Here is a 109,903-nt window from a genome sequence, read left to right as displayed (position 1 = left end):
TTGATCTTGGAATAGTAAGTGATGATTAGGCTCTAAGCTCGATATAAATGACTTAGAGATTAGATTGAAGCACAATCAGGCTGAGCTTAACGGACAATCAGCTAAGGAAAACTTAGGAACATCAACTTAGGCCAAAAGGGTAAGTGAGGTTCATTCTTTTGGAATGCCTAAGGGCTAGGTTGGACGCACACACCATATTATTATATGCACGTCTTTTTTTTTATTGATTTTTCATAATGTGCGTGTGTGTGCTAGCCCACAGTTGAGCCTAGATGGTACGTTAACGAGGACATCTAGTGGGTTCATGCAGATGTGGGTAAACCGTGCAAAGAAGTACTATGCATCCATTCTTACCCGGAAAAAAAATAGAGTTCAAAAAATAGTCAAGAAAGCTAGGTTCCATTAGCATGAAACATGTTGCATATGATTGCATCTTTCAATCCGAACAATAGAATCACTTACTGAGTATTTAAGTAGAGGCAAAAATTTCATGTACGGATAACGATATAATAATAATAATAATAATAATAATAAAATAATAATGTGATGGCATATAATTGCATCCAATGCACATGCTTCGTGATTTTGCATCCCATCTCCGACCACCATGTCCCTATCTCCTATAATCATCATCAATTTAATACAAATAATTAACCTAATAAATTTAGCATTGAGTCGACCGAACAGTGAACCAAGCTAAGAGTACTGTCATCGTACACTAATTAGGGAGGAGAACGAATCATTTTTTATAAGGGTATGAAAATCTCTCCTTAATAAATGCATTTTAAAATTGTGAGACTGACAATAATACATAACGAGCCAAAGCGAACAATATATGCTAATGATGAACTTGAATTTTATTATAAATAATATCTGAGCTATATACCGACTGATGGACTATCGAAAACGTTAGACTCTAAGGAGGGTAAATTGTTGAAAATTTATATAATATAATAAAATTCTAATGGTTAGATCTTGAGCGTTGATCTTGTGAGGTCAAAGAGAATAAAACGTCAAGTTGGGTTAAATCAGAACCGTCCGTGAGGGTGAACCCAGATAATATCATGCTGTCATCCACTTTAGGTTATGGTGGGGCCATTCACGTGTGATTGAATAGACTTAGTTCATGTGATGAGACATTTCGTAGACTATTTTGAAATTTATATTTATTATAAATAAATTAATTAAATTAATTTTTTGTATGCTAAAAAATAAAGAATCAGAATTTCAATATTAATGACCCTAGAAGTTGTGAAATCAATGTGACATTAATTTTACATTTTCCAAAATTAATTATTTTTCTAAATTTTGATTGGATAAAATAAATAATTTCAATTAACCCTACACTTTTAATAAATGGTTATAAAACATTGATATTTATTTATTTATTTATTTATTTATTTATTTTATTTTTTTAAGGGTCGAGTGTATTTTTTTTAGATTTTTTTAAGTTTCGAAAATATTATTAAAATTTTTAAAAATTTGAGTAATTTTAGATAAATGTACTGTTTAAGGATAATTTTATCAATTTAGCCAAAAATGAACCACTAAACAACTCAACCCTGAATCACCTATCGAACCGAACAGAACACCTAACAACTCGACTCTGAATCGCCAACTAATCCGAACAAAATACTTAATGACTCAACCCTAAATCATCAACAAAAGCGAACAGAACTCGTAATGGCTCAACCCTAAATCACCAACCGAACCAAATAGAACACTTAACAACTCAACCCTGAATCATTAACCAAACCAAACGAAACATGTAACAGCTCAACCCTAATTCAACAACCGAACCAAATAGAATACCTAACGACTCAACCCTGAATCACCGACCGAATCAAACAAAATACCTAATGACTCAACCGTGAATCACCAACTGAACGAAACAGAACACCTAACAACTCAACCCTGAATCAGTAACTGAACCTAACAGAATACTTAACAACTCAACCCTGAATCACCAAGCGAACCAAATAGAACTCCTAACAACTCAACCCTAAATCACCAACCGAATCCAACTCAACTCTAAATCACCAATCGAACCGAATAGCACACCTAACGACTTAACCCTGAATTACCAATCGAACCAAACCGAACCTCCAACTCAACCAGTATACATCTTAAAAGGAGAGTAAATGATTGACTCGGGTTGACTTAAATTTCCTACAACTTTGCTTAAATTATTAGAAATTTTTTAAGAAGAGTGTGTTGATTTATGGAGATAATCTTCCATCTTAATAGCTAATTCATTAAAATCAAATTGTAACAAGATCATATCGCACGTCATATTTCGAATCTTGTTCTAAATCGAAATATGAATGACAATTACCTGAGCTCATCTCTGGAGATTGGCTGTGGAGATTAGAGCCATGAAATCTCTGTTTTGGAAGAAAGGATCTGAGCCATAGGCAAGGAAATCCCCTGTTCTTCCATCATTTTTGCTTCTAAGAAATCTGCAAATCCGAAATTGAAACAAACCCAGATCCCCAAAATCATTATCAACTCTTTTAATTTACACCAAGACAGCCATGGAAATCAACAGAACAGTTGCAGGAACAGGAAAATTGGCCGCTGATAAAATGGGAGAAAGAAGAAGAAGAAGACCCGCAACATGAAAGCAATTATCACGGGGAAAAATCAATCAAATATTATACTACTGAATTAAATACAATGCTATACAACAACTACAGAGAGCAATGAAGAAATTCAGCCCGCTATTAGCGACGGCAACAGATCGGATTTCCTCACCATACCCAGGTGGAGATGAAAGATGCAATGGCGGCCCAGTGGATTCCGGCGACATAGCCATTGAATCCGGCGGCTGAGCACTGGACACAATTTCATTACCAGGCTGGGTTGTCATCATCGGACTATTCCCGAAAATCTCCCTCGGTAATAACACCTCCGAAACCCCAAAAATAGCGACCGGATTCTGATCGATCACCGTCTGAGTCACCGATGCTTGAACAATCCCTGTATTGATCCCAACCGAGCCATTCACTCGCGAAATGTTGAGCGTGAAGCTACCAGCGCCCATGTCCTCGGTGGCCAGAGTCGGCTGTACAGGGTTCACAATGGATTCCAAAGATCCAAGAGGGTAATAAGAATGAAGCACGTGAAATTTCAACACAACCGCCTTCTTATCCGCCGACAGAGACTGGAGGCTCACTGTCCCCGGAAGGTCGGAAAACGCCGTGTCAGTGGGAACAAAAAGCGTAATCCCAGCGCCGCCTTCATCGGCCTCAAACTCCTCAACGACCCCAGAAGCAGAGAGCATGGAGGCAGCGACATTAAAATTATGACCATCGATCAAAGCCCTAGTGATATTCAACCCCAACGGCGGGCGAGTCTCGGAGGCCATGAGATCAAATCCGTAGGGGACAAGGAGAGCATTAACGGCGAAGATACTGACATTGTAGGGGAGATTCTTGAGTAGAGTGAGAACAGTAGCATTGGAGGAGGAGAAAGGAACAGGGGAATGGAGTGAGACGATGCCGTCGAGAGGGTTGCGAGTGATGTTGAGGGAGCCGAAATCGCTGGTGGCACGGCCGGTTGTTTGGAAGAGAGTGGTAACGAGCTTGCCCGAAGGGGAGATGTGACGGAGGTCGTAAGGGGAGAGGTATTGGAGGAGGACGTGGTAGCGGAGGAGATCGGCGAGGGAGGATGGAGGGATGCGGCGGGTGAGATCGGAGGAGGCGTCGAGGTAGGAGTTGGGGACGGCGAGGAGAGTGAGGGAGGTGCGGTGGTTGAGATCTGAGAGAATGGAGGAGGCGGAGAGAAGGGCGGCGAAATGGGAGAGGTCGGGGAAGGGGGAGAGGAGGGAAGAGATGTTTAGGGCAAGGATTGGGGAAGGAGAAGAGGACAGGAGGAGGAAATAGAGGAAAAGGATAGGGGTAAAATGGGAAATGCGAGTGCCCATTTTCCCTTCTGTGAAGAGGAAGACTGAGAGGAGAGAAGACGTGAAGGGTAATGGCGAAGAGCTTTTCAGACAAACGAAGCTGAAGGCTTGGGGAGTGAGAGCGTGTGGTGGCGGAGTATCAATGACGATGCGGATATTTGTTTTTTTTTTATTTATTTAATAAGCCTTAAAAAATATTTAATATCCCTCTCATTAATATTCCAAAATATTTCTTTTTTTTTTTCAATATAATTTTAATAAAAACCCTCAAATGTGAGATTCCATCTCGATGGAGAGGAGAACGAATCATTCCTTATAAGAGTGTGGAGACATCTCCCTAACAGACACGTTGTAAAACCGTGAAGGTGACGGTGATACATAACGAGTCAAAGCGGACAACATACGAGTTATAAAATCAAAACCATAGGCTAACAGCACTATGTAACGGGTCAAAGCGCGTGGGTTGTTACAAGAGAATCTCTCCATTCTTGTTAGTTTGCTTTAAATGACATTGTTGTTGAACTTAGAGTAAGTAATAAAATTGAGTGACATTATCGTATTTATGGGCGTTACCAATTTAGTAAGGATTTCAACGCCATAATTTATGTTAGTCAATGAATTAATAAAGACAAATTTTCATTTGCTCATTGAGTTCTACCATAAAAGACATTCAACTCCCCGAATTAGAGCTCACGTAATCCACCTTTCTTTTCTACCAAATTTTGGACTACGTTTTCAAAGTTGAATGTTGCGAAAGTATAACAGTTCAAGCCCACCGCTAGTAGATATTGTCTGCTTTAGCCCATTACGTATCATCGTCAACCTTACAATTTAAACACGTCTGCTAAAAAGAAGTTTTCCCACCTTTATAAGGAATGTTTTATTCAATCTCACAACCCACCCCTCTTAGAGGCTCAGTGTCATCGTTGGCACACCGCTCGGTATCTAACTCTAATACTGTTTGTAATAGCTCAAGCCCACCACTAACAAATATTATCCGTTTTAATCCATTATGTATCATCGTTAGTCTTACCCTTTTAAAATAAACGAGGCCTCAAATTAAGAAGGCCTTCAAATTACTTCCACTTTGGACTCTTTTTCTTAGCTCATCTTTGTGGCTTATTTAATCCTATTTTAGTTTGGGCCTTAAAAAGGCACTCACATGATGAGCCCTTTTACATGTATTTTAAGCTTATTGTTGAGGCCCATATGTCTCGGCTCGATGACACCGTCGAATGCACCAGCTACAACTAACGTGAGGAATAGATTCATGTATAGCATTAAATAGGAAGTCGCCAAATAAACCAGCTACACCTAATATGAAGAATAGATTCCTGAGGACGTTGTGCTCAACCTGGAATCCAATCATAAAGTTGAAAGTACCCGAGATTCCTAGAGGCATACCGTTAAAAAACCTTCATTGACCAATTGAGTAGATCGAAACAATAGCAGCAATTTGATCCAATCTCGTTAATTTATACATATATTTCATGCCACCTTAAGATATACATAAATTCATTTTAGGATAAGTTTAAAAACATGAAATAAAATAAATAATGCAAGTTGAATTTAATATATATATGTTTGGTGGATCCTCCAATAATATATGTAATATTAGAAGAATCCAGAAGTTCAACCCATTCTTACAATTTTTACAAAAGAAAATTATTTATTATTGAATTAGTAAATACATGGATGACGTGGTTAATAAATATTGATTTTAAATAAATTTAATTTTATAAAAACACATTGGGAATTGTTTTAATATATAGTTTCCATTTTTTTAATACAACTTCTATTAAAAAATTATAAAACATTTTAAATAAATTTAATAATATTTCATTAACAAAAAATATAATATAATATTTTATATTATTTTTAAAAATATAAATTTTAATATTACAACATGTTAATAAATAAATAAAAATAGAATGAAATTGAGATATATAAATAAGAATATAATCCCGTTCCTAAGATGGGAGATAATTTTATTTTCATCTCTCTCCTTCTAAATTTAAACGGAGATTTCTGACCTTATTTAAGGTAAGTTTCCAAGAAATGTCAACCGGCCGACCTTATAAATTAAATAGTTGAAATTTTCTTCCTAATAAATGAAATGTCAAAATTAATTTGACGTGTACACAAACTATATCGTATATATATATATATATATATATATATATATATATATATATATATATATATATATATATATATATATATATATATATATATATAAAAGATAAAATGTTGACGTGGACATTTATTTATGTATGGTGGAGGGCGATATTCATGCCGTTTCCCATACATTGAATTTATTAAATTTAATTTATTTTTGTCAACCATCTAAATCATTTAATTTGTTGACTAAAAATATTACATTTTTATGATAAATAAAATAATTTCTTTAAAAAAAAATATCATTTTAGCCTCTAATTTATTTTATTATTTTAAATATTAACATTTAATTTTAAAATAAAAAATAAAACAAAGTTTTATGACAATTACTATGATAGTTTCTCATTTTTATCGCTGAGAGGCTGAGTCGTACACGTGTAGGGTGGAGATTGAATGATTTTGGGCCAGAAGATCCTATAAGAAGAGAAGGAGATGTAGACTCAAAAAACACAGCAAATTCCATTCCATAAAATTTGATTCGAAGTTGAGAAATATTTACAGTGCGAAAGAGAAATGGCTTCTGGCTGCAACTGTGGTGATAACTGCTCCTGTGGAGACAGCTGCAACTGTCAATCCGGGTACAAATTTACTTCTTTTTCGTTTTAGATCGTTAAAAAGCTCGATTAATTTTGCATAGGTCGAGTAGGGTTTGAACAAATAACTCGAATTATCGTTCGTTCGAGCGTAGCTAAGATACCTATTACCATCCTAAATGTCGTTAGTTTGTTTTAAAAGAAATAAACGGTTGATTTTTAAGGAGGATGTTATCACCAACTTTGGAAACAAGTATTGAAAAAACTCGATTAGCTCGATTAAATTTGCATATGTTAGAGCTGAGTTTGAACAAATAACTCGAATTATTGCTAGTTCGAGCATAGCTAAACTCTGACTACCATCCCAAATATCGATGATTTTGACCCTAAACTAAAAAAAAACTTGATTTCTCGGACCAACCAACCAACGAATTTATTCTAAGAGAAATATTCTTTTACCCAATTGGGTAAATGATCGATTTTTAAAGAATATGTTATCACTAACTTTAGAAACACGAATTGAAAAAATTTGATAAGCTACGTCGAGCTGGGTTTAAACAAATAACTCGAGGTTTTAAAACGCATCTACTAAGGAGAAGCTTTCACACTCTAATAAATAATGTTTCCATTGGAGAGAATCTTCGAGTTTTTAGCCCTTTCGTTAAGATTTAGGGAGAATCTTCGAGTCAGTTTAGCCCTTTCGTTAAGATACAGTTTTAAAATTGTTGATGCATAATCTTTATGTGTACGTATATACGATATTTTTCATTAAAACGTGTTCGTAATCTATGCAGAACCATCACAGCCATCATCCTGAAGAAGTAAGTGATAATTTTGAGTAGTTTTCTTTTAGAAACATCATACAAGCATCAAGAAATTGAACTTACAAACATAAACTATGCAGGGGTGGGTGCAGCTGTGGGAGTGGCTGCTCATGTGACCCATGCAACTGCTAAGTGAACAAAATGCCCAAACGACAACAACAAAGCTTCTTATCCATAGAATAAACAGAATTTGGTGTTCTTTGTCTTGTTCTTTTTCTTGAAATGTGTAGTGTGAAGTGAAGTGTGTGATGTTGCTTTGTTGTGGGTGGGCATTTGGGGTTCATATCAGATCATCAAAGTTTCTATGTGTGTTTGAATTTATGTTTTATATCAATATTTGTTTCGTGTCGTAGCATTCGTGTTCTTTTAACTTCCTGTCTCTCGTTTTTTTGTCTCTTAATCCGTTTATGAATTTAGTTTTTGTAGTTTCAAGTTGTGGGACGAGTTAAATTTGTCTTTATTGTTCGTTACTTATTTTTCTATAGAAGGCTTTTAACATTCGTTACCAATTTAAACATAACTCAACTAGATAAAAACATTTACATTCTTGACGAAAATATCAAAAGTTTTTTGAATTCTCGATTATTGGGTTAGGGAATGCAAACACATGCAACATAATGAAACATATCATTTAAAATCGTATTCTCTTATGTGGCCTTTAGTTCGGAGAAGTTGAATGTGTATTACCTTTCTACACACGACTCATATGTGCAAGTATGGACCCCACTAGGAGGGCTCTCACACCCCTTGGGCCTACTAGTCTAGCTAGCTCCTCTAGGCTGTAGTCCAACACCCGAAGGTACAACGACTGTCGTGCACCATGTCAAGCATGTGGGTTATTTCAATCTCGTAGTGTCTGCATCTGTACTCATAATAAATGGGAAGTATTTCGATGCATATAAACATACAATTACGTCGAAGTCCCCATACTTTTCATTATAAATAAATCATCTTTCATTCCTCACAAATTACACTCGTTAATATGCATACATAAATCATTTGAATACATATCATACCATGTCATAACGTGTCATTGCCAAACATATTCATAATACATTGTGGCATCTCATAACATAACATGAATTGACACTCAACGTTATTTTAGCGTATCATAAAGCAATACATATCATTTCATTAGACATTAAATATATCACAAATATGACACGTTCAAGACTACTAGGAATTTTCTTAGAGTAATTTTATGTTTTGTGATATATTACTTATATCAATAAGCTTGTTTTGCTTAGAATAATTTTATGTTTTGTGACGTTCTTAGGAATTTTCCTAAAATACATGTAAATGAAAACAAAACGTGTTAGAAAAGCTCGTGTTTGACCTGGAGAGATGTTAATTCGTTTTTATAATCGATAATAACTAATAATGGAGAGGGTTTCCATCTTATGACTTTGGGAATTATTTAAATTAAAGAAAGAGGTTCATAGGAAATAACGAAGTGTAGGTAGGAACCGTCCACGTGTACGGTGGATAATCACCACCAATTGGGTCCTGAAGAGCTCTATATAAACAGGAAAATTTTGATACTCAAAAACCAGAAAAACAATGGCTTCTGGCTGCAAATGTGGTGATAATTGCTCCTGTGGAGATAGCTGCAATTGCCTCTCTGGGTCTCTCTCTCTCTCTATATATATATATTTTTTTACGTAGAACGAGCGAAATTTTACATTTTAACTTTTTATTATATGCATAGTCGTTCGTTCATATAATTTTAAACGAGCAAATTAAAGAGAAACAAGAATGCGATTGGGTTCGTTGTTTCTTTTTCGCTTCGTGATTCAAATATATAATCATCCTCTTCTTTGTTTTTTATCTTTACAGGACTGTCAAAGAGACCACCTCCCTAATCAACATGTACATAAATAGTTATGCGTTAAATTATGAATGAAAATAGAACGATAGTAATAGAAATTTTTTTGTTTGGTATCGTGTGCAGGAACGACGGGTGCGACTGCTGCGACTGCTGCGACAGCAGCTGCTCGTGTGACGGGTGTGGCTGCTGCTGATGAGCGAGCTAGATGGAGAGGAGATGGATAAAGCCCTTAAACAACAAAGCTTGTGAAATGGAATAAAGTTACCGATCAATATGCAAAGTTCATCTGTTTTTGCTTCCTTTTTTTGTACTTTGTTTGAGTCTATGATGGCTGCTTGAAATCTAGTGTGAAGAATTATATAAGTGCTTTGTTGTGGGCTGTAGGTGCCTTGTTTTATATCAAGATTGAGTTTGAATAACTTGAACTTACGAAGTCAAACCTATATTTAGATCATCGGTTTTGTAGCTCGACGATGAACAATCCCAAGTTATATATACGTCGACGTTGTCCACGAAGTCTAAATTTTTCATAACAGACTTGTTCGCTAGATTAGAACAAGTGCCACAAATTAACATCATTCTAAACGTCACTTTCTTAAAAGTTTAAGCATAAATTTGTTCGGTAAAACATTAAACTAAACTACGATTACAGCCTCAACAACATGTGGCTCTGATTGATGAAGAAAGAAGATATTTCTACCACTATCTTATCTTTTTCCTTAATGTTTTTAAGGCTGCAACTCTACGAGAGACAAGTTATTCTGCAAAAAAACTGAAAAGGTTTGAATAGACTGAACATGATTCCATCGTCTTCAATCACCATACCTTCTTCTAAAGGGGCATGAAAGTGCCTGGAAACCTCGGCGCTCAAGTAAGGTAGTTTATGAACTCTGCTGCAGTCGCAACAGCCCCTCCTGTAATTGCATCGATAACGATTTTGTCCCGGTTGCTGTTGCTTGCTGCCGATACCATAGCCCCCGTCAAAGCACCTCCAATCATTGCATTTTTCTGAAACAAGCTCAAACATTTAGATCCCGAGACAAACAACCTATTGGTGATATGCCCAATTAGAAACCATAGCAGACTACATGTAACAGTTCAAGCCTAAACTACTGCTAGCCGATATTGTCCTCTTTAGACTTTCCCTTCGAGATTCCCCTCAAAGTTTTTAAAAGGCGTTTGCTAGGGAGAGGTTTTCACACCCTTATAGAGAATGCTTCATTCTCTCACATTCAACCCCCTTTCAGGACCCAATGTAACATCAATGACGTCACTCGTGTTCTAGGGCATTACAATATCTGGTAACAGGGGGAATTCTTGTTTGAAATAATACAGACAACTAAGACCCCAGTTCTACAACCAGAAAGAAACATTGATTCTCTTGCTGTAAAGATATAGTCATTTTAATCAGAGGACTATTGTAAGTAACATTGATAATATATCTAGGATCTCGAGAAATTTTGTTTCTGGGTTGTTTGCATTTTCTTCTCCAATCTAGGATCAATACATTCTACAAGGTGAACCAACAATCCAGAACAGTGATGAGAGGCAGAAAATCAAACAGAACTTCGAAAATATTCCCAAATAAACACGGAGAACTGGAAGCAAAATCTAACAGAATTACTTGAACTTGATTTAAAAGATGACTTTGAGTTTATGGCAAAACATACCCAATCTCTTCTGCCGCGAATCCTTTCTACCCCATACTCCATACCGACGTAAACTCCGGCCACGGTTCCTGCGTCCAAACATAAAAAAATCCTTTACCCATCTTTTCAAATGAAATATCACCATTGTTTCTGAAATTATAGCCAGATTTTATAATCTCATAAGCTTAACTTCCAAGAACAATGAACCAAATGCAAAATCTTATCAAATTGGCTGAGGTTTACAGATGCTGAAACTCATCCACTAAGCTAAGTACTTCATTGAGGAGTAATGCGATCTATACTTACCCCAGTATGCACCTTCTTTACACATTTTCTTCAACTGCAATAGAAGCTAAGATGTATTAGGCGAATAGATCAAAAGACCATAAAGAATCTATCTGTTTCCTAATTACGCACTTTATGAACATTCTCAGAATGAAAATTTCAGCAATCAAAAGCCATAAACAACCAGACTCCACAAATTGAGACACGAAGCAAGAGACACTAACCGTGTTTTCAAAATTGTGACTAGAAATCGTTCCTGAAAAAACAAAACAACGCCATAAATCACTGCATAAAAAGGAGGAAACCAATTTCTAACGACATGATACGCATCAACCAAAACCTTTTCTAACGACATGATACGCATCCTCGGCAGCCGCTCGGGTAGCCGCGACCTTGAAAGAAGCAACAGAACAGAACGCATTTAGATTATAGACGGAGCAAACGAAGAACAGAAAGAAAAATTAAGAAAAAAAAAAAAAAAAAGAGAGACATACGGATCCGATCTTCAAGAAGCCATCAACGGTGAGGTTGAGGAAGGGATTGCCCATGTCGATGACGACGTCGACCTTGGGCGTGGATAAGGAACCGACGAAGCCGGTGCGAGGCATGGTGTTGTTCTACAGACTGTGTGAGAGCGAGGGGATTGAATGTGGAGGATGGCGCTGAATGGATCCTTGAAGCTACAGAACAAGGAATTTGCCGCTCCAGATGGTTTGATTTTGTTGGGAGTGATTTTGTACTTGAATTTGGATTTTTCTTCTGTTCACCGTTGATTTGGCCTTTTTGTTGCGTGCCCCAAGGCGACACCTCCGACCCCGCCACTCTTGGCCGTTGGATGTTTCCTCATCCCATTACAATTTTCAGCCGTCCATATCTTTCCTTCCATTACAATTTTAGTATACCACTTTTATTTTTTTATTTTTTTATTTAAAATTATATCTAGACAAAAATATATATATATATATATGATTTGGGCGTAGTCAGAGATGTTCACGAGGTAGAGCGTGGACGGGGAATACCCTTTTCCAATCTTCTATGAAATTCTCTATTTATTTTTGTAGGGACTCGGTCGAGACGTGAACTTGAGTGAGAACAAGAACAAATAATATAGCCTTTGTCTCTGACATCATTTAGCTAATTAAGAAAAATTAACTCGAGTCGAGAAATTGAGTTAGGATAAGAACAAATAATATTGTCTCTGATCCCATTTAGCTAATGGGGAAAAATCAATTTGAGTCGAGACGAGAAATTGAGCTAGGATAAGAACAAATAATACTACCCTCGCCTCTTACCTCATTTAGATAATTAGGAAAAATCAATTCCGATCGAGATTAGAAATTGAGCTAGGATAAGAATAAATAATATAAGTATTTATTTAATTTTTTAAATTTATAAAATATTTTATAAATCTTTAAAATTTTAATTCAAGAATTTATTTAAAATTAAAAAAAAAATTGAAAACACATTTAAAAATTTAGAATTTTTTAATTAAAAAAATATATAAGTGAGAAGATTCGATTAAGATTAAATAAAAATTAGGTTAAAATTTTAAAAAATTAGAATAAGAAATAAAAATTAAAAGAAGATTCTTTCTTATATGTTGGAGTGATTTCACAAATATTCCTTTCTTAACATATGGGACTTCGTTCATGAAAGTTGGTTGAAAATATTTAATAAGAAATAAATAATAAAATTAAAAACTTAAAAAAAAATAAAAAACAATATTAATAGTAAATATTTAATTAATTATTCTTTTCCGTGGCTCAACTACCAATTTTTAATTAATATAAGAATGGTCGAGGTGTTCAAAAACACGATCGTTTAAATTATGAACTTATTTGAATTAGATTTATTCAAATAAATCAAAATTTAATAGATTTGGTTCCTTTTAAGTTGAGTTGAAACGAACAAACCTGAATTTATGATTAATTTTAAGATATATATTTTTATTCACGATACAATCATATACATACTTAGCCTAAAGGGGCAAAATTCTTCCTGGAAGAGTTGTCGCCGTAGAAGCCAAGAATACAAACTAAGTTGGCTATCAATCGGTCTTAGTTTGCTATTCTCATATGTGAAAGTTTGAACTCGACCTATTAAAAGGAAATACCTGTTGGATGATAAAAGTCTCACATCGGCTAATTTAAGGAATGATCATGAGTTTATAAGTGAGGAATACTAACTCCATTGGTATGAGGCCTTTTGGGGAAGCCCAAAGTAAAGCCATGAGAGCTTATGCTCAAAGTGGACAATATCATATCATTGTGGAGAGTCGTGTTCATCTAACATGGTATCAGAGCCATGCCCTAAACTTAGCCATGCCAATAGACATAGTCGAGCATCCAATTGGGGTTTCCGTGGAGAATATTGTTGAGGCATCGACAATCCAATTCCACAGAAGCTTAGAAGGAACTGTATAGAATGAAAATCTCACGAGATATATATATATATATATATATATATATATAATTTTTTATAATTTGATTCGTAGTAAATATTGTATTCAATAAAAAAATATAACGGTAAATTCCTGACAGATGAACTCGGTAAAACAAGCACTAAAAAAAGTCACTTTTTGAACAAGGTAAATTTGCTTCTCCCGAACCTTTATAAATTAGCTTCTTTCTTCTTCCAAGTTATCATAAGAAACCACCATTTTTCAAAAACACTATCCCTTTTCTGCGTCTAGTTTGGATGCTCCTATTCTCAACAAGTTTCTGATTAGGATCGTGGAACTCTAGCTCGAGAAGGAAGTAATTTGGTCATTGTCGGGTCATTATTCTTCATCCAACCATCAACTTTTAAAATGATAATTAGGGTTTAACCAATTACGAATTATTATTCTCCGATACAACACGAACCAAACAACGACACAGAGGGCAACGACTCACGATCCCCAACCACTTATCGATACAAACCTTATGGAAACAATGATCACAACCATCAACAACTCCACAAATCTCTTCCTCTTCAAACCCTTCAATGCAGATGGCACAACAGTCATCGGAATCGGCTTCCTTGGTCGGCTTGATGTCTCTATAAGCGACCTTCGTGACAATGGAGGCGGCTTCTTCCTCTGCCGTGTTCGGTCGAGGAGGCGGTACTGCTATCGACTGCTGTTGCCGCATAACCTCGGCCCGAAAACGAGCGAAGAGTCGCGTTGCATGGTTTGTTTGCTCAACATCGAGGGCTCTAGTTTGATACAGCATGAAGCGGTTGTGATAGCAACGAAACATGAAGATCGGCAAGAACACAATGATAGCAATGGCGCCCAATACCATGAGACCCATCAGCTGGTGGGACATATTGGGACTCATAAACGTCGTCTGAGGCGGCGGCGGATATAGGAATGTTGCTGAAATCGGCGAAGAAGGAAGAACATGGATTGATTGATTTAATTGTTATATATATATATCTTATGTGGGAATTTCAAATCCTTCTAGGATTTGGAATTGGCATATTAATTTGCACAAATAATTTTTGATATTTTTGATATTTTTGATATTTTATGGTTTAAGATAAGATAGGATTTTATGAACTTTGAAATTTGTGGTGGTACATCTCAAATCCCTGCTAGTAGATATTGTCATTATTGAGCTTATATTGTTCTTGTTGAAGCCCACTACTAGTAGATATTATCATTATTGGGCTTATATTGTCTTTGTTGGAGCCCACTGCTAGTAGATATTGTCATTGTTGGGCTTATATTGTCCTTGTTGGAGCCCAATGCTAATGAATATTGTCATTGTTGGGCTTATATTGTCCTTTTGAAGTCTACTGCTAATAGATATTGTCATTATAAGTTTATATTGTCCTTGTTGGAGTTCACTGCTAGTAGATATTATCATTGTTTTGTCATTGTTGAGCTTATATTGTCCTTTTGAAGCTTACTGCTAGTAGATATTATCATTGTTGGGCTTATATTGTCCTTGTTGGAGCCTACTACTAGTAGATATTGTCATTGTTGGGTTTATATTGTCCTTTTGGAGCCTACTGTAGTAGATATTATCATGGTTGGGCTTATATGTCCTTGTTGAAGCCCACTGCTAGTAGATATTGTCATTGTTGGGCTTATATTGTCTTTGTTGGAGCTTACTACCAGTACATATTGTCATTGTTGGGCTTATATTGTCTTTGTTGGAGCTTACCTAAAAATATTTTCACATTAAAAATGTATAAATTCCTTTGCCCTAACCGAAATCATAAGGATTGAATTGGATTAGGTTGGATTAGATTTTTTGGGTTGGATTAAATTTTTGAAAAATAGAAAATTCGATTTGATTCGGATTACGGGTTATTTTTTGGTCTGGTTTTATGTTTATTACCTGTTCTTCCTCCCGAGTTGAGACCAATCATTCAGATAGATGGGGGTAAACTAATGAGCTCGGATATTAATGAACTCTATAGAAGAGTTATCTATCGGAACAATACTCTTATTGATCTATTAACAACAAGTAGATCTACGCCAGGAGAAATTGGTACAAGAAGCCGTAGATACACTTCTTGATAATGGAATCCGCGGACAACCAATGAGGGATGACCATAATAAGGTTAACAAGTCGTTTTTCGATGTAATTGAAGGAAAAGAGGGAAGATTTCGAAAAACTCTACTTGGCAAACGGGTCAAATATTCAGGACGTTCTGTGATTGGAGTTAAACAAACCAACTCGAAAATAGATTAACTGTGTCAGTGGTACATTATTATGAGTTCTAAATAGATAACTATAATTTTTTTTAAAATAATTAAAAATAATAATAATAATTAAATGAACCAACAAAAATAGAAAGTAGGATTAAGTTAGTGAATTTTATTTGATAGGATCACCAATCCAACCAACTCAAAATTTTGAGTGAGTCCAAAAATATTTTATAACTCTTAACTTAGTTTGATCTAGCACACATTCTGATCTCATCTCAATTAGATCTTTAATCATTTGATTTGAGATTGTTAGACGAACACGACTCTCCACACAATGGTATGATATTGTCCACTTTGAGCATAAGCTCTCATGGCTTTGCTTTGGGCTTCCCAAAAGGTCTCACTCCGATGAAGTTAGTATTCCTCACTTATAAACCCATGATCATTCCATAAATTAGCCGATGTGAGACTTTCATCATCCAACACCTCCCCTCGAACAAAGCACGCCTTCCCTTAAGAGGCTCGACTCCTTTGGAGTCTTAGTCATTTTTTACTGCCTTCGTACATTCGAGGAAGCTCGAGGATTTGCCAATCTATTGGCATGGCTAAGTTTAGGGCATGACTTTGATACCATGTTAGATGAACACGACTCTCCACAATGGTATGATATTGTCCACTTTGAGCATAAGCTCTCATGGCTTTGCTTTGGGCTTCCCAAAAGGTCTCATTCTAATGGAGTTAATATTCTTCACTTATAAACCCATGAGCTGATATGAAACTTTCATCATCCAACAGAGATAATATGAGCTATTGTTTGAGAGTACTAAAAATTTGAAAAGAACTCGTCAATAAAGTGATACATAAAACTACAACAACACAAACACAAACAAACTATGATTCTCTAGAACTAACAAATCAATCAGTATTGATATTTCAAAATCATGATGGAACAAAACTCAAACAGTTTGTTTCGATTCAAAAAAGGCTAATGATGAACAATGAACAAATAAAAATTATACACAATTACGAACAAAAAAAGAAAAAATCTAAATCGCAAATAAATAAAAGAATGTTTCAAGACCGATGAGCAAAAATGAAACGAACATGAACAGGGGAACGACAGAGAGGACAATGGCGTTCATTAGGAAGCCATTGATCGATGCAAAATCGATGAAAAACGTGTTTGCATTTTGGAAGCATTCGACAAATCTCACCTTCTACGAATTCATCTAAGCAAATCGAACAATCCGCATTTTTCCCTTCCATTCCTCGCTCTCCGTACTGAAACAGCCTGGTCGAAATCACCGCCGTCGCCCATCGTCGATCCTCTCCAGAAGATCCTACCGACGCCGTAGCCGCCGACCTTCCCCCTTCGATATCTCGGCTTCGATTCCAGTATTTATGTTCGTAATAGGTGTAAATGAAGTACATGATCGTCACCGCTAGAATGAACAGTCCGGCGAAATTTAGGAAGTCGAGATCCACGGTTGATAGAACGTCGACGGATAACTCCGGTGGAGGTGGCGGAGACATGGTTGTTATAGCCTATCGAGGAGATTGCCGCCTCTGGTTTTTACTGCCGCCGGAAAGATTCTGAGAAAAGTTTCTGATCTTTTTCATTTGTTTTTAGTGATACGAATGAGATTCTCAGCATTCATCAAAGGTCTTCTATTGGGCTTCATTCATAACCAGAGCCCATCTTTTGGGCCCACTCCAAGCCCAGTATCTGTAAGGGTATTTATGTAATTATATAATTATATAATTTAAAACATATATATACGTATAAATTCGTATTTAAGGGTATTTATATCATTATTTATTATACCATTTATGAAAAATCTTTAGGAAAAAAATAATATCTCATTTAAAAAAAAATAATAATATTTTGAAAATAAATAATTAAAATTTAAAATATAATATATTTTTAAAACTAACTACAAATAAATTTGTTAGGACCATAAATTTCTACCTAGCCGTTTATATAAACTTCATCTTAAAACATTGTCATAAACTTACGTGTTCCAAAACATCTTTAAAACGACATAACAAAATATTAAATGAAACAAATAAGCATTAAAATTAATTTAGGAAATGATTATGGGTTTATAATCAAAGAATATTCTCTCTATTGGTTCAAAGTGGACAATTTCATACCATCACAGAGAGTCGTGTTTTGTCTAACAATGACAAGTATCTAATGTCATACCTTTTGTCTCCCCGGCTCGCTCTCTTTTCATTCGGAACCCAGTTTCACCACTCTATCTCACTGTGGCTACCCTAATGGAGAAGATTACTGGGCCACTCCCTGTTCACTCTGGTTGCCATCTACAGATGTCAGGGTTAATCCAATTGTACGGTTCAACTACTTTAGTAATCCGGGTGATGTATGTGGAGCGGTGTGTGAATGGCACCTGCAAGATCGGTGATGTACTGAGAAGCCGTTCCATGGAGGATTTCCAATTCAGGGAATGGTTTGTTTGGGGGCCGAGATTGAAGATAGGTGGGGCCTGCATTACCCGTTGATCAATCAAATGATCGGCTGATGGGAGAGTTTTGCCCGCAGTGAGTACTATATGGCACTACCATGGTGGATGCCTTGTGGGCAAGGTAGTTGATCGCAATTTCAGGGTTATTGGGATTAATGCTTTCCGAGTTGTTGATGGTTCGATATTCACTGTATCACCAGGGACCAATCCCCAGTCCCCTCCTTTGATGCTTGGACGGTCAGTGTCTTTGTTGTTATCTGAATGCTTGAGTCTTTTTGTTGATTTGTTAGAGTTGACTACTTACCCTGTTGTGCCAAAAGGAACTATAAGCGGACTTTGCTGCGAATCTGCTAACCATTTACCAGTATTTCCTCTTCTGCTTCTGTTTTTGGGTTTTTTCTCCTCTCCCCTTGTGAACACAATCAAATCCGAACAAATAAGAAATTGGTGATTCTCCAATTAAGAAAAAAGATTGAAAAGACCCTCTCGGGTTTCTCTTTCATTTGCCAGTTCCAAATCCGCATTGTCAGTCAACTGCTGCACCATTTTTCTTACAGGATGCCAAGTTAAAGAAGATAAGGCGAGTGAATAAGGTCCGAAGCCCAATAAAACATTTATGCTCGTGGCCGGACCAGAAAAAGATGTGGGAGCAATGACACTCGATCACAAACCCTCTCTTTCCCTTTCTGTAAATTACTTGGTATTTTTTTCTTCTTCGCCCTTCCCTCACCAGCTCAAGTTGATTAAAAAAACAGATTTGTTTCGGAAAGCGTTTCGCCCCTCAGACTTGGACATTTTGGCGGGACTTTCCCTGCCCTATTGGGGATTCCAGTCACGAATCCAAAACTTCTCGCTCCCACCGGCCGGCTATTCCCTTTGGCTACTCTCAAAAAGGTACTGACGCTTCACACCCCATCTCGACGAAAATCAGGAAATCATACAAGATACATTTTTAACACTAAGTACAACTCCCTTATGCAAGTAATCGAAATACATGTCCTACTGCCATAGAATTTGTAACTTGCTATCCTCTTGCCTAGCAGGTAAATATTTACCTCCGTGGAAAGGATGATTCATTCCGATCCACATGAGAGTCCAACTACATTGCATTGTTCGAATCCATGTTGCAGTATTTTTTTAAGAGGTTGAATCCACAAAGACAAAATGGAGGTCAGTCCATCGTAGAAGAAAGGACTCACCGAGCCGAGATGACTCACTAATAATAATAGAATAGAAAGGAAAAAACTTTTGAAAATTCCAGATTTTGGAAGGTTCTCAGACCGCCGTACGACTTTCAACGCCGATGGGAATCATATTCCAATTCTATTATGCCTCAATTTTTTTAGTGTATAAACACATTTATTCCAAATGAAACTTTCCGAATTCCCTTTTTTTTTTGCATAAAAACATTGAAAATCAATCAAATCTTCATCTTCCCCGTCCTCCCCATCTCCTCCGCCGCTGCCGGAACCTGCAACACGGCCAAACCAGAATGTTTCAACTAACGATGAGGATAACAATCGCAAGCGGCTTCATGTTGGTGGCGGTGGTTTGTGCTCTAATGATTGCGTTTATGTTCATTTTTCATTATTTTTACCTTCAACCCCGCCGACAGATCCAAATCAGAGTCCACGACTCAGAATCAAACTATAACTCGCGAGGAGCACGGCGGCAGACAGAAGAAGAATCCCCGGCCGTTGCAGTGACGATCGGAGCTGCGCGATATGCATGGAGTGATTGAGAATTCCGGCCATTTTTCCGACTGTGCCGCCGCCGTGAAAATTAAGCGTAGAGGGAATATTTTTCATTGTTATTCAACTCCTTCAAGCTTTACATTAATTGAGTTTTGAATGTAAATTATAAATGAAAAAAAACACAGACCAAATCTCACTTTTGGTTCAAATTAATAAAACACCGCCACACCAACCACCGCAAAACATGTGAGCGCCACCGCCCCGATCATCCTACAAGTCATCGCCGCCGATTTTTCCGTTAACTTTTCTTCATCGAACGGGTAGCTGCAGGTCTCATAACCTGTAAATTCCATTGAAATTTTAACCGGAATTTAAAGGTAAGAAGAGGAAGAAGAAGAAAATCTTACTGGGGTCGGTGGCGGTGAGGAGGGCGGTGTTGTTAAAGTCGCAGTTGAAATCATGGCGGCCGGCGGACTGAAAGTAAGCGTTCATGGCGTACGAAGCATGTGACCGGACTGTATTGGGATTGTAGCAGGCCCCGCCGGATTCTATGGGCCCACACTCCACTCCGCTGCTACACACGTAGTCAATATTCTTCTGCAACGCTTCATCTGACACGTCCGTTTTCGGCACGCACCACTTTCTCCCCACATCCGACGGTTCTGATGCCTGTGCGTTCGGAGACGTGGGCCCCATTGACTGTTACATTAAAATCAACGGTTAAGATCATCTGGAATTCATTAAAAAATAAAAAAATAGGAAAGAAAGAAAAGAAAAGCAAATTGACTATATTGCCCTGATAAAAAGAATAAAATGGAGCGTAATTCCGTCCAAACAGAAAAAGAAAACGTGGCTTTTGCGTTCTTGGACAGCTGGTTTGCTACGACTCCTACGCGTCGATTTTTTATTGGTTAGCAAAACAACAAGCTTACAGGTAGAGCCATAAACCAATTAGGAATCAACACGTGTACGTGACCAATGACGTTCTGTTTACTACGCGTGTGCTTGATGTACATTTACTAGAATACCCCCGCCGTATTCGGACCTCAGTCCAGCAAAGGCGGTATGGGTTTTTTCTACAAGGAGAAGCGGTTTACCGGTTGGTTCAGGAGGATACCGACGTCGTAGACCGGAGTTAGATCGGGTTTGAAAAGGCCGTAGTTCCTCTCAGAAGCCGACGGTTTGAGATTCTCGTTGAAAAGAGCGAAAACGTAAGTTTCGAATGTTCTGTTCGGCATCAATGGCGTTCCAATACCGGAGTTGACAAGCTTAACGAGATTCCGGTTGTACGAAATGGCGTTCTCCAAGCTCACGCCGGGTTGATTTGGGTCGCCGGCAGAGGGCCAACCAGTCTCCGCCACCACGATGTCCACGTCCTCGTAACCGAGCTTCTTCATCGCCGAGTAAACCGCATCCAGCTGCGCGTCGAACATGTTCGTGTAGTGCATTCCAGTGACGTTGTCAAAAACGCCGGCGTTGGGCTTGAACAGCGCGAAGTCCAGCGTCGCCGGTCTGAAACCAAAAAAGGGGTACGGATTCACCATGAACGGCGTCTTGGTCCGACGGTGAAACTCGAGGATCGGAGCAAATATGACACGGTCGTACCCCCGCCGGAACCGCCCGTTACTCGGCGGCTCCGACGCCGACAAAATGCCCAACGAATGTGGGGTTGAAACCTTGATATCAGAGATATTCGCTAGCCTAAGAGCGGAATGTAAAGCCTTCATCGCCGGGAGCATATGCGCTATGAGAATCTTGTCGGAGGTGGCGAGAATCTCATTCCCGACGGCGATGTAGTTGATCAGAGTGTTGGGGTAAAACGGAAGAATGTTAATTGCGACCCAAGACTGAGCGGCGGGGAGCTTGGAGAGGGTCGGAATGTCACCGTTTGCGACGGAAATAGTGAGGGCGATGCCGGTACCGGCGAAGGCACGAAGGATATCTTGGTTGGCGTCAAAGATCTTGACGCGATTGATGGAGGTTTGGGATTTGAGGAAGGCAGCGACCTGGGACGGCGGAGGGAGGTTGTCGGCAACCGTGCCATAGTTGACGCCGATGGAGTAGGCGGCGGAGGTAAGTCGGACGAAGAGAGAGAAGAGGCTGAGGAGGAGAGGGAAAAATGGAGAGGAAGCCATGGGAGAGTGAAAAGTGGAACAGTGAAGTTACAGAGTGGCGGTTTTGGAATCAAGGAAGAAGAGACGTGGCCCCCACGCATCGAGGGATTCGCTTGGGCCCTTCATCGGCCCATTGATGAATAAAAAATGGGCTTTTAAGCCCAATTATGAATTATGAATTTAAGTTGGGCCAGGCCCATAATAAATGGAGAGAAGTACAAGAAAAGTGGCGGTTATTGAATCGTTTTAAGAGAAAGAGAAAGGATGACGAGAGGTGGGCCCCACGCATCTAGGGATTCTCTTGGGCCCATTAACGGCCCATTTATGATTAAATATTTGGGCTGTTATCAAATGAATAAAGTAAACGGGCTTTANGCCCAATTAGGAATTTTGAATTTTTGTAACGTTGAAGTTGGGCCAGGCCCATAATAAAAGTGGGAGCCGCAATAAATAATCCCCCTGTCTTCTAACGTTCACTTTCCCTGTTTGCTTCTTCCTCTTCGTCTTGCAAAGCCCCGCCCCACATGTCTGCTTTCGGAACTTCGTTATCGGACCCCGACTGGCCCCGCCGAGATCCGACCCGATTCAACTTGCCTTTCTCCAACCACCTTCCGCCGGACCCTCTCCTCGACGCCGGCTCCTTCATCGACTCCTCCGCCGCCCGATGTGGAACCCTTCCTTCTTCCCCTAACCACTCCCGAGATCTTGACCTGAATCATCGCAAGAAGGCGGAGACCTCTTCCACTCTCCGATCTCCATTCCGCGCCGACCCTCTCAACGCTGGAAATGGAGATTCTCCCGCAACTAAGAAGCTCTCGGGCTCTAGAGGGACCGACGCGTCTCCGAAATCCGCTTCGTCCGAGAAGCCTAATTGGTTGCCGCCGGGCTGGATTATGGAAGATAGAGTTCGCACCTCTGGTGCTACAGCTGGAACAGTCGATAAGGTGAATTGATTCCTTCTCTTTTGACTAGTATCATTTCGATTTTGAATTTTGAGTTCCTTTTCTTGACTGGCGTTCTTGAGTTTTGGAAGATCGTGTTCAAAGTGGAGATGAGTCAGTTTTGGTAATTGTTCGACCATGCAAGTAATATTCTGTTCCATGGCTCTGGTTACTGAACTTCTCTATGCAATTTAATGTCCGATGATAGAACAGGGCTTTACCGTCGCTGGAATTTTTGTTCTTCTACTCTAGCCGTGGACTCTTGGTTTAGAATTTTCTACCAGTCAGGAATGATTTTTCGGATGAAAACATGGACCAATTAGAAGAAATTATCATTGTTTACTGCAAATGATCTTTTGTTTGTGCTTCAAGGGGTTGGTTGTAGTAGCATTCCCTTGTCGATTGTTCTCTCATCAATTATGGGAAAAAACAACTGTATCAAGTAGCAAAGGGTTTAGTAATTACTTCTGAAAAATGGATCACGACCTAAATTCTCTGTCGTTTTGATGGGGATTGCAGTTTTAGTTACCTGATTGGGAATTTTGAAGTTCCCTAGGAACAAGTAAACTACAGGAATTCATTTCCTTCCTCTCTAAATTTGTTTAGGGAATTCATTTCTCATTTACTTGGTATAGTATTTAAGTATGTCCATGCTTTCGAGTGAGTTCATCTGACAATCCGAGCGATTCTGTCGTGCAGTTACGATATCGAACTTTCTTAGTCCTTTTCTCTGGATGGTGAACAAGCCTCGACGAACTTTGATATAGACTTAGGTGCTTCTTTGGATTTTGGTACTCTAGCTACTTACCATTTATATGAAATCAATTAGCATGACAGAGCTTGGTTGATTAGGATGGAGACTATCATTGGAAAAGAATAACAAAAACCTCCACTGTTATGTTTATAGCCTGTTCATAAATGATGAGGATCAAATTGTAGGATAGTATTTGGAACTGCCCAAAGCCCACCGCTAGCAAATATTGTCTCTTTGGCCCGTTACGTATCATCGTCAGCCTTACGATTTTAAAACGTGTCTCGCTTGGGGCCCAACGTCTCGCTGGAACACCACCCAGTGTTTGCCTTTGATATCATTTGTAACAGCTCAAGCTCCCGCTAGTAGATACTGTCCGCTTTGGCCCGTTACTTATTGCCATACCTCACGGTTTTAAAATGCTTCTGCTAGGGAGAGGTTTCTACACTTTTATAAGGAAGGAATGTTTCGTTTCCTTCTCCAACCAATATGAGATCTCACTTCTATATGCATGTATGCATGAGGGTGAATAGCTCTTGACTCATACTTGGACTGTTGCTTGGTGCTTGATATATGATGCTTCACTCAGAGTCATTTTTGAGATGGATTATACCTTAACTTTGTATTCATAAATAGCTCTGTTTAAAAGCACATTGACATTGTTGATAGACAAAACAAATGCAAGCAATTAAGTACGGTCACAAGTACCGTTTAGCATTTAATGATTGACTACGAGTTTAAGTGTCGTTTGAATTTGAGTGTTTTTTTTTTCCCTTTTGTTTTTTTTTTTTTTCCTTTTTTCATGTCATGTTGAATTAGTTGGGAGCATGCTTGGGCCCATTTATTTCTTGAGATTCCCCTGTCTTATTATCCTGCTTTACATATTTATTAAACAAACAAACGGTAGAGAACGTCAAAGGAATCTAATCCATCCTCATGTTTCTTGCAGTACTACTTTGACCCAGTTTCAGGTCGTCGATTCCGGTCTAAGATTGAGGTTCTTTACTTTCTGGAAACAGGAACATTAAGGAAACGTAAGAAATCGTTAGATGGTAATGGGACGGTGAGTCGAAAGCTAACACTCCTTCTTTTGCACCCAATGGGATATTCAGACCTTCTCATACGTTTTATCGCTTCGATTTACAACTGCAGTCTGCTGACGGCCCTGAAGAACCCAAGAACAAAAAATCTTCCAACAATGCTAAATCTGCTCCTTTAAACTTTGATTTCTTGAATGTGCCTGAAAAGGTTGAGTGGGTTCTCACAGACCCTTCTCAGGAGGCTTGGACGCCGTTCATCAACAACGAGAAAGTACCCCAATCTACTAAACGCGAATGGGTAGCAGCATTTATACTCCTCAGCCGATCAAAAGTTTGAGGTTTGAAGGCAATTTCATCCCTTTTGGACACTGTTTGGGATACCCATTCAGGTCAGAACCGTCCTCCCTCCCTCTAGTGGCTTCCTATCTCCAATTCTTTTGGTCTTTTTTTTTGGATGGAGCAGGTGAGGTTGAGGGGGAAGGGTTGTGAAAACCAGATTTGGTTAGAAAAAAACATGAATCTATCAAACTATGTCTTGGACTGTGAAGAAGTGATCAATTTGTGTAGACGAGGGGCGGCTGAGTTCATTCTGGATCAAATGTATTTGAACGAGGGGCTATTTCATTTTGGACTGTGAAGAAGTGATCAATTTGTGTAGACGAGGGGCGGCTGAGTTCATTCTGAATCAAATGTATTTGAACGAGGGGCTATTTCATTTTGGTTCTTATGGTATTGCTCTTCATTTTGATATATAGATCTGGATTTGTTTTATGATTCAAAGTTCATAATTTTGTGGTGATAATATTGATGTTGGTTTTAATGGTAATGTTTAGTCAAACGAACAAAAACGAAGTGAATTTGTAAGTTAATTCCCTTTTTTTTTTAAATAAAATTTGAGGAAAGATTCATTTTGCTTACTGTTCTTGTAAATCTTAACCTTGGATTTTCAATTGCACCCAATTAAATCCTAAACTCTTAATTAAGGGTGTAATTAATACTCTTAATTAAGGTAACATTCGTTTTAAGAGTTGAGTTAATTTGTTACTACTCAGATTGTGGCCAATCTTTCTAACGGGCGTGCTAACTAGACCTAGAGTGCTTGAAAACTTATCACTCTCTCGTAAGACGATGAGACCATATCATGTTACATGAAACTATCGCTTATTCTATAATATTGTCACCTAGCAACCCACCTAGAAGAGCGTGTGAAAACTTATCGCTCATTCGTAAGGGCATTGAGACCGTGATATGTTACACGAAAGTGTTGCTTTCTTTGTAGTGTTGTCATACAGTAGCCCACCAACCTATAAGAGCACACGAAAACTTATCACTCCCTTGTAAAGGCGTTGAGGTCATGACATCTTACATGAAGCTTTTGCTCACTCTATAATATTTTCACTCTGCAGCATACTTAGAAAAGCCACTCGCTCCTAGCCACATAAAAGAACGCGTGAAAACTTATCACTCTCTCGTAAAGACGTTGCGCCATGACATGTTACACGAAGCTGTCGCTTACTCTATAATGTTTTCACGCAGTAACCCACCTAGAAAACCCACTCTCTCTCAGCCACTTAAAAGAGCGCGTGAAAACTTATTACTCTCTCGTAAGGGCATTGAGACCACAACATGGTACACGAAACTATTGCTTACTCTAATGTTATCACACAACAACCTACCTAGATGAGCGTATAAAAACTTATCACTCCCTCGTAAGGGCGTTGAAACCATGACATATTACACAAAACTACTGTTTTCTCTATAGTGTTATCACATAGTAACCCACCTAGAAGAGCACATGAAAACTTATCACTCCCTCGTAACAGTCACTTTCTCTATAATGTTGTCACACAGCAGCCCACCTAAAAAAGCCACTCGTTCTATAGTGTTGTTGTCTTAGATAAACATGTCCGGCCTATTGCTTCCGATCAACCGTCCACTCCAAGGACGAAACATAGATTAAAACAAAATAAAATAATTTATTTTGACATATATAATTTTACTTATATATATGTTTTTTTTTAATTTAAAAAAAAAAAAAAGTGTTAGGTAAAACCTACTATATATTATATATACCCTTAATTCACTTCATATAAAATGTCAACAGAGTTAGTCAATCTTTTTGGCCATTGTCATAATCTCCAACTCAATCACCTAAATTGGTCCTTTTATTTTCATTTCAATAATCTAAACTTTTTGACTCTTTCAATGTTTTTATTTATTTATTTATTTATTTTTCAATATATATTGAAAATGGTAACATATCCCAATAATTTGTTTTTACTGATTGACTTTTACTACTTCAAAGGGGTAATTATCTCTCGATTTATTACAAACGAAAACAATCTTACCAGCGTTGAAAATAATTACCATTGTGTTGATTTGTGTAATATTTTTTACTTTTTTAATATTTATTAAAAGTATATGAACTAAGTTTAATTGAAATATCTTAGTCCAAAAACGAACGTAGCATGAAATTATTAGGGTTATTTTCGTAAATCAATATTATTTAAATTGGAATTTCCACTTTTAAGCAAAGGACTTCAAAATGCAATATAAAAGTAGAAATAAAATAAAATAAAATAAAGGAGAAAAAAAGGGGAAAAGGGTTTTAAAAAGTATTATTATTTTCAACCCATTAATGATTATTTGAGGAAATACCCAAAACTTCAAATAATAATAATAATAGTAATAAATAATATAATTAAATAAATAATTTTTGTATTTTGTTTTCTCTTTTGGTGGGTGGGGGATGGAAAAGACACTTATGTTGACTTTTGTACTGCTTCAAACTTTATCAACAACGTTAGGTATGCTTTGTTTCTATGTTTTTTTTTTTTTTAATAATTATTTAATGATGTTTGCAAATATTGGAAAATGTATTTATAAGAAATTAGTCAATTCCAATAAATCATATTTGAAAAAAAGAAAGTCTAATTAGTCCACAATCGAGTAATTTAATATTTGAAAATAATTCAATTCTTCTAGATCTTTTATCTCCGATAAATTCAAATAAAAAGAGAGCTATATAAATAAAACGACGGAAATTTTAAAGATAGGATAGCTAAGAAATACTTAAAAAAATTTTAAGTCGTTATTTATACGAATAAGGTGCATCTTCCTTTTCGGTGGCTTAGTTATAAGAACTTCATAATTTTCCTAAGAAACATGTGAGTGAAGACAAATTATGTTTGAAGGGCACATGTTGGTCTGTAGGGATAGCCTTCACTTTGAAGAAGTAAGGAGTAAGTAACGTGACTATGTAGTATGGAATGCAAGAGAGTGTTGGAGTCATCTAAATTTTGAATCTTGATTCGAATCTCGGGATAGTCGTTACAAATTTGGCAGCTAGATGATGCATATCAGATAGATGAGATCTCATAGCCAGAAGACGAAGGTCTACTTTGGCACGGTCACTTATTTGTTCCCGACAGTGAAGTGATCAAGAGAAAAGTATTAAAAAGGCCCATGAATCTCCTTATATAGTGTACCTCGATGGAACAAAGATGCATTAGAACTTAAAGGTGTAGTACTAATGATCGGGAATGAAAAGAGATATCACAGAGTATGTGAGCAGATATGTAACGTGTCATCATAGAAAAAGAGTTAGCTTTCACTAATAATTTGTGATATTATATGATTTAAGACTCGGAGTTAGTTGAAATTAATATAGTTAAAACAGTTGTTAAAGACTATTTTCATGATTTTTACCTAAAATGACAAAGATATGTTTGACGATAATAATAATAATAATTAAAGAGCAACTATAATAAATATATGTTTTAATTTTTGTATGGGGATGAGACAGAGATATTTATGGACATAATAAATTCCCCCAATTATTATTATAAGTATATGTTTTTGAAACAAGAATTTTTGTCACATGTTTGTGTTACATCATCCATCCAACCATATGAGACACCTATTGTTTTGCATTAAATGTTATTCCTCATCCAAATGTGTACCTTTAATTTTAAAATATTATATTTTTTGATTTATTATTTTTATTCTTAAATTTTAAATTTATCCAGAAATCAGCTGACAATTATAACATTACAAATATCTAAATAAATAAATAATAAAAAAATATATACTACAACTGTTGATTTTAAAGTTAGTATTAGTCGTGGAACAAATGGACATATTTGGATGTTTCGTTCTCATATTCAACTAACGTGGGATCTTACAATCCACCCTCTTGGGAGCCAGTATCCTCACTAGCAAGCTGTTTAGTGTCGGACTCTGATAACATTTGTAACCGCTCAAGTCCACCACTAACATACATTGTCCTCTTTGGATTTCCGATTTCCACACTCTTACTAGGAATTTGTTGTTCCTCTCTTCAATCAATATGAGATTTCACATGTCGTTAGTTTAACACCACATAGTTCAAGAACTCAAACTTATCTCTCGAGTCAGAGGTATATATCTAAATCAGCTGAACTAGACTCAGCTTGAATTTCAGTGGCATTATGTGCGTCTTTCATTTAGAGCTAATCCTTTACTAAAAAGCTTAAACTCAAAGAGCCCAATTGATACACGTTACGAAAACCGAACTAAAGGGGACCCAATTAAATTCAATAATTCCTTACACCCATAAAACTAGAGGCCGCTGAATTTGAATACCGTTTTCAATTATTGGATATGCTGTGCTTATAAAGGTTGGTCGGCCGCCTCACAATCACCAATTAATACCTTCCATCAAAATCAAACAAAATTTAAAATACAATCATTTTAATTGCATTTTACGTCTAAATTTATAATTCCTTCCATTCTAATTTTTTTTTTTTTTTTTTTTTTTATGTAAAACAATCTTAATCTTCAATCTGTTGAATGAAAGAAATTAACACCTCTTTATCCAAAATTCAGATTAACTAAGAAGAGATCAGAATTAGATTACATTCGATAGTCAATTTGATCGAAGCTTGATTTAATGACTCATGCAATTTATCACATGTGTGAATGTTTGATTAATCCACCACACCTAAATGGTGTGAAAGTTATCTTATTTATAATCAAATGAATTACAAGGATATGGAAATAGTAATAAATGGAAATAACAATAAATGGAAAGATACCTATGATAATAAGGCAAATATTAGATATTTGCCTTGTAATAAAATATCAAATATAATATATATGGTAAACTATAATTTATTACTAAATATCCTTAACACCCCACCGCAAGCTAAGCGTCGGATTTAAACGAACGTGAAGCTTGAATCTGAAAAATTCAAAGAAGTTGAGAAACACTTTTCATGAAAATGCTAACAACCCGGTTCTTGGCCATCAAAATTGCAGAGGGATCGCCGCTCAGCGGCGATGCTGCCTTGGCTTCGGCGAGAATATGTCTAACCCATGAAGAGGGATTGTCGCTTAGCGACGATGCTGCCTTGGCTCTGGTGAGAATATTTCTAACCCCAAGAAGTAGAAGGGGAAACCTAGAGCAAGGGACAAAGACAATGTTGAAGCCGGAAGAGTCGCCACATTGGGCGAAGGAGCCAATTTTGGCGAGAAGGGCAGTCGGAAGAGTCGCCTCATCGGGCGAAGAAGCCAATTTTGGGAGGAAGGGCGGCGGCAACTTGGTTGGCGAATAGGCCAGTGCGGCACCCAGATTCCGAAGGTAAATCTCTGCGAAAGGTTGATAGGTTTAGGTTAGGGTTTATGTGAAGGATGAAGGTTGATTGGGAAGAAAATAAGAGAGACTATATTGGCCGAGAGGAAAACCGATTGGGTTGGAAAAGGTGAGGTTGTATGTACAGAGTATGACGAAAGGTGATTTGGAGGTCAATAGGGTGGAGTCGAAGAGTAATCAATCGGCTCCGACTACGGCAGTCATGAAGACTGCCCCTGCGGCGTCAAAACCAGCAGGGGTGGTGGAGAAGAAGATTAAAGGATTCAAAAGCCATTGAAAAGAAAGGATCGGGGTTGTTAAATCGAGAGGGCTCTGATACCATGTGAATGTTTGATTAATCCACCACACCTAAATGGTGTGAAAGTTATCTTATTTATAATAAAATGAATTACAAGGATATGGAAATAGTAATAAATGGAAAGATACCTATGATAATAAGGCAAATATTAGATATTTGCCTTATAATAAAATATCAAATATAATATATATGGTAAACTATAATTTATTACTAAATATCCTTAACACCCCACCGCAAGCTAAGCGTCGGATTTAAACGAACGTGAAGCTTGAATCTGAAAAATTCAAAGAGGTTGAGAAACACTTTTCATGAAGATGCTAACAACCCGGTTCTTGGCCATCAAAAATTGCAGAGGGATCGCCGCTCAGCGGCGATGCTGCCTTGGCTTCGGCGAGAATATGTCTAACCCATGAAGAGGGATTGTCGCTTAGCGACGATGCTGCCTTGGCTCTGGTGAGAATATTTCTAACCCCAAGAAGTAGAANGGGAAACCTAGAGCAAGGGACAAAGACAATGTTGAAGCCGGAAGAGTCGCCACATTGGGCGAAGGAGCCAATTTTGGCGAGAAGGGCAGTCGGAAGAGTCGCCTCATCGGGCGAAGAAGCCAATTTTGGGAGGAAGGGCGGCGGCAACTTGGTTGGCGAATAGGCCAGTGCGGCACCCAGATTCCGAAGGTAAATCTCTGCGAAAGGTTGATAGGTTTAGGTTAGGGTTTATGTGAAGGATGAAGGTTGATTGGGAAGAAAATAAGAGAGACTATATTGGCCGAGAGGAAAACCGATTGGGTTGGAAAAGGTGAGGTTGTATGTACAGAGTATGACGAAAGGTGATTTGGAGGTCAATAGGGTGGAGTCGAAGAGTAATCAATCGGCTCCGACTACGGCAGTCATGAAGACTGCCCCTGCGGCGTCAAAACCAGCAGGGGTGGTGGAGAAGAAGATTAAAGGATTCAAAAGCCATTGAAAAGAAAGGATCGGGGTTGTTAAATCGAGAGGGCTCTGATACCATGTGAATGTTTGATTAATCCACCACACCTAAATGGTGTGAAAGTTATCTTATTTATAATAAAATGAATTACAAGGATATGGAAATAGTAATAAATGGAAAGATACCTATGATAATAAGGCAAATATTAGATATTTGCCTTATAATAAAATATCAAATATAATATATATGGTAAACTATAATTTATTACTAAATATCCTTAACAACATGAATTACTTAAAATCTAAGAGCGAAAATATCAATTTAAGAGCTGAATTTCATTTATTTATAATCTATTTTTTAGATATAAATTATGCGCGTATTTAAAGTCTCCCAAGTCTCTTCAAATACCCACTACAAGAAGAAGTTATTGTGAGATACGACATCAATTCGAGAGGGAAACGAAGCATTCCTTATAAGAGTCCTAGCATACGCGTTTTAAAACTATGAGGCTGACGACGATATGTAACGGTTCAAAACGGATAATATCTATTAACGGTGGGCTTGGACTATTACAATTATGGTTATGATTGACTAGTAACACTCCACTACCCTTCAAATGTCCATTAACCCTAATCCACAAGTTGACTTACAAATGTTGACTTCCAAATCTCCAAATGATCCTTCCTCACTCCAGTCACCTTACAACACATAAAATGGAAGTTGAATCGAGTCTATTCAATTTTGTAGATGAATAATGAATGCTTGTTGAATCTTTTCGGTATTGGATGGTATAATAGGTTTACTGAAACTTATGGAACACCGTAATCCTTATTTAAAATTTTAAGGTTTTAGGATCTAATAAAAATACAAATAAGAATAATTCTTCTTTCTTCTAGATTATCTATATATATATATATTAGAGTTTTGTTTGTTTCCTAAGAAAACGATACAAATTTTGACCAATCCAATCCAAATTCTATAATAATTTGGTAGACAACTTGTTAATTTATTCATAATAATATTATTATTAATAATAAAATACTCGACTCAAAAATTAAAAAAATATCCTTACCTTAATTTTGGATAGAAATAGGTACTTTATTTCAAAATTTTACTTAGAACTTCAAAAAATTGATTTATAATTTGAATAATTTAGTTATTTAAAATAAAAATCTTATACTAAATTACAAAACGGAACACAAGGTTATTAGATGTCAAAGTCAGAGCATTGCAGTGATGAATGATCAGTGATGTTGTCAATTCCATGGGTGGAGAATGTGGGGCCGATGACTGACCCGTGACCGCCATTGTTGCAAGTTTCTCCACCTTCAACCCTCTCCCACTCCGTCATTCTTTATTCTTTCTCACTATCCAACAGATTTTCCTCAATTTTCCCGGTCAAAGTAGTCCCTCAACTCCTTCTCTAATAAATTTTCAAAGATTCCGTCGCAATTCGATTCCACCCTTTTGAATGTTTCTTTCCATTTCCTATATCTGTCTCCTCACCTCCGATTCTCTGCGGGCTCTGCGTCTCTGGAGCGAACAAACTGGTAATCGATTTTACTCCCTCCTCTGATCATTGGGTTTTGGGGATTTTCGTGTTCTTCCTGTTTTTGTTCTTGTTTATATCCTAAGAACATGGATTCTGAATCTGGATTTGCATTCCACGTGTTTGTGGAGGGTTTTTACTCGTTTTGAGCAATACCCATCTCTCTAAACTTGTGATTCTTCAACTTATTGCTCGAATTTCTTGCTGTAAGCCGCTGAGTTCTGTGAGATCTTGGTAACACTGGTAATCGAATTTACCCCCTCCTCTGATCATTGGGTTTTGGGGATTTTTGTGTTTTTTCAGTTTTTGTTCTTGTTTATGCTCTAAGAACTTGAATTCTGAATCTGGGTTTGCATTTCAAGTGTTTGTGGAGGGTTTTTACTCGTTTTGAGCGCTACCCATCTGTCTAGACTTGTGATTCTTCAACTTATTGCTTGGATTTCTTGCTGTAAGCCGCTGAATTTGGTGATAAACTGGTCAGGCTGTGAGATTTTTGGGCCAGTTTCCATGGGGGTTTGCTTAAGCGCCAGAATCAAAGCTGTTAGCACCTGCAGTACAGGTAGAGCTCTGAAGCCATTGGAATGAATATCATTCCCTTTATTTACTCATTTACTCGAAATGTTGAGGATAGTTGGGAGGAAGTCCTACATCAGCTAATTAAGCGGTTGATCATGGGTTTATAAAGAATACATCTCTATTGGTACGAGACCTTTTGGGTAAACCAAAAGCAAAGTCACGAGAGCTTATGCTCAAAGTGGACAATATCATACCAGTTCCTAACACGATATTATACGTAGTTTTAGCTCAGGTATAGATATCTTACGGTTAATTTATGCAGGAGGAAACTCAAACGGTGTTAGCAGGGAAGCAAATGATCTCTCCAGTTCAAGCAGCAACAGCAAGTTCTCATCAATATCAATTCCTCGGAGTGAGGATGAAATTTTGCAGTCCTCGAATCTAAAGAGCTTTAGTTTTTCGGAACTTAAACTTGCCACGAGGAATTTCCGCCCTGATAGCTTGTTGGGGGAAGGCGGGTTCGGCTCGGTTTTTAAAGGCTGGATCGATGAACATTCATTTTCAGCTGCCAAGCCAGGATCTGGCATGGTTGTGGCAGTGAAAAGGTTGAATGTAGATGGCCACCAAGGCCACAAGGAGTGGCTAGTAAGTTCATGTTCTTTTCTAAGCTGTAAGCTATATCATGAATCAATCCATTTAAGCTTTAGTTTGTATTTCTTTAGGCTGAAGTCAATTTTCTGGGACAACTCCGCCATCCGCATTTAGTGAAGCTGATAGGCTATTGTTTCGAAGATGAACATCGGTTGCTCGTGTATGAGTTTCTTCCCCGAGGCAGTTTGGAGAATCATTTGTTTAAACGTAAGTTCTTTGTCGCCTTCATTGATTAAACGACGATGCTCGATTGTTTTATTCATTATTGCAGAGCGTTTACTCTCTCAGGAGGGCTGTATTTTCAACCTCTTTCTTGGAGCCTTCGTTTGAAAATTGCGCTCGGTGCTGCGAAGGGACTGGCTTTCCTTCACAACGATGAAAACAAAGTGATCTACCGTGATTTCAAGACATCGAACATACTCCTTGATACGGTGAGTCGTTGCTACAGTGTAGCAGCATTTCAGCTTTTTTGATGTCTTTCTGAAGAGTCTTGTAACAGTTCAAGCTCACCTCTAACAGATATGTGGGATCTCACCTGTCCATTCTATGATGTTGTTACAGAACTATAATGCGAAGCTCTCAGATTTCGGGCTGGCCAAGGATGGTCCTACGGGCGACAAAAGTCATGTCTCGACTCGAGTTATGGGGACGTATGGATATGCAGCCCCCGAGTATCTAGCCACAGGTATTAATCAGCTAATGATTGCATTGATTGCTTGTTCTAAAGAGGAGAACGAATCATTTCTAGATCTCTTGTGTTGATCGCTTATTTCATCTCTCACTGTTTAGGTCATCTTAGTGCAAAGAGTGATCTGTATAGTTTTGGCGTTGTTTTATTGGAGATGTTATCTGGTCGAAGAGCAATCGACAAAAACCGACCACCGGGAGAACAGAATTTGGTCGAGTGGGCGAAACCGTTCCTTGCTAATAAACGCAAGACCTATCGGTTGCTTGACACTCGCATCGAACGGAATTACTCCATGGAATCAGCTTTTCGAGTAGCAATTCTTGCATCACGTTGCCTATCTGCAGAACCAAAGTTCAGGCCGAGTATGGACGAAATTGTTACGACGTTGAACGATCTCCAGGATTCCAAAGGAACTGGAGCTACTGGGAATAGAAGGTCCAGGAGCTGCAAGCAAAACACAGAGAAGGGCAATGCACACAAGGAAATCACTGCTTATCCTAGACCATCAGCATCACCTCTCTTTACGTAAGTTCGGGTCTCCGAAAGCATATCGAAAACCCGTTGAGGTGATCGGAAACGGAGGATGGAAGAATCCGAGGTTTTATACATCCTCGAGCGATTGTATAGTGTTCTTATTTCCACTCATGCATAATTACGTTGCTGCTGTGATGGGTATAGCTATATTGTGCTTCAGTTTTGTAATTTGTTTCTTCATCTTTTTGTTCAGATTTGTGTCTGGTAAGATCTGTGTTACTGAGTCTGTTTGTTATGCTCTTATCTTTATCACGAGTTACAATTTGCGTCGGGTTAGTATCTCATTTTACTCCCGACAAAGAAAGATTGAGAAATCGTCAAAGATGAGTTCTTTGTTAAAAAACGAAGGGTTAAATGGCACAAATGATTCGATTTCTATTGCTTGGTTGATCTCGATGGCAACACTTTTTCCTTCTCTTCTCTGTGAGATCCCACGTTGGTTGGAGAGAATAACGAAACATTCTTTATAAAGGTGTGGAAAACTATCATTAACAAACGTGTTTTAAAAACTTTGAGGAGAAGCTCGAAAGGAAAATCCTAAATTGGACAATATCTCCTAGCGATGAGCTAGAGATGTTACAAATAGTATTAGAGCTAAACACCGAGTGGTGTGCTAGTGAGGACGCTGGGTGTCACAGTCCTACATTTTTTACCGTGTGACGTCATGATCTTGACACGCTCACGACTAGCCTTAAGGGGAATTAAGCCCCATATATATTTTTCGCCTTGGTCGTGTGGCTTCGTCGGACCTTAGGCGAGGTTTGTCTTCGCCAATCGAACATCGCTTGTGTGGAATCCAAGCTTGTTCAACCACACACACCGCCTGCATGTGCATGTTCAATTGTCTGCGACACATCCGACTTGTCTCTACACTAGCCCAAGTCATTCGGCTCGACCTTGGCTCTGCTCGGGTCAAGGTCTCTCAATGCAATGTTGCATCTCATCTTGCCATCTCGATCCCCATCGACAAGGTCCATATGTCTTGACGTCATCCCGAGTCTCGGGATGTCGTCGGCCATCATAACTCGCTCAGTCATGCCATCGAGAAAGGTCCGAGTGTCTTTCATCTCATCGGGACTTCCCGAACATCCATCCATCATATGTCTTGACGTCATCCAGAGTCTCGGGATGTCGTCGGTCATCATAACTCGCTCGGTCATGCCATCGAGAATGGGTCCGAGTGTCTTTCATCTCATCGGGACTTCCCGAACATCCATCCATCCGGGTTCTATCGAGGCATTGACCCTCCTGTGCCCATGCCAATTCATTTACGGATACCGTATTGGATAGCGGGTGTATGTAGCAACCTCCAACATGCGGGCTAGGGTGCAATACCAGCACACCCGTGTCGTCCGTTAAGGGAATGAACTTTTCATCCACGTAGCGAAAGCATTGAGAACCGTTTTGATTTTTATTAAGAATTAAAACAAAGGGAGTAAGAACTCTACCTTTGTAGAAGACTCCTCGGAGTATTCCAACCATGCGAAAGTTTTCAACATCCCACAAGATCTTCCTCACTATGATACCTTTGTAGAAGAATCTTCGGAGGATTCCAACCATGCGAAAGTTTTCAACATCCCACAAGATCTTCCTCACTATGACTCGAACACAAGGTCAAGGTTTATGGACTATGAGAGCCTCTTGAAACTCGAACACAATATCAAGGCTTATGGGTTATGGGAGCCTCTGGAAAAAAAATCCAAAGGATCTTGAAAAAAAATCACAAAGGATCAGAGAGAGAGAAAGAGAGTTTCGAGAATTCTATTAGAGAGAATTGTCGAATGTATATAGAATTATCTGTAGTTTCGAGAATGTTTGCCAAATAATATATTTGAATATTTAATATATTAGATATTATACTTATATAAATTATAGATACTATGAGATATCCTAATATATATTTAATTAATTTAAATCTCATCTAAATTTCAAATATATTTTTATTTAATATATTAAAATATATTAATTAATTTAATATTTAATGGTATCAAATACCATAAATATATATTTTTTAATATATTTAATATATTAAATATTAATTTCAACTTCAAGTTGATATATTTTTTTTATTTATATTTAATATATCTAATATATTAAATATCAATTTGAACCCTTCAAATTTTCTTTCCAATAAGGTTGTTATGAGGAAGTAGTGAACCTTATATACCTACAAATTATAAGCCATAATGATACAAAATTAATTAATTAAAGAGTTTAATTATCTAAATGTCTAGTACTGTTCTTCAAAAATACATGTCAAAGGAGTCAAATCAAGACACTCGTCTCAACATGCTCGCCCACACTGTGCCACTTAGGCCACAGGGCCCAGGGGTGGTGGATACCTAACATGGTACCGTATAGTATATTTTGAGCTATTTTCAATCGTATTTACGTAAACATGATTTTGGTGAATGGTCATACGGTGTCGTGCAAAGTCTGTTCGATGTCCGATTGACATCAAACTTGGCGAGCATTCATATTTCATATGGACGGACTTAACTCCCGAACCGCATGCCCAAATTCCTTTCGAAACCCCGACTTTTGAGGTTAAGCCCCGGGGCCCTACCTGACCCTTCAACAAACCTATCTTTGCCCTTCATGTCTATTATGATGTCTCAACTTGTCTTCAATGTCTACTTCGCATGGTAGTGTGTTGGATAATGCATCGTCCTCCTCGATCCATCATGGAACTCTTCTATATTGGCCCGCATGTGGCTGGATGGGGCATCTCTTGAGGATGCCGCTTTGCTTGTCATGACGAGGGTCACAACATATTCTCTGCATAATATGGTTGTGACATTCTCCCCACTTAACTTAGTCAACGTCCTCGATGACTTACTCGGAGTACAATCATATTGAGACTGTGACACTAGGCTCATAGGAGTGGATTGTGAGATCTTTACCTCGATTGGATAGCGAGTACACTATACCCTCACTTGAGATGTGGTGGGAGAACCGAACAAAACATTCATCCATGATAAGCATAAGTCAAAAAAAGATAATATCTGCCGTGTGGATGTGATGATATATCTTTACTCAGAAGGAGAATATGTTTTATAAACTAAATTTTCGATTACTTTCAATATTATTTTAGTAAGAAAACCCTCCTCCTCCAACCGTCCCTCTTTCTCTCTCTCCTTTCTAGTAGAATTTTTCTCAGTTATGGCCTTCTCAGTGCTTCCCTCCGCCATCTGAACCACCGGAGAATCGCCGTAAATTCTCTGTTGTTACCATCATTGTTCTCTTTCCGTCGTCTCCTCTCCTCATTTTGTCTGCGTCTCTTTCGACGCTCCACCGGTATGACAATACGACATGAGTGGTTTTAGTATCTACGTGCTACAATTTGAATGTAGATTGTAGAGCTTATTTATCCTTTGACGCCTCTCTGTTTTGTGTAGTCGTTCTGTTTTTGTTGATTGGAATATTAGTGAACGGCGGTAGAAGGATGCTTGGAGTTCATGTCGTTTCTTTTCTTATTTTTGCCACATATCGGTGTTTTTATGACTTAAAGAGCATAGGATTGTAGATTTTTCGTTGTGCTCTATTCATCGATGGCCTTGTGTTAGTGTTGATTCTCTGTTTTGCTGTTCGAATGTGTGCGAATGGAACTTGGGACGTGTATTTAATTTAATATCTTCAATGTCCACATGTTTGTAATTTTTTTTTTTTTTTTTGTTCCTGTTTTAAAGAGATTTTCAAGTCCAAATTAAGTGTGGATCCTGCCACTTTCTTTTATCTGCAGTTGCAATTACAAGAATTTTGCAAGATGAATTGAAGGAACCAAATAATTTTTCGTTGTGATTTGGAGTGGGATCACATAAAGTTTTTCTATGGAGAACTTGAATTTGTTTACTTGTTGTCTCGCACCTTCAAAGCCTCCATTTTCCTTTGAGGCTTAAGAAAAGTGTTTGACTCAAGGTTAGTTGAGTTAAGAAGTCAGCCGGCATAGGTTGACCTACAGCTTGGCCAATGTAAATGGTAAGGGCTTAAAAGGATGATTTCAAGCCACTTGCCTAGGATTTAATGCCTAAGAGTTTTCTTGACAACCAAATAAAGAAGTAACAAGCTAGATCAAACTCTAGTTGGTATAAAAAAACATGGAGTTAAGAAGTCAACTCCTACATTTTTATGTGGATTCGCTTATCCCATGATATGGGTTTCTAATTGGTAACTTTAGTTTACTTTCAAATTGATTGTTATTTTACCAGATGAAATTAAGCTCGTGTTTCCTTATAGTTTTTGGTTATCCTGTAAATCTAATCTTGCAACTTCTTGAGTTCTCAATCTTTTTTGCTCACAGTATTTGACTACCATTATTGTGGCTTACCAGTTACCTAGACTAAACTTATGTGATTTTCTAGGTTCAAGATGTCTGTTGGCTCTAAAAAAGAATCTGAGACTGATAGTTTGAAGAAGTATCAAGACTTCTATTATGCGGATCTGAAGCAAGGTCTCATAAGAATTAAAGCTTCTGGTTCTATGTATAGATGTCCATTCTGCCATGGGAGGAGTGGAAAGGAGGACTTCCAATTTAAGGAGCTTCTCCGACATGCTTCTGGTGCAGGGAGAAGCTCACAGAGCTGGACCATAAAGGAAAGGGCAAAACACTTGGCTTTGGAGAGGTATATGAATAAGTATTTTTGTCTTGAAGATCAACCTCAGCCTGTCCGCAAGGAGCAGCATGATGACCGTGGTCAGCCTCAACCTGTCGACAAAGAGCAGTGTTATGATCGTGATCAATCTCAAGCTATCTGCAAGGAGCAGCGTTACAATTGTGATCGACCTCAAACTGTCTGCAAGGAGAAACGCTATGATCGCAAACAACCTCAACTTGTCCACAAGGAGCAGCATTATGATCGTGATCGACCTCAATCTGTCCGCAAGGAGCAGAATTATGATTGTGATCGACCTCAATCTGTCCGCAAGGAGCAGCATTATGATCATGATCAACCTCAATCTGTTCACAAGGAGGAGGGCTATGATCGTGATCAACCTCAACCTGTTCACAAGGAGCAGCATTATGATCATGACCAACCTCAGCGGAAGGATCAACCTCAACTTGTACACAAGGAGCAGCATTATGATCGTGATCGACCTCAATCTGTCCGCAAGGAGCAGCATTATGATCGTGATCGACCTCAATTTGTTTGCAAGGAGGGGGTTTATGATCATGATCAACCTCAACCTGTTCACAAGGAGCAGTATTATGATCGTGATCAACCTCAACTGAAGGGTCAACTCGAAGTTCGGAACCACTTTCTTCCAGAGGATCAACCTCAACTTGTCCAAAAGGAGCAACATTATGATCGTGATCGACCTCAATCTGTTCGCAAGGAGCAGCATTACGATTGTGATCGACCTCAATCTGTTCGCAAGGAGGAGAGTCATGATCATGATCAACCTCAACCTGTTCACAAAGAGCAGTATTATGATCGTGATCAACCTCAATCGAAGGATCAACTTAAAGTTCGCAACCACTTTCTTCCAGAGGATCAACCTCAACTTGTCCAAAAGGAGCAGCATTATGATCGTGATCGACCTGAATCTGTCTGCAAGGTGCAGCATTACGATCGTGATCGACCTCAATTTGTTTGCAATGAGGAGCATTATGATCATGATCAACCTCAACCTGTTCGCAAGGACCAGTATTATGATCGTGATCAACCTCGACCGAAGGATCAACTCAAAGTTCGCAACCCCTTTTTTCCAGAGGATCAACCTCAACCTATCCGCAAGGAGCAGTGTTATGATCGTGATCAGTTGTTTGTCTGGCCTTGGATGGCTATTGTAGCAAACATACAAACTGAGATACATGCTGGACGACATGTTGGGGAAAGTGGTTCCAAACTTAGAGATGAATTTATGAGACAAGGTTTTAACCCTTTGAAGGTTCATCCTCTTTGGAACCGCTTTGGTCATTCTGGATATGCAGTTGTAGAGTTTAACAAGGATTGGGATGGTTTTAGAAATGCCTTAATGTTTGAAAATAGCTTTGAAGTTGACCATCATGGGAAGAAAGACTATAATGTTTCAAGAGACCGGGGAAAGAAATTGTATGGTTGGGTGGCAAGGGATGATGACTACAACTCAAAAAGCGTATTTGGGGATTATCTGCGGAAGAATGGGGACTTGAAAACTGTATTGGGTAAAGAGGCTGAGGATAACAGTAAAGCATTAAGGCTTGTCTCAAACTTGACCAATACACTGGAAAATAAAAATCTACATCTTAAGGAGATCACTCACAAAGTTCTAGAGACTAATGCATCCTTAAATAATATGATGGAACAGATGGACGAAGCGGTTAAAATTTACAATGACAGTAAGATTGCATTTTCTTAGTATCTTTCCATATTATGCGCACAAAGATTGGCTTCTTGGTCATTCTATCTTTCCATAGCTTACTTTCTCTTTATTTCACCTCTCTAGAAATTAGAGGAATGCAGCAGGATGCACGGGATCATTTTGAACATATTGTCTCGGAACATGAAAAGGTTAAACTACAATTAAAAGATCAGAAGAAGGAACTTCAGCAACGTGAGCATCAACTGCTTGATCGTGAGGCTCAAAATGATAATGAGAGAAGAAAGTTGTATCAGGAGAAGAAAATGGTACTTATACTTCTGCCTTGTTTCATCTCGAGAAGTTTTTAAATTATTATTTTTGGCGTCCTCGAGTTCTAGAGATTTTACCCTTCAAAGATGTGTTTCTTGTAGGAGAATCTACAACATGAACTCATAAGAACAGGCTGTAAATTTGAAATTTTGCTTGATGTTTGAAGACCTGCTACCATTTTATAATTTTTAATTTAACAGACTTGAATCCAATATTGCTCGCTTTCCATATTGCGCTACATCAGGCTTCTGGCTGTATAAGTTTCTACCAAGTACCTTATCTTGAAGAAAGCACAGTGTATCCTCTTTTGTGTTTTCCATTTTGGAGTATTTAAATTACGTCTCTAGTAATTGATCCCTTTGTAGACTAGATACTCCTGTTGGGAGTCTAAAGAATATGTCTTCTTGACGGGGAAAAAAGGTTTTAATTTTCTAATGTGAGCTTTTTTTTTGTCAGAATGAAAGGGCCACTTTGGAGCAAAAGAAAGCAGAAGATGAAGTCTTGCTTCTAGCAGGGGAACAACAAGTGTGCATCATATTTATTATTTCTTATGATCTTTCTTTGCCTCCATCATGGCTATGGTTGTGCATATTCATCTATTTTGTTTTGATTCTTTTTCCCAAGTAAATGTTATTCAAGTTCGTTATATTTTTTTCAATCATTATTGCCTGTTAGTTCTATACTTATTCTTCAGCATTTAACTTGGATTTTCATATTTTAAGAAGATACATGTGCGTGTATATACAATGATTTAGACCCTTCTCAACCTTCTTATCTCTTTAGTTTCATTCAGGTTTGAAAATCTTCAATTGGAAGAACAATTTGGTCCAAGGATCTCAGTAGTTACTTTTCGTGCAAATTTTGTTTTTTCGCATGCTGAATCTGGCTAGCGTGGATTGGTTTTGCTCATTTCATATGTTTTGAAGCTTTCCATATAAGATTTAGGTTCTTTCTTATTTGGTTTCAGTTCGTAAATTATTAATATTTTAAAGAGAAAAATCTTCAGATTTAATTTTTTTTTTTTTTTTTTTTATTGTTTTTTACCAAATGTTTATGGTTGGTTGGTTATTTTGTGAGATCGGTAGAGGCCTAAGCGTGCTGAAAAACTCATAGACATAAATAACATGCTTTCTTGTGTGGTAATTTAGATTAATTTGTGATGAATTGGGTGTTTATAATTTTACTTCTTAATGCAGAAAGAGAAGGAAAAACTTCACAAAAAGATCATAGAGCTGGAACAGAAGCTTGATGCAAGACAAGCATTAGAGTTGGAAATTGAGAGGCTGAAGGGTTCGTTAGAAGTAATAAAACATATGGGTGAGGATGGAGATGATGATGCCAAGAAAAAAATGGACCAGATTCAACAATACTTGAATGAGAAGGAAGAAGAATTTGAATACTTTCAAAACATCAATCAAAATCTCATCATCAAAGAGCGTAGAACCAATGATGAAGTTCAAGATGCGCGCAAAGAATTGATTCATGTATTTACCTGAAATTTTGAATTTTCCTATTCATCTCTTATTTGTTCCTAGTGAAATACATTGACTTTAAAAAGGTCTAATTACATTGGCAATATCGAAGCTGACTTTTGGATAATGCCTTGACCCTTGTAATTTAATTCCTTCACTCACAGGTGTATGGCGGATCGTCGACCAGAGCCTTTATTGGTGTCAAGAGAATGGGGGATCTTGACAGCAAACCATTCTGCACAGCCATAAAGTTGAAGTATGCCAAGGAAGAAGCAGATGAGAAAGCAGTAGAGTTGTGCTCAGAATGGGAGGACAAGCTTCGTGACCCTAGCTGGCATCCCTTCAGGATTATAGAGGACGATGGAGGACGAGCTAAGGTATGCATTTAAACGTTTGCGTTTATTCCCTGTTGTGGTTTTTCCTTTGGGCGTGTTCTGATAATTGGGTTTTAAGAGGGTCAGTCACCCGTCGACATATATTCAAATGGGATGGAATTTGAAAATGAAGCATGCATTCAAACCAAACCACTGTAACAGTTCAAGTTCAATATTGTTCTCTTTGAACTTTTTTTTTTTGGGATTTCCTTCGAGAGTTTTAAAACGCGTCAGTTAGAGAGAGGTTCTTACACCCTTAAAGAATGTTTCGTTCCTCTCTCCAACCGATGTGGGATCTCACAATCCACGCCCCTTTAGAGCCCAACATCCTTGCTAGCACTTGTTCCTCTCTCCAATCAATGTGAGATCTCATAATACACCCCCTTTGGGCCCATTGTCCTCGCTAGCTCACCGTCCAATGTTCACCTCCTTCGGGGCCCAGCGTCCTCGTTGGCACACTGTCCGATGTCTAGCTCTGATACCATTTGTAATGGCCTATCCCACCACTAGCAGATATTGTTCTCTTTGAATTTTCCCTTTTCGGACTTCTTGTCAAGGTTTTTAAAACGTGTCTACTAGAGAGAGTTTTTCACACCCTTATAAAGAATGGTTCATTCCCTTCTTTAACCGACATGAGATCTCACAATAACAATTTTTATCTTTGTTCGATAACAGTTTCCCACCTTATAACTTTTCCCTTCAGTTTATTCTGATATTGGGAAAACTATTTAATGAGATAGTCTATGACTAATGTTGTTTTTGCATTTTGGACACATGTAAAAGAAACTGAAAAAAAGTTGCATATCTTCCTGTTTTCCTGATATTGGGTTTTAGTAGGGGACATATTTTGAAGTGTAAGGAGTGGATTTGCCTTTGTTTTTTGTTATCATTCTCAAACAACCATGGATGGTTTGTTCAGGAAATTATTGATGAAAATGATGAGATGTTAAAGAATTTGAGGAATGAGTATGGAGATGAAGTTTACAAGGCCGTTGTTACAGCCTTGATGGAAATGAACGAATATAACCCAAGTGGTAGATATACAGTTTTGGAGCTATGGAACTTTAAAGAGGGAAGAAAAGCGACATTAAAGGAAGGAGCAGCTCATATATTGAAGCAATGGAAACTGCACAAAAGAAGGAAAAACTGAAGGCAAGAGCTCCAGATTTCCATATTGGTAAGTTTTCCTGTTCTAATTACTTTTAATGGAGAACTATTAGAAGGAAATGATTTTTTATTCCCTTTGTTTTTTGTTAATACAATAAATGTAGGTAGAGATTTAAACCCGAACCTTAAAAATAAATAAATAAATAGATGCCATAACTATTGAACTAGGTTCGAGTTTGATTGTATTTCTTTTTCATTTGAACTAATATTAGCAACCTTGACTTCTCAAATTTCTGAATTGTTTTCATGATCGGACGAATAACTTGTATTAGGACAGTTAGTGATAGGACACTTTTAAGGTCATATTTTAATTCAACTACATGTCTTAATCATTAAGATTCAATTTTTCAAGTGGGTAAACCATAATTTAAGAATGACTTATGAGATCTAACCAAATTATATGGATTAGTTTGGCGAAATTGATACTTTTAAAACTATAGCTCATGGAAGCCTAAGTGGCATTGGACCGAGGTTGTCCTTCTCATCATTTGGATCTCCAGAAAGATCGGAGCACACAATTCCTCCTTGCTTCAGTCCTATTTGAACTCATTCTAGCAACAAAACCTTCATGTGGTAAGGCTCTGCCCGTCCTTCCCTTATCCCTCTACTTGTCAAACGGTTCCAGTATGCCTATACAATCAAAGTGAAGAAGCAAGCTCAAACCAACCCGATTGGAAAGATAAGTTTTACTCTTTTAATGTAGTAGATCAAACGAAGTCTAAGAGAATTATATGCACAAAGGAATAAACTATTATTACCAAGTTGTCCCACTATAAGTAGATATATCCCCTAAAATTTAGATTCAAAATTGCCATTTTGTTTGAAACCATTTCCACATCCAAAGGCCCTTCATTCTTTCCCCAAACAGAAGTGAAAAATTTAAATAAAATTTGTTGTGGTTTGCTGGCTTGATGTGACATTCATGTGATTGAATTAATAGGCTAAATTAATTTGTCACTCTACCTATTTATAATTATTTCAACCCAATGCCTAAACTTTCATGCCATCCAAAGAAAAACAATATAGTTACTGATGATTACCATCCGTGTTGGTAGGTTGGGTCGGGTCGAGTTTGGACATTTTTTAGACATGGCCCGTATATTTTTTTACCTAATCTAAACCACTTGTAAACTTTTTATTTATTTGTATCCAACCAAATCCAATATATTCATAATTCAACTCAAATGGTACACGTTGGATCATCATATTTTTTTTGAAGGGTTATTTAATAATAATATTAGGGCTTATATTTATTTAGAATTTTATAGGCTATTTCTTGCTTCTTTTTCTTTTTTTATTTTTGCATAGCTAATTAAAGAACTTAGGATTCCAATTCCTTCGCTTTCAATTACCATTGTTAATAAAAATAAATAGGGACAACTAATTATTGAGTATAACTCATTTATAAATGAATTACTATAACATTATATCATAAATAATGTTACTTTTAATTAATGAGTGGTTTCAATAAATAATGTCAACTTTTTTGTGCTTTTAAGGCATCTCTAGCCAAGAAAGTTGCATTCTTTATATGCTTTATAATATATTTTTAAAAAAACTTGAATAAAATTAAATTTTAAATAGAGATATTCAAATGACTTGAGAACTCAGACATCCAGACTACCCACCTAATCACCTTAGTACTTGATATAATAATTTAAAAAAAAAACGAGTAGAGATGTTCAAATGACCGAGAACGTGACAAACTCAAACTATCTAATTCAAACTCAAATAGGGTTACAAACCATCCCTACTTTTTAAAATTATATGAAAATTAAGAATATTTGATATTTGTAACATATGATAGTGATGACATGGTTTGATATTTAAATTTTATAATATTTTATTTATTAATATATAATATAATTTTTTAAAAGTAATTAAAATACAACCCAGTAATCAGGCTCTATCCAATCGATTGAGTTGGGTTGAATTGTGAACTCTATTTAAATTGCTCGGGTCACCAATCTAATTAACTCAAAATTTTGATTTTGGATTCAATCCAATTTAACGGGTGGATATCGTTGAGCTTAAATTAACAATTAATCTAGTATATAAAAAAGTAGCTAAAATACATAATTCATTTTGTTGTTAAATAAAAATGCTTGGGAACACATTAATTATAAAAATAAATATATTATATCATGTTGGACTGTGGACCACACTTTTGTTCAGCCTCCCCAGCCTTCTTCCACGTCATATATTTACTTCACACTCAAGAATACTCCAATCACCTCACGCCACGTCAAATCCCAACTCTTCACTCTTATTGGTCTGTCCTCTCCTCGTTTCAAACCCTAAAATTCTTGCCGATGAAGGTCTGACCAAACTGCCAATCATCTGGCGCCACGTTATACGTGGTGGATGTCCGTCTGTCACTGCCTGTGACTCTAAAAGACAGTGCCTGGCCCACCAACACGGCGTTTGACTGCCAGTTTTGACCCCAGTTCCGGCTCATTCTCATCCACCCGGTTCGCGTGCCCTTCACGCTCACCTTCACGATATCCCCTGCACCCGCGACGTTCGTGATTAAAACCAAGTTGAAGTACCTAAACCCATGGATTGTGAACCGGATCCCCCCTTGCTTCCGGCATGACACCCTGCGTAATTAAAAAATTAATTTTATTTTTTAAATATATATATATATATATATATATATATATATATATGATAGTTGCAAGGGTACCATAAAAATTAGGGTAGCTAAATGGCGTACATGAACCCCGATTAAGCTAACTAATATCCTATCTACACGTCTAACTAAATGGACTAGGTGGTGCCACGAAATTCGTGTACTAAGGTTTCGAACTTGTGTAACATCTGTTGGATGATAAAAGTCCCACTTCGACTAATTTAGGGAAGGATTATGGGTTTATAAGTGAGGAATACTAACTTCATTGGTATGAGGCCTTTTGGGAAGCCCAAAGCAAAGCCATGAGAGCTTATGCTGAAAGTGGATAATATCATACCATTGTGGAGAGTCGTGTTCGTCTAACAACATCGAACATGAGTTTGTATTCTATTTTAATCTCGTTGTTTAGGATATTCTATTATGAGTACTATAGCTACAACGGGTATTGTTTAGCATACTAGAAAATTAATTGCCGCTAATACAGATATCCAAAGGCACACTTAAATATATTTTAAATATAAAAATAAATTTTATTTTAAATATAACTAACTTGTAATTTTTGTTTTTAATAGATCTACAATTTTTTTTAAATAAAATAAATTAAATTAACGAAAGGGGTAAAATGGTAATTTAAAGAAAAAAATAAATAAAAGGCAGAGGAAGAAGGAGGCTGACCGGCGGTAGGCGACGGGGACGATACCGGCGCGATATTCAGCGATCTTGAGAAACATAGGCATGGCCAAATCGAAATGCGGGCGAGGAGGGTTACACCAGCCGCCATTGTCACTGGGCAGAGCAAAGTTGGGCGGGCAGAAGTTGGTAGCCGTAATGACAATCGACGGGCTACCCGAATGGCACCATCTCGGGTCATTCGCACATTTGATCTCGAAACACGCGCCACAGCTCAGCCCATTGTTGAATAGCGCCGTACTCAACGCCGCCGTGTTCACCCCGTACCCTTGGCTGTACAAATTCCCATACCCACAAGCCCCACCTGAGTGCACACGGACCCAAATGAGAATGTGGGCTAAAACTAGCCCCAAATTCTTCTGGACAAATATATATTTATGTTAAACTAAGTAAGTATCAAGATATTTGTCAATAATAAAATATAAAATATCATATATAAATAGCTAAATATCCTTTCCACCCACAATCAAAACCCAAATCTCAACCCATTTCTTTGTTTCTTTCAACTTTCGAGCCTACCCATTGTGCCGGATGCGTCGGAGCCGCCGTAGAAGGTGGCGTGAGCGGTTTGCCATGGGCCACCGGAGTAGGCGCCGGGAATTCTAGCAGCGGCCGTCCACATTGCTGAGATGAGAGACACAAGGCAGAGGAGAACGGCGGGTTTAGCCATTTTTTTGGTTCAATCTGGAAGAGGAAATGGGAGGAGTACTTAACGGAGGAGGAGGACGGGTATGTATGTGAATTTACAATTACACCCCTCATTTAATGTCGAATCTTTTGTGTGTCTGTGAAAACAGTTCTACAAACTTTCTTTTATTTTTCTTTTTACCACAAAACATTTTAATTTTTTTTTTTAAATAACGGTTTAATGAATTTTTTTAAAAAAAATTAAGGATATTTTTTAAGCCAAGAAAATTACTGACAATTTCATTCAAATTTTAGGTATGCGTTTAATATTTTTGTCATAAAATATTCTTTTTTTTTTTAAATTATAAGGATTCGATGGAAATCGATTTAAGAGGAGAATGAAACATCATTCTATTAGCAATGGGTCTGAGCCATTACAAATGATGTCAGACCCAAATATCTTGGCGATATGCCAACAAGAAGGTTGAGCCCCAAAGAGGTGGGCACGAGGCGGTGTGCGAGCAAGGACACTGTTTCGAAGGGGTGGACTTGGTGAGGGTCCCACATCAATTGGAGAAAGTAACAAGTGCAAGCAAGTATGTGAGATCCCACATCGATTGAGGAGGATAATGAAACATCTCTTATAATAGTCTGGTTAAAAACATTGAGGATAAATCTAAGAGTACAATATTTGCTAAGGTTAAAAAAATAATAATAAATATATATATATATATATATATATATATATATATATATTAATTAATTAATATTTGCTAGGGATAAACATCTCTTATATGATATATTTGGTACATCACGATGTATTTATCTTAATATTTTAATTTTAGATAAGTAATTTAAAAATACACCATTAATATGATATATATATATATATATATATATATATATATATAATCGCTTAAATTGTGAAACGAGAGATTCAGATTGGTCGGAAAAAATGGTGAAAAAATTAAAAAATATATAATATATAATGTGAAAAAAAAAGAAAAAAAAATTACAATAATATTGTAAATATGATATGAAATGGAATCCAGCTATATACGGTCAAGCTTCCACGTTCTCTCTCTTACGTGTCAACGCGCTTATTATTCTTGGTCTTTTACCATTTTAACCTTCTTTCTTTTTTGCCCTTTTTACCTATTTTCATCCATATTTTTTAGAGAAGTACAAATTATTTCACTCAGATTAAAAAATATATTTAGATAATTGGTTTTTTTAATAAAAAGTAAAAAAATCAATTGTTTTTTTACCTACTAACTCACTTATTGAATAATATAATAAATCATGATTTAACCTATTTAAACGTTGCTCTCATCATTTAATATTACATTAAAATGAGATATTGACAATTATATCAAGAAAATCCTAAAACGATTTATTAGATATAGAACTGAGAATTCTAGACTTATTCAATACATATTTAGAAGCTTGGTTGATACATATATACTATTTTAATTAACGAGCTAAAATACTCGAGTGTTTATATGATTTAGTAACCGACTAAAACAAATTATAAACGTTGGGTTGAATTAGTTACAATCCAATCAAATCTAAAATTTTAAATTATTACAAAAATATATATATATATATATATATATATATATATTTGAAGGTACACAATAAAAGTTGTGTGGCGTTCTACAGGGGATAAAAACCTGTTACCCCAACAGACAATGCAGTAGTTGGGGTTGGGGAATAATTAGAACCAGAAAATCAATTATTTATTTTGCCTTTTTTTTTTTTGGGTAATATACAATAGCATTAATTAGCTGCAGTATTATTTTTATTTTTCATGGAAATTATTTATTTATTTATTTATCTTTATAAACAAAATTTAAATTAAATATCCTTCCTAATTTAAACTGTTTTCTTAATTATATGAAATAATTTTTCATGGCATAAAGTTGATTTATTTTTATAAATTATATGAAATTTTAAAATAATAATGTAGCTAAGATTTTATTTTCATAAAAGAAATTTAAGAAAATAACTTAGGTATATGACTTTTTGTCCCTCGACATAGTGCAAAACCATTAGAATAAGAGACCGATTATGTTTGAATGCATTTAATTTAAATTAGCCCTAAAAATGTAGGTTTAATGGCTTAGGTCCCGAAACTCTAATAGATGTTGAATTTGAAGCGACATTGCAATTACATATCGGCCCACAATTTCTTTTCATATTACTAGATTTGTTTCATATTTATTCATGAGGTTTGATTATTAAATAAATAAATAAATAATTTAAAAATTAAAAAGTATTTTTATTAATTTAGTTTTTTTAAAACAAAATATATTTAATTTTTATAATTTTAAAATGGAGAAATTATTTAATAAAAACTGTGGCGTCGGGATTTTTGGGGTATGAGCTGGAAGCGGGGACCACAGAAGAAAGCATAATCGTCGGTGGAGAACATTATCTAAACCCGTACTCCGACCGCACGAAATCCGAAACCCTTATCCCTATGTAGCCCAAGTAAGTGACACGTCACCTGCACATGCATCTATCTTAATAGACTCGCAGATCCTAGTAGCCGCCACGTGGGAGAAGTCAAAGGCTGTGTTGACATTGGATTCTATACCCTATTTGGAACACATGCAAACCTAACACAAAGGATTACAAGACATAGACAAGCACGCACGCCTTGGCTCTTTCCCTTTATGGTGAGAAACATTCTCGTTTTTCTCAACAATTTGCAAAGATTCTATTTGTTTTCATGTTTCTCCCTCAAAATATTCTAACTTTTCGAATCGTATTTGATCACCCGTCGTGTAATTCGATCTAAGAACTAAAGTTTGTGATTGGAGTTGTAGGGTGAACTTTGAAAAGTCGATAAGTGAGTACAATTTGTAACAATTCAAGCTCACCGCTAGCAAATATTGTCCGCTTTGCCATTTTACGCGTCGCCGTCGTAAAAAAAATGAATCTACTAGGAAGAAGTTTTTATACATTCATACAAAAATATTTCGTTTCTTTCTCCAACCAATATGAGATATCATAATTCATCCCTATTTGAGGCCAGCATTCTCACTGACACACCGCATTGTATTTGACTCTTATATCATTTGTAATAGCCAAAGTTCACCACTAGTAAATATTGTCCATTTTGCACTGTTACACATCGTCGTCAGCCTCACTGTTTTTAAAACGTGTCTATTAGGAAAAGGTTTCTGTACCTTATAAGGAATGCTACATTCCCCTCTCCAACCAATATGAGATCTCATAATCCTCCTCCCTTCCTTTTGGTGCCCAGCGTCTTTGTAGACACACTGCATAATGTTTAGCTCTGATACCATTTGTAACATCAAAGTTCACCGCTAGCAAATATTGTTCACTTTAGCCCGTTAGGTGTCGCCGTCAACCTAATGATTTTAAAACGTGTCTACTAGAGAGAGACTTTTCACACCTTTATAAGAAATGTTTCATTCTCCTCTCCAACCAATATAAAATTTCATAATTCAGTTCCTTGGAAGCCTAACGTTCTCGCTGACGCATTGCATGATGTCTTGCTCTGATACCATTTGTATAAGGAAAAGCTCACCGCTACCAACTGTTATCCACTTTGCTCTGTTACATATCACAGTCAATCTCATCAATCTCATAGTATTAAAACACGTCTATTATGGAGAGATTTCCACACCCGTATAAGAAATGTTTTATTGCCTCTCCAATCAAGGTAGTTTATCTCCCGGAATTCCAAGCTAAGTTATGTCTAAATCGCGAGAGAACCGCTAAGAGGTCTTCCCTAGCTGGTTCACATGGGTGACCCAAGGAGAAAGATCAACTAGTAACAGTAAAGGCGAACATAAGCTAACATAAGCTAAGGCGCGTGGTTTACACTGGAGCATAGGGGCGCGTCACATCCACACGTCCAAGCCAATTTCAGCCCCCATGTGCTCGTCTCAGTTTCAGACAGCTAATACATATGAACAAATGATATACCCCCACGTGGCATACTCGTTGAGAAATAATTACCTGCATGCGGGACCAGCCTGACCTCACGGCCCCTGATCGCCACATGGTTACACTGTGATTATAAGTGTTTTTTTACCTTTTCAAAGGCATTTCCGACCCGAGTTTCATTAAGAGTGAAAATTATTCCCACAAACTAACACGAGCCTTCCCAACATGTTTTGTCATAGCTGACATGTATCTTAGAAAATTTTTCAGGAGATCTCTCAACATAAAATTACTTCAAGCAAAACACGCTTAATTATAACGTTCCTATAATCGAGCCATTGAAAAAAAATGTGCATGTTGTTGATATAAATAATGACTTTCATAATGTTGGTCGGTACCGATGATGAAAATTTTGAATGTTAATAATAATAATAAATTTTGGACATTAATGAATTTATATAATTAGTTTGGTAACACTATTGGACATTAATAACCTTGATGAGTCTTTATTCAAAACTTAGTTGGAGAAAGAAATTAATTTCACTTACCAAAAATCTCCTCCCCTATTTAAGACAATAAATGAATTGAATAAATAAATAATTTTAATTATTGAATTTTTTTTTAAAAAAAAAGATGTCTTTAATATTCTTTTATAATTTGAATATTTTTTCCTATAAATTTATGAGATTTGATTGGTTAGTTATTTAAATAAATTATTTGAAATTATAGGTATCAGTCACTTTTTAGGATGAGGGTATTATAGACATTTACTAAATCTAAATATAGTATTTTTAATATTAGTATTTTTCAAAATGCTTCTGAACCCTATAGAGAATGAAGTTTTGGGCCGACAACTGGGCCGACAACTGGACCGGGTCGATTATGAATCTGAGGCCCGAAACAAGAATGGCCCAGTGCTGTAACGGATAAGATATATATTTAATGAGCTGTCATGGCCTTTCTTCTTTGATCTATAATATTTATAAACGTGGTTACGAAGGAAAATCTTTGTAAAATTCCTATTTTGTCCTTTGTTACAACTATTCTAAGTCGAGATGGTTATGAGGTGGTAGCGGAAAAATTGATGTATCATTCACCTTTTGTGAGATCCCATATGAGTTGGAGAGGAGAACAGAATATTATTTTATAAGGGTGTGAAACCTATTACTAATAGACGCGTTTTAAAACTGTGAGGCTGATGACAGTACGTAACGGGCTAAACTGGATAATATCTACTAGCAATGGACTTGGATTGTTACAAATGATATCATGTCCCCAAGGGGTGTGGATTGTGAACGGTTGATCTTAGCCAAAACTAACATGACCATAAAACGTCAGGCTTGCTTTTGTTGTCTACGACATGGCTTCTCTCTCGTCATTGTCTTTGACTTCTCACACTTTCTCTTGTCGTGTATTGACCACGTGAAACATGACAATAATTGGTTTAATCAGTGGACTCTCCGGGACGAAACTCGATTTTAGTCCATATATTAATTTTTTTTAAGAGGGTTTATATTAGCTTAAACAAAAAGATTAAAGGGTTGGTTGCTCTTTTAACAAAAGAAAGCATTTCTCTTTTGGTCCTTTAAGTAAGGCATATTCCAACAACATTGCATTGGTAGTTGGAATAAGATACACAAAGATGACCCAACAAACTTACTTTTTTCCAAACTAACTTCCTATATTTTATTACTTTTTACAAATTCCACCCTAAACTTTCAATTTTATCAAATTCAACCCAAAATGAAAACATCAGCGGTAGAGAAGTAGATTGTGAGATTCTACATCGGTTGTAGGGGGAAACAAAACATTCTTTATAAAGATAATCTCATTAACAGACACATTTTAAAATCGTAAGGTTGACAGGAATATGTAATGGGACGAAACGGATAATCTCTACTAGCGGTGGACTTGGGCTGTTACAAATTATATTAGAGCTAGATACCGAGTGGTGTGTCAGTGAGGACATGGAGCCTTGAAGAGGGTGGATTGTGAGATCCCACATCGATTGGAGAGGGAAACGAGTGATAGCAAGTAACAAGAACGTTGGGTCCCGAAGGGTGGTGGATTGTAAGATCTCACAAACGAGTGCCAATGAAAACTATAGATTCCAAATGGGATGAATTGTGAGATCTCACATCGGTCGAAAAGAAGAACGAAACATTTTTTTGGAAGAGTGTGAAAACCTCTTCTTAATAGAGTAAGAATCAAACTTTGAATAATGTAAGAAATATCTTACTTTTTTTTTTATTTCAATTTAACCATAAGTGAACAGGAAAAACTTAGAATCTCCGTTCTCCTTTTATAGCTTAACTAATTGAGTTATGTCTATGCCCGAAGTCATTGAAAGACGTGCAGAGAAAGTGATAGATGAGATCCACAGAAAGTTTCTGTTTTTTTTTTTGAGTGAAAAGTTAAATCTAAATGTTGATTTCGCGTTAATAAGGCCAAAAATGTTCGTGAAAAGAGATTGATTTCGACGCTTTCGGCTTCCTATTCCCTCCAAATCAAGCCACTATAAATCTGAAAACCCACCATTCCCCTCAAATTTCTTGTTCTTAATTTCAAATCCCATTGGTTCCATCGATTCTTCAATTTCCCCCAAAATGGGTTTCCTCCATCTCTAGAATTTGATCTTTCTAATCAAACCTTGTAAATGGCGAGGGATAAACCCGCCGCCAACATCGAAATCAAGGTCCATTCCCGTCATGGAGATCCGGCGGTAGAACCTTCTGCGGCGGCCGCCAGATCACGACCGTCGAGGACTCCCTCGACCGGATTCGGCCAGTTCCGGCCGTTTAAGAAGTGGATTCCATGGCTGGTGCCGGTGTTTGTCGTTGTCAATTCCGTTCTGTTTTCGATTACTATGTACGTTAACGATTGCCCTAAAAACTCTGCCTCTTGCATTGGTACGTTTCTGGGCAGGTTCTCGTTTCAGCCCTTTAAAGAGAATCCCCTTCTTGGCCCTTCTCCTTCAACGTGAGTTTCTATCAATTCCACTGGGTTTTTGTTGGTTTTTCAAATTAATCGACTGTTTCATTAGAAGTTATTGTTATGTTCTGATTATCTGATGATCATTGAAGAACAAGTTCTTGAGATAGTAATTCATTTGAATGTAAATTTGAGATGATCATTGCTTAATTGAACCTAAGTTCTTGTTTCTTACTTGATTCAATCTCAAAATTTCAGATTAGAAAAGATGGGTGCTCTGGAAGTTGATAAAGTGGTTTATGGGCACCAGCCATGGAGATTGATCTCTTGTTTATGGCTACATGCAGGGGTGTTCCATATACTTGCTAACATGCTGAGTCTTCTTTGCATTGGAATTCGGCTCGAGCAAGAATTCGGTTTCGGTATGCACCCGTCTTTAAAAGTAGAGCATTCATTGATTAGTGGCCCATTTGGATAGCACGTGTTTGAGCATAGTTCACTGAGTTAGACACGCTTTAGATTCTCAAAGGTCGATGGTTTGATCCCCACCCCGAATTATTGATCTAAACGAACACATTTTAGAAAGGCTAATGAGATCATATGGAATTTAAAGTTTTGTTTAGCGAACATATTTGAGACGATCATCAATGTGATTATATTGACTGCATTATGTGATGATTTTCTTTTCTGATTCATAGTTTGAATTGGGATGCTGTATTACTTGCTAACATGCTGAGTCTTGTTTTCATTGGAATTTGGCTCGAGTAAGAATTCGGTTTCAGTATGTACCCGTCTTTAGAAGTATAGCGTTCATTGATTAAAGGCCCATTTGGATAGCACATGTTTTCATTTTGTCAATCTGAACATAGTTCACCTAGTTAGATACCCTTTACATTTTCAGAGGTCAATGGTTTGATCCCCGCCCCCAAGTTATTGATCTAAAAGAACACATTTTGGAAAGGCTAATGAGATCATATGGAATTTAAAGTTTTGTTTAGTGAACATATTTGAGATGATCATCAATGTGATTATATTGACTGCATTATGTGATGATTTTCTTTTCTGATTCGTAGTTCGAATTGGGATGCTGTATATTGCATCCGGGTTTGGTGGCAGTTTGCTGTCGGCTCTGTTTATTCAGTCGGGTATCTCCGTAGGTGCTTCAGGCGCTCTTTTTGGTCTCCTAGGAGGCATGTTGTCGGAGCTTCTTACGAATTGGACGATATATGAAAATAAGGTAAAGGAAGTTCAAAATAGAAAGTTGACTCGACTGTCTATGCATTGTCTAGTGACTGACTCAGAATCTGTGATGAAGCTTGCAGCCTTGTTGACTCTCGTTTTCATCATCGTAATCAATTTGGCCATGGGCGTGCTTCCTCATGTCGATAATTTTGCTCATATTGGAGGATTTATCTCAGGTTTTTTTCTTGGGTTCGTGTTTTTGGTTCGTCCTCAGTTTGGATGGGTTAGCCAACGAAATGAACCTCGTCGACATAGCTCAACTTCGAAAGCTAAATATAAGCCATATCAGTATGTGCTATGGATTGCATCTTTCTTGTTACTGATTGCTGGGTAAATCCTTATCTTTTAGTTCGTAGTTTTTGAAGTTCCTGTTTGAGCTGATGAATGTGCTTACTTGTTTTCTTCAAGTTCATCCCTACGTTCATATAGAATTTGTTGCCCACCATGGATATTACTGACATCTTGGAGTTGACAGGTTCGCGGTTGGTTTGGTCTTTCTCTTTAGAGGGGAAAATTTGAATGATCGGTGTTCGTGGTGCCATTATTTGAGCTGCATTCCGACGTCGAAATGGAGCTGCAACTCGCAGAAATTCTCTTGTGAGGTACTAACTATACTTTTCTTGCCTCAAATCAGTTCAAATCCTAGTATACCATAACCTCTACATATCTTCACGAAATGGTATGTTGCCTAATGTAACAGCCTAAGTCCACCGCTAGTAGTTATTGTCCGTTTTGGCCGGTAACGTATCATCGTTAGCTTCACGGTTTTAAAATGCGTTTATTAGGGAGAGGTTTCTACACCCTTATAGAGGTTTTCACACCTTTATAAAGAATGTTTCGTTCCCTTCCCAACCAATGTGGGATCTCACAACCCACCCCTTTTGGGGGCTAGCGTCTTTGCTGGCACACTACTCGATGTTTGGCTCTGATACCATTTGTAACAGCCCAAACACACCATTGTTCGCTTTGGTCCGTTATGTATCTTCTTCAATCTCACGGTTTTAAAACGCATCTATTAAGGAGAGGTTTCCACACCCTTATAAAGAATGTTTCGTTCCCTTTCCAACCAATGTGGGATCTCACAATTCACTCCTCTTGGGGGCCAGCGTCCTTGCTAGCACACTGCCTGATGTCTAGCTTGATACCATTTGTAACAACCCAAACCCATCGCTAGCAGATATTGTTCGCTTTGGCCAGTTACGTATTGTCGTCAGCTTCACGGTTTTAAAACACGTCTACTAAGGAGAGGTTTCCACACCCTTATATCCAATGTTTCGTTCCGTCTCCAACCAATGTGGGATCTCACACCTAAACTCTCATGTCCAACATTAGTAAACATCAGATCGGGTCGAGTCATTCATATATTAGATTGAGTATCGATCTCTTTTCCTGAAACTCGTGGGTTGGCCTGTTTGGTCCGTATTGAAAATGTATTACGGATCAAGCCCTCCTATACTCAGTATCACGTTTTCCATACAGTTTGAGGTGATATCTTAATCCTATCTCTCAACAAGCTTGCTTACAGAACTGTTTTTTACAAACTATGATGGGTGGATTGTAATGGTTAATGCTACTCTCTACTTAAGTCCAATAATTTCAGAATAACTTTGTTCTAAGACTCGCACACCCCCTATGAAGCATGGCGTTTCTAAACTTCGTAACATTCGTGCAGACGAGTCAGTTGGGGAATCAGCTGAACATGACGTGCCTAAGCAACGGACGAAGTGGCTCGTATTCGTTAGCCAACAGTACATCGTCTGAGGCACAGCAGATATGTACTCAGCTCTGCAGTTGACTTAGGTAAGATATAAAGCTTTATACAGAGAAAAATGTGTGGAGACTTGATAGAGCTCTTCCTATCGTAGTTTTATGACCAAAGTGTATATGACACATTTAATCCTGTCTTCATTCAAACAACTAGTCTTTTATTGTTTATATTAAGTCGAGTATGAACGTGTTTTTTACTCCATTTGATAACCATTTGATTTTTAGTTGTTTTATCACGATTTTTGTTAAGTGGTTTCTATTTTTTTTAAGAACACATTTGAATTTATAGCTACCGTGTAATATAACTTTTGTTTTCGTTTGATATCGGGATATGAGACTTTGTCAACCTTAGCAAGGAAGCCTACCGAACGAGTAAATAACAAAGTTGTGTCTCAATTGCTTGGTTGCTCCCGCTCCTGCTCACTTAAATACAACGTATAATGCAAATGAATTTGAACTCGATAAGGGTAGTTGTATAATCGCAACATATGTCTTGGGGTCACCTCGTTTGTCCTTTTGTTTTCTTTTTTTCTAACAAGGCAATCATTATCTCAACCCAACCCATCTATCGAAGATTTTGTTGGAGCAAAAATCCTTGAATTTTTAGAGAAATTAACATCTCCTTATACAAAATTCTAACACCTCTTTATACAAAATTCAGATCAATCCAAAGATAAAACTGAAATTAATTATTTCTCTCAAGATTTAGAAGCAAGATTTGAAACTTTATTCTAAAATGAGTAACTCCTCAATCACTTTCTATACGTCCATAGTTACTTGAAATATTATAAATGACAAATATGATATTCAAATTTCTATGCGTGAAAGTCTCAACTTGACTTTCAAAATTCCAAATGGTTCTTCACTCGAGTCAGTTTGTAAAACATGAAATGAAGGTTGAAATGAGTTTTGAATGAATATTTGTTGAATTTTCTTGACTTTATCGTGTAATAGGTCAAGTTTGAACATTTTTGAAACACTATGATCCTTGTCACTTTCTTTTATTTTATATCTAAATGGTTGTTACTCTAATACTCTGAAGGTCAAAAGTTGAGTGACAGTATCGGGACACTCAGGTCGATCATAAACCTATACATGTCTAATCCAAACATGTTGAGTCCATGTTAACCTTGTATATGGATCATGACGAGGATGATTCGAATATTCAATCTCGCAGGCTAGACATAGATATTGTGAGTGAGGAGTATGAACTAGATCTTTGTCACGTGGTCAATATAAAAATATCTTTAAAATTTTTCAATAATATATGAACTTTTGACCGTGCTTAAAATACTATTAAACTTAAAAAAAAAAAAAAAAAAGAAAGTATTTTATTAATTTAATCTTATTTTTAAGTTAAAGTTTAAAATGATTGGCGCAATTGTAACGGTTAGCTATTTTATGGAGTGATCTCCGCCGTTTCTTCAAAAATTTTATAAATAAAATAAAATAAAAATGAATAAATATATAGTAATAATAATAATAATAATAATAATAATAATAATAATGATAATAAACCGTCTTTTTCATTCTCCCGCTCGCCAAACCCTCGGCGCCTCGAACCCTCCGTAACTTCCTCTCAAATCCTCTCTGCAACTTCCTCCATCTCAGGTATCTTCTCTCTTCTCCTTAGTTTTTTCTTCTTACTGTTCATTCTATTTATGCCTCTGTTCTTCTGAGCTTCATTTCTCAGAATCTGCACACAAAAAAACCCATATCGTCACCTTTTTCGAGATCGGCAAACTTTAATCCTTTCATGTAATGGAGCTCTCTCGGCTTTAAATTTGATTTCAGCAAGCCAGCTTTTGTTAAAAATTTTATTTCAACAGCCAGCTTTTGGGTGTTTCTCTGATAACAATATAAAAAGAGATCTCTAGTGGGGCCTTTACAGGAAGAAACGAAGCCTGGTATTAGAGATTCGTGTATTGGCATGGTTTTCTTTTTGATGACTTTAATGATCCTTGCATGAATGTTCTATGTATGCTGTTTTTTTTTTTCCTGTCTTTCTTTGGGATTTATTGGAAACCATTTACTGGAGAGCTTGATCTTATAGAGACTGAATCGACATTTCTTTAGCAATGGCTGTTGAGATTTCTATTTTAATGCCCTGGTTTCTTCTGGGAGTATGGTTTGTTCTATAACATCTTAAAGGCATATATTTTGAATGAAACATCTTAAAGGCAGGCGTTGGGAGCTGCAAGGGCTATTTTGGTGCTGATATTTACGTTAATTGGCATACATTATGCTATACATATAATGGCCCATGCCCTTCTTGCTATCACAATAGAATACAATCAATCTGCTGCAGTGATACTTGGGAACCAAGCTGGTTTCTTTTTCATTTTCTTTTTCTTTGGTGACCTAACAGCTATCTAGGGCTGTTTTTGAAATAGTCTAGCATAAGATTGTGATCCTCTGCTAGCATATTGAATTTTAAAAGATAAATCTATTACAGGTTACTAATAGCATTGAAATATCTTTTCGAGTGAATCTCTTGGGTATGATTGAACAATCTCCGGGGACTTTCGGTATCACTTTTGATAGAACTTTCGGTATCACTTTCTCTATAATTTTCGATCTAGTCCTTCACTCTTGCTCTGATCTCCCCTACGCCTAGCAGGAATTTAATTTGGTGTCGCGGCTGCTCCAATGGCGGATCTCTATCTCTATCTCTCTCTAGATATCTAAAGATGGAGGGAGAAGTGAAAGTAATAGTCTTATGTTGTGGCTGCCCTCCCGAGTTACGGCGGCCACTACTGTGATGTGAGTGGTTCAAATTGGTTTGACCTTTCCCAATTATCTTGGTCGGAGCTTGTTAAAGTTTTGGAATTATGATAAAAAGTTTCAAATAGGGGGTAATTAGGGTAGGTTTAAGCCCTTGAGACGACTTTTGGAAGGATGAAAGTGATTTACCCCATTAAATTTTTTTTCTAGGGTTTAATATCCTACCATTTTAAAGTAATATATAGTAAAGAATTTAGAGTCTAGGATTTAATATCCAACTAGTTTAACCAAATGTAGCAGGGTCAAATAGTTGTCTCGTGAGAATAGTCAAAGATGTTCTAGCTTAAATACTCATGGACATAAAAGAAAAGTGTGGAAAGCGGCCTAAGTAGCCGTTTTGAGTTATAGGAATGGCTCTTTGGCTGACTGTTTTTCTTGCTACCTTCTGTAATATTTAGCTTTAGAAAAAAATAAGAGATCAGTAGTGATAGCAGGTGTTTTTCTTGGATACTATATGGGCAATGGACTAGACAGTTTGGCATATTTTGGTTTACAATTTTGGGTCCAAATTTTGGTTTACAATTACAAAACTTGTTAAGACTTAGTGTTATATCCCACCTGGTTGGAGAGGAGAACGAAACATTCTTTATAAGGGTGTGGAAACCTCCTCCTAGTGGACAAACGCATTTTAAAAACCTTGAGGGGAAGCCCGAAAGGAAAAACCCAAAGTGGATATCTACTAGCGTGAGCTTTGGGCTAGTAGATAGTACCAAATTGTGGGAATGACAATGTCGAAGAATAGACAGATTGCTTGAGGAATGTGTGTTACTGCTAATAAAGTGGCATTGTTGATTTCATTAGCCTATGCAAAGTTTCCTCTTCTCCACTTAAAGTTAACAAAAACAATAGTTGTATTTCAATTATTCTAGATGTATTTGGGACTAAATTCTAACAGCTACATTTATTTTCTTTTGTCGATATCGTTTCTAGGTTAGTCACTCTACTGGACTTACGGTTCTATGGGGAAAGGACGTGTTCGTGGCATGAAGTTAGGACCCACACCCACCATAGTGTTCAAGTCTACACCACGTCAATTTACCGAGATTGAGATTCATAATGAGGCCAACAATATGGAAGATTACGAAAACGTAGATGCTAGACTTTCGATATTAGAGTTGAAAATGGCCAATATGCTCTCGATTTTGGAACAAAATGGTTTCATGCAATCCAATAATCTGACTGCTGCACATACAAATGGTGATTCGCCATACTGTATATACAAGAATCCTGGACGTGTTTGTGGCATGAGATTACAACCTACATCGACTCAAGTGTTCAGATCTACCTCACACCGTAATATTCGTAATGAGGCTCGTATGGATCAAAATGTAGATACTAGACTTTCAATATTAGAGGCTCAAATGACGAAGGTAGTTTCGATCTTACGACGAAATGGTCTGATGCAAGGCAATATATGAACAGAACCACCACAGAAGTTTCAAGACATCACTAGGTATGACCCCCTAATGGTGCATCAAGTTTGTGAAGTCAACTCAAGATGTTTCTTAATGTTTTAGCCGAGTCTGTAATGGTAAAACAATTTGATCGCCCAACTCTTAGGCTTAAATATCGTTATATTGGGATGATATGAAGTATGTATTAGAGCATTCTTCCATTTTCAACCTCTTGTGTTGAAATTTCTGGAGGTGGTAGTATTAGTGTATTAACATATATAAAAAAAAAAAACAATATTTGGGCTTTTTAGTTTCAATGGTATTAATTTTTATTTATTTTTGTGGGGATTGGGGCGGAGGTTCCTCTAGGGAATTTGCGGGCATCCAGGTTCCTCTAGGGAATTTGCGGGCATCCAGGTTCCTCTAGGGAATTTGCGGGCATCCAGGTTCCTCGTAGGGAATTTGCGGGCATCCAGGTTCCTCGTAGGGAATTTGCGGGCATCCAGGTTCCTCGTAGGGAATTTGCGGGCATCCAGGTTCCTCGTAGGGAATTTGCGGGCATCCAGGTTCCTCGTAGGGAATTTGCGGGCATCCAGGTTCCTCGTAGGGAATTTGCGGGCATCCAGGTTCCTCGTAGGGAATTTGCGGGCATCCAGGTTCCTCGGGAATTTGCGGGCATCTGCCTAAAATATTTTAATATAGTATTTAATAATTAAAAAATAGTCCACAATAATTTATATATTATAATTAGAGTCTCTAAATCAATTACTATTTTTTTATGTAATTATATTAAAGGACTTCCTTNAACATTAAAAAAAAAAAAAAAAAAAAAAAATCAAGATGAATATCATCGAAATACGGAGGAAAGAGCATGGGCCAGGTTCGGGCCATTGGGTAACCCAGGCCCAGCAGTTTGGAAGTCTGCTAATCCCCAAGAAACGACATGTCGGTACTGGAAAAGGTGAGCAGCGTGGAGGAAAGAACTGAAAAATTAAGAAGAAAGATTGTGGAGTTGGGAGAAGCAGAAAGGCATTGCCACCACAAATTCTCTCAACCTTCAATTATCTCCACCTCATGTTCCCGACCAGCGTCCATGGCCGGCACATGCACCTCCTTCTCTCGCCATCTCATCCAATCCACCGTCTCCGACCTCGCCAGAACAATTCGCACCGCCGCCCCCTTTCATCTTCCTCGATTCTCCGCCAAGATCGCCCTTTCCTCCTCCAACGACCTCGCTCAAGGCCCCTCTTGCATCTTCGTCGGCCCCATCGACACCGCCAGTCAAGAAACCCTTGAAGCTCTCTATCTTCAGGTTCCGCTTTTCTACGCCTTTCAACCTCTCTCTCTAATCTCCCTCTCTGGTCTCCGTCTTTCACTTGTGTTCTTGTCGTGGTGGTTTTTTTAGGCTAGGGATGCATATTATAATGGTCAACCGTTGATCCTTGATGATATGTTCGATAGAGTCGAGGTAAGCTCGCTATGGGAAAACAAATTCTCCACAGATCTTGGTTGTTTTCTTACTCTATTCTTCATTGAATCAGTTGAAATTGAGGCGGTATGGTTCCAAATCCGTGGTCAAATATCCTCGTTGTAGTCTTCGACGGCAATTGACGTATGCGGATGCTGAGGTGATTCTCCTTCTCATTTCTTTCTTTCTTCTGCTAGGGCCACTGAAATCTGGTTCTTATGGTTCATCTGTTTAATTTCGTAAAAAGAACTTAAGGCACGAATGTAACTTACAATTGCTTAAATTCAACCCTATGGTTCATATTCAACCCTATAAATGAAGTTTTTTATGGTTTTAATTTGATATAAATATGTTTTTGTTTGGGTATGAATGATTGATCGATTTGTGTGAGATGAAACACCAAGGGTGTGGAAACCTCTTCCTAACAGACACGTTTTAAAAACTTTGAGGGGAAGTTCGAAAGGGAAAGCCCAAAGAAGCCCAAAGAGGATAATATCTGCCAGCGGTGGGCACACCGGGTGATGTGCCAGCGTAGGGCTGAGCCTCGAAGGGGGGTGGACATGAGGCATGTGGTCAATGTGTGTCAGCAAAGAGGCTGAACCCTGAAGGGGTGGACATGAGGTGATGTGCTAGCGAAGAGGTTGAGCCCCGAAGGGGGGTGGACCTGGTGGGGCTCTCATATCGATTGGAGAAAGGAACGAGTGCCAGCGAGGACGCTGGATCCCGAAGGGGGTGGATTGTGAGATCCCACATCGGTTGGGGAGGAGAACGAAACACTCTTTATAAAGATGCAGAAACCTCTCCCTAGTATGTGTTTTAAAAACTTTGAGGGAAAGCCTAAAGAAGACAATATCTGCTAGCAGTGGGCTTGGACGGTTACAATTTGTCTGCACTGAAATCCTTTTGCTCTCTTGTCTTCTCTTTTAGCTTGCTTCATTTGAATATTCAATGACATGAATGTAGGGCAGGAGGATCTATCACAGGTTCTTGCATTAGCAGGCATATGGTTGGTGTTCCTCGCACTTGGCTGTTCAGCATGTCTTGTTCCCTTAATCTGCACGGCTGTCTTAGTTTTCAAGGATCCACTCAGTTTAGGACTTTCCTATAACAGCCAAGGATCTGCATTTCAATTTCTTTCAGCTATAAATGCCATCCTCTTCATCGGATTTGGGTCTCTGATTGGCTACCCAATTGCTTCAGCTTCTGGTAAAACTGATGCTCGTTGATTTTGCGATTCGATCGAAATCTTTGTAGAAATTCAATTTTTCACTAATTGTTATGGACTTATGGCTCTCATATTCAGGGTTCTGCTTTCTCATATTTACTGTCTTTTGGCTATTGCTGCAGTGGGAGTACTTCAGGGCTTATGGAGAAATGATTTGGTGGCACTAAAAGGAGCTTGCCCAAATTGTGGAGAAGAAGTATGTTGTTTTGAATGGCTTGTGAATCATTCCTTTATGTTTTTCTCCCCCCCATTGCCATAATTCATGAACGAATACTAGCTTCGTTGCGAGAACATATTTTTACCTGGTTAAATCATTTTCTCTTTTAGGTGTTTGCATTTGTGAGATCGGATCATACGAATGTCTCTCCTCATAGATCAGACTGTCATGTATGCGAATGCTTGTTGGAATTCCGTGTCAAGTTCGAGGTAATTTACTTCACTTTTGTTCCAAACCACACTAAAGCTGGAAATGATCATCATGCAATTATCTGTTTATCCTTTTTCTGAACATGATCCCTTTCTCCTTGAGAGAGAGTGGAAAAGAGTTTCATATCTGAAATTTCTGTAGATCATGCTCAGTGCACATCTTATGAAACTATTACCTCCAAGTTTTGGCTTGGCCTGTCTTGAGCTCTATATGAGTTTGAGGTTTCCTTCGTAACTCCTGAAACTTCTTCGTAGTGGCTCCGTTCCATGCTTCATTTTACAGAGAACCTCAAAGTGGCTCTATTTCATTATATTCCATCCATATCCCAATTCCATGCATTTAATATCCCTGTAGTGTCATTGAGATAAGAGATGTCGTTTCTAGTCTATCTGATTTTATTTCTATAGATATGGAAAGTTAAAAAATTATAATCCCGAAATTTCAATAGGAAAGAAAAGGGAGGTTTGTTATGATTTTAAAATTTTTTTATACTTGGAGATAATCAATAAGTTCATAATGGGATTGTTGGGGGCAAAAAAAAAAAAAAAAAAAAAACTATTATGAAGAGACGAATGCTTAATCGGGGGTGGGTATTGTGCAGAAATCGAGTTCGAGACTAGGTCGACGATGGGTTTATGGGCGTGTCTACCTTGTAAGAGGTAAAAGCAGGCAACAAAGATTGCTGTAGGAGCAACTTGTCTATATGCAGTGCCATGATTCTTTTTCAGTCTTAATTTGCTTGCAATGAGGTCTTGTAGTTAGTTGTACCATTACAGACATAGCGCCTGCTAGGTGATTACAATTCAAGTTAGCTGCTGCCTGTAGTTTTGATAATCTAGCTAAGTTTATGAAAACCTTAGCCCATGATGTCTATGGATCCAACAATTTAGCCAGTTTGAGAATCGGCAAGTAACCATTCTGATGCTGCAATTGAGTATTCACTTTGGTCGATTTCCTATCCTTCATGCCAACTGATCTGGGATCGAAATTTTGGGGGCAAATTCGAGATACCCTGTGGAGAGTATGCTGAGAAGATGGCAAGGATTTTGAGAATCGTTGGAGTGTAACCATGTCAAGTCTAAAAGATAAGCTCATGAAGGAGGTCGTAGGACATCTTGGGCAAGTATGTCTATATTAGGTGACCAAAGAGACCACGTCAGAAGCCCACGAGATGAACACCAAGCTAGACATGCTCAATCGAGCTTAAATGAAATTTATGCTCGAAGTCAATAGGAAATGTCACTTTTCATTTACTATAAAGTAGTGTTGTAATTTCGTTGTGAAATTTCTCTCAGTGTTCTTTTTTAAGCTGCTTTGATCGATTAGATTTCGTAGAGTTTAAAATCTTGAAAATCGGAATATATATATTTTTTAAACCAAATTTGTTAGGAGTGTTCACATGACTTAGAACAAAATAACCCAAACCACCTTGGTTGAGTGGAAATTTTGAAATATAAAAAATTCAGTTTAATTATTAATATAACATGTATCAACGGCCTAGGGCTCTACACAACTTAAGACGTTTTGATCTCCAATCTAACCAAAGAAATTTCAAATGGGTCCAAATTTTCTCCAACGAGGAGTTGAGTTGTTTTCTCTACAATCATATCTCTCGTGAGATTTAATGATTTTGACACGTATGATTGGTAGTCAACACATGAAAATGGTTTTGCTTTCAGCCATATTTTTGTTTGTTTAACATTGGTGTACCTTTGACGACTTTTTGTTCGTGGTGTAGGACAGTTTTGAAAAGCTATTTTGTCCTAATATCTCAATATTTCGTAGGAAGCCGTACTAAGACTTAAACTAGAAATCCTAATTGGGTCCCTTGAAGCACGCAGAGAAATTGTCAATTAAATTTGATGATTTTGACATATATAATCAGTAGCCAACACTCGAAAATGGTTTCTCTCTCGGCCATACTAGGAATTCAATCCCAAAAACAAAAATAAAATTTTTTAAAATTATTTGTTTCAAGATTTTGAATTTTAAAATTTAAAAAATTATATTAAAATTTTTTAATAAATGAAAAAATATAATATATTATAAACTATATGATACGGTAAGTAATAATTATACAAAAAGAAATCAATTAATTGTATTTTTATTGAATTCCTTATTCTTTAGAATATGATTGGTTGGAAGGCGAAGAATAATATCTTTTATGGCATTGGCCCATGACACCACAGTTGAGGTGGAAAAGGGCGTAATTAAAAAGTAGTGGTATGAAAGTGGGCATTAGACACCTCAATCATGCACATGTTTGGCTCAAACCATGTTTGGTGCACATGCCCACCCTACAATATTATTGTATTCATTCTTTTCAATCACTCATTTTTATACCTCTACGATGATCAAAACGAGTAGTTACAAGATCGAATTCGTGTAACAACTCTTATCATGATTCTGGTATCGTCTTTATTGAATTCGTAGAGTTTATTATAAGATAAACAATGGAAATTAACGTTGGATGAACCGTGTTTAGATATGATGCATTTTTCTTTTTTTCTTTGTTTTACTTCAACTCCTATCGTTTGTCACGTACATAGAAGAATTGATGTAATTTGTATGTCAAAGGGTGTGGAAACCTTTCCCTAGTAGATGTGTTTTAAAATCGTGAGGCTGACAACGATACAAAGCAGACAATATCTGTTAGCAGTGGACTTGGACTGTTACAAATGGTATTAGAGCCAGACACCGAGCGGTGTGCCAATGAGAACACTGGGTCTAAAGGGGGTGGATTGGAGAATGAAATATTCTTATAATGGTGTGAAAACTTATCCCCAGTAGACGTGCTTTAAAATCGTAAGGTTGACGACGATACGTAACCGGCCAAAGCGGACAATATCTACTAGTGGAGGGCTTAAATTGTAAAAAATGGTATCAGAGTCAGACACTGGACAGTGTGGCAACGAGAACGTTGGGCCATAAGGGGGGTGGATTGTGAGATCCCATATCGGTAGGGAACAAATTCTTCCTTATAAGGGTGTGAAAACCTCTCCCTAGTAGACGTGTTTTAAAAAATTGTGAGGCTCGCAGCGATACGTAATAGACCAATGGACAAATATCTATTAATGGTGGGTTTGGACTGTTACAATACGTATCAAAGCCATATGCCAACGACGATGACGCTGATCCCTAAGGGGGTGGATACGTTTTAAAATCATGAGAAGGCTAACGACGATACGTAACAGACCAATAAATCACCCTCAATGGAATGTTGTCTCGATTCATTGGCGTATATATTTTTAAGTTTTTTTTCTCTTACAAAGCAATGGTGCTTTGAGGGTGGGGGCAAAAGTGTAATAAAATGGACTTTGCTGAAAGCCGCGTGGACGGCATTGGAGGGCGAGCGGAGGCAACCAGTTGAAAGAGAAAACAAAGAGAGCAGCAGTCATCTTTTTCTGGTAATTTTCCCTAATATTGACTCCAATTCTAGACGCCAATTCGTTTAGTTAGCATTCGCAAACGCCATTAAACCGCCATTCCATTTCCAAATTTCCCCCTTTTTCTCAATCGGAGATCTATCTCTTCCGCCCTTCTCCGATCCCAATTTTCCTCTCTAAACCCATTTCTTCTTCACGATCATTAAACCCTAATTCCCCTTTTTCAATCTCTTCTTCTGGGATTCGATTGTTTGCAGGCGTTTCTGATTTGCAGAAGTAGTGTGTTTATTCTAAGTGGGAACAACAATGGGTACCCATGAGAAGAATGAGAATAAGGGCGGCTTCTTTGCTGCCATGACTTCTGGAATCTCCAAGCTTGGCAATGCCATGCACCGATCTGTCAATGGGTACTTTGATTTTCGTACTTCCGACATTGATATCCACTTTTTTGGGGGTTTCTCAAGCTGTTCTTGGTTCTATTGCTGTTTTTGTTTGAATTATTTGCTCTAATGTTTTCTTGTCGGGCTGATTTGTAGACAACCTTAGATTTCTACAAAACCTGTTTCATTTTCCTTTTTGTACAATTGTTTCATCGGCGTTGTTTTGAACTAGTTCTTGCTTATTGAAGTTCTACTTTTGTATGAGCTTGATCTCCTACGGATCCCTAGTTGAGATTTTGAAAGATCAGTAAAGTTTCTTTTCTGCTGAATATCTGCATACTCTGAGTTTTAGTTTCTTGATAAGAAAATAGGATGTAGATAAGCACGTCACTTCAATTCATGACAGTGTTCTTGAGCTCATAACTAGGAGAAATGTTTTCCAGAGCCATTGAAACCAGATCGCTTGTCTCATTTTCCAATATTATTGTTTCTAGTCTGAATCGCGTCGTGGTTACTGCACTTCTTGTGTTTCGTCTGCTGTCTTAGAATCTCTGGAAGTGTTTTTTGTTGCATAAGATAGCCTCATACATGTGGATTCAAATGCTTAGGGGTTAGAGTTTACATGTGATGTAAAACGGTTCGTTTGCCTGGAGAATTTTCGTTGGAGTACTCATCAAAGCTTTGTTTTCTCCCGTTTTGTTAGCTGAACTCGAAGTTATGAAACCGTTATTATTAATACAAAGGTTGTATCAATGTTATGAGTTTAACTCATGATTACCATGCGTCTCTTTGCCCTCAGGTTTCTTGGTTATGAAGGGGTAGAAGTTATAAATCCTGAAGGAGGTAAAGAAGATGCAGAAGAGGAAGCTCACAAAGGAAGATGGAAACAAGAGGTTTTTCTCATTTATGCTCTTACCTCTTTATCTTTGCTTGCTTTGTATCTAGTTTTCCTCTTTTCATCCTACAAATTAATTAAGTGTGAGATCCCACATTGGTTGGAGAGGGGAACAAAGCATTTCTTACAAGGGTATGGAAGTCTCTACTAGCGGTAGGCTTGGGCCGTTACAAATGGTATCAGAGCTAGTCACCGGATGGTGCGAGGCACTAGTCGGAGTAGGGTTAGACCCTCTCCATAGTAGACGTGTCTTAAAACCTTGAGGGGAAGCCCAAAAGGGAAGGGCTAAAGAGGAAAATATCTCCTAGCGGTGGACTTGAACTGTTACAAATGATATTAGAGCCAAACACCAGGCAGTGTGCCTCGCTGGCACACTGACTCCCAAGGGAGGGTGGATTGTAAGATCCTACATTGGTTGGAGAGGGGAATGAAACATTCCTTATAAGGATGTGGAAGCCTCTCCCTAGTAGACTCGTTTTAAAAACTTTGAGAGGAAGCCCAGAAGGGAAAGCTCAAAGAGGACAATATCTGTTGGCGGTGGACCTAAGTCATTACATTAGTGCTTAGTGGGGAAGTTAACGATGTAAGACGATTCAGTCAAGAGGAGAAAATAAGGACATAATACGATTCGGTCAAGGGCTGATCTTTCTCTGTGAAGTTAGGCTCGGGTTCCTGCAAACCCAGTACACAAAACAGAAATGTTTCTTATTTACTCTACCGCGAGTGTGGAAGGCTTTTTCTTCACTTTTGGAAGCGAGGAGTCTTGCCTTCTATTCTTCTTCCTCTTGTATGTTTTCCATAAAATTATTAAAAAGCTTTTTCGGGTAACAGGATCGTGAAAGTTACTGGAAGATGATGCACAAGTATATTGGTTCGGATGTCACATCAATGGTCACTCTTCCTGTAATCATTTTTGAACCTATGACAATGCTTCAGAAAATGGCCGAGGTTTCGTTTCTCTTTTGGTATTATTTTTATTTACTCGTTCGAACTTTTTCCTTTGTATCATGACGCTAATAGTTGAATATTTACTACAGTTAATGGAATACTCCCACTTGTTGGATCTGGCGGATGAATGTGAGGATCCTTATATGCGGTTAGTGTATGCGTGTAAGTACGAAAATCTTAGTTTTGCTTAAAGGCCGATCGAGGCGTTTTTTCTTGTTGAAGATGAAGTTGTTTCTTTCGCTTGTTACAGCATCATGGGCTATATCAGTGTATTATGCTTTTCAAAGGACTTGGAAGCCTTTTAATCCTATCCTCGGAGAGACTTATGAATTTACTAATCATAATGGGGTCTCATTTCTTTCAGAGCAGGTGAATTTCAAAGATCTTTTTTCTCTTCTTCATGTTCTAATTTGATCCCTTTTTTATGCATACTATTATGCCAAACAATGTTTTCAGGTGAGCCATCATCCCCCAATGAGTGCCGGGCATGCCGAAAACGAGCACTTTATTTATGACGTAACTTCAAAGTTGAAAACTAAGTTCTTAGGGAACTCGTTGGATGTCTATCCAGTGGGAAGGTAAAGTTCTACTTTCCACTCTCTTTCTATCCCCTTCAGCCCATTGCTTATCAATCTCGCTCCGAAACGTCAAGGGAGCAAGTTATAACTTATAAACTAACATACCCTTGAGATCATAGGTTCGAACTTTGATTCACTTGCTTCAAATGCATATTTTACTCGTTTCGTGATGTAAATTGTTATAGAATTAAATGGTTATGCATACAATCTGTTGAGATGCACACACCTAAAAGTTCGATATTAGCCGCTTTCATCGGCAATCACTGTCAAGTCGATATTTACTTGGAAATTTTGATGTTTCTTTTCACTTTGTCCGATTCATAGCTTTTGCAGTCCAATTGCCATCAGTAATAGCTTTGTTTATTTTGTTTGATAATGCTAGATTAAGCGATAATGATGATATCGTTTCGGCCTTTGCAGAACACGGGTGACTTTAAAACGAGATGGTGTGGTATTAGAGTTGGTGCCACCGCTCACTAAAGTTAACAACTTGATATTTGGAAGGACATGGGTTGATTCACCGGGAGAGATGATAATGACCAATTTAGCAACGGGTGATAAAGTTGTGCTATATTTTCAACCATGCGGATGGTTTGGGTATGAATCTTTTCATATGAATTCTGCACTAATGGTGATCCTTATAAGTACATAGCGTTATAATTGAAAAAATAGCATTAATTCGTGTTTGATTCTGAGAGATCTGGCTGCTGTTACTGTGTTCTTAGTTTATGGTTTACCTTATCCATTTTTTATCCATTTTGTAACAGACCAAGCTTAGTGCTAGCAGATATTGTCCTCTTTGGATTTTCCTTTCGGGATTCTCTTCAAGGTTTTTAAAACGCGTCTGCTAAGGAGAGGTTTCCACACTCTTATAAAAGAATATTTCAGTCCCCTCTCTTACTGATGTGAGGTCTCACAATCCACCCCTTGATATTGTCCTCTTTGGGCTTTCTCTTTTGGGCTTCCCCTCAAGATTTTTAAAATGCGTTTGCTAGGGAGAGGTTTTCACACCCTTCTAAAGAATGTTTCGGTCCCCATTCTAACAGATGTGGGATCTCACAATCCACCTCACTTCGAGGCCTAGGGTCCTCGCAGACACTCGTTCCTCTCTCCAATTGATGTGGGATCTCACAATCCACCCCCTTTCGGGGCCCAGCGTCCTCGCTGACACTCGTTCTTCTCTCTAGTCGATGTGGGATCTCACAATCCACCCCCTTTCGGGGCCCAGCGTCCTCGCTGACACTCGTTCTTCTCTCCAGTCGATGTGGGATCTCACAATCCACCTCCTTTTGGGGCCCAGCGTCCTCGCTGACACTCATTCTTCTCTCCAGTCGATGTGGGATCCCACAATCTACTACTAGAGAGAGGCTTCCACCCCTATATAAAAATGCTTCAGTCCTCTCTATAACTGATATGGATCTCACACATCTGCCTCTCTCTTCCTTCAAATCTCTTCTCTCATATAGATAACTACTAAAGTTTTGTTTAAAGTAATTCTAGAATGGTAGACAAGATACATTGTTTACGTTTTTTTGTCCAAATTTATGTACTTTGAGAGGCTCAAAAATATGATTTCAGTTAAAATTATTTCAACTGAGTGAGATCTAGATCGAATAGGTAGAAACTAATTGATGTCACTTTCCATCTTACCGTTAACTATTATTTTTTATCGCAGTGCTGGTCGTTATGAAGTGGACGGTTATGTTTATAATACGGCGGAGGAACCTAAAATCTTGATGACAGGGAAATGGAATGAATCCATGAGTTACCAACCTTGTGATATGGAAGGGGAGCCTCTTCCAAACACTGAACTGAAAGTGGTAATATTTGCTATCGAATATAGGAGTATTGATCCTTGTGGGTTGTTTCTGTTATCTAAGCGTATCTTTTGAATCGTACCATACCGTTTTTGGTCTTTGTTCTGTAGGTTTGGCACGTGGCTAAAACACCCGAAAACGACAAATTTCAGTATACACATTTTGCACATAAGATCAATAGTTTCGATACCGCCCCTAAGAAGTTGTTGGCATCGGACTCCCGGTTGCGCCCTGATAGATATGCTTTAGAGAAGGGTGATCTATCGAAAGCAGGGTCGGAAAAGAGCAGGTTCGTTCCTCAATTTTTTCCAATCCTTTCTTAAACCTGCAATCAATACAGATTCATATGTTTTTCTTGTATGGTCAGTTTGGAAGAGAGGCAAAGAGCTGAAAAGCGAACTCGAGAGGCGAAAGGACAGAGTTTCGTGCCGAGATGGTTTGATCTAACCGAAGAGGTTACATCGACTCCGTGGGGCGACTTGGAAATTTACCAATATAACGGTTTATACGCCAAACATCGAGCTGACATCGATAGTTCTGGTTCAAGCAGCAACGACGAGGTTGACGTTAAATCGATTGAATTCAACCCGTGGCAATACGGAAACTTGTCAACACAGTAAGGGCTCTCCTCTATGTCTTATTCACTTGGATTCTTCAGTTTAGTTGGTAAGATTTTTCAGCCATTTGATATCATAGTTGTCTGTTGATTGTTTATATACATAGATCTCTTACATTTTGTAACTTTGTTATCAATCTTTGCAATCCTACAACTTTCCTCCAATGTTTTGTTGTTGGTGATATAACTCATAATTTATGTGGTTTGGCTTTAGAATGATTGATTACAAGGGGTACAAGTTTGTATCTTTCTTATGCTGCTGTTGATCCATCATGATTCTTATTAGAACGACCGAACGATCGAGAAAATTTTTAACGAATTATAAGTACCTCTTTAGTATTTTCGGAGGAAGTACTTTGATAAAGTCATGAAATGTAACCGCACAAGTCTATCTGTTATGTATTGTCGTCAGCTTCATGATTTTAAAATACGTCTAATAGAGAGAGGTTTCCACACCCTTATAAGGAATTATTCGTTCTCCTCTCCAACCGATATAGAATCTCACAATTCACCCCTTTGGGGTTCAGTGTCCTCGTTGGCACACTGCTCGTTATCTGGCTCTAATACCATTTGTAATAGCCTAAGTACATTGTTGTTAGTATCATGATTTTAAAACGCGTCTACTAGGGAGAAATTTTCATACTTTAAGGAATGTTTTCTATTCCAACCGATATGGGATCTCACGTGCAAGTTTTATTTTTTGAAAAATACATTCATTATCATTTAATTGGTCAATGGTTTGATAGTACTTTTGATCCAATCGAAATAAGCGTGGTCGATAAAGTGTCTATGGCCTCTAATATTTGAATTTAAATCATGGTCATTATTAAATTAGGACATCAAATATTGAACAATTATATGAAGACGTTAATAATTTTTCAATTTATTGATGAAAATAAAACTAATATAAAGCAAAATTAAACCTTATTATAAAAATTTAATCTAAAATCTTTGTTATTATGTTAATTAATTAACATGGTAGGTTACATTTATGTAACTAAGATTTAAAAAATTATAATTATACATTTAAGTTTTATAATCTAAACAAATATGCGTATTTTTTTAATTATAAAAACGAGTTTTCTATGAATTTAAAATTTAAAATAATATAAATTCATTTTTTCCTTTTATAGAATTATGATATTATTTTTAAATTTTAAAACTTTTATATGGTAGTATAATTCATTTTTTTTAGAACCTATCATAATATTAATTTAAACCATAGTTTCATTTAAAAAAAAAATTATAAAATAAATAGCTAATCTATTTATTTACAAAATTTTGATAGGTGATTGAGTTTAGGTAAGTCCGACCCGTCCATAGTTTTAAGATGAAGCGGGGCCTACCCGACAAAAAAAAAAAAAGTTAAGTTTATGATATTGACATTTTAATCTTATAAATATCTCCGAAAAAAAAAATTAATCATATTACTTTATTTAATAATTAAATGAGGTAAAACTAAAAAAAAAATATTTAAAATTTCCCCAAATACCCTTTTATTTTATTATTTATTATTTATTATTCACATATATTCTAGCTAGCGTCAAAGTTACTCCCATTCTATCTCTAATTCAATGGATTGATGGAATGGAATCTAATATTTATCACTTCCAAAATAAATAAATAAATAAATGGAAACTCAAATATTCCATTTTTACAAAATTCATGGTTCTTGTTAAATTCTTTCCATATTTGGAATTCAAGTCATGTGATTTTGATTTCATTTGGATGAATTTGAGGTTTGAAAGAAAAGAAATAGCTAGTTACCGACCGTGGTGATAGCAGTGGTCATGGAAGATGGCTGCAGTGATAATCGACGGTGGTGATGGCAGCCGTGAAAGTCACTAGTAGGAGTGTTCGATCGTGCTAGTAGTGGTCAAAGCTCAACAATTAAATAGTTATAACCTAAAGTTAGCATAATTGAATGGTTATATATATACACGTACCTATACATTAAAGTAATAGATAAATCATGTGACTTTGAGTATACGAGTATTAACGTTGTGATCTAGACATGTACACGGGTTGAATTGATATAGATATCAAAATTTTAAAACTGTTTTTTCCTCACACTTATCGTTGTTAATAATGACACTGTTTTTTCTTTTAATTTCGAGTGTCGGGTGCGAGATTTTCGTGACGGTGATCACTGATTTGAAATGATTTAGTTTTTTCTATATCGTTTTAAAAAGAATAAATAAATACCGATAATATAATAAGTGACTTTGGGTTTTAACGTAACCCAGTTGTAGACGATTTTAGGTTTTAACATAACCCACTGGATCACCACCGTCGATTTACGATCTTAAGATTTTGGTAGACGATTTTAGGTTTTAACTTAACCCAGTGGTAGGTGACAGGCAAAACAAAGTCATTGCTGTATTACAGCCACGTGTCGCGACAAACATTAAAAAATAATAATATTAATTTAATTCAAGCTATATATTTTAATTTTTAAATTGAAGATTTTATTTTAGAGAAAAATTCATAAGATAATACCAAACAAAAACTATCCAATAAGAGATGGGGCTTTTGACACGTAAGATTGAGACAATATCCCACCCACGCGACTTGATGCTAGTGAACGCACGCGCCAACATCAATAAATTACTTCACAACATGCTTATTGGGTAATTACATTTCTGAACGATCAGCTAAATTACCAAATTAACCCTACCGAGCCTATCTTACAGCCGTTGATTTTATGGATCTCGGACAAGCTTCACCGTTCGATCTTAATCTCCTCGTAGAAAACTGTGTTTGTCGAATAGGTATGTTCGCCACGTGCTCCAACTTTTGTCCGTATCTGTTACGTAAAATAACAATAATAATAATAATAAATAATAAATAATTTATTATTTTATGATCTTTTTATTTAATCCTTCAGTCCTTGCACTTTTATTATTTCGATTTTGGATATGATTCTTTTATTAAATATTAAATTACATTAATACAAATAAATAACTGAGATTATATTCCTTTATGTTTATATGTCTATGCATTTAATATTTGTGTTATAAATTTCTTACCAACAAAAAAATATTTTTAACATGAAAAAAATATTTCTTTACATTTAATTCGACTATTAAATTTAAATACGAATTAACTTACTTTTTAAAAATGAGTTAAAATTGTAATTTAAGACGTTAGTTACGATAGTTTGATCATTCACTTTGTAGTTGTTAACTCTTAGATAAATGACCGGTTTTCGAGGCCATTTAATTAATTAATTTTTTTATTCATAATAATAAGTAAAATTTAAATTTAAAGAATTTTATAAATTAGAAAGAAAATATTTACATGGGCTATTTGGTGGACCCAATTCAAAATTGACATCTCTTGAGTTTTATTATTTATTATTTAAATAAGCAAAAATAAATAATAAATGAAAAATTAAAAAGAAAAATAATAAGAGATCCTTTTTGTGACTCAACGTTTTTCTCGATCGTGCGGACCGCAGGCAGCCACAAGATTTAACTTAACGCCACGTGTCAAAATCTGAAGGATATTTACATTACATGGTGGGTTCATCTGGTAGACAAGAACCGGTCTTTAGGTGGTTTTAGTCACCGGTAATAGCCGGTAAACTGAGGGGTACTTACCGATAGGACCGGTGAGGGAGGTCAATGGTATAAGATAGCTGGGGTTTAAGCAGATGTGTTTTGGTGGGTTTCAGAGGGTTTTGGCGATCGGAATTTTATTCTTTTAATTTTATTTTTACAGAGAGAATAAAAAATTTTAAAACTTGTTTTGGTTTTGTGTTTGAAATTTTTTATGGTTTATTAAGCGAAAAGGAATGGGATAGAGAATGAGAGAATGTGGTGAATCAAAGCCCATCCTCGTTTCGTTCTTGGATTTCTTGTTCATGTGTAATTTACAGATCTCTTTTTGCCTTGAAAGTGGCGGTGTTTTGCCGGAATTTTGTTTTCCGGTGATGAGGATTTGAAATTTGGAAGCCAATCGTTTTGTTCCGGTGAGCCATAATTCTCTCATCCATTTCTGTTTCGATAATTCTCTCTTTCATCGTTTGTAATGGATGGATGGGTTTTTCAGAACAGTGCATTTGGATTTTAGACAAAAACCTTGGGATTTGGGACCGGGATTCGAAGATTTAACCAACAATTTCGCTTCTCAATTGTTGTTTGTTGGCAATTTTCGGTTTCCGCTCGCTCATCTTCTAAAATCTGATGATGATCACACTCGACTGGGTTTATGCTTTTGTTCGTCTTATTTGATTGTTCTTGTTTCTTCTTCTCTGTTTTGCTTTAGTTGTTTTGGAGTCCTTAGCGGATTCCTTTTCCTTCTGCGTGTTTCTAGCTATTCAATTTGTTCCTTCAGAGATTCGATCTCAGATTCTGCACCAATTATCTTTTGGATTTTGTCGACGATCGTATTCTTCCCATTTTTTCTATTTCGAGTTCTTAAATTTCGATCAAGTTTCAGCTGTTTGCAGATTCCTTCTTAGATTTGAGGAACCATCTATTTCTCATGGATTTATGTTTCTCTTCATCTTCGATGAACTACTCAAGGGTTTTGTTGCGTTTTGTTGTTAATTTATTAATTTTTAGTTTCTTCGGTTAACTCGATATCTACCTTAATTTTTTATCCAAATATATTTCTGGGTTGGGTTTGGTTTGTAATTTTTTATGCTTGCATGCCACCTTGTTTCTGAAGCTCGATTAATATTGTATTGCATGGGGTTTTTCCCTTTCTGGAATTTCTCGCGGTTTGTTTGAATTTGGGCTTTTGTTAGATCATCATCAGCCTCTGTTGAAACTTCAAGTTCTTGGCCATTGCTCCCTGTATGTGCTAGTGTTTGTGTGCGTGAATGGGTTTGGTTGGTTTGAATAGAACCCTTGGAATTGTGATGTTGAGGCCTGGAAATGCCTCAGTTTTTTGTTTTCATCTGTTGTTAAACGTCGAAACATAATTCCTCTCGATCGGGTATCGGATCGAAAAGATGAATTATATTAGTCTGAGTTTGGATCGGGTATTGGATCCTTTGGCTCCTCTGGGGTTCTTCTTTCAATGTTACTATATTAGTTTATGTGGTTTGATATTCTAAATCAATACACTGGATATAGTAATCTGAATCATCTCTTTTTCCTTCCCAGGAGTTAATCTTTGCTGTGACCTTGTGATCAAATTATTCACAACATAGAAGTGCGTTGAAACGTGCTAGATCTCTTTGCACTGTTCATATTTGTGCTATGACTTCTAAAATATGGTGCTTCAGAAGAGGTTAGATTATGGGTTCCATGGCTACCAAGTGCCAACAATGCCTCGAGCTACCAGATCAGTCAGGGTACAAGTCCTCTATCATTCTTGGCCTTCGTTCCAAATTACTTAGAGATCTGTCTTCTGCTTCATTCGATTATGATGAATTTGAATGATTTTCTAATTATTTCAGAAGAGAAGTTTATGTAGAAAGGGCACTGAAGGTGGTCAAATGCGTGCATTTGATTTATTGGCCACTGTTGCTGACAAGTTGTTGCATGGAACAGATGGTCCTACCACGACTACTACTGATACATCAACCGAAAAAGATAGGTATGCAGTTATGAACAAAGAATTGGATGCAAACAGTTTGCTCAAGGTCGAGCCTTCTGATCGAGGCAGTTGCGACCAGGGCTTTGTCTCAGAGCTCGTTTTATCAGGCCACGAAAAAAAATGTGATTTAAATGGTTGTCTTCCACAGCATGATGAAGATTCACCACCACAATTAGTTTCTGTAGTAACAAATTTTGACAAGAGCAAGGAAATGGGAAATTTAGCTAGCGAGGTACATGTAGGCTCCCCCAGAAGCAAGGAGTCTGATAACTGTGAATTGGATGGTAAAAGTAAAGTTATAGTAAAATATGAGTTGCATAAAACTGAAGAGGTGCTTACTGGAACTCAGGATCAATATGACTCGTGCAAGAGAGAGGATCCTGTTATATGGGACCAGAAAGCTCATGTGTTGGGAAATTCGAATGGTTGTGGCAAGATGACTCAGGACAAACAGATCATTCAGAACTCTTCTTTTGCAACTCAGAATAATGTAAAATTAGTTGATAGAGATGACGACGAAATCTCTTCTGGGTGCACTCACCCAGTTTCCTCAATAAAGTCCTTCAGGACAGTACCTAGTAGTAGAGACCGACGAATAAAGAAAGTATCAGCTTCCAAATCTTGGAAAGTAGTTCCAAGATGCAGGGACGAATCACTTTCTAAGACCGGCAAGTAACCTGCTTTATGGCACTATTTGTTGCATTGGGTGTGTTTTTACGCAGGTTCGGTTCATTTTCAAATAGATTGTTTTCTTGGTTCTAGATGGCATTTGGAAGTCTATGTTTCGGAGTAAGAGCTCTCACGACAGTTGCAGACGCCAGAAATCTCAAATGAATATTCCTTTTAAAAAGAGGAAATTCTTTGACTGTAGTAGCTCAGTGTCAAATTCGGATGGTGGAATTAATTCAGAGGGTCTTTCCGATTCAACCGGGAAGGTTTTCAATTCTGATATCTCAGGTACGTTCTTTAAAGCGATGCCTTTATTACTGCTTTTAAAATAGCAAATGGTACCTTTTTGTGCTTGAGATTTATTTCTGAATGTTGTCCCCATGCAGGGAGATCATGTTCTGCATCTGGTAATGGCCATCACAAATCTTTCCCATCCAAAGATTCTCATGGTATGAGAACTTCTGATGGATTTACTGCACTGAATTGTCTTGGCTTATTATTTCGACTTGCTCGTGGATTATACATGAAGATTTTTATCTTTTTCTCACAGTGAAAATTAGGATAAAATCTTTTAGGGTGCCAGAGCTCTTTATTGAAATTTCAGAGACTGCAACTGTTGGTTCATTGAAGGTATGAAAACGCTTCGACTTTGCATCCATCAACTGTAAATTGGTTGTAGACACAGTATGATATAGTTTTAATCTACATAGTTATCTTGCAAAGCCTGAAAGGGGAAATGTTACAATGATTTTGTGTGTCCGTTTTTTCTCATTTTGAAGTTCTCGAGTTAGCAGAGATATCAATACACCTGCGATTTGTGGGAACCATGATTTTTTTTTATTGTGTTCTGATCTTGCTTAAACTGTTCTGTAGAGGACCGTAATGGAAGCAGTAACTGCTGTACTTGGCGGTGGAATACGGGTCGGTGTTCTTCTTCAGGGGAAGAAGGTTAGAGATGACAATAAAACTTTATTTCAAACTGGAATTTCTCATGACAACCAGCTTGATTCATTGGGGTTTGCCCTTGAGCCTAATCCTTCACGAACTCCTCTTGCATTGTGTCAAGAAGATTCTCCCTGTATTCTTCCATGTGATGCCCCCGAACCTCTAACTAGGTAAACAGAATATGGCGCCCGGTGTTTTTCGATAAATGTGTATTTTAGTAGTTTTCATATTATAAAGCTGATAAACTTGCAAGTTGAAGCATATCAATTTGATCATTAGGTATATTCTTTGTTTCTGGTTTCCAAGAAAATGTGTTTCTGTATCATTTCTGCTCTGCTGTTATAAGGGCCTATGTAAATAGTAAAGGGCATGTAAGGAACACATTCAAACCATGGTGACTAGTCCTATTTAGGATATAACATCTTTCCAGTTTTCTTGACGATCAATTTAGTAGGGTTAGATGCATGCAAGTTGAATAGTAGGGATCAGACAGTTGTCTTACGTAGTCGAAGAGGAAAAAAAAAGGGTTGTGGGAAGTTGAATATTTGTGGAAAGTGATTGACTACTGTGATTTGCAGGTATTCACCGGATGCTTCTGCAGATCATCCAGGCAGTAGCAGTGTGTTGCCCGAGCCTCATGGAGACTCTTTAGGTCATTTCATCCAGAGTGACCATGATTCGGCGCCCTCTCCTACCAATACGTCAAATCACAAGAGCACAACAGACTCTAAAGCGCTGGTCAATGTGCCAGCAATGACAGTGGAGGCACTTACTGTAGTTCCCATGCATCGAAAATCTAAGCGGTCTGAGGTTGCACAGCGGCGAATTCGCAGACCCTTCTCCGTTGCTGAGGTGGAGGCATTGGTTCAAGCTGTTGAGAAACTTGGTACAGGAAGGTATATATTTTGTTACTAGCAAGCAAGGAATGTCTCCAAATATAAAATCTAATAACACAGAAGCAAGGAACAATCGTACCGTAACGTGCATGACTGAAGTACGATCAACATTGAAAACGTTTACATGGCTGATATTTATTATTCTGTAGGTGGCGAGATGTTAAACTCCGCGCGTTTGACAATGCAAAGCATAGAACTTATGTTGATCTGAAGGTATGGAACCTCTCCTTTGTTTCGTTTCGAAAGCCCTATTCGATGAATTAGATATTAAACAAAGCAAAAACTAGAGGGATTTGGCTGTGAATTCAGGACAAATGGAAAACACTGGTGCACACGGCGAGGATATCCCCTCAACAAAGACGGGGGGAGCCCGTGCCACAGGAGCTTTTGGACCGAGTCTTGTCTGCGCACGCTTACTGGTCGAAGCAGCAAGCTAAGTACCAGCTGAAGCGGCAGCCAGAGACGACGACTCCAATGAACAAAAAAACCCAGCAAAGTTGGGGGTAATGGAACATCCGCATATATATATATATATATATATATATACACATATATATATAGTTTACTCTTTTGAAAGGTCTTTGTGGCTACTGTTTTTTTGTTTTCTTGTTCTTGGTTGGGTTGGGGTTTAAAAGAGAGATGTGTTGTAAAAATTAATGATAAGAAAAGGGTGATTATGAAGCAATGGAGTATGTTATATTGTGTCCATAGATTGTTCTTTTCCTTCCTGCAGGGAGAGGCTCTTTTGGCAACTTGTATAAATCATTGTCGGAATAAGAGCTTGCTTACGGAATTCTCTCTCTCTTTTTTTTTTTTTGTTTTTTTTTTGTTTCTATTCATAGCAGCACGACAAAATGAACGTGGAAACTTGGTTCGTTCACATGACATCTTGTTAGAAAAGACCCATACTCCGAGAACAAAGTAAGGGATTGAACTGCACAAAAAGACACTTGAGTGACTTGAGCAGCATGAAAGCCACGATCACGAAAGTCACAATAATATGATTGACTCTTTCATTTGTATTTTCAAATCTCAAGTCAATAGCACTTAGAAAAAATTGTAGGGCTTGAAGTTGGATTAAGAATCTCGAGAGGACTTTTGAAGCTTATTTTGCCTGCTAGGTTAACATCATGATAAAGGGGTATAGAGTCAAGGGTTCGACTAAGTCACGACTAACTAAACTTTTGTATTTGTGTTTAATAAAGGGGTATAGAGTCAAGGGTTCGGCTAAGCCATGGCGAGTGGAAAAAAAAGAAAATCATAACTGACTTCTGTGGTGTCTAATAGATCTAACTTTAAATTTTGTATATTTAAATACTTTAAAAAATGTCAAATAATGATCCTAAATTTTTTATTTGATTTTTTCTAATAAATTTAACTTGAATTTTATAAAAAAATTTATAAGACATTTAATAATAGAATGATTAAAGCTTGCAAGGTAAAATAAAATAAAATAAAATAAAATAAAATAGAATATTGTGTTTAAAAGTTCAAATAAATAAATAAATAAATAAATAAATAAATATTAATAACATAAACAGACAAAATAAGGACACCGAACATAATTATACTCAATAATCAAATCTAAATTATGATTACCTAGAAACTGAAAAAAGTATGTTTTATTTTAACAAATTCCGAGATTTTGGTTGTGTTTGAATGAACCATTTTTATGAGCCATGTGTTTGCATAATGATTAAGGCTTAATAATTTGGAGATTGGATCCAAAATCATTCCCTCATTCATCAATCCTATTTTTTCTTTTAAGAATACGACAAAATGAAACATACAGATATGAACTTCGACCTTTAGAAAAAGAAGAACATGTCATATACTCCCCTCGAAGTTCGACTCATGGGACTCGGAGTCTTAAGAATACGAGCACTGTGAGAGAAATTCGGTTGATAAACAAGAAATATGAGAATCTCCCTTCCACGAAAGCTCTAACAAACGAGGTTTTGTGGATGATATCATTATCAAACATACAGTGTTTTCAACATGTTAGTCAACTGTAAAATGAATTGACCGTTCTCAAAGTTTATATTTCAAAATTAAGGTTCTTTTTTTCTTGAGTTGGCTAGATATATCGACCGTAGCCCATGAAGTTTAGGGTTTAGAGAGATAGGATAGAATAACACATATCTCGTGGTCTTATTTATGTTATGATATCTGAACAAACTATATGATGCAATTATTTTTATGTTTGATTATGAATGCTTTGTTGATATGACCATGTTTACGTCTTGTGAGACATCATGATGTACCACATGTGATAAATCTTAATGAAATATCGTGATGCATGCACATAATCATAACGGGTATACTTCATAATGCTATTATGTGCATCATCCATATGCTCGTGGATTACTTCTCCAACATGTTATGCACGGACGCATACACTATGATATTATTTACGCTCCTTTATTTTCGTTTGTTTTTAGCAATTTGAGCCTGCACTAGCTCTTAACCAAGCCCATGTTGTACATTAACGAGCCTGTCTACTAGGACTACGTGCATGTGCATGAAAAATGTGTAGAAAAGTATTACACATCCAACCCGACCCTAAAAGAAAGTAAAGTCCAACTCGATTAAATCTTATTTAAATTAATGAAAAATTTTAAGATAAAGCAGATCGAACACAAGTCATAATTGAGCATCATTACTTTTTATAATTAAAAATGATTAATAAAAAAAGAATTTGATTTGATTATGTTCCCTCCACCCACCAAAATTGACTATGAATTGTGTGAGAGTGACACCCAAATAAACATAAATTTAATATATAAAATTTCTCAATTATGATTGGCTTTTTGAAAATAGTAATTAAAATATATAAAATTTTATTAAAAAAATAAATAAATAATTTCAAGAAAAGGTTTGAATTAGTTTAGGAAGTTATTATTTTAATTTTCTTAATTAAATATGAGAAATGGATAAATAATTAATTTTACTTTTTTTTTTTTATTTTCCCTATTTTTTAATTCATGAATTACAAATTTTATAACCATTTTAGTTTTTTTTTTTTAACCAATTTTTTTATAATTACCGGTACCCATAATTTAGAATTGAGATTAGACCGTTGATAATTTCGGCACTCTCTACTATTCAACACAAGTTCTTGTAGCATGTTTTGTCCTTACTCACATGCATTCTAAGAAGATTCCTAGGACATCACTCAACCTACAATTGTTCCAGACAAAACACACTCATTTACTCGGGTGTCAAAAATTATAAATAAATTATTTATTTTAAAAATAATAATTCCAAAAACCAAAAAGGAAAATAGAAAATAAAATAAAAGAATTTAATTCCAATAAAGTGCCACTATTACAATATTCATTATGCTTTTCACTTTCCACATTATTGGTGGATTATTATATTTTTAAATTTCAGTATCAAAAAAGTTTATTAAAAAAATATGAAAAAATCTACCAAAATCTTAATTTTATCTTAAAAAATTCCATCTTCAATAATATTTTTTATATATTAATAATTTACCTAAAAATAATAATATAACAATTTGAATATCGTTCAACTAGTTAACAGAGTAGGTTAAAGTTGTTGGATGATGAAAGTCCCACATCGGCTAATTTAGGGAATGATCATGGGCTTATAAGAGAGGAATACTAACTCCATTGGTACGAGGTCTTTTGGGGAAGCTCAAACCAAAGCCATGAGAGCTTATACTCAAAGTAGACAATATTATACCATTGTAAGAGTCGTGTTCGTCTAACAAAAGTTTTGAAAATTTTCACCCATTGGGTTGAATTAAAAAATATTATATTATATATTTGATCTTTTTTTATTAATTTAATATTTATAGAGTTTAAAATGCAAAGTCAAGTAGAGTTATATATTATAATCAAATAATACAATTATACCATTTTAATTTGAAATGATAAAAATGCCTTTGAATCTTATTTTAATTAATGTATACGTGTAATTTAAATAATAATTCAATGTTATTATTATCTTACGTCATAAATAAATATTTGAGCCACGTCATAAATAACTATTTAAACTCCTTGATGATATGACAGGTGTGTTCCCATTTTTTGGAGGCTCCTAGATTAATTTTTTTTTTAATTTTTTTTTCTAAGGAGTGTTTATACTTTTATCACAAAACTATAAATGGTTTTTCTAAAACTATTATTTTAATTATTGAGTTATGAAAACAAATATTTGGTTTGACATGTGGTTAAGGACAGATATACTCGAATGACTTGTATTCGGTGTGAGGATAGTCTTCACTCTTAAGTAACAATGAGTAGATATTGTTTGTTTTGACATGTTACGTGTTGTTAGCCTCACTGTTTTACAATGCATGTACTAGGGAAAAGTTTTCACACCCTTATAAGAAATGTTTCATTTCCCTCTCCAACCGGTGTGAGATCTCACAATCCTTTCTTTTGGGTGCCAACGTCTTTGCTAGCACACCTCCCGGGGACTAGCTCTAAAACCATTTAAAATAGTCGAAACCCACCAATAGTAGATATTGTCTATTTTTGCTCGTTATGTATCGCTATCAGCTTCATGATTTTAAAACGCGTCTACTAAGAAGATGTTTCCACACCCTTATAAGTTGTGCTTTTTTTCCCTCTTGACCGATGTGGAATCTCACAAGGTAACCTGACTAAGTTGTAGGAGAATGTTGGAGCTATCAGGTGTCGAATCTAAATTCCAAATCTTGAACATAGGTCGTTACCATCAACAAAAAAATTGTTTTTATTATTTCTATTTAGTACTTAAATGTTAAAATATTTTTACTACGGTCCGTTAATAGGTCATTATCATTAACCCTATTACTTAAATATTAATGAGACGTGGTAGTAAATAATTAGACAAATAAATGATGATTTATACCATATAATATAATGTGACACATGAAGATAAATCGGTCGACTAAAATAATTTCAATACTTTCTTGTACTACACATTTAAATGTGTCGTATGAATATTTAAATGAATTTATTATCATATTTTAAAGAACTTGTGAGATATAAAAATTTAAAATTTATAAAAATATTATGATTAATTTAATATATAGTTTATTTTTTAGTTAAAATTATTAATATTTTCTTTTATGATTAATTGTTGCTTATCTCATGGTCACGTGTAGTTTAATGATTTGTCAGAAAAGTCGTTGTTCCACAGCTTTTATTTAATTAATTAAATATACTCTTATTTTAAAGTTTTAAAAAATTATACTGAACTTTTGAGCATTCGATCCTCACCCTTCAATTTGATTCAAAAAGTTTATTATTTTATAATTCGACTAACTTGAGTTGAATTAAATTTTTTATTTTGGGTTTGAATCGGGTCGTAGAGAGTTGGTTCAATGGTTAAAATTTTTAATCCGACTAATATGAAAATGTCATCAATTTTAATATAAGCTAATACGTGACATATTTATGTACCACATGAATTTCATTTTTTTTTTAATGAAAATACAATATTATTTATTGCTAGCATGAAACTATTTGAATAGTTAAAAATACGTTACTTTTGTTTCTTCAACATTTTTTAAAAAATTTAAAATTAAAAAAAGAAAAAAAAAAGATAAAGATGAATGGTTGAATTCATTGTATTGGGACATTTAATTTTGTATGTCGGGACTCGAAAGAAATTTTATTTTATTCAAATTAATTTCAAAGTGTCCACGTTGTCACAATTATAGTATGAAAAGAGTAGGTTGTGACCCTCATAGAACCTGGATGGATGGATGTTCGGGAAGTCCCGATGAGATGAACGACACGCGGGCTCATTCTCGATGGCATGACCGAATGAGTTATGATGGTCGACGACATCCCGAGACTCGGTATGACGCCAAGACATATGGACCCTATCGATGGGGATCGAGATGACAAGATGAGATACGACGTTATATTGAGAGACCTTGGCCCGAGTAGAGGCAAGGTCGAGCCGAATGAGTTGGCCTAGCGTAGAGGCAAGTCGGATGTGTCGCAGACGATTGAACATACACGCACAGGGGGCATATGTGGTTGAACAAGCTTGGATTCCGCATAAGAGATGTTCGATTGGCGAAGACAAACCTCGCCTAAGGTCCGACGAAGCCACAAAGCCGGGGCAAAAAATACATATGGGGCTTAATTCCCTTTAAGGCTAGTCGTGAGCGTGTATAAATCACGACGCCGCACGGTCAAGAAGTTAGGACCATGACACACAGCAGCCAACCCCATAAATATATAATATATTATTTTAAACTCTTAAATTGATACACTGACTATTATTTTTATGCATTAAAAAATGTTTTAAAATATTGTTAACAGTGGAAAATGTATATTTTTGTAATTATTTATCTATTTTAATTATAAAACACCAAATGTAATTTGAAAAAAAAAATCCAAAAAAATACATTCTTAGTCAAATTCGGGACAGGGTTCTTTGCTTTGCAATCATGTATCATTTATCTCATCGGGACATTCGACACATCTATCCATCCGAGTTTTTATCGAGGCATGAACTCTCGTGTATCCGTGTTAAGTCATTTACATACTCCACACCGATGAGCAGGTAAATTTTGTGTATACGAGACTCAAAGGAAGTACACAAAAAAGACCTATAGAATCTATTGTATCAAGACTTGGAAGATCATCGAAGGACTGAAAGTCAAGACTCAAATCGACTAAATGAGGCTTAGTTCAAGCAATCACGGAAGCGGAGAAGAAGGAACGATAAATTTAGTATATAAAATTTTAATTTTTTTAAATTCACGAATGCAAATCTATTAGATATAAAATTTATATTTATATGAGACACTTTTTAAAAAAATTTAATAAATATAAATATGTAAATTTGGAGGCTAATCTTGTAAATTTCAAATCTTAATATTTTGATTTCTTGGGAGACACACAACATGTCGGCAAAAAGTCTATGCAATAAAAATGAATTATTAAACCAAATTTTAATTAAATAATTTTGAATATTAAACCGACTTGTCGGATATTCTTATCTGATTCTTACCTCAAGAGTGAGATGGACCCGTTTTCAAACCAAATTCAAAGAAAAAGTGATTTTTCTCTCAAAAGGTCAATTTTTTGACTTTTTGACTTTTTGACTTTTTGACTTCGGTTAGATCGAGATATTCACACGATGGCTTATAGATGGAGAAGCCTTTTTCGTCTCTCGTTCTTGTTACAAAATTTTTGATTAATAATTTTTATTAAAAAACATGTAAAACAACGTTTCGCTCTTAGAAGCGAGAAGTAAGTAATGTGACCATATCGTAGGGGAATGTCAATGTCAAGGGTATCAAGTGTTGAATTTGAATTATAAATCCTTATTTGAATCATGGGCAAAGAGCATTACAAATAGTACTACAGTGATACCTCTTCCAGTAAGATATGGTTCGGTGACATACCAAGATGGAAGCTAGTGGGCATGTGACACTCGAGTAAAGGAGGAGCACATGAATGAATCGAGACCACATCCAAATGAGAGTGATTTTGAGGATAGGATGACTAAAAATGTTTAAAGTAAATAAAAGTTACTATCTATATCAACAAAGTGCACATTTGTTTTCGGTAGCTCAATCATAAGAGCTGTACAATTATGCAAAATTTTTATTGGTTAAAATATATATGTAATAATAAATATAAATATTGACTAAATATTAAAAAGTGTGGGGTCCACTTTAAAAAAAAATCCTTAAAATATACCAAAAAAATCAAACCCATCCAACAACCTTAATATTAAATTTTTGACCTTTGTCTTAAATAGTTTAGCGATGTTTAGATTAAGTTAAAATAAATTAATTAAATTGATAAATGTTAATAATTACGATAAGACAAACAAACGTGACATAAAATAGTAAATTAATACGGACTCAAAATTAGATGACTTGTTTTCTTGCACATCGTTATATTATTTAGTTGACCTATACTCATTTATTGCATCGTGACAGAAAAGACTATAGGCCTCCAAATAAGTTGCAGTTCAACTAGGTGAGAGCTCGACTCGGTTGTGGCTGACAAAAGTTAGTGAAACAAGAAAAGTCATACAAACTTAAAGCGGTAGAAAAATTTCCGATAGTGAATCTTCAAACCCACCAACAAATTCTCAAGAGGGAAATTATGACATCATCCCCTCCTCGCAGATGACCATTCTACCCCTCGAACTTTGATACAACATATCACCTAAAATTTTATTGGAAAAAATTTTCTAGTAGTATAGCGGTGTATACTATTTCTATTCCATATGTGACGTGTCATTAGTTGATATATTATTTTATTTATTTTATTTTTTTTTAATTTTTATTCATGACTTTAGTAGGTAATGTTTTAAAATTATTTTTTTGACCATTAAATTAAAATATATATATTAAACATGAGGACGTGCTAATTGTACAATTTATTTAACATGGAGATCTCTATTTTTTTAAAAAAATTATGTACAAATATCAATAAAATATTAATTTTAACATATATTTTTGGAAAGAAATGAAAATGTAATAAATATATATATATATATATATATATATATATATATATATATATATATATATATTTTGCAAATCTAGCTATTGTTTTCAGAAAATTAAAAATTTTGTTCGCGTTAACTTGAAATGGTAAAATTTTTAGCAATTTGATTATGTTTGTGGGTTGATTTTTTATGATGGGTTAACGGACCAATTGAGTCAATAAAGGAAAGTAAGATTCAGATTACCTTGTCGATGGAAGGAGAGTTGTTTGAGATTTAGAATCACTCCACGAGTAAGATTGATCACGTCTAGCTTGAATGATTCTTGTTGATCAAATATCTCAAAACAAGAACACTTGTTTGAGATTCAAATCACTCCACAAACAAGATTGATAATGTCGAGCTTGAATGATTTGCATTCAACCTAAACTACACAAAATTGCAAAGAAGTTTAGCCACTAAATTATGATTCAACCAACTTGACATGAATTGAAATATGTTTCCATAATTTCAATAACATATTGTTACAAATTCAATATTATTACGAAAATATTGACTTTTCCTCGTATATATATATAATTTTCTTTCCTTCTTGAGGTGGTCAAGATAACTTGGGGATCAAGATCCAAATAAATAATATTCTCAATTTTTTTCTTTTGGTTCTAGAAAAAAAAAGGAATTGAGGCTTCCTGGAACCATCGTCGCCGTCAGAAATGGCTCGACACTTAGGCCATTGACTCTTAAATACCCTACAAACTCCCAATCCGTGTTCATATTTCCAAATTTTCACTCATTTCTCTTCAGATTTGCTTCTAATTTTTTCTGGGTCTTTCATTTCTCATCTTAATCGTTTGACCCTTTTAATTTTATGGATAATATCCTCGACGATTTCCCCAATTCCTTCAACAATTTTCACTTCAATCCCCAACTCTCTAATGGGTTTCTCAAAATCAACCGCGAAACCGTCGATCCCCTCGAGATTCCGGCGAAGCCGCAGCAAAATCAGCAGCAAATCAGTAATAATTCATCATCGCCGTCGTCGATGTCGCCGTCGACCTCCGAGGGAGACTCGCCGGACAGCCAAGACACCTCGAATACGATGCTGAAATACATCACCGAGATGCTGATGGATGAAGGAGAGGATCTTAAAACAAAACCCTGTATGCTTCTTGATTGCTTGGCTCTTCAAGCTGCTGAGAAGTCTTTTTATGATGTTCTTGGCCAGAAATATCCTCCTTCTCCGACAGGAAATGGCGATTCACCTCAGGATTTCAGCTGCGGTGAAGCTCTAGGTGACTCCTCTGTTCTTGGATTGTCTGAAAATTGTGTTGTGGGTCATGATTCGTTTGTTGGGATGCAATATATTGGGCATTTTAGGCAAGGAGTTGAGGAAGCTAGTAAGTTTCTTCCTGTTAATGGAACATTTGGGACAATTGATTTGGATAATGATTTGTGTGTGTCTGTTCCTTTTAAGGATGTTGATGTTTCTAGGATTAGTGGGTCGTTGAGAGACAAGAAAAACCGACAGAGGGAGGAGGAGAGTGATGGGGAGCTGAGAAGTAGTAAGCAGTCAGCTACTTTTGCTGATGATAATTCACTGTCTGATTTGTTTGATGAGGTTCTGTTGTGTCGGGGCGAGAGTCGGCGGTCGCCGTGTGGTTCGGATGAATCGTCGGAGACCGAAGTGAATAAGAAGAAATCGAGAGGGCGGAGAAGGAAAGGGAAGAAAACTCGATCTAAGAAGCAAGATAATAGTGTGGGAGTTGTGGATTTGTGGACATTGTTAACACAATGTGCTCAAGCTATTTCGAATTATGATCAAAGAACTGCTAATGAGCTGTTGAATCAGATCAGGCAGCATTCTAGTCCATCTGGGGATGGAAATCAGAGATTAGCTCATTACTTCGCTAACGGTCTCGAGACTCGGCTTGCGGCCGGGACGCCTCTGTATATGCCCTTTGCAAGTAATGAAACCTCGGCTGCTGAGATCCTGAAAGCGTTTCAGATGTTCATTAGGGCGTGCCCGTTTCGGCGTATGTCGTATTTCTATGCGAATCGAACGATTATGAAGCTAGCTGAGAAAGAAACAACGCTGCATATCATTGATTTTGGTATTTTGTATGGTCTCCAATGGCCTTGTTTGATTCAGCGGCTCTCTCGTCGACCTGGTGGACCTCCCAAGGTTCGAATCACAGGGATTGAGCTTCCCCAGCCGGGGTTCCGCCCTGCTGAACGGGTCGAGCAGACTGGTCGTCGCCTTGCACATTACTGTAAGAGATTCAATGTGCCATTTGAGCACAAGGTCTTAGCTCAGAAATGGGAAACGGTTAAATACGAGGATCTTAATGTCGATCGAGACGAATTGACTATCGTGACTTGTTTGTTCCGACTTAAGAACGTACCCGACGAAACCGTGGTTGCAAACAGTCCACGAGACAGGGTTCTGAAGTTGATAAGGAAAATCAACCCGGATCTCTTCATTCATGAAGTGATCAATGGCTCATTCAACACTCCTTTCTTCAACACAAGGTTTAAAGAGGCATTGTTTCATTACTCATCATTGTTCGACATGTACGAAGCGACGATGCCTCGAGATATCCCGGAGAGGCATCTATGTGAGAAGGAAATCTTAGGAAGAGACATCGTGAACGTGATAGCGTGCGAGGGGCTTGAGAGAGTTGAAAGGCCAGAGACATACAAGCAATGGCAAGTAAGGAACACGAGGGCCGGGTTCAAGCAAGTACCATTAGATCAGGATCTGCTGAAGAATGTGGAGAAGATAGTGAACACAGAATACCACCAAGACTTCGTGATCGATCAGGACGGGTCGTGGATGTTGCAAGGGTGGAAGGGTCGGATCATCTACGCGTTATCGTGTTGGGTAGTCGCCTAAGAGGCCAAGCTTTGCAAGATTTTGGATCATTACTTTTTGAAGTTGTATGCTAGTTATGTATTATTATGTAGCTTGATTATTGTTGGAATTTTGTATATAAATTTGCCTATCCTTTTCTCCCTCCATATGTCTCCAACTCCAACGATTATTCGAATGTATATCCAACGATTATCCGAGCTACCATAGATTAATATGGTTTCATATTGAAGACGTGAACAAGCGTATATAGACGACCTTAACATTTTTTTTCTTCTTGTTTGGATAACGTCTTTCATCAACTATTCTAGTTTAGGTTATGATAAAAGCAAAAAGAAGTATGATCAACAGGAATCCAAAAGGAAAGATGTGTTCTATTAACCAGCATTCATTGCAGTTGCCAACGGTTTTGCACTATCAAGTATTATCATCATAGTACGTACAACTTAAGATCATAAACACTAATTAAGCTCTAACTGAAGTCTCAATAGCTACCTTTTCGGAGTACGAAACGTTTTCGAGCTTTCCGATGGCGTCCCAAAGCTCGGGCAATCCTTCCCTGATATTATGGATGCTCTCAAACGCGTGATCCACTCCATTTGTTTGTTGTGAACTACCAATCTGAATTCATGATAAGGTTAGAATGTTTAACAGTTCAACAAGCTTTGAAGAACAACAGATGGCGTATTGGCACTTACCAGTACTGTATGAAGGCCCACCGACTTCCCGGCTTGTAGATTACGAACGCTATCGTCGAAGAACAACTGCAGACAAGACAGTAGGAAGAATGTAGTATTGTGAAAAGAAAATAACAGATCAGGTCAACTATTGAACAATCAAGCAATGTTCTTGATGGTCAGGTAGCAAGCTTTGAAAGTTATAAGGCTCAAGTTCGTTCTTGGCTCGTGTATTAGGTTCTTAAAACGAATGATTTTTGGCTTGGGCCGTTACAATCCCACATCGGTTAGAGAGGAGAATGAAACATTCGTAACAAGGGTCAAGGAGAAAAATTATTGATAAAGGCGTTGGAACAAAACATTTTTCATAAAGGCCCAAGATTCAATGATATGAACCCAACTAATGTTAGATCACTCTCCACAATGGTATGATATTGTCCACTTTGAACATAAGCTTTCATGGCTTTGTTTTGGGCTTCCCCAAAAGATCTCATGTCAATGGAGAAAGTATACTATGTCTTTGAGGAGCAAAAGGGGGTGCTTCTTTCCTCTTTCCAACCGATATGGAATTTGACAAGGTAACCTTTTTAACATTCAAGAACTACATAGAAATAATAATAGCAACTTTTTGTTGACTTTTTTCTCCCAAAGTGTAACGACCTATGTTCAAGATTAGGAATCTGGATTCGACCCTGTGAGTTTCCATATCAGTTGGAGAGGGAAAGCCGAAAAAGGACTATTTGCATGGTGGGCTTGGGCCCATACACAAAGGGTTGGAAAAGCTCATTTAAAGTTAATTCTAATCTGTTCTTTCACTTACAGTTTTTTGCGGGTTAATATTGGCGATCTCGAAAACTTGCTTATATGCCTCTTCAAATGGTTTGCAGATGATTGGTGTCTTCGGCAGATCAATATCAGAGTTTAGACTGCTCATAAACTGATCTATATCAAAAACTACAGACCCTGCTGCCTCATCAACAACTGTTTCCTTATTAGGATTCAAAGTCTCAAAGCATAAAATCCCTTCAAAGCAGTCTTCTAACCCAAGTCTCTGCAGCGCTCTAGTTGCATGAGCCATATCACCATTGGTGAATAGCTGAGCTCACAAGTAAGACAGAAACCCGAAAAGAAAGCGTACAATCAAATCACTTGGTGAAACACGAGAAGACATCAAATCATGTAACGAATGTCGATAAAGCTACTTACAAGTTTTCGAATCGGTAAGCTATGAAGAAGGTTCCTCAATACAGGGTCAGGCTTAAGCCTATCATAAGGCAACCTTCCATGAGCAAAACTGCAGAACAGAAGAACACATTATGAAAATAACTAAAAATTCTCAAACATACACACTAATGAAGATCAAAAGGTTGCTACCTATGGAAATCATCGTAGTCGAAGTCATAACCGATAGCCTGCAATCACGAAAAAACGACAATGACACAGAATCCAATCACTATGAAGAACGATCAAGCAAAAGGCGATGATGATGTTTTAACTTACTCTAAGACCAGCCAGTGTTGTCCCATAAATCTTGTACAAGGAAATGCACAATTCAGGCACTTTCTCCTCAATTCCTAACTTTTCAATCATAAATTCTACAAGAAAAAGTAACAAAATTCATCCAATTCCATAAAACAAGAAGAAAAATAACCTAAACTCCATTGTCCCATGCCAATTCACATCAGAATGAAGAACATCATAGAAATATGAAGAGCCACACTGTCCTAAACTCTATCAGCCCCAAATGTTCCTTAATACAGAGGGGAAAGGAGAAAGGAAATTCAAACTAACCTTGAATGTTCTTGGAGACTTCCTTTGACAAGCCAGAATTTAAAGGATAAAGGGTGTCATCTAGATCTGAAAGTAAACACATAACTCTTTGCTATCAAACACTATTCACTCTTAACTTTGAAATTGAAAAGGAAAACATTAAAAGTCCCAAATGTAATACCAAAGAGAAGACATTCATATTTAGCATCAGAAAACTGCGTGAACTGATCACCATTCTCCATTTCCTCCAGGTACACTTCAACAACCGACAAATCTCAAAATACTTAATCTGCAATGCTCAAAATCACAGATCAAACAGATCTCAAACTTCAGAAAATCCTCAAAAAGAATCACAAACAAATATTATTTCATCAATCAAGCGATTTAGATCCAACCAAACTCAGACCAATTGGAAATCAAACAAGAAAATGGTAAACACAAAATGTGGATTGTCGCTAAAGACACATAAAAACAAAACAACCAATAAAACAGCCGAGATCCAGAAAAGTATTCAGGAAATGGTGCCAAATAATGAACGAATACAAAGAATCCGATACTCACAAAATCAAACTCGAACCGCCTGAAGAAATTCGCCTGAATAAGGTAAATCAATTGGAACGCTCAAAAAGTTATTGGAACTAAAAAGTCTGGAGCGATGCAATCAGATATCGTGGGCTTATAAGGTACAGACACGTTCTCAATTCTGTTCACGCCTTTTGATGAACAGTCGTCGAGGAAGTGAGTGAAATCAAAGCCACATTAATTACAATACAGTACGACAATTACAACGCTCCGCCGCAATGAATGCAGGGTTCTGCGGTGGTCGGCGCCGCTGCGGGCGGACGCTTTCCTTCGGGAATCAGCAACGTCTATAACAGGCAACAAATTTGAAATTTTGAGTTTGTAAATAAATGGTTTAAATACTATTTGTTTTAATCTATTTTTGGTCCGTGTTCAAATTTAATTTCTATTTTTCAATAAATCTAAAATCACTTCCGATCACTAATTTCGAGTTAATTTAGACTTTAAATTGGATAACTTGCTAAAATAATTAATTAATTAATTAATTCTCACCACCTAATAACTTCACGTTAAATTAATAAAAATATCTCTAAATTTTCAACTCGATTTAAAAAATATTTTCACTTTAAAAATAAAATATAAGTAATGTTCTTAAATTTTCAAAAAATTAAAAAAAATTTAAAAAATATCTCTAGTAAAAGAAAATTCAACCCTTATTATTATTCTTTTTAATGAAAATCATTAATAATTTATTTAAAACATATTTTTAAAGAATATTCTTAAATTTAAAAAAAAAAATGTTCTGTCTTGCATTAAAAAATATCAATAATACCTTTAATTTCCTTTTTTTTTTAAATATTTTTAAACGGTAAAAAATAAAACTGTTTAAAAAATACAGTTAAAAGTAAAATACTTTGTCTAAAAATATTTTTTAAAATTAATTTAGACTAATGAAAGTTTAAATTAAAATAATAAAGTTTTGTATGTATATATTTTTTTATTAAATTTAAAAATATTATCAAAACTTTTAATTTTTAATTTTTTATATATATTATTGAAAGTTTAGGATTTTCTTTATATATTTAACCTAAAACTTTGTCTCTCAAATTTTTAACTCAAAAACAATTATGTTTTTTAAATATATATAATTTTTTAACTGAATCATAAATTTTTCATTAAATTTACCACCTTTTAAGTTAATTACCGCTAATTTACCCACAAATGTTTCAACAAAAAAAATATTATAAATTCATTAATTTCAATTATAAAAAAAAAATTGCAACATTTATTTGGAATAAATATTCAATTTGACGAAATTAAAAAATTGACGTTAAAATTGATGGAACTCCACAAATTTAGTGTTAAACCCGATTTTCCATTAATTTTCCATTAATTTTAGATAGTTCAATAATCTATCTTAACTAGATTTAATATTAAAATTTGACTTTTTAATATTAATAATTGAAGTAATTAATGAACTAACAAAAAGTAAAGAAATAGATAATACTTTAAATTAAACATACACGTTCAACGTTGATGTTATTATAAAGAACCAATAGAATTAATTTTGCATTAAATGTATACATTAGCAACCTTAGGTTAAGTAGAAAATTTAGAGTCGTTACAAAAATGGTTATCAAATGAGTTTAGCTGAGCTAAGCCAAACCGAGGTTAAAAACTTGGAAACCATACGACTTTACTGAAAAGAAGACAGTGATATATTGGTAGTCGAGGTTGCTAGCGTTGAAGCCTTCCGAAGGGAACCGAAAAGGAGAGAGAAACCGAGAAGTATGAACGCAAGAAAATTCAAGAAGACAAAAGCCTCCTCTTGGTTGAAAAAGGAGAGCTTGAAAGAATGGAATGAAAAAGGGCAAACTATGAAGAAGAACCAAATAAAGACTCAATATTTATTATTCATTGGGAGAACCTAATAATTGACCCATTCCTTTCCAACAAAAACATGTGACTTATGATTCTAGGTTATTAAAACAACAGACATGTCGATATTTAGCCATGTGTCTCCAACATCATCGCCTAATAATTATTATCAGGTTTAAATTTGTTCTATTCTAATTTCTCAATTTTACTTTTGGTCCATAAATTTTCAAAATTCATTCTATTTTGATCTTTATACTTTTAAACTTTAACGACCCAAGTAAATTACTTGTAGATATTGTTTGCTTTGATCATTCAAAATAACTGATGATTCAAAAAAACTCAGATGAACCCAATTCAAATAGTTGGATTATAAACTTATTTGAGTTGAATTCAAATAAATAAAAATTTTATGGATTTGATTGATTCATGGATTTCTCTCCGATTAGATTGGGTTAAATCAAATTTATCAGAGTTAATATTAAAAACATGTTTTTGTTTACTATACAATTATTATTATTTATTTATTTATTTTATTTTTATTTATTATTAATTTTTAATGAGAAGATAAATTTTAATCTTAATTAAAAGTTTGTTTGAAAATCAAACAAAATAAATAAATAAATAAATCAAAATAAAATTTGGATTTTATATTAATATAGAAAACAACATTTAAATTTTAAAAATGGATCAAAATAATAATCTTTATTTAAAATATAGAAACTAAAATGAATATTAAAAAATAAATAATTTGAAAGTTTAGAGATAAAAATAAAATAAAATAAATTAGGAATAGTTCTGACCTCAACTATCATTATTACAACTACTACTGGTGGCGCTTTCGTTATTGACTTTTAACTTTATATTAAAATTCATTATAGTTCATAAAGTGCATTTAACGAAAATCATAATTGTGACAATATCATTAATATTAGGTAAATGTATGTATGAAGAAAAAAAAAACTCATTTTATAATCAAACTTATTAAACGGTTAAAACTGTTAGTAGTTGACTTAAACGGTTACAAATAGGTTGGAGGAAGAGTGATTTTGACTGTGAGGGATACCTAACAGATTAAAACTGACAATATCGGTTAGTAGTTGACTTTTACAAATAGTATCAGAGCCCGACACTAAACAGTAATTATTAAAGTTCAAACGTAAAAATATAAAATCTTTATAAAAAAAATCTCAATTATTTCAATAAAACATTTTTTATTTATATTTATAAAAAAGAAAAATAATATGAAAATTAAGGAAGTTAACATCCAATAACATTTTGCCCCGTCATGTAATTTTAATTGTACTAGCCCCTCTATTATTTTAATTAATGGACCCAATTAAAATTATTTTATTTCATTAATATTATATAAATATATAGAATTATCCACTGTAACTTTATTTTTCTTAATGTAATAGAAACGTCACTGTTCATAATAAATTCATTTTAACATCAACATAGTAGAAAAATATATAACGTAAATTTAAAACGATGCTTTGATCTAACCTAAGGGATACTAAACCAAATGGGATCACAGAGAACGTGTTGTTCAAGTATCAAACAATTTCATCTAATCTAGTCTGTAGGCGTTCCAATCGTAAGTTCACTTACTGTATTTGTTCAGTCTCAACACGATGCATTTTCTTCTACAGCATCTCGTGCATTCAAAATATCGCTCGAAATAGTGGTTGAAGTAGAGGAACTAAAAAAATTTATTATATATTTTTCGAAAAAACAAAACTCCCATATAATGACAAGTGTAAGAAGGATATTCTTTTAACAAAATAATTATATATTTTAACTACTAAACTCGAACACTTGGATCAATCTTTTTGTCTTGAAGGATGTTTGTCTATTGTAAGTTAGGTTTCGGGTATTAAAAAATTCCCATATTTCACTTTCATGATAAAGATAATATGATATGATCTTTCCTATGATATAATATTTTGTATTTATTGATCGATGGTGAAAGGGCATCCAAAGCCTTAAAATGTTTGTATTTTGGTCTCTAATCTCGTATGACTTGAAAATCGTTCTTTTATAATGTAACGTTTCATACCCAGAATTTAGAATTTGAATTCGGTACTTGATGATCCTAAGAATTACCTATTTGTCTTTAAATGCTTCTAAGATCGAAGACTATCCCCACAAACTAACACGAGTTCTTTTAGCATATTTTGTCTTTTTTAGGGATAACCAAGGTAAAATTGCTCCAAGCTAAGCATATTGAAGGTGTACCTTGTTTTTCGATGGCACAATCATAGAAACTCCAAAATTAAGCGTGTTTTGCTTGAAGCAAACTTGGATGAACTTTTAAAAAAAAATATATGACTGAAGACAAAACATGCTAAAAGGATCCATGATTATGTTACTCGAGATATATGTGAATACTGGGACCATCAGGTACTGAATCAAGATTCTAAATTTCGATCTGAATTATGGGTATAGAGTGTTCCAAGTGGTACAGAGCGTGTAACAACCCAAACCACTGCTAGCGGATATTGTCTTTTTTAGACTTCCCCTCAAGATTTTTATTGAAAACAAACCCTTACAATCCACTCCTTCGGGACCCAGCTTCCTCGTTGGGATCTCCCATAGCGATACATTTTCAAGAACTATTTTAAGAGTTCAGAGACCGAAATGAATTAAATTATTTTATTGAAAAAGACGGGCGATGTTGATTTGCTGAGTCAAAAAGGAAGATGGTGATGTTTATTTGGTTATATACAATCAAAGGGTGGGTGGGAATTGGGCCCCATTTTCTAGAATTTGTATCATTCTAAGCAATGGAATTGTCTTCCAATGACTTTTCCTCTCAATTTCTGCTACCAAATTCCCTTATTTATACTCACCCATTTCCTCTCTTCTTTCATTCATCTATCCATTTTGCACCCATTTTTGGTGGTTTTCAACCCTTTTTAAGCCCATTTTTGGTCACTATCTCTGTTTCTTTGGTGGTTTTGAACCCTTTTTAAGGCTCAAAATGGAATGCAAAAACCAGCAATCTCCTCAATCTCGACCCCAAAAATATGAGTGTCTTCTTTTTGGTAAGCCCCATAGCTTCAAAAAAACCTATAATTACGACACTAAAAGCTTAGATTTCAGCTTAAACATGTTTATGTTCTAATTTGGCAGATGTTGATGATACCCTTTACCCTCTTACATCTGGTTTGTCAAAACAATGCACCAAAAACATTGAAGGTACGTATTATCAAGTCTCTTCTTCTCTCGAACAAAGTACACTATAGAGCCTCCCTCAAGACCTATGGAGCCCTCGAATAGCCTCCCCTTAATCGAGACTCAACTCCTTCTCAAGAGCCTTTGAACAAAGTACATCATTTGTTCGACGTTTTGAGGATTGAGCATAAGTTCTCGTGGCTTTGCCTTTGATTTCTTCAAAAGGGCTCATGCCATTGGAGATGTATTCTTTACTTATAAACCCATGATCAATCGAACTCCCTTCCAACAATCCTCAACCTTCTCATGTTGTTCGTTGTTTTTGACAGAGTACATGGTTCAGCAGCTTGGGATAGAGAAAGATGGAGTTGCTGAGATGAACCAGTTTCTGTACAGGAATTATGGGACATCCATGGCTGGCCTTAAGGTTCAATCTTTGAACTTTGAATGAATTTTTGCATATTTACACAAACCCAGTTGAAATTTGTTTGAAAGTTTCAAACTTTTTGTGTTGTTTTTTAGGCTATTGGCTATGAGTTTGACAATGATCACTATCACAGGTACTCATATCCTCTTTGTGTCTCTCTTTTTCTTCTCCTTTTGGATCAAACTGTTGTTATTGATTCTTTGATTCTTCTTTTGCAGCTTTGTTCATGGAAGATTACCATATCATAACCTCAAGCGCGATCCTGTTCTTAGAACTCTCTTGCTTAGTTTGCCGATTCGCAAAGTTGTAAGAACTTTCCTTCCGAGTAATCGAATTTCAGATTTATATACGTAGCGAGCGAGTTTAACCTGTTATTAGGCCTTTTGGAAAAATCCAAAGTAAAGCTACGAGAGCTTATGCTCAAAGTGGACAATATCATATAATTGTGGAGATCTAATGATTCCTAAAATGGTATCAAAGTCATACCCTTAATTTAGCCATGTCAATAGAATCCTCAAATGTGGAATAAAGAAGTTGTGAAGCTCGAAGGTGTAGTCAAAAGTGACTCATATGTCGAACAAAGGGTGTACTTTGTTCAGGGGCTCTAGTAAAGGAGTCGAGGGCTACATAAACCTTAGGAAAGGTTTTATTGTGTACTTTGTTCGATGAGAGGATTGTTAGGAGGGAGTTCCACATTAGCTAATTTAGGGAATGATTATGGGGGAGCTCAAAACAAGTCACTGGAGTTTATGCTCAAAGTGGACAATATCATACTATCGTGGAGATCTGTAATTCCTAACAAGTTGTTTTTGGCTATGTAACAGATCTTCTCGAACGCGGACGATGTTCATGTTGCTAAAGTTCTAAATAGGCTTGGGTTGGAGGGTTGTTTTGATAGAATCATATGCTTTGAGACTCTCAACTCCTCTGATGACGACTCTGAATCCGACTCGAAAAGCTCAACCGGGGACGTCGACGTCGACAACGACACTCCTCCTCCGCTCCCCGCCACACCGATTCTCTGCAAACCGTCCCCAAATGCATTTGAATCAGCACTCAAAATAGCCAACATTGACCCCAAAAGAACAGTAAGAAACTCCCCTTTCACCCCATTTTCTGAATGTAAAACCAGAGATTTAAATGGTGGGTTTTGCAGCTCTTCTTTGATGATAGCATCCGCAACATAAAGACAGGGAAATCCATTGGCCTCCACACAGTGCTGGTGAGTTCATACTCATTTTCTCGAGCAGAATCATGGAAAGTGAGAAAATTGGAGAATTTTCTCGGAATCCAAACAGAAATTTAAGAATCAAAGAAATGGGTTTTGCAGGTTGGATCATCAAACAGAGGAAATGGAGTGGATTATGCACTTGAAAGCATTCATAATATAAGAGAAGCATTGCCAGAGCTGTGGGAAGTGGATGAGAAGATGAAGAACAGAAGGCTTTCTGGAAAGATTGCTTTGGAGACATCAATTGTTATGGCTTAATTACTAACTTAATATGTGTTTCATTACCCTAATTATCAAATTTGGATCTTATATTCATCCATTTCTAATAAAGTTATAGTTTTTAAATGTGAAATGTTGATAAACGATCCATGACCTAGTATTTGAAATTCATATTCGACACCCGATGTCTTCAACATTCTCTTGCATTTCCTGAAGAACGATCATGTTACTTACTCGCTCCTCGCTTCTAAGAGTGAAGACTATTCTCACTTACGTGCGTCTTTCCAGGAGGTTGCTCGACATACAATTGCTTCGAGCAAAGCACGATTAGCCATGAAGTATCTATTATTGAGCCACCAAGAAAGACATGCACCTTATTGGCATAGGTAGTAATTTTCATTTACGTTTTAAGCCTTTCTTAGTCATCTTATACTCATGATCGCTCTCAGATATGGTCTCGATTTATTCATATACCACTTTTTGACTCGGGTGTCGCAATTAATATACTTGGTTTGTTATATTATTGAAGGAATTAATAACATCGATATACTTGTTTATGGCGTTGATATACCAATGCTATACCGAATATGAATATTGGTTTACTTAGATATATCTAATATACGTACTTCATACCTAATATATTTAATTTGATATATAATTCATACTTTTGAAAATTAACGAAAAATAAAATTCCAATTTCAAATATTTGGTCATATTTGGTATCAATTTTGTAAAGATGTCAATGAAAATATTGATATGTTGATGTCAATAAATATTTATAAAAAATTAAAATTAATAAATTAAAATTTTTATAATAGTAGAAATAATTTAAATTATTATTAAAACTGAAAACTAAAATATTATTTCTTGAAACAAAGAATTTAAATACCAAATTAAAAACAACAAAATATATTTTAAGCATAAATTCAAATACATGTATGAATCCTTAGTGGAAAGTTCCAATCAATCTAATTCTTCTAATTGAAAAAGGATTTAGAACACTAAAGGAAATCTCGTAAGATATTCAGGAGGGGATCGATTGATGTTATCCAAGCGGATTGCATTTTGTTCATCAACTCATTAATGTAATTACAATTTGAATCTAATTTAATCGATGAGAACAGAGTTCATACCTTCTTCTCGATGGGGTTTGCGGAAAATTTTACATCAATTTCTCAAAGGATCTCAAGATCTGAATCGGGTGTAGGAGGGGAAGAAATCAAATCTCTGAAGCGGCGGAAAATCTTTTTTGTTTTTGTTTTGCTTACGAATCGCCATGTTTGTGCCAACAGACGAGCATTGCAACGCAGCGTCTCATGATGTAGAATCGGGCCTTCTGTTCCTTGGCTAAGCTGCTGTACTTTCTTCCTATGGAAGAAGAGCTCTTCTGCGAGTAACTTCGAGGGAGATCGTGGGGGCTCTTGGAATTGGAAGCTGGGAAGCTTTTCTGTGAAGAACATCGCAACAATGGCGATTTGGAGGTCGAGCCACTCCTCATGAACGATGAAGAATGGTGGTAACTACTTCCTGAACCTTCCTTCTTTGGTGGATTCCATTTCTCGTCCATTTAATGTGAGGTCAGATGGGGCTGCGGGCAAGGTGTTTGTGAAAATGCCTGTGAGAGTGATAGTTGAGTTGAATTGCGAGAAAGAGATGCAGAAGAGTGGGATTCTAGCGGGGCATTATACGGTATAATTAAATAACATATGATTGAGGTTTCATGATGCTTGTGGGTGGTAGAGACTGTTCAATGATCATCTTCTACTCCCAATTAAGACATTGGGGCCTTTTTATTAGTCAGTTTTGTAGGCGAGAAGTTATCAAGTGAGGCCATTATGATGGGGCTGATAGGTTTTCACCCTTGATTTTGATATATGAGAAAGAAAGGATGTTTAGATAACTACTAATGTGAGATTCCATATTGGTTGAAAAGAGAAGCGAAACATTACTTGTAAGGGTGTAGAAACTTTTCTCTAGCTTTTAAAACCTTGAGGATGGAAGGGAAAATCCAAAGCAGACAGTATCAACTAATAGTGGACTTGAGCTGTTACAAATGGTATCAAAGCCAGACGCCGGGCGGTGTGTGCGATGACGCTGGCCCCCAATGGAGTGAATTGTGAGATCCCACCTTGGTTGGAGAGAGGAACAAACCATTCGTTATAAAAGTGTGAAAACTTCTCCCTAATAGACACGTTTTAAAAACCGTGAGGTTGATGACGATACGTAACGAACTAAAACAGACAATATTTGCTAACAGTGGGCTTAAACAATCAAATGCTTGAGTTAACATTGAAATAGACGGTCTAATCGAAAAAAATTAAGATGGGTGGTGGAGTTTGTGCCCATTTAGGGAATAATATATTTGATATTACAGACATGGGCAAAACGATGCTCTTTCCATCTCTCTGTAAAATTTAGTGATTTCAAGCCTTTTCCACTGTGAAGATCTATCGTTTTCTTTGCATTGGACTCACTTCTTTGTGTACTGTGCTGAATGCTGCTGCTGTGGCTGCTGCTCTATTATATGTATATGTATATATATATGATCTTCTCTTTTCTATGTGTTAGAGAGAGAGACAAACAGAGGCATCCATTCAATCTGGGGAAGTGGAAGGAAATAATGGAAAGGAGACAGCTTGCTAGCTGTTTATGACGTGGAAGGTATGTGTCTCATAGTCCCACCTCAAATTCTACAAATAGATCAAATGCTTTGTTCCAAAATTCTTTTTTTTTTCCCCCTTTTAAATTGTTGGTATCTGCAGAATAAGGGCTTTAATTTGCCACTTTTTTCACTCAGAAGGGGGAAACATGCAATTATTTGCCCATTTTTGTTCTTATTAGAAGAGAAGGGATCTATAACTCAACCTTTTCTTTCCCTCTGTCCTTTTGTTACTTGCACCATTTCCCCTCCTATTCATCCAACAAAGTTCTTTCTTTTTAGCTTCTCTAATGGTTGTGCCTTTCATTGTACTTGAACTTCACTGTGAAGTCCAAACATCCCAAAAATGGCAAGGAATTCTATAAGAAACTCCATTTTTAAAGAAATTTAGATAACCAGGGTTTTGGCTGAGATATTATTTGATGGGTCGGATACGTTGCTGTTAGCGTTTTATCGTTGAGTGTAGTTAGATAGAGTTTTGGTTGAGAAATTATTTGGTTAGTCCGACACATGGTTGTTAACGTTGTATCGTTGAGTGCTGTTAGATAGAGTTTTGGTTGAGAAATTATTTGGTGAGTCGGACACATTGTTGTTGACGTTTTATCATTGAGTGTTGTCATTTAGGGTTTGATTGAGAAATTATTTGGTGAGTCGGACACATTGTTGTTAACGTTTTATCCTTGAGTGGTGTTAGATAGAGTTTTGGTTGAGAAATTATTTGGTGAGTTGGACACGATGTTGTTAATGTTTTATCGTTGAATGCTCTTTGAAATACTTCAAATTTATAATAATTAGTTCACTTTATGAAATTTTGACCGATTACTATGAGGCCGTCATATCGTGATAATTGATGATAGACTGAGTGCTTATTATGAGCCCGTCATATCATCATTGATGATAGGTTGAGTGATTATTATGAGCCTATCATATCGTGATCATGATTATTATGAGGTCGTCATATTATGATCTTGATAGGTTAAATTTATAATCAATAGTTTACATTATGAAATCCAAATTAACTGTTATGAGGCCGTCATTTTGTGATCATTGATGATAGGTTGAGTGATCATTAATAATAACCGTCGTATCGTGATCATTAATAATAACTGTCGTATCGTGATCTCAATCCATGGATTGAGTAGGTTTGAAGAATATGAGGATTAGGAGAGACATTAACTAGACTTTGATTGAATGGTCAAAGAAAAGTAGTTGATGGGTCAAAGCAATGATCACATGGTGTGTGGTGATTTTACCGTTAAAACTCAAAACGCATCTCTCTGTTCTGTTCTATTCTCTTCTCTTCATTCTCTATTGGGTTTGATTATTATTATTATTATTTTGATTGAAATTTATTACATCATTTATCATGTGAGTCTCTGAAAAGTGGGTATTTGGGTGTCCCACATGCAATCATGTGAGGTTAATATTAGAAAGGGATAGAACATGAAGGGCTAGGATTTTATTTTTCATCAATATTTTATCTATTTGATTATGATTTCAATGCAAGCTTTTAGATTCATACACATTTTTTGCCTTGCTTTTGATCAAATTCTGTATATTTCATTACTTGGAGAGAATATATCACAATCCAGAAGGTTGAACTTGGGTCATGTTTTGGACATATCAATGTTGTAATTGATATGATAGGCTGTTGAATTAGATGCATATGAATATGATAGCAAATGTGATTCCAAATCATGTTATAGATGTTCTAGAATTTACATTAAGATATCCAAATCATGAATATTTTTTAGGCATTCTTTAACCGTGACTATGTAATAGTTTAAGCCCACTATTAGTGGATACTATTTATTTTGGCTCGTTACATATCGCCGTCAGTTTCACGGTTTTTAAAACTCGTTTGTTAGGGAAAAGTTTCCACATTCTTATAAGAAATATTTTATTCCCCTCTTCAACCGATGTGAGATCTCACAATTCACCACCTTTGGGGCCTAACATTCTTGTTGGCACACCTTTTCATGTCTGGCTCTGGCTCTGATTCCCATCTGTAACAGTGCAAACCCTCCACTAGCAGATATTGTACATTTTGGCCCGTTAAGTATCATCATCAACTTCACAGTTTTTAAAATGCATTTCTAGAGGAGAGGTTTTTAGAACCTTATAAAGAATGTTTCGTTCTCCACTACAATCAATGGTGATCTCACAAACTAATATGAGGTGAATATGATATTTGGTTCGAGTGGAATAACCCATGAGTCTCTTCATCTTTCCAATGTGCAAGTTTTTTTTGGTTTATCATTCTTGAGTACATATATATTTTTTTTCACGGAATACACATTTGGGCTTCATGAGCTCTAATATCATATTAGATACATGAGTTATTCATCTCAAAACTAGTTGAGAATGATAATGAAATGAGGTATGGAATGAAGCCACTACGAAGAAGTTTCGAGAGTTAAGAAGGAAATCTTGAGCTCATATTGGACATGGGTTGAGAACGGGAATTGAATTTTTTGAAACCTAATTTACCGTTGTTTCTCAGTAGCTCAGTGATAGAGTGGTCGACTGTTAACCGATTGACTTTAAGAATAAAAATTTAAGGACTTTTAAAAATAAAATTAGAATTTTTAAAGTTCAAGAAATATCGAAAGTTGAGGGACTAAAACAAATGAAGTAAAATTAATTATGAAACCGTTAGAACATAAGATAAACCCGAGTTTATTCTCTAGCTTTGAGCATATTATCATAACAAGCCACATAACTCACACATATATACTAGCTAGGTGGCTAAGAGATATATTTTTGACTAAGAAATTATATAACATTCAAAGTTAATAGGTTAGGATAAATTTAAGGCTACAGGTAAGTTCCTATATCAGTTAGAGAGAGAGGAACTAGTGTGAAAACCTTTCTCTAACATATGCATTTTAAAATTGTGAGCGATACGTAATGGGCCAAAGCAAATAATATCTGCTACCAGTGGGTTTGAACTGTTATAAATGG

General features: G+C 36.4%; 16 protein-coding genes and 4 long non-coding RNA genes across 28 annotated transcripts; 13 read left to right on the top strand and 7 right to left on the bottom strand.

Annotated features, from left to right (window-relative positions):
- Positions 1 to 2,473: 2,473 nt before the first annotated feature.
- On the bottom strand, positions 2,474 to 4,042 carry LOC111469486 (fasciclin-like arabinogalactan protein 4). The gene has a single exon (XM_023114772.1). The coding sequence runs from the start codon at positions 3,923 to 3,925 to the stop codon at positions 2,660 to 2,662; it is 1,266 nt and encodes a 421-aa protein (XP_022970540.1). The 5' UTR covers positions 3,926 to 4,042; the 3' UTR covers positions 2,474 to 2,659.
- Positions 4,043 to 6,529: 2,487 nt separating this feature from the next.
- On the top strand, positions 6,530 to 7,794 carry LOC111469523. The gene is made up of 3 exons (XR_002714880.1): positions 6,530 to 6,660; positions 7,410 to 7,436; positions 7,520 to 7,794. It is a non-coding gene; the product is annotated as an uncharacterized LOC111469523 (long non-coding RNA).
- A 1,165-nt stretch (positions 7,795 to 8,959) lies between these two features.
- LOC111469524 lies at positions 8,960 to 9,710 on the top strand. Its single transcript, XR_002714881.1, has 3 exons — positions 8,960 to 9,064; positions 9,276 to 9,308; positions 9,391 to 9,710. It is a non-coding gene; the product is annotated as an uncharacterized LOC111469524 (long non-coding RNA).
- A 139-nt stretch (positions 9,711 to 9,849) lies between these two features.
- On the bottom strand, positions 9,850 to 11,974 carry LOC111469516 (outer envelope pore protein 16, chloroplastic). The gene is made up of 6 exons (XM_023114814.1): positions 11,696 to 11,974; positions 11,542 to 11,593; positions 11,426 to 11,457; positions 11,223 to 11,256; positions 10,938 to 11,005; positions 9,850 to 10,275 (listed from the first exon to the last, which is right to left on the bottom strand). Exons 1-6 carry the CDS (start codon positions 11,807 to 11,809, stop codon positions 10,135 to 10,137), a joined length of 441 nt encoding a protein of 146 aa, XP_022970582.1. The 5' UTR covers positions 11,810 to 11,974; the 3' UTR covers positions 9,850 to 10,134.
- Positions 11,975 to 14,032: 2,058 nt separating this feature from the next.
- Positions 14,033 to 14,509, bottom strand: LOC111469386 (RING-H2 finger protein ATL64-like). Its single transcript, XM_023114616.1, has one exon. The coding sequence runs from the start codon at positions 14,507 to 14,509 to the stop codon at positions 14,033 to 14,035; it is 477 nt and encodes a 158-aa protein (XP_022970384.1).
- Positions 14,510 to 16,830: 2,321 nt separating this feature from the next.
- LOC111469514 (RING-H2 finger protein ATL14-like) lies at positions 16,831 to 17,469 on the bottom strand. Its single transcript, XM_023114811.1, has one exon. The coding sequence runs from the start codon at positions 17,374 to 17,376 to the stop codon at positions 16,918 to 16,920; it is 459 nt and encodes a 152-aa protein (XP_022970579.1). The 5' UTR covers positions 17,377 to 17,469; the 3' UTR covers positions 16,831 to 16,917.
- A 2,612-nt stretch (positions 17,470 to 20,081) lies between these two features.
- LOC111469479 (glucan endo-1,3-beta-glucosidase-like) lies at positions 20,082 to 22,502 on the bottom strand. The gene is made up of 3 exons (XM_023114759.1): positions 21,121 to 22,502; positions 20,431 to 20,722; positions 20,082 to 20,363 (listed from the first exon to the last, which is right to left on the bottom strand). Exons 1-3 carry the CDS (start codon positions 22,156 to 22,158, stop codon positions 20,233 to 20,235), a joined length of 1,461 nt encoding a protein of 486 aa, XP_022970527.1. The 5' UTR covers positions 22,159 to 22,502; the 3' UTR covers positions 20,082 to 20,232.
- Positions 22,503 to 22,601: 99 nt separating this feature from the next.
- LOC111469504 (methyl-CpG-binding domain-containing protein 5-like) lies at positions 22,602 to 25,665 on the top strand. The gene is made up of 3 exons (XM_023114799.1): positions 22,602 to 23,081; positions 24,779 to 24,892; positions 24,982 to 25,665. Exons 1-3 carry the CDS (start codon positions 22,662 to 22,664, stop codon positions 25,204 to 25,206), a joined length of 759 nt encoding a protein of 252 aa, XP_022970567.1. The 5' UTR covers positions 22,602 to 22,661; the 3' UTR covers positions 25,207 to 25,665.
- Positions 25,666 to 32,968: 7,303 nt separating this feature from the next.
- LOC111469485 (probable serine/threonine-protein kinase PBL10) lies at positions 32,969 to 36,002 on the top strand. 3 transcript variants are annotated; one of them, XM_023114769.1, is made up of 7 exons: positions 32,970 to 33,276; positions 33,757 to 33,834; positions 34,114 to 34,436; positions 34,514 to 34,649; positions 34,731 to 34,873; positions 35,004 to 35,127; positions 35,232 to 36,002. In XM_023114769.1, exons 1-7 carry the CDS (start codon positions 33,198 to 33,200, stop codon positions 35,657 to 35,659), a joined length of 1,311 nt encoding a protein of 436 aa, XP_022970537.1. In that variant the 5' UTR covers positions 32,970 to 33,197; the 3' UTR covers positions 35,660 to 36,002. The 3 variants fall into 3 exon arrangements, with proteins under 3 accessions (XP_022970538.1, XP_022970537.1, XP_022970539.1); XM_023114771.1 differs by having other exon boundaries at positions 33,196 to 33,276; positions 33,729 to 33,834; XM_023114770.1 differs by lacking the exon at positions 33,757 to 33,834 and having other exon boundaries at positions 32,969 to 33,276.
- Positions 36,003 to 38,796: 2,794 nt separating this feature from the next.
- On the top strand, positions 38,797 to 46,078 carry LOC111469463 (protein INVOLVED IN DE NOVO 2-like). 3 transcript variants are annotated; one of them, XM_023114736.1, is made up of 8 exons: positions 38,797 to 38,961; positions 40,026 to 41,983; positions 42,091 to 42,272; positions 42,733 to 42,801; positions 43,473 to 43,760; positions 43,913 to 44,125; positions 45,042 to 45,299; positions 45,730 to 46,078. In XM_023114736.1, exons 2-7 carry the CDS (start codon positions 40,033 to 40,035, stop codon positions 45,270 to 45,272), a joined length of 2,934 nt encoding a protein of 977 aa, XP_022970504.1. In that variant the 5' UTR covers positions 38,797 to 38,961; positions 40,026 to 40,032; the 3' UTR covers positions 45,273 to 45,299; positions 45,730 to 46,078. The 3 variants fall into 3 exon arrangements, with proteins under 3 accessions (XP_022970504.1, XP_022970505.1, XP_022970503.1); XM_023114737.1 differs by lacking the exon at positions 45,730 to 46,078 and having other exon boundaries at positions 40,026 to 40,506; positions 40,735 to 41,983; positions 45,042 to 45,471; XM_023114735.1 differs by lacking the exon at positions 45,730 to 46,078 and having other exon boundaries at positions 45,042 to 45,471.
- A 1,235-nt stretch (positions 46,079 to 47,313) lies between these two features.
- Positions 47,314 to 49,288, bottom strand: LOC111469501 (expansin-A4-like). The gene is made up of 3 exons (XM_023114793.1): positions 49,131 to 49,288; positions 48,597 to 48,915; positions 47,314 to 47,889 (listed from the first exon to the last, which is right to left on the bottom strand). The coding sequence occupies exons 1-3, from the start codon at positions 49,279 to 49,281 to the stop codon at positions 47,580 to 47,582; spliced, it is 780 nt and encodes a 259-aa protein (XP_022970561.1). The 5' UTR covers positions 49,282 to 49,288; the 3' UTR covers positions 47,314 to 47,579.
- Positions 49,289 to 55,588: 6,300 nt separating this feature from the next.
- Positions 55,589 to 59,329, top strand: LOC111469490 (RHOMBOID-like protein 1). Its single transcript, XM_023114779.1, has 6 exons — positions 55,589 to 56,135; positions 56,346 to 56,509; positions 57,161 to 57,324; positions 57,403 to 57,659; positions 57,805 to 57,931; positions 59,002 to 59,329. Exons 1-6 carry the CDS (start codon positions 55,813 to 55,815, stop codon positions 59,122 to 59,124), a joined length of 1,158 nt encoding a protein of 385 aa, XP_022970547.1. The 5' UTR covers positions 55,589 to 55,812; the 3' UTR covers positions 59,125 to 59,329.
- Positions 59,330 to 60,620: 1,291 nt separating this feature from the next.
- On the top strand, positions 60,621 to 63,549 carry LOC111469525. Its single transcript, XR_002714882.1, has 2 exons — positions 60,621 to 60,707; positions 62,811 to 63,549. It is a non-coding gene; the product is annotated as an uncharacterized LOC111469525 (long non-coding RNA).
- Positions 63,550 to 64,273: 724 nt separating this feature from the next.
- LOC111469496 lies at positions 64,274 to 67,702 on the top strand. Of its 2 annotated transcripts, XM_023114787.1 has the most exons (8): positions 64,274 to 64,586; positions 64,680 to 64,742; positions 64,816 to 64,902; positions 65,711 to 65,948; positions 66,090 to 66,163; positions 66,295 to 66,393; positions 66,996 to 67,053; positions 67,171 to 67,702. In XM_023114787.1, the coding sequence occupies exons 1-8, from the start codon at positions 64,368 to 64,370 to the stop codon at positions 67,188 to 67,190; spliced, it is 858 nt and encodes a 285-aa protein (XP_022970555.1). In that variant the 5' UTR covers positions 64,274 to 64,367; the 3' UTR covers positions 67,191 to 67,702. The 2 variants fall into 2 exon arrangements, with proteins under 2 accessions (XP_022970555.1, XP_022970554.1); XM_023114786.1 differs by having other exon boundaries at positions 66,996 to 67,702.
- A 1,987-nt stretch (positions 67,703 to 69,689) lies between these two features.
- Positions 69,690 to 75,262, top strand: LOC111469481 (oxysterol-binding protein-related protein 3C). Of its 2 annotated transcripts, XM_023114762.1 has the most exons (11): positions 69,690 to 69,801; positions 70,038 to 70,187; positions 70,960 to 71,053; positions 71,887 to 72,003; positions 72,093 to 72,165; positions 72,254 to 72,372; positions 72,460 to 72,581; positions 73,002 to 73,178; positions 74,257 to 74,401; positions 74,509 to 74,687; positions 74,766 to 75,262. In XM_023114762.1, exons 2-11 carry the CDS (start codon positions 70,087 to 70,089, stop codon positions 75,016 to 75,018), a joined length of 1,380 nt encoding a protein of 459 aa, XP_022970530.1. In that variant the 5' UTR covers positions 69,690 to 69,801; positions 70,038 to 70,086; the 3' UTR covers positions 75,019 to 75,262. The 2 variants fall into 2 exon arrangements, with proteins under 2 accessions (XP_022970530.1, XP_022970529.1); XM_023114761.1 differs by lacking the exon at positions 69,690 to 69,801 and having other exon boundaries at positions 69,808 to 70,187; positions 74,766 to 75,259.
- Positions 75,263 to 78,689: 3,427 nt separating this feature from the next.
- LOC111469472 (telomere repeat-binding protein 5-like) lies at positions 78,690 to 83,867 on the top strand. 2 transcript variants are annotated; one of them, XM_023114751.1, is made up of 11 exons: positions 78,690 to 78,987; positions 79,068 to 79,234; positions 80,129 to 80,319; positions 80,425 to 81,232; positions 81,327 to 81,521; positions 81,620 to 81,682; positions 81,784 to 81,863; positions 82,107 to 82,348; positions 82,757 to 83,074; positions 83,224 to 83,287; positions 83,384 to 83,867. In XM_023114751.1, the coding sequence occupies exons 3-11, from the start codon at positions 80,239 to 80,241 to the stop codon at positions 83,579 to 83,581; spliced, it is 2,049 nt and encodes a 682-aa protein (XP_022970519.1). In that variant the 5' UTR covers positions 78,690 to 78,987; positions 79,068 to 79,234; positions 80,129 to 80,238; the 3' UTR covers positions 83,582 to 83,867. The 2 variants fall into 2 exon arrangements, with proteins under 2 accessions (XP_022970519.1, XP_022970517.1); XM_023114749.1 differs by lacking the exon at positions 79,068 to 79,234.
- An 8,320-nt stretch (positions 83,868 to 92,187) lies between these two features.
- LOC111469473 (scarecrow-like protein 14) lies at positions 92,188 to 94,583 on the top strand. Its single transcript, XM_023114752.1, has one exon. It carries the CDS (start codon positions 92,382 to 92,384, stop codon positions 94,404 to 94,406), a length of 2,025 nt encoding a protein of 674 aa, XP_022970520.1. The 5' UTR covers positions 92,188 to 92,381; the 3' UTR covers positions 94,407 to 94,583.
- A 146-nt stretch (positions 94,584 to 94,729) lies between these two features.
- LOC111469497 lies at positions 94,730 to 97,685 on the bottom strand. 2 transcript variants are annotated; one of them, XM_023114788.1, is made up of 9 exons: positions 97,391 to 97,685; positions 97,011 to 97,118; positions 96,851 to 96,916; positions 96,560 to 96,654; positions 96,434 to 96,471; positions 96,266 to 96,353; positions 95,880 to 96,155; positions 95,081 to 95,146; positions 94,730 to 95,003 (listed from the first exon to the last, which is right to left on the bottom strand). In XM_023114788.1, exons 2-9 carry the CDS (start codon positions 97,069 to 97,071, stop codon positions 94,848 to 94,850), a joined length of 846 nt encoding a protein of 281 aa, XP_022970556.1. In that variant the 5' UTR covers positions 97,072 to 97,118; positions 97,391 to 97,685; the 3' UTR covers positions 94,730 to 94,847. The 2 variants fall into 2 exon arrangements, with proteins under 2 accessions (XP_022970556.1, XP_022970557.1); XM_023114789.1 differs by having other exon boundaries at positions 97,011 to 97,126; positions 97,391 to 97,683.
- Positions 97,686 to 102,091: 4,406 nt separating this feature from the next.
- LOC111469498 lies at positions 102,092 to 104,406 on the top strand. Its single transcript, XM_023114790.1, has 8 exons — positions 102,092 to 102,273; positions 102,362 to 102,427; positions 102,733 to 102,830; positions 102,926 to 102,963; positions 103,049 to 103,136; positions 103,655 to 103,918; positions 103,987 to 104,052; positions 104,161 to 104,406. The coding sequence occupies exons 1-8, from the start codon at positions 102,210 to 102,212 to the stop codon at positions 104,317 to 104,319; spliced, it is 843 nt and encodes a 280-aa protein (XP_022970558.1). The 5' UTR covers positions 102,092 to 102,209; the 3' UTR covers positions 104,320 to 104,406.
- Positions 104,407 to 105,313: 907 nt separating this feature from the next.
- Positions 105,314 to 107,172, top strand: LOC111469529. The gene is made up of 3 exons (XR_002714887.1): positions 105,314 to 105,796; positions 106,849 to 106,941; positions 107,078 to 107,172. It is a non-coding gene; the product is annotated as an uncharacterized LOC111469529 (long non-coding RNA).
- The last annotated feature ends 2,731 nt before the right edge of the window (positions 107,173 to 109,903 follow it).

Source organism: Cucurbita maxima, unplaced genomic scaffold (genome assembly GCF_002738345.1).
Source record: "Cucurbita maxima cultivar Rimu unplaced genomic scaffold, Cmax_1.0 Cma_Scf00040, whole genome shotgun sequence".
NCBI lineage: Eukaryota > Viridiplantae > Streptophyta > Magnoliopsida > Cucurbitales > Cucurbitaceae > Cucurbita > Cucurbita maxima.
The sequence above is the reverse complement of the archived record's forward strand: the minus strand, read 5'-3'. Positions and strand labels throughout refer to the sequence as shown.

Coding starts and splice junctions, on each gene's coding strand:
- LOC111469504 (XM_023114799.1), top strand. CDS start 22,662: ATGTCTGCTTTCGGAACTTCGTTATCGGACCCCGACTGGCCCCGCCGA. Junction 23,082..24,778: donor CAGCTGGAACAGTCGATAAG/GTGAATTGATTC, acceptor TGTTTCTTGCAG/TACTACTTTGACCCAGTTTC. Junction 24,893..24,981: donor CGTTAGATGGTAATGGGACG/GTGAGTCGAAAG, acceptor TTACAACTGCAG/TCTGCTGACGGCCCTGAAGA.
- LOC111469496 (XM_023114786.1), top strand. CDS start 64,368: ATGGCCGGCACATGCACCTCCTTCTCTCGCCATCTCATCCAATCCACC. Junction 64,743..64,815: donor ATATGTTCGATAGAGTCGAG/GTAAGCTCGCTA, acceptor TCATTGAATCAG/TTGAAATTGAGGCGGTATGG. Junction 66,394..66,995: donor AATTCCGTGTCAAGTTCGAG/GTAATTTACTTC, acceptor GGTATTGTGCAG/AAATCGAGTTCGAGACTAGG.
- LOC111469473 (XM_023114752.1), top strand. CDS start 92,382: ATGGATAATATCCTCGACGATTTCCCCAATTCCTTCAACAATTTTCAC.
- LOC111469463 (XM_023114736.1), top strand. CDS start 40,033: ATGTCTGTTGGCTCTAAAAAAGAATCTGAGACTGATAGTTTGAAGAAG. Junction 41,984..42,090: donor GGTTAAAATTTACAATGACA/GTAAGATTGCAT, acceptor TCACCTCTCTAG/AAATTAGAGGAATGCAGCAG. Junction 42,273..42,732: donor TGTATCAGGAGAAGAAAATG/GTACTTATACTT, acceptor TTTTTTTGTCAG/AATGAAAGGGCCACTTTGGA.
- LOC111469485 (XM_023114769.1), top strand. CDS start 33,198: ATGTTTCTTTCCATTTCCTATATCTGTCTCCTCACCTCCGATTCTCTG. Junction 34,437..34,513: donor AAGGCCACAAGGAGTGGCTA/GTAAGTTCATGT, acceptor GTATTTCTTTAG/GCTGAAGTCAATTTTCTGGG. Junction 35,128..35,231: donor CCCCGAGTATCTAGCCACAG/GTATTAATCAGC, acceptor CTCACTGTTTAG/GTCATCTTAGTGCAAAGAGT.
- LOC111469498 (XM_023114790.1), top strand. CDS start 102,210: ATGGAATGCAAAAACCAGCAATCTCCTCAATCTCGACCCCAAAAATAT. Junction 102,274..102,361: donor ATATGAGTGTCTTCTTTTTG/GTAAGCCCCATA, acceptor CTAATTTGGCAG/ATGTTGATGATACCCTTTAC. Junction 102,831..102,925: donor CATCCATGGCTGGCCTTAAG/GTTCAATCTTTG, acceptor GTTGTTTTTTAG/GCTATTGGCTATGAGTTTGA.
- LOC111469490 (XM_023114779.1), top strand. CDS start 55,813: ATGGCGAGGGATAAACCCGCCGCCAACATCGAAATCAAGGTCCATTCC. Junction 57,325..57,402: donor GGACGATATATGAAAATAAG/GTAAAGGAAGTT, acceptor TCTGTGATGAAG/CTTGCAGCCTTGTTGACTCT. Junction 57,660..57,804: donor TTCTTGTTACTGATTGCTGG/GTAAATCCTTAT, acceptor TGGAGTTGACAG/GTTCGCGGTTGGTTTGGTCT.
- LOC111469514 (XM_023114811.1), bottom strand. CDS start 17,376: ATGTCTCCGCCACCTCCACCGGAGTTATCCGTCGACGTTCTATCAACC.
- LOC111469386 (XM_023114616.1), bottom strand. CDS start 14,509: ATGTCCCACCAGCTGATGGGTCTCATGGTATTGGGCGCCATTGCTATC.
- LOC111469516 (XM_023114814.1), bottom strand. CDS start 11,809: ATGCCTCGCACCGGCTTCGTCGGTTCCTTATCCACGCCCAAGGTCGAC. Junction 11,594..11,695: donor GCTTCTTGAAGATCGGATCC/GTATGTCTCTCT, acceptor GCTTCTTTCAAG/GTCGCGGCTACCCGAGCGGC. Junction 11,006..11,222: donor TAAAGAAGGTGCATACTGGG/GTAAGTATAGAT, acceptor GTTTGGACGCAG/GAACCGTGGCCGGAGTTTAC.
- LOC111469486 (XM_023114772.1), bottom strand. CDS start 3,925: ATGGGCACTCGCATTTCCCATTTTACCCCTATCCTTTTCCTCTATTTC.
- LOC111469472 (XM_023114749.1), top strand. CDS start 80,239: ATGGTGCTTCAGAAGAGGTTAGATTATGGGTTCCATGGCTACCAAGTG. Junction 81,233..81,326: donor CGAATCACTTTCTAAGACCG/GCAAGTAACCTG, acceptor TCTTGGTTCTAG/ATGGCATTTGGAAGTCTATG. Junction 83,288..83,383: donor GAACTTATGTTGATCTGAAG/GTATGGAACCTC, acceptor CTGTGAATTCAG/GACAAATGGAAAACACTGGT.
- LOC111469479 (XM_023114759.1), bottom strand. CDS start 22,158: ATGGCTTCCTCTCCATTTTTCCCTCTCCTCCTCAGCCTCTTCTCTCTC. Junction 20,723..21,120: donor GTATCCTCCTGAACCAACCG/GTAAACCGCTTC, acceptor TTAATGTAACAG/TCAATGGGGCCCACGTCTCC. Junction 20,364..20,430: donor CCTCACCGCCACCGACCCCA/GTAAGATTTTCT, acceptor TGGAATTTACAG/GTTATGAGACCTGCAGCTAC.
- LOC111469481 (XM_023114762.1), top strand. CDS start 70,087: ATGGGTACCCATGAGAAGAATGAGAATAAGGGCGGCTTCTTTGCTGCC. Junction 73,179..74,256: donor CAACCATGCGGATGGTTTGG/GTATGAATCTTT, acceptor TTTTTATCGCAG/TGCTGGTCGTTATGAAGTGG. Junction 74,688..74,765: donor GCAGGGTCGGAAAAGAGCAG/GTTCGTTCCTCA, acceptor TTGTATGGTCAG/TTTGGAAGAGAGGCAAAGAG.
- LOC111469501 (XM_023114793.1), bottom strand. CDS start 49,281: ATGGCTAAACCCGCCGTTCTCCTCTGCCTTGTGTCTCTCATCTCAGCA. Junction 48,916..49,130: donor CGACGCATCCGGCACAATGG/GTAGGCTCGAAA, acceptor GTGTGCACTCAG/GTGGGGCTTGTGGGTATGGG. Junction 47,890..48,596: donor GTCCCCGTCGCCTACCGCCG/GTCAGCCTCCTT, acceptor TTAATTACGCAG/GGTGTCATGCCGGAAGCAAG.
- LOC111469497 (XM_023114788.1), bottom strand. CDS start 97,071: ATGGAGAATGGTGATCAGTTCACGCAGTTTTCTGATGCTAAATATGAA. Junction 96,472..96,559: donor CAACACTGGCTGGTCTTAGA/GTAAGTTAAAAC, acceptor TCGTGATTGCAG/GCTATCGGTTATGACTTCGA. Junction 96,156..96,265: donor GCTTACCGATTCGAAAACTT/GTAAGTAGCTTT, acceptor TTGTGAGCTCAG/CTATTCACCAATGGTGATAT.